Source organism: Micromys minutus, assembly GCF_963924665.1.
Source record: "Micromys minutus genome assembly, chromosome: 18".
NCBI lineage: Eukaryota > Metazoa > Chordata > Mammalia > Rodentia > Muridae > Micromys > Micromys minutus.
Genome location: NC_137953.1, coordinates 15,400,113 through 15,544,291, shown reverse-complemented (window position 1 = coordinate 15,544,291; position 144,179 = coordinate 15,400,113). Strand labels below are relative to the sequence as shown.

General features: G+C 38.7%; 3 pseudogenes and 4 gene segments (V, D, J or C); 3 read left to right on the top strand and 4 right to left on the bottom strand.

Moving 5' to 3' along the window:
* The first annotated feature begins 11,599 nt into the window (after positions 1-11,599).
* Positions 11,600-17,196, top strand: LOC308432399 (mitogen-activated protein kinase 6-like; annotated as a pseudogene). The gene is made up of 3 exons: positions 11,600-11,711; positions 12,895-13,134; positions 15,088-17,196. The product of its transcript is annotated as a mitogen-activated protein kinase 6-like (transcript).
* Positions 17,197-31,850: 14,654 nt separating this feature from the next.
* Positions 31,851-32,204, bottom strand: LOC308432398 (Ig kappa chain V-III region PC 7175-like). The segment is given in 1 exon: positions 31,851-32,204.
* Positions 32,205-41,401: 9,197 nt separating this feature from the next.
* LOC308432397 (immunoglobulin kappa variable 4-1-like) lies at positions 41,402-42,067 on the bottom strand. The segment is given in 2 exons: positions 42,019-42,067; positions 41,402-41,814 (listed from the first exon to the last, which is right to left on the bottom strand).
* Positions 42,068-60,170: 18,103 nt separating this feature from the next.
* Positions 60,171-70,778, top strand: LOC308432396 (mitogen-activated protein kinase 6-like; annotated as a pseudogene). The gene is made up of 4 exons: positions 60,171-60,249; positions 62,132-62,191; positions 66,477-66,716; positions 68,669-70,778. The product of its transcript is annotated as a mitogen-activated protein kinase 6-like (transcript).
* A 14,664-nt stretch (positions 70,779-85,442) lies between these two features.
* On the bottom strand, positions 85,443-85,796 carry LOC308432395 (Ig kappa chain V-III region PC 7175-like). The segment is given in 1 exon: positions 85,443-85,796.
* A 9,183-nt stretch (positions 85,797-94,979) lies between these two features.
* LOC308432394 (immunoglobulin kappa variable 4-1-like) lies at positions 94,980-95,645 on the bottom strand. The segment is given in 2 exons: positions 95,597-95,645; positions 94,980-95,392 (listed from the first exon to the last, which is right to left on the bottom strand).
* Positions 95,646-113,738: 18,093 nt separating this feature from the next.
* On the top strand, positions 113,739-125,032 carry LOC308432393 (mitogen-activated protein kinase 6-like; annotated as a pseudogene). Its single transcript has 4 exons — positions 113,739-113,817; positions 115,701-115,760; positions 119,980-120,240; positions 122,926-125,032. The product of its transcript is annotated as a mitogen-activated protein kinase 6-like (transcript).
* Positions 125,033-144,179: the final 19,147 nt, after the last annotated feature.

The following is a 144,179-nucleotide window of genomic DNA, read 5'->3' as shown; positions in this document are numbered from 1 at the left end:
CTAGAAAATCCTTAATTTCTTTCTTTACTTCTTCTTTGACCCTGATAACGATTAACAGAGCATTGTCTAGTTTCCATGTGTATGTGGGTTTTTTGTTGTCTCTATTGTTGTTACAGACTAGCCTTAAACAATGGTGATCTGAGAGGATGCATGGGAGTATTTCAATCTTCTTATATCGATTGAGGCTTGTTCTGTGTCCAATCATGTGGTCAATTTTCGAAAAGGTGACATGGGTTGATGAGAAGAAGGTGTATTCTTTTACTTTATGATGATATGTTCTGTATATATCTATTAATTCCAGTTGGTTCAAAGTCTCTGCTAGTTTTGCAGTGTCCTTGTTCAGTTTCTGTTTCCATGATCTGTCTATTGGAGAGCGTGGTGTATTAAAGTCTCCCACTATTTTTGTGTGGGGTGAAATGTATTTTTGAGCTTTAGTAGGTTTTCTTTTATGAATGTGGGTGATTTTTTATTTGGAGCATATATGTTAAGGATTGAGAGTTCTTCCTGACAGATTTCCCCAGTAATGTGTATAAAGTGTCCTTCCTTATGTTTTTTGATAACTTTTGGTTGGAAATTTACTTTATTTGATATTAGAATAGCCACTCCAGCTTGCTTCTTGGGCTGTTTGCTTTGAAGTTTTTTTCTCACCCTTTTACTCTGAGATCGTGTCTGTCTTTGTCTCTGAGATGAGTTTCCTATATGCAGTAAAATGCTGGATTTTGTTATGTATCCACTCTAATAGCCTATGTCTCTTTATTGGGGAGCTGAGTCCATTCATGTTAACAGATATCAAAGGATAGTTGTTTCTGTTTCCTGCAATTATTGCTTGTGTGGGTTGAGTTGTGTCTGTCTTTTTCTTCTTTTGGTTTTGTTGCTTAGGAATTTTCTTGTTTTTATTAGGATGTATTTCCCCTCATTGTGTTGGGTTTTCCACCTATAATTTGTTGTAGATATAGGGTTTGTGGTCAGATATTGTGTAAATTTAGATTTGTCTTGAAATATCTTCATTTCTCATTCTATGGAAATTGATAGTTTTGCTGGGTATAGCATCTTGGGCTGGCACTTGTGCTCTTTTAGGGTATGCATGATGTCTTTCCAGGCTCTTCTAGCTTTCATAGTCTCTGTTGAGAAATCGGGTGTGATTCTGATTGGTCTGCCTTTATATGTTACCTGACCTTTTTCTTTTATTGCTTTTAGTATTCTTTCTTTGCTTTGGGTACTTGGTGTTTTGACTATTATGTGTCGGGAGGTATTTCTTTTCTGGTTCAACCTATTTGGAGTTCTGAAGGCTTCTTTTATGCTCGTGCTCATCTCATTCTTAAGGGTAGGGAAGTTTTCTTCAAGATTTTGTTGAAGATAATTACTGTGCCTTTTAGTTGATACTCTTCTCCCTCTTCTATTCCTATTATTCTTAGGTTCGGTCTTCTCATTGTATCCTCGATTTCTTGGACATTTTGTGTTAGGAGCTTTTTGTTTTTTGCATCTTCTCTGGATGTTTTGTCTATGTTTACAATGTTGTCTTCTGCCCTCGAGATTCTCTCTTCCATCTCTTGTAGTCTATTGGAAATGCTTGCTTCTGTGACTCCTGGTTTCTTTTTTAGGTGTTCTACCTCTAGGGTTATCTCTTTTAGTGTCCCTGGTCCCTGGTACAGGCAGGGCAGGGGCGCTCTTTCCGTGCGCACTCCGCAGATATCTCTCTGCTCCCTGGCTGCCCAGATCTCCTACTCACCAGTCATTAAAACTTTAGGAACTGCTGGTCCAGGTGGCAGATGGACCAAGCCCTGTCCACAATTCTGATTTTTGAACCAATATGAACATACTTTTTACCGAGTAATCAAAAATGCTTATTTTATCTCAGGTGTAACCAGTCATTCTTGTTTGCATAAGTAAAAATGTTGGTGTCTCTGGAATTGGTGTGCTCTTTACTGTATGTGGAAGAATCCAATTAGTAGTTTTTATATCAGGCATTGGTTTGCATAAGTTTGTAAGCTTTCTATCGTTTCTGTTGGAGTTGATATCTAGATATACTATATGGAAGTCTGATAGCTTCATGGAATTATTTCAATTTCTTGTATCTGTGGAGACTTGATTTATTTCTGCATATGTGATCTGTTTTGTAGAAAGTACCATGAGGTGTAGGGAAGTTATATTTGTTTGTGTTTCAGTAAAATGTTCTATAGATATCTCTTCCCTCAAGTATTTCTTTGTTTAATAGTAGTTAAACAAAATGAACAAAATGACCTGTCTGTTGTAAGAATGGGGTACTGAACTGTCCCACTATGAGTACCATGGTCAACATGTGGTTTAGGTTTTGCTGGTGTTTCTAAGACAGCCATGGGTGCCATTGTGTTTGGAGTATAAGTTGTAAGAACTGAAATGACATCTTTTTAACTTTTCTCTTTAATGAGTATGTAGTCAATTTCTATCAGCAAGTCCTCATTGTCTAACAGACTTACAAATGTGGAAAGGGGACAAAAATTCATAATTGCTAGAACCTTATTGTTTAAAAAGTTAGAATTGGTTCCTAGCACAAAATGGAGTTGTTCTTAGCCATCATATAAAATGGAACCTGAGTGTTGCATTTGTGAAAGAGCACACGCGCGCGCGCACACACACACACACACAGACACTCACACACACACAAAACAAAAAAAAAAATCAAAAACAGGAACATATGCTCTGGTAGTCATTACAAATACAAAAATATAAAATACTATGAGAGAGACCTTTTGCTGCATGCAGACCTTGCATTAAATTTCAAAATACTTGGATATTTTGACTATGCAAAACTAAACCACCACGTACATACACTTATTGACACAGGTTGTATATTGAGCCAGGACACTGGGCACACCCACTGATTTAGGATTTCTTTAAAGTAAATTTTAGCATTCTAGACAAGATCAGTGGCAATAGGCCAAGGGAAATATATGTTTCATGCTCAAAACCAGCAGCATGGAGTCTCATAATGTTATGGTGACCGTGTATAAGGCAAACAGTCTCATAGAGAACAATAGCCTAAATTAAAACATCATTGCTTAGATAGAACAATTTTCATCCTAGAAAACTGCCTGAACTCATGTTAGAGAAACAACAATAGGTATCCAAACACAGCAAAGTTCTGTGTTCTATTGGAAATATAGCTTCATGAGGGCAAAGTATTAAGGTGACTTATATTTTTTCCATTCGTGAAATACAGAGTAGAAGAATGTTCATTAACACAATTTTTCTACATGAATAAACATCATTATACATTTAAAAAATGTCTCAAGTGTTAATGATCTGTGTGACTAGGAAAATGATTGGTGACTTCCAGATGATTTTTGTAGATCACTGATTCTTCTCATTTTTAATAATGATAGAAACTAAATCAAAAACATAAAACTCATTAAACCTGAATAATTAATAAAAAATAATGAAAATGGCTAAAAATTGTAGATAATTAATAGAAAGAGTAAGCTGTATATGCTGCTGAAGAAACTGTAACCTGATATAGAATTTAGGGCCTACAGTATAGACATAGAGCTACCATATAATTCAACTCCTCCATCAATGGGTATACTCATTCATATCTTCCAAAACTGATGTTCATTGATGCCCTATTTGTAATAACATGAATTTAAATGAATCTCATGTCAGATCAGTGGCTTATCTGCATCTCTAAAGTCTCCACAAACTTAAGGCCTCCCAGGATATCTACGTTACATCAGGCAAAAAGTAAGGGGCCTTTCCACAAAACCATAGCATCTGGGAACCCTGAGAAGCTCGGAAGATGCTGGACCTATAACCTCTGCTGAAACTCCACCCTCTCTTTAGCCTCTGCCTTATGCCAGGGAAGATCAGAGACTCATCTGCCCCTCTGAAGACCCCACAGCCTAAAGGCTTCTTAGAACATCTACTGCACCCTGGGCAACAAGCCCACCATCTGAAATGGAGGAATGGAGTTGTCATCACATATTCAAACCTCTGCTCTGGAATTGTTCCTGTCTAAAAGAACTGTAAGGACAAAAATGGAGACAAGACTGAGGAAAAGAAGATCCAAGTGACAACCCAAATTTGGGATCCATCTCAAGATGAGGCTCCAAAGCCTAACAATATTTCTGATGCAATGATGTGCTTACAGGCAGAGGACTAGCATTGCAGTCCTCTGAGATGCCCAACAGATAGCTGAATGAGACAAAAGCAGATACTTACACCCATTCAATGAACTGAAGTCAGAGACCCCTGTTATTAGATTATGAGAAGGCTGGAAGATGATTAGGAGGGCGACTCCATTGGAAGACCAGTAGACTCTACTAATCCAGGTGCCTGAGATCTCCCAGACACTGAGCCACCAGGCCGACAGCATATATTACTTGGTCTGAGGCACCGAATCACACAGCAGAGGACTGCTTAGTCTGAACTAAGTGAGAGAAGATTCAGCTAAACCTCAGAAAACCTAAATCCCCAGGAAGTGGGGAGGACTTGGGGGTCATCGTATGGAATCAGGGGGAGGAGTAATGGGATGAGGAACTATGGGAGGATGAACTGAATGTAGGGTTATGACTAGACTGAAATGGGTAATAAAAAAATCTGTCTTCCTCCTTCAGTATGATTGATGCTTTGTCTCAAAAGTGAATAATTTTTTTTCAATTTTTATTTAATTAATACATATGTCTGGGGTTGATTACCAAATAGTTTTTACTGAAGTACAAGCTCTTTACCTCAACCAATCTCAAACACTTTAATGTAGGGAGCCGTTTGTGCTGCACCCAAACGTGGTGCCAGCTTCCCGCCGAGAACTCAGCAAACAGAGCTGTGGCCCAGCCAAGAGACTTAATGCGCATGCACCACATAAGTCACAGCCCACCCCCGGGGCACTTGAGCTACAGGAGGATGCACCAATCAGGTAGCAACACAAGTCTCTGAGGCATGTATGCAGGGCATTTTCTCCCCCATGTAAGAAGAAGAGGAAGACGGAGAGAGAGAGACCACGTGGAGGGATGGCGGAGAGACCCCACGTGGAGGGATGGCAGAGAGGCACCACGTGGAGAAAGACTCGGTAAAAGAGATTGCGGGAGGTCCCGCGTGGACAGTGACTGGACAGAGAGATCTTTCGTGGGGAACTGCGCGTGAGAGGCCGTCTAGACAGTAGAACTCGGTAGGGAGTCCCCGACTCAGAGACAAGTTTCCTGCTCATGAAGCCCCTGCTCAAAGTGCTGTACAATAAAGGTTATTCCGCAGAAGAAGCTGTTCGTTTGTTGCACGCCTGTTCCTAGCAGCGGGAAGCGTGGGCGTGTGACACTTTAATTATTATAAGACAGAAAAAACAAGCTCAATTCTCAAGACACAAAATCATGTTTACCATGAGTATAGTATAATACAGAATGAAGTATTAGAGTGTTCACATTTGGAAAATAGATAAGAAAACAGCAGGGGCAGGTAAAATAGGAATAGAAAGCAAAAACAGACATATTAGTTAAAAAGTTAAACCTAATCTTGTTCTTTGATATTTGCATCATAGATTTATATAGACTCATAAATCTCTGTGTAGATGCATGTGTATGGGGGTATAAATCTGAGTGGGCACCTGCATATGATTGTGAGTGGGCACCTGTGTGTGTCACATGAACATACATGGTAAACTAGGAGTTGGAAAGACATTAGTTGGAGAAAAATAATGTGTTCGAAATGAGAAACGAGATGGATAATTGTTGTCACAATGTAAAATATATTTTTGTATTTTGTGATGCAATTCAACCTATCTATGTAAATAAAGTTAGACTAAGAAGAGAAATTGCCAGTGTTCAAGAGTGAAAAAGACAGCTCACAGCTGAGAGAAGCAAAACCCAGCATGGCTTCTACATCCTCCAGTGGTAACATAGGTTGTCGGGTTCCTAATTTAGTCCAAGAAAATCCATGTTGGAATTTTGCACTCCAAAATACAAAATAATAAATATATCCTATTCAATATGCAAAATTTGAGTATAAAAACGAAAATAAAAAACACAAATGTCTTTATTTCCTTTTGTCATAAAGATCTTCCAATTCAACTGATCATAGAAACAATTTGTTCATAAATTTTCAACCAAACTTTGTATCAGTTGGTCAGGAAGGTCAGCTCTCAGGCAGAAGCAGGAACTGTGCATGCTCAGGGCTACTCTGGATCAGTTAGTCCGGCATAGCAGCTCTCAGACAGAAGGGGAAGTGTACAGGCTGTGTGGTGTAAACAGCTGGTTAGAATCTCAAGGAGGTTTGTGTAGGAGGTTGAAGCACTGTGGGAGGTGGGTTGTAATACTGCTGACAGTAATAAACTGCCAGGTCTTCAGCCTGCACACTGCTGATGGTCAGAGTGAAATCTGCCCCAGATCCACTGCCTGTGAAGCGATCAGGGACCCCAGTGTACCGATTGGAAGCCGCATAAATAAGCAGTTTAGGAGACTGTCCTGGTTTCTGTTGGTACCAGGAAATAGCATTACCCACACTCTGACTGGTCTTGCAGCTCATGGTGACCCTGTCTCCTACTGATGTGGACAAGGATTTGGGAGACTGGGTCATCACAATGTTCCCATCAGCACCTAAAATCAGAAATAAAGAATGAGTATATACTTATACACACAAAGATTTCCTGACAATCCTTAAAATCCAAAATGAGTTTTCTAATGGCATTGTCTGCAACAAGGAAATGTCTCACCAGACAACCAGAGCAGCACAAATATGAAGACCTGTGTATGTGACTTCATCTTGATGCTTAGGCTGGACTGATTCATTTAAAATCTCACTGTGAAGGCCTGATTTATAAATCATGGGCAGCTGGGCTGCCTCTAGGGACCTATGCAAAGTAGACATCAAATAAAGAAGTAAATTTCCTGGACAGAGCTTTGTGAGAGTATCCAGGTTAAATAAACAGTCAAAAATACCATCAAAGACAGAAATCTATCACAGGGAGAGAAGTCAACACAGAAGAACAAGAAGCACCTTGGAGCTCTAGATTCTCCTGACAGGCTCTATGGGAACAGACAGTCATCACAGTCATTAAGATCACTTGCTTCTCATGTAAAACACTCAGGTTTGACTCATTCCAAGTTAAGATTCATATACAACCCACAAGAAAGAGTCAGAAATAGACAAATGGCTTAGAAACAAACTATTACACATACCCTTTGCTTTATAAATCATAGACCTTTTAAATGCAATATATAAATAAAATCAAAACTGTGGTAGATTTGTAGCAGGAAAACCAGAAAAGGGAAGAAAACTTGTGGGAAAAAAAACAAGGCAAAGAAAAAAAAAGAGTGTAATGGATATGTCTTAGTTGGGATTACTATTGTTATGATGAAATATAATGACCACATTAATTTAAAAGGATGGAAATTTTATTAGGCTTACATTCCAAGTGCAACAGTTAAGGTGACAGTTTATCACTGAGAAAAGTCAAAACTGGAACTTGAACAAGGCAGGAACCCACTGTCTGGAGAAGACCACATCATAAAAGAGGGATCTTTAACTGCCTCCTTCCTTAAAGATTTCTCAGTTCTATTTGGTATAAAACTGGTGTCCAAGACCAAGAGCTGGCCCTACCCACAATGGACTGGATTCTTCCCCATCAATCAGTAATAAAGGAAATCCACTATAAGCTTGTCACAGCCTAGCTTCATGGTAGCAATTTTTACACTGATGTTTTATCTCATTCACATGATACTAACTTGTGCAAATTTGACATTAAAAAGTTATCAAGATGGGTATAAATATGTTGTATATATAATAATGTTAAAGGGAGATGCTTTTATAATTTAAACAATATGTGTAATATATATGTCTTAATATACTTATTTATTCAGCAAGGAAAATAAATAAGGAGCAGAGATGGTAGGTAGTGTCCTCTGCTGCCCCCTTTTGGGTTCTGTGAATGTCTTAATTACATGGAAACTTTGGGATTTAAAAAGATTAATGTGCTTCAGTTTCATTGTTTACTTATTCAGTGTCAAACAAACATTTGATGTAAAAGGTCCTGAGTAACTCAACTGTAATTTTATATAACATAATTTACCAGGATTACTCAAAGTACTTGTTCTTACATGAAAGAACTCAGACCCAAATGAATTTTATACCTTGGTCATATTTATTCATAACTAATGTTAAAAATTCAATTAAAATTGTTGTCATTTTTGAATTAAAAGATTATGCGTTTGAAGAATAGGATGACTAATATGAAATGAACATTCTTCAATTGTCTCCAGACTACTTGTTCTGCAAATGAACACAGACATAAAATTTACAACACTTTATGTCAAATCACCTTTAAAATCAAGCTTTCATGATAGATAAATGTAATAGAAAATAATTTGTAAACTTCACTCAAAGATTTAAGGACACATTGCCTTCTAAAATATCTCCTGAGCTCTCAGGTTTAGCTAACTAAGCAAGGCTCACTATCTTTTGGACAAAGAGGAGAGATTTTGGGTAGCAGGCTGAGTAGAGTGACAAGCTGCTGATTCAGACACTGGCTGACAGGCTGAACTCTAAAGTGTGTGTGTATTGCACAATAAGTCAAAGAAGTGGACTGCAGTGTTCAGAATATTAACTTGTCATATTTTTATTCTGAATACAGATGGTGGTGAGAGCAAACTCTGTTCTAGATCCACTGTCAGTAGAACAGTGAAGATTCCTCGTAAGTACCCATTACAACAAATGAGTAACCTATCTCTGCTTCTGTTGGCATGGGTCTAAATACCTACACATAGAGAGAGCTATGTATACATACCACTGACCTTGTATCTGATTGTGAACCTTTGTGCTGTAGACATATCCTGGGAGACCTTAAAGTTCAACAATCTCTCTACTTTTCTTTTTTTTTTCCTCTGAACAACTTTATTTTAAAAAACAAAGATAAAAGAACAAATTTTAAGCATTTTTGCATAGAATAATACGAATACATTTTTGTCAGAGTTTGGCTTTTATTTTCCCAAAGGTTTGATAGTGTGCATTAAGGTCTTATAGCTACAATAAGCAAAAAGTACATGTAAAACGGGATGTAACCCAGAATTAGTCAAAGTTTTCTTGATGTGTAAGTATTGAGCATAATTGTTTGGTTTTGTTTGTTTGTTTGTTTGTTTGTTCCTTGAACTTTAAGCAGTCTGTGAGTTGTTTCTGGGGTGTTCAGAGCTTTTCAGTTTTCTCCAGTCTCTCCAAGCCCCTGCAGAAATCTACAGTTCATGGCACCTTCTAGATGTAACCAGAAGCAATAATGTTGTTCCAAGATCTGTTTGAGTGTGATTTAATTTGTATACACAATCAAAATATACCTAGAATTTCACTATATATACACATATATGTATTTATATATATATGTATGTGTATGCAGGTGAGTATGTTATACTCACTTCCAATCATAGATGATACATACAGGGTGAGGAATTTGAAAGTTGTGTGTAGCCATTGATGATGGGGAACTGTGGGTTGCCAAGTCCCAGATGCCAAGTAGATGCTTCCAAAAATCCAACAAAGATGAGATTAGTTGAAATGCCAAACAAGGGGGAGAGAGAACCTGTAGAGACCATATCCTGAGGTTAGGCTGGGCCCTCGTTTGGGTGATGAGAGAAGTCCTCTACCAGGTCTCTCTCAACTAAGCAAAGAACATCAAAGACATGAGATAAAGTGTTGCAGAGATAGCTCCAAGAGCATGTACCATTCACAGTCAGTTGAATCCTATTCATACCCCTCCAAACATCACAGGTGTGGATCAGAAGATGGAGCACAGAGGACAGAGCAGACCACACAGCTGCTGGGCTTGCAGGAGAAAATAGCAGGTCCGGGGTAGCAGCAGGACTCCAGGGCAACAGGCAGAGCTGAGCCTCACTGTATGCAGTACAGACAGCGTAGGAGAATCTGGCTGCTGGGATATCCTGGAGGGGCCAAGAGGCAGAGAACTGCGTTAAGGGACTCACCTCGTGGTCCCTGAGGGTGGCAGGCCTTCGGGATTGTATGTAGAGGTTTGAAACTGAAAATGGAGCACAACAGGAAAAGGTCAGAACTCACTGCTGTTGGATTTGCTGGAGGACCTAGAATGCAGAGGATGGAAAGGATAACAGGGTGTCGAGGGGAGCCTAGCATAACTGTCCTCTGAGAGACTACACCAGGCAGCTGACCAAAGAAGATGAAGGGAATGAAAGCCAAACATCAGAGAGAATTCAAGGAGTCTTGTAAAAGAGATAGGAGGAGGATTGAGAGAACCAGAGTGGATGAGGACTCCATAAGAACACCAAAAGACTCCAATAACCTAAGCAGTCATCAAAAGCCTCCCAACCAAAAAAAAAAAAAAAAACAAAAACAAAAACAAAAACAAAAACTCAGGATCAATGGGCTCAGTGCAGAATTATTTCAGCCCTGCAAGGAGTACTCTCCAGATAATTCCACAATGTAGTAAAAGAAGGAACACTACCCAACTACCCAACTCATTCTTTGAAGCCATAATTATGGTTATAAGTGAATCACACAAAGACCCTACATTGAAAGAGAACTTCAAATGAATTTCGCACATGAACATCCTTTTTAAAATCAAAACTTTTTTGAAAGAACACCGTATATCTATCCTAAGTGATACAAAGTCAAAGGTGAATACTGAGGGTGGAAAGAATAGGCAGAAACTTAATTATGGAGATGGGAGAGAAGGCACATAAAATAATAGAAGATAAATATGTGTTGATAAAAATTCAAGTGGTTAGAAACAATCATAAAGGTCTCAATTTTGTCCATGTATGATCAAATTATAAAGCATATAGGATGGCACATACACCTATATTTGTTTATAAATGTTTGTTTCATTATTAGAGATCTTCTGCCAAACAACCTTAGAGCTCTATGATGAGATGTCTGGTTTTTTAGATGCAACAAAAAGATGGATACTATTTTTAATCCCAATCTATTGTCTGTGTCTTTTATTGGAAATTTGATGCCATGAATGTTTCATTATCAATGGTGGGGTGGGAATTCCCCTTATTTTGATTTTGAGATCTGAAATTAATTATTCTTTTTAATACACTGTAATATTTTTCTTTCTTCTGGTAGTTTAATGTTTTCATCCTGTTGAGTTTTTTCTCTGGCCCAGTCAAATAGTCAGTGTGTCCCACATGCATGCTGTACCTTGAGAAACGCCTCCTTCTTTATATTTGAGAATATTTTTCTATGATTTTTTGAACGTATTGTGTTCTTCATATCTGAGTTTTGTCTCCTCTTCAATTAATTGGTGTCTGTTTGGAATCCTGGATTACCTAGATGTTTTGTGGCTAAAATTTTTAGATTAAATATTTTATTTTTGTTTCTTGTTTGGGGGCAAGTTTTAGAATTTTTGAGTGGGTTGTTATATTTATTTTATTTTTAAATTTTTATTAATTTTTGAGACATGTTTTAATATGGATTCTTAATCATTTCAATCTCCCTTACAGTCCACCAAGAAATATATGAGACTAAAATGGCTAATAGGACAAGGGAGATGTAGATCTGTTTAGAAGTAGTTCCCTGGGGCAATTCGTTGTAGTGTGTAGTCCAGTCCTCTAGCAAAACACCAACAGGATTTTATAGGGTTGCTAGATCCAAAAGAAACCATGTGCCTCTGCAGATCATGCACCAAAGCATCTGGAAGCACTTGGACCTCCACCAGGTCTTTAGTGCTCGTCTACATTCTAGGCCCTACAGTGAAGACCAGCGTCACAGAAGCTCAATAAAGAACATCGGTGAGAACCAATGCCAGAGCATCATGCACTGTCTGTTGGGTTATACTTAGACTGTTTCCATACAACACATGTCCTCTCAAGCATATTCCAGCAAAAGCATCACATGCCCTTTCACCGATAGCTTCCAGAAAAATACCACATGTCTGATCTCAGCAAAATAGCTCTCTCTTAAGACACTGTCCAGGAAAAAAATGCACATGACATAACTGTGTCTCCAACAAAATCTTACCTCACCTGTATCCTCATTACTGTCCCATGCAACTCCCACTCAAAAATAAAATACACAAAGAAGAAAACAACAAAAAAGCATAGAAAAATCTCATCCAAGTACTTGTAATATATCACAGTATATCCCACAGAATATCTCTGTTCTCACACAATGTTCATTGCACTGAGTCACAGGTCTGGTTCAAGATCTTTGGCTTCTGTGACACCATCAATATTAGATCCTCATCAGACTCTTCTGGGTTGTATTATTCTCTTGTATCATGTAGATACTACAGCTATGGATCATCAAGAATTGCCTTTTCACAAATCTCAAAAATTTGCAGAAACTATAGATTTGTGTATGGAAAAATCCAGAGCCCTGGATCTGGGGCTGGCTGGTATTTGAATGAACATAATGCCAGCTCTATCTTATCAGCACCAACTTAGCTCTTATGAATTGCTTTGACTTTAGTAGAAGCCTGTCTTGAGAGACCTAATACCTCTAAGGTAGTTCTTCTGTGTCTGTGTTGATTATAGTCCAAGTGATAGGTTACTGTCATTGATGGTATTTTCGATGTTGGTTTAACATGGATTCACTCATGACCATCTGTCTAGGTCATTTTCTTCCTTATTTGATGACTTCTTTGCATAGGTCCCTAGAGGCCAACCCAGATATCCATGATTTATAAATCAGGCATTTGCAGTGAGATCTGAAATACATCAGACAAGTATGGGCATCAAGATGGAATCACAGACACAGGTCATTGTATTGGTACTGCTCTGGTTCTCTGGTGAGACATTTAAAAGTATTATATTATCTTAAAAGTAATTCCTTTGTAGAAAAAATAGCTATTTCCTATAGGAAGATAATTGTAGGCAGACAATACCATTAGAAAAGACATTTTGGATTCTAACCATTGTTTCAAGAAGTCTTTGTGTGTATAAGTATATACTCATCATCTATTTTTGATTTCAGGTGCTGATGGGAACATTGTGATGATCCAGTCTCCCAAATCCTTGTACACATCAGTAGGAAACAGGGTCACCATGAGCTGCAAGACCAGTCAGAGTGTGGGTAATGCTATAGCCTGGTACCAACAGAAACCAGGACAGTCTCCTAAAGCACTTATATACATGGCTTCCAAAAGTTCCTCTGGAGTCCCTGATCACTTCATAGGCAGTGCATCTGGGACAGATTATACTCTGACCATCAGCAGTGTGCAGGCTGAAGACCTGGCTGTTTATAACTGTCAGCAGATTAGCACCTATCCTCCTTCAGCCTCTACACAAACCTCATTGAGAGTCCCACCAGCTGCCTGCACACACAGAGAGCCTTGGCCTGCACACTTCCCACTTCTCCCTGAGAGCTGCTATGCCTGACTAACTGATGCAAATTTTGGTTGAAAATTTATGAACAGATGTCCTTTTCTTTTAAATTGAAGAATTTTATTTTAAAAAAACAAATATAAATGTACAAATGTTAAGCATTATTGCATAAATACATTTTTGTCACTGCTTGGCTTTTTTTTAAGGTTTGATAGTGTGCATTAAGATCTTACTAGTTACAATGAACATAAAAATACATATAAAACAGTATGTAACCTGGAATTAGTCAAAATTTTCTTGGTGTGTAAGTTGTAAACATAATGTTTTTTTCTTTTCTTTTTCTTTTTTTTTCTTGAACTTCACACAGTCTGTGTGTTGTTTCTGGGGTTTCAGAGCTTTCTGGGGTTAGTATCCCATTATCAGTGACTGTATATTATGTCTGTTCTTTTGTGACTGGGTTATCTCACTCAGTATGATAGTCTCTAGATGCATCCATTTTCTTAAGAATTTCATAAAGTCGTTGTTTCTGATGCCTGAGTAGTACTCCATTGTGTAAATGTACCACAATTTTTGTATCCATTCATCTACTAAAGGACATCTGGGTTCTTTCCAGCTTCTGGCTATTATAAATAGGTCTGCTATGAACGTTGTGGTACATGTGTCTTTGTTGTATGTTGGAGCGTCTCTGGGGTAAATGCCCAGAAGTGGAATAACTGGGTCTTCAGGTAGTACAGTTGTCCCCCTTGATGCCTGCACCTGGATGTACTTTGCAGGTTCAAGTCTCTGCCACTCGTGCCTGCCACGGCCAAGATGCAGGGCAGGGTGGTGGTCCAGTTGTGTTTGTGGTGGTAGAGGCTTGCCTTCCTGGCTCGCTGCCTCCCCCAAGCCCACCTGCCTCCTCCCCCAAGCCCACCTGTCTCCTTCCCCAAGCCCACCTGTCTCCTTCCCCAAGCCCACCTGTCTCCTCCCCCAAGCCCAGCTGTCTCCTCCCCCAAGCCCACCTGTCTCCTCCCCAAAGCCCACCCACATGACTGGGACTCAGCTGACTCAGCACGGCAAAGTCTCCTGGTATGTGGCTTGGTGCTCTGCTCCTGCCACTAAGCCATCCCAAGTTTGTGCCTGGTGGTCCACAAGGTCCCGGACACCGATCTGAGCCAGGGCTCCTGACAACTTTTCAAACGTTAAGGTGTGATACAGAAAAACACCGTGATAAAAACAAACGTTGTATCTGAGTAATATAGACAGAAGCTTTGAATGTGATTGTGATGAGCTGGAGCCACCTGATCACTAAGAACAGAGGCGTCTCAGCCAAATTCACCAGCGTTTCCTGTTGAAACACAGCGACAAGGAAGCGAGGAAACAGAGGAATCTAGTGCTTCCCAGCTCCCTAGGATGCTGCCCAGAACCAGTCCAACACTGAATGTGTCTGCACTGTGAGAGGATGTCCACGGAGGCCTGCGGGCGCATATTTATTCAGTTCTGTCCCATGTTAAGTCGAATAGCATAGTGAATCTGAGCGCATAGTATGTCATTTCATTCCGTTTGAGTTTCTTGAGTGTTTTCTTTAAATGCCTGCAGAGTTACTGCCTTCCTTGAGCTATGAGCACTGCAATCTTCTTAATTCTCAGTGTGAATAAAGATTTTTGAGCTTTAAACCTTGGAGAACTAAGTGGGCATGGATGGTGTCTGCAATGAACATCAAGAAACCATCGTGCTATGGGAACGTGATGGTTTTTCTCTCTTTTAGAGAGATATTTCCTTTTGATGTCAGTTTTCTTCCTTGTTTACACAGCTTCAGCAATTTGACAAGAAAAGGCAATTGTGAGGGTTTCAAAATTGGCAGAGAAATTTGAAAATCTGATGAAAGTCTGTGGTTTCTATCTGGGCTCTAGATATAGGGACTTAAAACCATTGGGCTGTAGAGGCAATGTCTTGGGTTTTTTTCAGCTGTAGACAATGACTGTAACAAAGGAGTAGTCATCAAGAAAATTCTTCTCAATGATCCCCAGAGTGTCAAACATGCTTTCCCTGATATCAAAATTATTGGAAGTCTTGACCAAGATAAAATTGGAAAAGAGTTTGTAATTCTTTGTCCCGTGGAAGACAGCTAACAGACACTGTGGACTCTCAATGAGCTAAACAGCATCTATTTCTTCAGGAGTATATGGAGATAGGCCAGGCAAGTGTGTTGTAACAGGGCCCTTTACTGGAAGAGCCTGGCAGACTTTCATGTATCACCTGCCACATGGGCTCAAATATGTCCATTCTGCAAACATACTGCACAGAGATCTCAAGCCAGCTAATCTTTTAATTAACACTGAAGACTTGGTGCTGAAGACAAGTGACCTTGACCTGGAAGATCATGGACCCTAATTATTCCAATAAGAGCCATCTTTCTGAAGGATTGGTTACGAAATGGTATAGCAAGATCTCCTTGGCTGTTATATTCTCCTGGTTATTACACTGAAGCCAAGGACACATTGGCTGCAGGCTGCATCTTTGCTGAAACACCGACTTGTAAAACCCTCCTTGCAGATGCACATGAACTTGAACAGATACAGCTGATCATAGAGTTCAGCCCTCTTGTGCCTGAAGATGATCTGTGGGAGCTTCTCAGCATGATTCCAGTTTACAATAGAAATGACATGACTGAGGCACACAAACTGCTAACTCAGCTGCTTCCGGGGATTAGAGGAGAAACACTGGATTTCTTGGAACAGATTTTGTCATTAAGTCCCATGGATTGGCTGACAACCAAAGAAGCACTTTCCCTTCCTTGTATGAGTATCCACTTTTTTCCAATGGATGAGGTGATTTCAAGCCATCCCTTCCACAATAAAAACTAAGTATATGACATTTTGCTTATGGATGAGACACACATTCACATTTATTACTGAGAACGGTATAACAATTGTCAATTCTCTGAGCATGGCTGGCTTATTCATAACAACTTTGATATCGATGAGGTTCAGCTTGACCCAAGAGATAAGTCTGATGTCACTGAAGAAGAAGTTCAAGTTGATCCTTGAAAGTATTTGGATGAAGACCAAGAGAAGTATCTGGAAGATTCTGCCTTGGACACCACCTACTCTGCCTTGCTCAGTAGCCACAAGAACAAGTACTGTGATCTGGAGTGTAGTCACACCTGTGACTACAAAACAAAGCCATCCTCATACTTAGATAACCTGGTGTGGAGGGAGAGCAAGGTTAACCATTACTATGAGCCCAAGCTTATCATAGGTCTTTCCAACTGGAAAGAGCAAAGTAAAGAAAAATCCAGTAAAAGGGGCAAGTCCACATGTGAGAGGAACAGGTTGTTCAAGGCACAGATCTTGCTAGAGGAGGTTTCCCAGCGGCTGGCTGAGAGGGAGAGGGGCCAAGGCTTTGACTTGGACTCCTTCATCGTAGGGACCATTCAGCTCAGTGCCCAGCATGCCTTTACTAACATAGTTGACAAGTTAAATGACTTGAATAGCTCAGTGTCCCAGTTAAAGTTCAAGAGCCTGATACACAATCAGTCAGCCGAGACAAGCAAGGAAAGGGAAGGGCTAACCTGACCCAGCTGGAAGCCTTGTACCAGTCCTCCTGGGACAGTCAGTTTGTGAGTGGTAAGGCTGAGTGGTTCCTCATCAGTGAGTTTTGTTCTGAGGACAGGAAGGGTAAAAACGTGAAGAAGGAGAACACTTACACAACCTACTTGGACAAGTGTTTTAGCAGGATGGGGGATTCTGAAATGCCAGGAACTGAGCCAGTTGAAAAATGGAAGTATGGGGAGGGAGACCAGGAGTCAGGGTTTGTGAACAGAGGTGGGGAGTTCCTCCTGAGCAAGCAGCTAGAGTCTATAGACACCCCGAAGTTCCACAGTCCAGTGGGATCCCCGCTGAAGTCCTTCCAGGCTACATTAACACATTCCACTATGAAAGCTTCCCCTCAAATCCCTCATAAGGAATAAGGCAGCTTTCTGAAACATCAGAACTATTTTTCTTTATTCTTCATGAAATGTGTTGTGTCTTTTTATTACTGATGTTTTAAGTCATTTATCTTTACTTGAATCAGAAGGTGTCATTAATTTGCAAGGATTTTGTGGGTTCTCAGTTTGTAAAACACAGACATTTTCTACATGTGAGTTAGTTTTAATTTGAACTAGCATGTCGATTGCACACACACACACACACACACACAGAGAGAGAGAGAGAGAGAGAGAGAGAGAGAGAGAGAGAGAGAGAGAGAGAGAGAAAACAGAGCATAACAATGCAGTGCACAAGGAGACAAGATGCACCAGGAAGAATGGACGTTCTTTACAGGAAACAAACCCTTGCCTTAAAACTTACACAGTGAGATGGTACATAATTGCATGAAGAGATTTATTTTTCTACTGAAACATTTATCATTCGATAGTAGTTTCAAGTTTTTCACATTGTACACATTTTTTAACTTTATTTTAAAAACCAAAAATAAAAAAAGAAAGATAAATGTACAGATTTTTAAGCATTTTTGCATAAAAGTATACGAATACATATTTATAAGGTTGTAATTAAGTATTTGTGGGTACATATGCATACACATGTCCTTGTCTTCATTCTTCATAGTGACGTGGTAAATACATCACATCATGTTTATTTTTAGCAAACAAGTTTATTTTCTGTATTTAATTATAAAGGTTAACTTAGTTTTCCATTCATTTGCAACTACCCTTCATTCCATTTGCACTATGGCTGTTGCCTGAAGAGCTGATCTGAGAAGTTGGCTTGACCACGTATGTTAATTGAGCTACTCACTGTGTGTACAAAAATATATTTTGGAGGTGCTTGATCTATCTGCAAAGAAAAAATTAGGAAATTATTATAAAACACTCCTAGAAGTCTTAATGGTGTATTAATTTTTAACTTATAATTTTAGACTTGTGTGCATGCCAGTAATTAAGTCAAATCGTTATTGTAGTTTAAACATTGTTCTTCACCCCACCCCAGTTGTTACTGTATGTTTTTTATTGAATGATCTGCTCCCCACCCCTAGGCAAGCAAAAGTAAAATTAGATTAAGAGGAAAAAAAGAAAAGAAAATGCCATACCGACCTGCCTACATACATTGTGAAGTTATTTACTCAGTGTTCTCTGCTCTCAGATGGTTCTATTATGTATTAAGTTAGCACAAATTTAGCAAGTACACTTTTTTCCCAAAAAACATGCAGATCATTGCTAGAGATTTCTAGAGAGGAAGAAACATGTGAGAGCTGGAATCTCATTGAGCAGCAAGACCAAAATATTTTTTTGTTTTGACATAGAGAAGTGTGGAGGAATGTCCTTAGCCTGCTGACAGTAATAGTTTGCAGCACTGTTGGCCTCTACTGGTATAAAATCTGTCTCAGAACAACAACCACTGAACCTGACAGAAACACCAGACTCTACACTGAATGCTTCACAAATCTGGAGTATGTGAGGCTCTGTTGGGCTCTGTTTGATAACACTGAGTACTGTTATTGTACAGTGTGTCACTGATACTCTCACAGGACTTGCAGGATATGGTGTCCATTTGTTTCAGAGACACAGCCAAGTAAGCTGAAGGCTGAGTCAGCATGATGTCCCCATTAGAGTCTGGAATAATAAATATACAAACATTACACTTACAGGCAAATGAATCCATCTCAGTGTGATACATGTGACTCCTGTGACAACAGTCTCAAGCATCACTCTGAACTAATAGAAAATTGAAGGGAAAAATATAATGGATAAAAGCAAATTTAACATGCCATAATTGCAATGATTGAGATCACAAAGACATGGGAAACATACATGATTACAGTAGAACCTCACAGTGCTTCTGCACTGTCTGTCACAGCAGCACCCATAGCCTGAGAGCACCTGATCCCATCTCTGAGAGCTGGTACCCTTTATGGTCACAGGCTTTGTAGATGCTTACAGCTTCCTGGGCCTTTGCCTAAAGATTCAACATGCAAATCAGCTCAGTAAAGTTCATAATCAGAGGGACACCTGCTTTCATCTCAGTGATAGTGGGGTCAGCCAAACTGTTCACAGAGCAGCTCAAAAACTTACTAAGGGTTCCTAACTACCCTGTTAAATTTCACAACATTTATTGTTTTAAGAAAAAAACTATATATTTTAATCATGTTTCCCTTTCTCCAACATATATCAGATTCCTTCCTCCCCCTACCCACACAATTTCATGTTCCTTAAGGCTCTGTCCGTCTATCTAGCTATCTATCTTTCTATCTATCTATCTCTATCTCTCTATTTCTCTCTGAAGAAAATTAAAACTGTAAGGCAAAAAAATTGAGTGCTCTGTTAATACTATACTGTAAAAAATTCGAGAGTTTTTGGAACACTTTCAAATCTCAACAGTATCAGAGATTTCAAGCAACAGTGCATTTCATGTTGTGATCCTTAGCAAGAAGTCGAAGCAAATGAATCTTATTCAACAGTTAAAGAAAAATTTATACTGCTAAATAGCCTTCACACCAAGCCTATAAATGTCCTCAGGAGATAAGATTGTGAGAGACATGAACAGGAATCATTATGAATACGGATAATTATGCCTTACTATACTCCAAAATCCAAAGCTGGACCAAAAAGAACAAGATATTCTAAAGACAGAGCAGTTGTCCTACTAGGACATACTCAGGATGGGAGAATCTAGTATCTCAGTCTCCACAGTGAAAAAACAAATAGAAAAATTTCAGAGTGATAAGTGGCCTCAAGAAGCAAGGACAATAGATATTATACATTCTCTCCTTTGTGAAACTTACATATATAGTATGTCAGGTTCAAGTGTGGTATGAACTTGACATACATATATATGTAGTATGTCAACTTCATACTATATACGTAATATGTCAAGTCATGTACATGTATAAGTATGTATCTATGTATGTGTGTATGTTTATATGACTGTGGTACTTTTTGTGAATGTATATGAATGTGTACATATAAATGTATGTGTATATATGTGCTTGACATAGAAAGGAGAGACATAAAGAATGACAGACAGAAAGAGAAAGAAAGTGAGAAGTAGACTGGAAAGAAAAAGTGAGATATTGGTGTATACTGTGTGAAGTATACCTATCTCTGTATGTTCAATTTTTAATTACATATAGACAGAGAACTAAAGGCTGCCATATCTCTTGTAATTTCTATAAGCCATTACTGGATTTCCTATTTTATATTCATTCTTCCTCACCTTCCTAAGGCTAAAGAAAACTGGATCTAAATGGCTAACACAAAGATCTAAACACAGACATTTTGGCATTGAGAAATTTTATAACAAAGACATAAGAGGCATTAAGCACATTATTTTTCAATGGACTCTGAAATTTTTTTCTTAAGTATTTCATGCAGGTCAGCCCTGGGGCAGAAAGGGAACTGTGCATGCCAAGGGCTGTGTGTAGTGAATACAGCTGGGGAGAATCTTAAAGGGGTTTGTGTAGGAGCCTGGAGCACTGTGGTAGGAGTGCTGTAACTCTGTGTACAGTAGTAAACTGCCAGGTCTTCAGCCTGCATGCCGCTGATGGTCAGAGTGAAATCTGTCTCAGACCCACTGCCTATGAAGCGATCAGGGACCCCAGATTCCCTGGTGGATGCATAGTATGTCAGCAGTCTAGGGGACTGCCCTGCTTTCTGCTGGTACCAGGCCAAGTAGTTCTTCTGGTCTTTACTGTATAAAAGACTCTGACTGGACCTGCAGCTCATAGTGACCTTCTCTCCAGCTGACACAGTCAGGGATGGTGGAGACTGTGTCATCACAATGTCCCCGCAGGTGCCTACAATAGGGAATAGAGGGTGAAAAGGCATAAATTCACAGATTACAATAAAATTTGAAATTTGTCATTAAAATATCATTATAATGGCATAATGTCACAATACTATTATGTAAGAAATATTGAACTTTGGAATATGTTGCAAATTTCTTACTACAAAGAGAACACTTTGAAAATGTTTTAATACTTTAAATTTCTTACCAGACACCCAGAGCATCAGGGATATGAGGACATGGGTCTGTAATGCCATGTTGCTGCCCCTGCCTGTCTGATGCACTTCAGTCACAATGCAAAGGCCTGGTTTATGAACTCTGAGCAGCTGGGCTGGGCAGGAGGAACCCATGCAAAGTGGATGGAAAAGAAAAAGAAACACCTGGGGAGTGTGTGAGTGATGGTGTCAATCAACAGGAAAAATACCATCAGAGAGAGCATAAGAAAACACTGACAGTGATCAGCTTCCTCATTTTCAACAGAAATCTGCTACTGGATCTAAGAGGTTTGGGTAAAAACCAAGACAAGTGACTTTTGAAGAAATTTTAGAGGACCTATCTAAGATTGACCATTCTATAAAATGTAAGACATTTGAAAAATCACAAGAATACAAGAAATAAAAATGTTAGTAGTGGATATAGAAAGAAAGAGGAAAGTCAAAGAAATTGGAGCTAAATCTGTTCATTGTCTCCCATCTCCATATTGACTCTGATAATGAGACCGTGAGCAGTGCCTCAGGCATCGGAGCCCCAACTTCCAATTAAACATGGGGCAGAGATGCCAGGAGGAGCCTGATAAAATTACAGCCAATCTCAAACTAAAGACAATCCAACAGACACTAACAGTTTCCCACAACATCAGGGAACTTAAAGAGGGATCTCAGTTTGGGGAAATGGAGGAGAATAAAACAAACCAGGTTTATTTACCTCATCACACCTGGAGACCAGCACTGCCAAATGGTTTTATTCCACAAAGGAATTTTCTACAAAGTCTAGAAATTAGCAGGATTAAAACTGGTGAAAAGTGTCTTCATATTGCTCAGGCTTCAAAGATTCTCCAGGAGGGGCACAGCCAACTAAATCAAGTAATGATTTTACAGAGACCAGGCGTCCACAACCTCAGAGATTGTTCACATCTAAAGAAAAGAATTGTGGGGTGTGAAGGAAAATTAAGAGCAATTAACAGACATGAAATGACCACCTGAATTCAGGTTAGTGAATTATGACATATATATGAAGTGAATTATAATTATACTATTATATGTAAAGTGCATGAAACAGAAAAGTAAAAAAGAAAAATTTCATAACAAAGACTTAGATTCACATATATACCTGAGAACTGGAGAGAAAGAATCAGGAGACCCATAAAATTACAGCCAGCACTTGGTACTTAAGTTCTAGGCCAGTCTAATTTATGCATGCAGACGAGATCTCCAGAAGTATATCATTAATCAACTGACTACCAGAAAGCTCGTGATATTTGATAACCAAAGTGAAATATTTGTCTGATATTAATGTGCAAACATTAAGCCAGAATATTATTGAAATTAAATATGTATTAACAATATGCATTTTCTGCTATTTTGTATTGAATATATCATTTTATACAGCAAATTTCAGGTATTAAACATTAAATGGTTTGTGATAAGCATGTTCAGATCTCATTTCTAAACTGCTAACATACCAACCAACAGAGAAATGCCTTGTGGATTGAGAAAGCTCCCAATGTCTGGTGATGGCAGGCCTGGTTTTCCCTGAAGGCAATGGGCCTCCAAGAACACAGACAAAGCTAGTGGTCTCCTGATGGCAACAGATTGCTAGGGACAGAAACAAAACTGGTAGTCCCTAATGTCTGTAGGCCTCCAGGATTCCCAGCAGAAGTGTAGATCAGAAGAAGGAACACAGAGGACACAGCAGACCACATAGCTGCTGGGCTTGCTGGAGGAAAGGGCAGGTCCTGGGTAGCAAGGACTCCAGGGAAGCTGGGAGAGCTGAGCGTCAGGGTATGAAGTGGAAACAGGATAGGAGAAACTGGCTGCTGAGTATTTCTGGAGGGTCCAAGAGGCAATTATTGAAATAGGGGTATCACATGGTGGTCCCCAATGGCTTCAGGCCTCCAGGATTGTATGTAGCAGTTTGGACCTGAAGCTGGAGCACAGCAGGGAGAGATTAGACCTCACTGATGCTGGGTTTGCAGAAGGACCCAGCATGGATGGGGATGTGGAGGATAACAGGGTGTGGATTGGAGCTGTGCATAACTGTCCTCTGAGAGGCTTCAACCAGCAGCTGACCAAAACATAGGGAGGAACTAACAGCCAAACATCATAGAGAACTCAAGGAGTCCTGTGAGAGTTATGAGAAGGTTTGAGAACCCCAGAGAGGATGCGAACTCCACAAGAACACCAAAAGAGTCAAACAGACCAGGCCTTGAGGGGCTCCCAGAGACTGAACAGCCAACCAAACAGCATTTATGGGCTGAACCAAGCTGCTTTCTACACACACCCTGCACATATGTAGCAGATGTGCAGTTTGGTATTCATGTCAGTCCCCTAACAACTGGAGCAAGAATTCTCCCTGTCTCTGTTGCCTGACTGTGAACCCTGTTCTCCTAACTGTGCTGCCTCTTCTGGCCTTATTAGGAGAACACATGCTTAGTCCTGCAGTGGCTCTATGTCCCATAGTGTGTTGGTATTCAGGGTGTGGTGAGAACCTCCCCTTTCTCAGAGGAGAAAGGGAGGAGTATATGGGAGAAAAGTTGTTTAAGGTAGACTCTAGGAAAAAAGGGGTCTGCAATCGAGATGTAAATTGAATCAATTAATTAATTAATTAATTAATTAATTAACAAAATAGTTCCCAATCTCAAACTGAAAAATATACCAGGTGAGCAACAATCCCCTTCCATGTCTAACAACTTTTCATGTGATCTCAATCTTCACTAAACATTATAATTTGCTTTGTGACAGCTGCAGTGAACTCAGACTGTGCTCTTGTGTAATTTAATGCTTCTCGTTCATATTGGACACAGGGAGACAGGGGTCTGACAAATTCAAAGACTCCTGCAGTTAAGCATGGTCTTCTCACAGTATGTAATGACGGAGCATAGGGACTTGGACAGTAAAATTTCCATGTTGTTTTGTGAATAATCACAAAAGCCTGACAGCCTTAGTTACTGCTTTTGCCACCAATATGGTTTCCACAATATGTCCTAGTGCATTTGAGTTCTTGTCCTGTGGTTTAAGAAGCAGTACACACCAGCTGACTCAAAATAACACAAATAAATTTACTGTCACCTTTGGAGCCAGGAAGTCTGAAGATGATGACCTTGAGCTCCTGGGACATAACAGCCTCTTCCATTTAGCCACCAGGCCTAGAGACAGGGAAATTCAGTCTGAGATGCAAAATCAACTGAAACAGCTCAAGGCTGAACTGGGCTTTTCTCTTGAATTACATATCTTTAATACCCAATGATTGATGTGGCTACCCACTATCAGTGACAGAAAATAGTAGACATGGGACGATTTTCTATATACAAATAAAATGTTAATGTGATATCAGTTTTGGTAAGATATACAAGATAGGTCACACTTGAAATTTCAGTACTTAACATGCTGACACGTAGAAATTCCCATGGGATCAGAGCAACTTGGATTACAAAGCAATTTTGAAGCTAGCCTGTAATACATAGAAAGATTTTTTCTTACCGCTTTATTTTTTAAAAAAGAGGGATACATATACAAATTTTTAAAGGTACTTTGGCATAACATTATATAAATATTTTTGTCAGTGCTTAATTATTTTAGAGGATTGATAGCATATAATGAAATCCCACTAGTGACCATAAGCATGAAGTACATGTAGAACAGAACATAACATGGAAACAGATTTTTTGTTGAGTATACATTAAGCATAATGATCTGTGGATACCAAAATTTGCCACAACTATTATATTAGCTCTTGGATTATTAATGATTTAAGGTACAGGTGTACCACACTCTCAGAGGGTGATATACACTTATTATTATTTATTGGATTTCTTTTTTTTTTTTTTTTTTTTTTTTTTGGCCTTTGTTTATCTTGAGCTTCGTATGGTCTGTGAGTTGTTTCTGGAGTGTTCAGATCTTCTGGGGGTTAGTATCCAGTTATCAGTGACTGCATATTATGTCTGTTCTTTTGTGACTGGGTTATCTCACTCAGGATGATATTCTCTAGATGTATGCATTTTCTTAGGAATTTCATAAAGTCATTGTTTCTAATAGCTGAGTAGTACTCTATTGTGTAAATATACCACATTTTTTGTACCCATTCATCTACTGAAGAACATCTAAGTTCTTTCCAGCTTCTGGCTATTATAAATAGGGCTGCTATGATCATTGTGGTGCATGTGTTTTCGTTGTATTTTGGAGTGTCTCTGGGGTATATGCCCAGAAGTGAAATAACTGGGCCTTCAGGTAGTACTATGTCCAATTTTCTGAGAGACCCCCAGATTGATTTCCAGAGCGGTTTTACCAGTTTACAACTCCACCAAGAGTGGAGGAGTGTCATAGAAATATTTTATATTTAAAACTAAATAAATAGCAGGCCCACTGCCTTCAAGACTCACAGCCTGCCCCCATATTGCTGAGCATCCAGAGGAACTGCAGGAGTGCTCTCCCTCCTGAGCCCACTGGTGAATCCAAACTACCTCACCACTAACCATCCAGAGAGAGACCACTGGAAATAGATGGTTCCAAACAAAAGCCAGAGCCGGCTCACTGCGATTAGATCTCACCACCAACCCACAGATAGCTGAACATCCAGGAGCAATCTCCTCCGTGAGCCTATGGGCCCACAGACCAAAGGAGAGAATAGCGATATGCAGAGACAAAAAGATTACCTAGCATCACAGATAACAGATGGCAAGAGACAAGCACAAGAACATTAGAAACAGAAACAAAGACACCTTGGAAAGATCAGAACCCAGTTCTCCCACCACAGCAAAAAAACAGATATCTCAACACACCAGAAAAATAAGATTTGGACTTAAAATTATACTTCATGACAATGATGGAGGTCCTGAAAAAGCACATGTATAACTCACTTAAAGACTTACAGGAGAACACACATAAATGAGGAGAATCCCTTAAAACACAAATCACTTAAAGAGCTGCAGGAAAACACAGCCAAATAGATTGAAAAATTAAATGGAAATAGAAACAATAAAAAAATAACAAAATAGATAACCCTGGATACAAAAAACATAAGAAAGTGATCAGGAATCAACAATGCAAGTATCGCCAACAGTTCAAGACATGAAAGAGAGGATCTCAAGGGCAGAAGATACAAAAGAAAACATGAACACAACAGTCACAGAAAATGTGAAAACCAAAAGCTTCTAAACAAAACATCCAAGAAATCCAGGACACAATGAGAAGACCAAACCTAAGCATAATAGATGTAGAGGAAAGTGAGTACTCCTAACTACAAACCCACTAAATATCTTCAACAAAATTATAGAAGAAAACTTCCCCAACCTAAAGAAAGAGTTGGCCATGAACATACAAGAAGCCTACAGAACTCAAAATGCATTGGACCAGAAAATAAATTCTGCCTGACACATAATAGTCAAAACACAATAATAGTGGGGGACATCAACACCCCACTATTATCAAAGGACAGAACAGAGAAGCAGAAACTGAATGAAGACATAGTGAAACTAACAGAAGTTATGAACCAAATGTATAGGTTGCAGAGGATAGCATTGTCTGGAATCAATGGGAGAAGAAACCTTTGTTCCAGTAAAGTCATGTTTTCCCAGTGTAGGAGAATGCCAAGGGGCTGATATGGAATGAGTGCTTGGGAGAGGGAGCACCTTAATGGAAACATATGGAGGCAGAGGGGGGATGAGAGTAGGGAAGGTGGGATAACATTTGAAATGTAAATGCAAAGAATATCCAATACATACAAAAATCTATGATAATTCCATCTATGGTAATTGGGAGTTTTACTGGATATAGTAACCTGGGCTGGCATTTGTGGTCTCTTAGGCTCTGCATGACATCTATCCTATACCTTCCAGCTTTCACAGTCTCTGCTGAGAAGTCTGGTGTAATTCTCATAGGTCTTCCTTTATATGTTATTTTCCCTTACTGCTTTTAATACTCTTTGTTTTGTGTATTTGGTGTTTTGACTGTTATGTGATGGGAGAAATTATTTTCTGGACCAATATATTTCAAGTTCTGTAGGCTTCTGGTATATTCATGGGTATCACTTTCTTTACGTTACGGAAGCTTGCTCCTATAATTTTGTTGAAGATAGATATGTACTTGCTCTTTAAGGTGGGAATCTTTCCTCTCTTCTATACATATTATCCTTAGGTTTGGTCTACTTATTGAGTCCTGGATTTCCTGGATGTTTGAGGTAAGGAGCTTTTTGCATTTTCATTGACTATTCTGCCATTGTTTCCTATGGTATCTTCTGACTGTGAAATTATCTTCTATTAAATTTTTTGGTGATAAAAATTGTGTATATGACTCCTGATCTCTTTCCTAAGTTGTCTATCTCCAGGATTTTCTCCCTTTGTGATTTTGTTACTTTTTGTATTTCCATTTTTAGATCCTGGAAGGTTTTCTTCAATTCCTTCACCTGTTTGGTTGTGTTTTCCTGTAATTTTAAGGAAGTAATTCACGTCCTTCTTAAAGTCTTCTTTCATCAAGATGAGATGTGATTTTTAAATCCAAATCTTGCTATTTTTTTTTTGAGTGTTGGGGTATCCAGGACTTTGTGTGGAGGGAGAACTGGATTCTAATGAGGCTAAGGAGCCTTGGTTTCTCTTGCTTAGGTTCTTGGGCTTACCTCTACCTGTCTGGTTATCTCTGATGTTAGATGGTGTTGCAGACTCTGACTGGAGGTTGTCTCTCCTGTGAGCCTGTGAGTTTAGTTGTGTCCGAAGTCCAGGAAAACCAACTTTCTTTTGGCAGTAATGAGGTGCAGATCTGTGTTCTTAGGAGTGTCAGTACTCCTGGGAAACCAATGCACACTGGGTGGGATTTGGCTGTGAAGAGCTGTGCCACAGCATTAGCTCTGGGACACAAATGAATGCCAGAAGGACCCTGTCCCTATTTGCTCTGTGGTTTCTGTGTCCTGTGCTTTCCTGACAAGTTCTTCTTTGGCTACTTATTGTAGCAATAGTGGTAGTCTAACCTGTGAACCTAAGTGTGACAGCACTACTGGGAGACCAGCTCTCTCTGGGACAGGGTCTGGGTACAACAGACAGCTGTGATACATGGTTAGCTCCAGGGCACAGATGGAGACTGAATCTTCTTAGTTCTATTAGCAGTCTTAAAAAACAATCGGAATTTTTTCAAGTCTCATCAGGGAATGACATTACCAAAAAAAAAAAAAAAAAAAAAAAAAAAAAAGTTTCTACTTAGTGCCCAAGTTTTGGTAAGGAGAGATTTTCCATTTAATGGCCCTTTGTATGTATCTAATTATGAGTCTGTTTTCTGGCTCACTTATGAGATCTGGAGAAAGTCTAGGCTCATTGCTCTTCTTCAGAATGTAATGGTTTTTTACATCACTGAATTTGTATTAACTTATTTTGTGCTGTAGAAACCTCATACAAGAATACAATTTTATATCTAAACCTGAGTGTCACCTAGGAAGGTACACACTTTACATTCTCATGGAATCAAATACATCAAGAAATAGTACTATAGCACTCTCTAGAACCAATTGTAGAGAGTGCAGAAGCACAAAGTATTCCAGCTCAAGGTAACATATGTATGGTGAATAAATCTTCCACCACTATAGTTATCACTTTCCTAGTAGGGCAAATACAACTCATAAAGGAACACTGTGACTGATGTCCTACTATAGAACTCACAAGAAGAGAATGTGACTGTCCCAATTCAAAGAAATTCTGGGCTGTACAGGAACCTCCAGATCAGCTTGGCCTATAAAATAGATCTCTAGGGAGAGACCTGATCAAAAGAAAGAAACAGACCCCACTCAAAAGTAAGAATAAATAAATAAATTGACAAAGGAAAGGTCTGGATTGAGATGGGTCCAGGATTACATGCTTTTTCCTCAGGTGTCATCACCAAGTTTGCATCCTTGGAATTCACATACAGAAAATGAAGTACTGATAATTGGATACTAACCCCAGAAAGCTCTGAACACCTCAGAAACAACTCACAGACTATATGAAGTTCAAAAAAAAAAAAAAACAAAGGCAAAAAAAAAAGAAAATGAAAAAACATTATGCTTAATCTTTACACACCAAGAAAACTTTGACTATTTCCAGGTTACATTTTGTTTTACATGTACTTAATGCTCATTGTAACTAGTAAGATTTTAATGCATACTATCAAACCTTTAAAAAATCAAGTACTGACAAAAATGTATTCATATACTTTTATGCAAAAATGCTTAAAATCTGTACATTTATCTTTTTAATCAAGTTGTTCAATTTATAAAAAGGAAAGAAACTATTTAGAAATAAAAAAATAAAATAAAATAAATGTCTTCTGTTAAGTATTTTTAGTGTCCTAGTCAGGGTTTCTATTCCTGCACAAAGCATTATGACCTAGAAGCAATTTGGGGAGAAAGGGGTTTATTCAACTTACATTTCCACATTGCTATTTATCACCAAAGAAAGTCAGGGATGAAACTCAAGGAGGTCAGGAAGCAGGAGCTGATGCAGATGCCATGGAAGAATGTTACTTACTGGCTCGCTTCCCCTGGCTTGCTCAGCCTGCTTTATTATAGAACCCAGGTCTACGAACCCAGAAATGGCACCACCCACCAAGGACTAGGCCCAAACTCCTTGATTACTAGTTGAGAAAATGCCTTACAGCTGGATCTCATGGAGGCATTTCCTCAACTGAGGCTTCTTTCTCTCTGATAACTCCAGCTTGTATCAAATTGACCCCTTGTCAACTTAACACACAAACACAACACTATTATTTTCTTAATATTCCCCATAGGCTTAAGAGTCTCACAGTCTTTACAAATTCTTACATATTAAAAATGAAATCACTTAAAATATGCAGTCTCTTTAAAAAAATAAAAGTCTTTTTTGCAATTCAAAGTCTGTTAAGTGTAGGCTCCACTTCTTCCTTCAAGAGAAAAAACTATGAGGGCACAGTCATAACCAAAGCAAAATCAAACTAACCATCCAATGTCTGGGATCCACTCACAAACTTCTGGACTCTTCCAAAAGCTGGGATCACTTCTCCAGCTCTGCCCTTTGTAACTCACACCCTGTCTTCTATGCTCCAGCTGCCTGTTCTCCACTGCTGCTGCTGTTCTTGGTGGTCATCTCATGGTACTGGCATCTCCAAAACACTACTGTCAGTCCTGGGGCACTAACTGCCACTGAGGATGCACCTTCACCAATGGCCTTCTGTGGCCTCTCACAGTGCCAAGTCTCAGCTGCTCTTCATGACCCCTTCATTCCTTCAAAACAAGTATCACCTAGATGACTCTTACATATTACCAAGTCCAGTCACAGCATGACATATAACCTTGGATATCTCTGGAGCATAGCTTCTTTGTGCTCTCAAGAAACACTTCCCAAAATGTTTCACCTCAGTGTTGCTGATCTCTTCTTAATCACCACTAATTTTTTAGTTCCAGCAGACCAGCATCAATATTCCCAGTAATGCAAGGGTTTTGCTTTAGTAGTTCTGATATCTTGTTAATCACAGGTGCTTCATTAGCCCAGCTAACCAAAACCACAGGATCTTCACAATCAAAACAGCAATAGCCCTGGCAAGAGTCTTTAATCTACCCTCTGAAATTTCACAAACCAGGCCTCCATCTTCTGCACTGTTCTCAACATTATCTTCCAAGCTCCTGCACAACATCCCAAAGAGCTCTTAATATGCCAATCGCTCTTAAAGCTCAAAGTTCCAAAGTCTTTCCAAGGTCCTCCTCAAAACATGGTCAGGTTGTCACAGGAATACCCCTGCTTGGGATACCAATTTGACTTAGTCATAGTTTCTATTCCTACACACACATACACACACACACACACACACACACACACACACACACACACACACACACACACACACACACACATCATAACCAAAAAAGCAAGTTGGGAAAAGGGGGGTTTATTCAGCTTACACTTCCACATTGTTGTTTAACACCAAAAATTCAGGACTGGAACTCAAGCAGGTCAGGAAGTAGGAATTGATGCAGAGGCCATGGAGGGATGTTATTTACTGGCTTGCTTGTCCTGGCTTGCTCAGCCTGCTTTCTTATAGAACCTGGGTCTAAGAACCCAGAAATGGCACTGCCCCACAATGGACTTGTCCCTGCATTCTTGATCACTAGTTGAGAAAATGGCTTAAAGGTGGATCTCATAGAGACATTTGCTCAACTGAGGCTACTCTCTCTGTGATAACTCCAGCTTGTGTCAGGTTTAAACCAAACCAGCCAGTACATTCTGTAATGTAGTTTGTATACTTTATTCTTTTAAAGTAAAAACTTTTTTGAAAGGACACAGTATATCCTAAGTGATACAAAAGTCAAAGCTAAATGGTGAGTGTATAAAGAATAGGCAGAAATGTGGACAGGGAGATGGGGGAGAAAGCAAGGAAAATATTAGAAAGCAAATGTATGTTAATAAAAATTAAAGTGGTAATTAGGAAGCAATCATAAAGGTCTAAATTTTGTCCACGTATGATTAAATTATAAAGCATATAGGATGGGATATACATCTATATCTGTTTACAAAAGCTTATTTCATTATTTGAAATCATTTGCCAAACAAACTTAGGGCTCTCTAATGAGATGTCAGAGAAAAAGAGAGAACTGAGAGACTGAGCCTCAGTGAGCTGCAACCTCAGAAGGTTTTTGTTCAGCCCCAGAGCACTGTGGGAGGAAACCTTCTACTCTGCCGACAGTAATATGTTGCAATATCATCAGCCTCAACAGGATCAATGGTGAGGGTGAAGTCTGTCCCAGACCCACTGCCACTGAACCTGGCAGGGACCCCAGATGCTAGGTTGGATGCATCATAGATGAGGAGTTTTAGTTTCTGTCCTGGTTTCTGTTGGTACCAGTGCATAATGTTATACCTAGATAAACTAACACTTTCGCTGGCCCTACAGGAGATGGTGGCCCTCTGCCCTACAGACACACCCAAAGAAGATGGAGACTGGGTCAGCACAATGTCACCAGTAGAACCTCGAATGACCAACACAGAGACCATTGTTAAATATGTTTAAAAACATTCCTAGCAGAAGACCTTTTAATTTAAATTTTTAAGAATAATTGTAGACATCACTCTGCGAAACGATAAAATCAATATGATTGGAGAAATTTAAAACCACTTACAAATACCCTAATTATAATGATCAAGAGCCCAGAGGCATGGAAAACCATGATGGCCACAGCGGTTGCACCCAACACTTCTCTGCACCCTCACCTGGAACCCAGAGCAGCAGCACCCAGAGCAGGAGTGTGTCTGTCTCCATCTCTGAGAGCTGCAACAGAGGATGCTTCTTAGGCTCCTGGCAGATGCTCTTAAAGTAGCCTGGGCTGCTGTATGATGACTCCACATGCAAATCAGCCCAGCAGAGTGTGTGCTGCTGCTCAAAGGGCACCTGCTCCAGTTTCACCCTCAGGGAGTTTATGTCAGAAGAGAATTTATCAGAGCATCATGTGTATCTTAAAGAAGCCTAAAAGTCTATTTTATTAAGTCTCTTCCATGTAGGCTTTATGAGGTGGGATGGGGGGAGTGCAAAATAAATGTACTATGTAAAGAATGTAAAACATTTTAAGAAAAATTTGACCTCTCATAATTATACAAATCCAGTGGTAATGTTTTCTAAGAGGAAATAAAAATACTTAGTGAAGTAATAAAAATTGATTTAATTTCCATGTTTTCATGGTTTCACACCTCAATGGGGGAGTGTCTATATGTGTTCATATTAATGTGTGAGGATGACTTCCCTTGCTATGGCATGTGGGTGGATATCAGAGGACAACCCTGTGTGTGGCTTTTGCCTTTGGCCTTATCTGGGACAGGGTTCACAATCCTCATGAGAGACAGGCTGGTGCAGTGTCTTCCAAGGATTCTCTTGTCTCTATCTCACATCAGCCATAGCATCAGTCCAAGTACAGTCACATGTTGCTGCTGCATCTCATTCTATGTGTGTTCTTGGGGTAAAAACCAGGTCCTCACATTCACATTGGAAGCACATTATCCATAGAGCCGCCTCCAGTTCACTTGTTAAATTAAAAACACAAGAAGAATAGTCTTCAGATTGAACATAAATAATGCTTAAGTAAATGTAGGATTTTCTGAAATAAAGAAAAGAGCTATATAAAGAAGATATATCCAGATACATGTAAAAGACCCTTTTGTACATATTTCTGTGTCCAAGTTTATTAACACATGTTGTCATAGTGATGAAAAGCAAAACAAAGTGAGTAGTATGTGTGTAAAATCTGTTTTGTCAGATATTACAGTCGTTATACGAGCTGGCTCCTTGGGTCCATTTGCATGGAATATCTTTTTCCCTTCTTTTACCCTAAGGTACATTCTATTCTTTGTTGTGGTGTGAATGTACCATCTGCTTTTTAGAAGCATCTAAAGATAGGTACTATTTTCAACTCCTATCTATTGACTTTGTCTTTTATTGGGGAACTGATACCATGGACATTTCATTATCAGTGGTGGGGTGGAAATTTTCAACCATTTTGATTTGGTGATTTGAAATTATTTATTCCTTTTAATATTCTATAACATTGTTTCCTGCTTCTGGTAGTCTATAATGTTTTCATCATAGGAAATTTCATCTCTAGGCCAGTGAAAAAAATCAATGTGTCCCACATGCTTCCTTTACCTTGAGAGGCACCTCTGTTTTTATGGTTGCGAATATTTTCTATGATTTTGTTGTAAGTATTTTGGGTTTTTTTTCATATACAGTAGTTTTATATGTCAGATCGAAGCCATTCAGGTAGCTTAATTTTAAATTGTAACTTTCCTGAAGAACTTAATTCTAAACACAGCCATATTCTGAGCTTCTGGAAGTGAGAACTTTGGCATGAATTTGAAAACCTAAAAAAATAGCAAAATTCAACCCATAATAATGGGGAACACAAAGGTGTTATGTCAAATACCCAACCCCGGAAGCACAGCATATGAAGATAAGGTATCGTGTATCTAACCATGTCATCTCTTCTTTTTTTTTTTATTTTTTTTATTTTTTCTAATTTTTTTGAACAACTTTATTTTAAAAAACAAAGATAAATGAACAAACCTTAAGCATTTTTGAATAAAAGTAATTGAATACATTTTTATCAGTGCTTGGCTTTTTTTAAAGGATTGATAGTGTGCATTAAGGTCTTAATAGTTACAATGAACAAAAAGTACACATAAAATAGGATGTAACCCGGAATTAGTCAAAGTTTACTGGTTGTGTAAGGATTGAGCATAATGGTTTTTTTTTTTTTCTTGAACTTCACACAGTCTGTGAGTTGTTTCTGGGGTGTTCAGAACATTCTGGAATTAGTATCCCATTATCAGTGACTGCATATTATGTCTGTTCATTTGTGACTGAGTTATCTCACTCAGGATAAAATTCTCTAGATGCAACCATTTTCTTAAAATTTTTGTTAAATCATTGTTTCTGATAGCTGAGTACTACTCCATTATGTAAATGTACCAAAATTTTTGTATCCATTCATCTACTGAAGGACATCTGGGTTAAGGATATCTGGGTTCTTTCCTGCTTCTGGCTATTATAAATAGAGCTGCTATGAACATTGTAGTACATGCGTATTTGTTGTATATTAGAGTGTCTCAGACATATATGCCCAGACGTGGAATAGCTAGATCTTCAGGTAGTACTATGTCCAATTTTCTGAGGATCCTCCAGACTGATGTCCAGAGTGCTTGTATCAGTTTATAACCCCACCAGCAGTGGAGAAGTGTTCCTCTTTCTCCGCAACCTCGCCAGCATCCTCTATTATCTGAATTTTGGGTCTTGGCCAATCTTACTGGTGTGAGGTGAAATCGCAGGGTTGATTTGATTTGCATTTCCCTGATGACTAAGGATGTCAAGCACTTCCTTAAAGGTTTCTCAGCCATTCCATATTCCTCAATTGAGAACTTTTTGTTTAAGTCTGTGCCTGATTTTTTAATAGGGTTGTTTGATTCTCTGGTGTCTAGCTTTTTGAGTTCTTGGTATATCTTAGATATTAGGCCTTTATCTGATGTAGGGTTGGTAAAGATCTTTTTCCCATTCTGTTGGTTGCCATTTTGTTTTCTTGACGATGTCCTTAGCCTTACAGAAACTTTGCAATCTCATTAAGTCCCATTTGTTAATCTTTGACCTTAGAGCTAGAGCCATTGGTGTTTTGTTCAGGAAATTTTCTCCTGTGCCAATGTGTTCTAAGGATTTCCCTATTTCTCATCTAATAGTTTCCGTGTATCTGGTTTAATGTGGAGATCTTTGATCCACTTACACTTGAGTTTTGTACACGGAGATAAGAAAGGGTCTATTTTCATTCTTTTGCATGCTGAGTGCCAGTTGGACCAGCACCATTTGTTGAATAGGCTGTCCTTTTTCCATTGAATGTTTATTGCTCCTTTGTCAAAAATCAGGTGACCATATACATGAGGGCTCATTTCTAGATCTTCTATTCTATTCCATTGATCCACGTGCCTATTTCTGTACCAGTACCATGCAGTTTTCAGCACAATTGCCTTGTAATATAGCTTGAGGTCAGGGATAGTGATTCCCGCAGATGTTTTTTTGTTGTTGAGGATGGATTTCGCTATTCTAGGTCTTTTGTTATTCCATATGAAATTGCACATTGATCTTTCCAATTCCATGAAGAACTGGGTTGGAATTTTGATGGGGATTGCATTGAATCTGTAGATTGCTTTTGGTAGGATGGCAATTTTTAAGATGTTGATTTTTCCAATCCATGAGCATGGGAGATCTTTCCATTTTCTGAAATCCTTCTCAATTTCTTTCTTTAGAGATTTGAAGTTCTTGTCATACAGGTCCTTCACTTGCTGAGTTAGAGACACACCAGGGTTTTTCATAGTTTTTGTGACTATTGTGAAGGGTATCTTTTCCCTAATTATTTTCTCCACATTCGTCCTTTGAATACAGGAAGGCTAAGGATTTGTTTAAGTTAATTTTATATCTAGCCACTTTGCTGAACTTGTTTTTCAGCTGTAGCAGTTCTCTGGTGGAAGTTGTGGGGTCACTTAAGTACACTATCATGTCATCTGCAAATAGTGATGTTTTTACTCCTTCCTTTCCAATTTGTATCCCTTCGATTTCCTTTTACTGTCTAATTGCTCCAGTCAGGAATTCCAATACTATGTATAATAGATAGGGGGAGAGTGGGCAGCCTTGTCCAGTCCCTGATTTTAGTGGGATTGTTTCAAATTTCCCACTGTTAAGTTTGATGTTGGCTATTGGTTTGCTGTATATTGCTTTTATTATGTTTAGGTATAGACCTTGGATTCCTGTTCTTTTCATGACTTTTAACAAGAAGGGGTGTTGAATTTTGTCAAATGCTTTCTCAGCATCTAGTGAGATGATCATGTGGTTTTTTTTCTTTGAGTTTGTTTATATGGTGGATTACATTGATGTATTTCGGTATATTAAACCATCCCTGCATCCCAAGGATAAAGCCTACTTGTTCATGGTGAATGATAGTTTTGATGTGTTCTTGGATTCCGTTTGCGAGGATTTTGTTGAGTATTTTTGCATCAATGTTCATAAGTGAAACTTGTCTGAAGTTCTTTTTCCTTGTAGGGTCTTTCTGTGGTTTAGGAAAAGAAGGTCATTGTAGCCTCAAAAAGTGAGTTAGGTAGTATTTCATCTAATTCTATCTTATGCAATATTTTGGAGAGTATTGGTATTATGTCGTCAATTAATGTCTGATAAAATTTTAAGTATTTTCTGTATTTTTTTATCTGAGTTACTTTCCCTTCTTATATTGCAATTTTTTCATAACTTTGGTCTTAAATAGAGTCCTGGATTACCTGGATATTTTGTGTCTAGTATTATTAGGTTAAACATTTTTATTTTTGTTTCTAGGTTATGAAATATATTTAGATTTTTGAAGGGGTTCTAATATTTATTTTATTTTTTCACTTTTTGTTGTTTCTTTGTGATTTTTTTTTTTTTTTTTTTTTTTTTTTTGGTCAGGGACCTCAGTCATTTTTATCTCCAATTTGTAGGCTTATATTTTTCAAGATCTACTTTAATAAAGGCTCTTAAACATTACAAACTTCCTTATAGACCACATACCAAATATAAAGAGGAATATGACTAATAGGACAAGGGAGACATAGACCTGTTTAGACATAGTTTCCTGAAGAAATTCTGAGCTTAGCTAACTACAGTTCAGTCCACTAGCAAAACACAGAGCAGGAAATCACACCAGCAGCTCAATCTAGAAAAAAAAAAAAAAAAAAAAAAAAAAAAAACATGAGGCTCTGCCTATCTTCCACAAAAGCACCTAGAAGCAGTTCAAACTCTACCAGAAGTTCTTTAGTGCGAGATTATCTACTAAGGCCTGACATATGAAGACCTCCATCACAGAAGCTCAATGAAGACCACTAAGGGGATCCAGTGACAGAGCATCATCCTCTGTCTGTTGGGTTACATTAACCTGTTTTCAAACTTCACACGTGCTCTCAAGTGTCTACTCCAGCAAAAATATTACATGACCTTTCAGAAGACAGATCCTTGAGAAACACCACATGTCTGATCTTGGCAATAAATCCTCTCATAAGACACTGTCCAGAAAAACATTACATGATACAACTGTGTCACTTACATACCAGGAATTCTCACCTCACCTTTACACTCTTAACTTATCAATGCCCTTGCAACAACCCCAAAATAAAACACAAAAGAAGCAAACAAGATCAAACAAAGCATAGAAAACATCTCATTATAGTAGCTGTAATATATCAGTGTGTCCCACAGAATATCTAAGTCCACATATCTTCCCTTACAAATGATCACTTCAATGAATCATTTGTCTGGTTCAAGATCTTTGGATTCTGTGACACCATTAGTATAGGATCCCCATCAGGACTCCTCTGGTTGTGTCTTTTATTCCTGTATCTAGAAGATCCTACAGGTTTGTGTTAGCAAGAATGGCCTATTCAGGAATCTCAAAGGGTTACCCATAATACAGATTTTGGCTTGGACAAACTCAGGGCCCTGGATCTGGGCCTGGCTGGTATCTGAATGAACAGAATTCCAGCTCTATCTTATTAGCACCAAAAGTGTAATGTCTTCAGCAGTGCTCTAGCTGGGCCACCCAATGCCACCATTTATATGAGACAGGGTCAGATTTTTCTGATTTTTGTTGGGCCTCATAATACATCTTGAGTTCACTTAAGACTTTTCACTGACATCCTGCTGATACTTAGTATCTTTGTTTCAACTGCCTTTAAGGGAACAATGTAATAATAAACCTTAACTGCCATCATTTCATCATGTATTCAACTTTTACTGCCTGTACTAATACATGGAGCAACCAAAATTTATGTATTCTTCCATGAAACAGAGTAATGTAAGTTCAAATAATCATTTCCTAAAAGCAACAAAAGTAGAGGTTTAAAGAAATCTTATATCAATAAGATACCAATACCTACCAGGAATGTGGTGTTCTTGTTGTCACGTGTGTATATTGCTTGGCAAGCAATAATGTTTGTGATACTGTTATCTCAGTCAGTTGGGGTCAGTTGGAATCTTTGGCTTAATTTATTGTAAAATTCTGTTTAAAAATTCTGAATATGAGGCTGGAGAGGTGGCTCAGAGGTTAAGAGCACCGACTGCTCTTCCAGAGGTCCTGAGTTCAATTCCCAGCAACCACATGGTGGCTCACAACCATCTGTGATGGAATCCGATGACCTCTGCTGGTGTGTCTGAAGACAGTGACAGTATACTTATATATAATAAATAAATAAATAAATAAATCTTTAAGAAAAATTCTGAATATGATGCCTCATTTTTCCTTTCATATTCACATGATGACTTTTGTGCAGTTCAGGATATACAGAGCATAGAAAGAAACAAGAACATAATCACAAAACACCCTCCAGGCAGAGCCTAATTCAGAATCATACAACAGACAGGATGAAAGACACAAAAAGTGACAGGCAGAATTAAATCTGGACTAGCTTTGGCTTGACTGACACTGAGGGTATGTGCTTTTGTTCCTTTCCTTAATGTAGCATTGTTGTTACATCTGTGCCTCTGAGTGTATTGTTAATGTGTTGAATCTGACTGAAAGGTCTGTGGAGACACAAACTGTGGAAAGGCAGTATGCCATTACATTGCAGAATGACGTAGCTATGGGCTTAACACTCTCATGCTGAGGAGAAAAGATGATTCTGAACAGTTTTCTCAGGTAGAGAGTGCCATCAAGGAGAAAATCCTCAGATTGGCTAAGATCAAAAACACAGATGACAGCAGATACTGTTGAGATGTGGAAAAAGAGGAACACTCCTCCACTGTTGGTAGTGGTGTAAGCTGGTACATCCACTCTGGGAATCAGTCTGGCAGTTCCTCAGAAAATTGGACATGGTACTACATGAAGACCCAGCTGTTCCACTTCTGGGTATATACCACAAAGATGCTCCATCATATAATAAAAACACATGCTCCACCATGTTTATAGTGGCCTTATTTATAATAACCAGAAGCTGGAAAGAATCCTGATATCCTTCAACAGGGGAATGGATACAGAAATTGTGGAACATTTACACAATGGAGTACAACATAGCTATTAGAAACAATGACTTCATGAAATTCCTAGGTAAATGGATGGGACTAGAGAATATCATCCTGAGTGAGGTAACCCAGTCACAAAAGAACACACATGATATGCAGTCACTAATAAGTGGATACAAGCCCCAGAAATCTCCGAATACACAAGAAACAATTCAGACCTTATGAAAGACAAAACGAAGGTAGTACAAAATGTGGAAGCCTCTGTCTTTCTTAGAAGGGAGAACAAAAAACTTAGAGTAGAAGGTACTGGATCAAGTGGAAGATCTTCAGGGACTGAAGAGGGGGTCTTTCAGTGGCTGCTTACTTGGGGATCCACTGCATGTTCAGCCACTGGAACCAGGCACTACAGCTGATGCTGGGAAGTGCTTGTTGGCAGGAAGCTGATATGGAGGCCTCCTCAGGGGCTTTGCCAGATTCGTGCAGCTGAACATGCTTGCAGCTAACCATCAGACTGAGCACGGGGACCCCAGTGAGGTGCTGGGAGTGGGGGATGAAGGAGTTGAAGGGGGTTGTAGTTGTGGCCTCATGAGAATAACATTGTTGAAGAACTAAATTCTCCACAGCTTCCGTGGCTTGAACACTAATCACTGAGCATGCATTGAAAGGCCCATGGCCCCAATTGCATACAGTCTGGTATGTATAGCAGTGTCTGGTGTTAATGTGAGAAGAGGCCTTTGGCCCAGGAAGGGCACTTTTCCCAATGGAGGGGAATGTCAAGGCACTGAGTCAGAGAGGGTGACTGGGAGTGAGTGTGAAGACAAGTGAAAGAAAGGGGGGATGGGAAGTTAGATCTGGCCATGTAAAGAGACTTAGTGCCAGGACTAGTCAAGTAGAGTAGCTGGGCGACTGGCCAGCAAAGCTTAAAAACATTAAAAAGCCTCTGACTCAACATTCATGTCGCTGGTGTGTCAAAAGGAGGCCACAATAACAGGAGGAAAGGAAATGAAAATGGAGAAAGTTAGTGGATATGGTCAAAATATATGATGTACTTGTAAGACATTCCATTATGAAACTTCTGTAAAATGAGTACCTATCAATTAAAAAATGTAAGGAGCAGCAACATTACACAAAAGATGAAGGCACTAGCCACCAAGCCATGTGTCAGACCTGAGACCCCATACATACACATACCCACAGAAGGGGGAGGGGGAAAGGGAAGGAGGTTAGGAGGGAGTGAGAAAAGAAAAGAAAGAGGCAGAGAGACACACATGTACATAAAAATAACTAATTAAGTAAAAGGAATATAAATAAAAGAATCACAAAAGATAAAGAAATGTCAGAAAAAATAGATACCATTAAGGCAGCAAGAAAATCCTCTAGAAATCACAAAAAGCAATAATTTTTCTATATATTCCTAACCAAAACACAGTTTACCAATATCACCATATCAGCCCATATGATCTTATGTTATTTACCAGATTGATAGAACTATAAGATAAATCCATCATATTCATTCATCATACTTTTTGGTAAAGGGTTTATGAATGAATAAAAAAAATGATACTGTGGTATTTTCCTGCATTATGGTATTTAGAATTTTTGTACCTAAAGACATAAGAGGCATTAAGCACATTTTTAATGGGCTGTGTAAACTTTTTCTTCAGTACTGCAGGCAGGTCAGGTCTCAGGCAGAAGGGGGAAGTGTGCATGTCCAGAGTTGTGTGTGGTGTGTGCAGCTGGGGAGAGTCTCAGGGAGGTTTGTGTAGGAGGCTGAAGCACTGTGTGGGGGAAGGCTGTTATAATGGTGCTGACAGTAATAAACAGCCAGATCTTCAACCTGCACACTGCTGATGGTCAGAGTGAAATCTGTCCCAGATCCACTGCCTACAAAGCGATCAGGGACCCCAGATGCTCTAGTGGATGCATAGTATATCAGCAGTCTAGGGGACTGCCCGGCTTTCTGCTGGTACCAGGCCAAGTAGCTTTTTCCATCCCATAAAAGACTCCGACTAGACTTGCAGTTCATAATGACCTTCTCACCAGTTGACACAGCCAAGGATGTTGGGGACTGTGTCATCACAATGTCCCCACAGGTACCTGCAATAGGGAATATGCAGTGAGAATGCCTAAATTAGTGAACATAAATTATAATAAAAATTAAAATTTGTCATTTAAATATCTTTATAATGGCAAATTGTCAAAGTATTATTATGTAAGAAATATGGCAAACTAAAACATATTGCAAATTTCCTATGACAAATATAAAACCTTGAAAATATTTTAATACTTTAAATGTCTCACCAGATACCCAGAGCAGCAGGGACACGAGGACATGGGTCTGTGGTGCCATGTTGCTGCCCCTGCCTGTCTGATGCACTTCAGTCACAATGCACAGGCCTGATTTATACACACTGAGCAGCTGGGCTGGGCAGGAGGAACCCATGCAAAGCAGATGGAAAAGAAGAAACAAACAGCTGGGCAGTGTGTGAGTGGTGGTGTCAATCAACAGGAACAATACCATCAGAGAGAGCACAAGAAAACACTGACAGCGATTGGGGTCCTGATAACAACAGAAATCTACTACAGGATCTCAGAGGTTTAGGTTAATATCCAAGACAAGTGTCCTTTGGAGAAATTTTAGGGGACAAATCTAAGATTGATCATTCTAGAAAGCTAATATCAGTGAGAAAATCACAAGAATACAAGAAATACACAGAGTAACAAAAATGTCCTATAAAAGAAAGTGATGAATAGAAAAAGAAAGAAAATTCAAAGAAATTGGAGCTAAATCTGTTCTCTGTCTCCCATCTCCATATCGACTCCGATAATGAGAACATGAGCAGTGTCTCAGGCATCGGAGCCCCAACTTCCAATTAAACATGGGACAGAGATGCCAGGAGGAGCCTGAATTAGCTCTGTGGAGGTGCTGGGGACTCTAGCCTGGGATCAGAGAAGCTTTAATCTCAAAGACAATCCAACAGAAACTAACAGTCATGTTTCCCACAACGCCAGAGAATGAAAAGAGAATTGTTAAAGAGGGATCTCAGTTTAAGAAAATGGAGGAGAATGAAACAAACCAGGTTTCTTTATCTCATCACACCTGAAGACCAGCACTGCCAAACGGTTTTATTCCACAAAGGAATTTTCTATACAAGTCTAGAAATTAGCGGGATTAAAACTGGTGAAATGAGTCTTCATATTGCTCAGTCTTCAAAGATTCTCCAGAAGGGGGCACAGCCACATAAATACAGTAATGATTTTACAGAGACCAGAAGTTCACAACATCAGAGATTGTTCACATCTAAAGAAAAAAAAAAGTTTGTGTGTAAAGGAAAATCTAGAGCAATGAAAAACCTGAAATAAACACCTGAATTCAGCTTAGTGAATTATGAGGGTATATATGAAGTGAATTATAATTACACTATTCTGTGTAAAGTGCATGAAACAGAAAAGTAAACAAAATGTCATGACAAAGACTGAGATTCATCTCTGTATCCCAGAACTGGAGAGATGGGATAAGACACATAAGACTCTCACCAGCCTTGGGTACTTAAATTCTAGGTCAGTCTAATCTATACATGGAGACACAACCTCCAGATGTATATCACTAATCTGCTGAATACGAGACAGCACATGGAATTTGATATCCAAAGTAAATTATTCATCAGATACTAATGTGCAAATATTAAGCCAGAACACTATTGAAATTAAATATGGATTTAATCAATATGCCTCTTTTCTATTTTCTATTAAATATATCATTTTATACTGAAATAGGTATGAAACATTAAATGATTTGTGGTAAGCATGTTCAGTTCTCATTTTATAAACTGCTAACATACATACATAACAGAGAGATGGTTAGGGAATTTGAAAACCTATTTTCTGCTGTTGACAGTTCTCTTTTTCCCTGAAGGCAACAGACCTTCAAGGACAAAGGTAATGCTGGTGGTCTCCAGATGGCAGTAGTCCACTGGGATGGCAGGTAGACCTGTTTGTCCTGAGAGGCAGCAGGCTTCCAGTGATACAGACAAAGCTGGTAGTCACTGCTGGCTTCAGACCTCTGGGTGTCCCGGGTTTCAGTAGGCCTCAGGGATGGAAACAAAACTGATAGGACCTGGTGGCTGCAGGCCTTCAGAATTGCCAGTAGAGGTGTGGATCAGAGGATGGGACTCAATGAGGGCAGACCAAGTGCTGCTGAGGTTGCTGGAGGAAAGGGCAGGTTCTTGGGAGCAGCAGGACTCCAGGGAGCCAGGCAGAGCTGCACCACACAGCATGAAGGGCAGACAATATGGGAGGAACTCACTGCTGGGTTTTCTTGGTGGGGCCAACGTGAAGAGAATTGTGTTCCTGGTCTCAACTGCTGGACCCATTGGCTGGAGGCCTCCTGGATTGCACCTGGCTCTGTGGATCCCAACATGGAACACATGAGTGGATAGTCAGTCCTCACTGCTGCTGGGTTTTCGGGAGTACCCAGAGGCAGAGGATGGGGAGTATAGAGAGTGGCAGGGAGCCTAGTATAACTGTCCTTTGAGAGCCTTCAACCCAAGGCTGACCAGAGCTGATGGAGAAACCAACAGCCAAAGATAAGGCAGTTTTTGAGGAGTCTTTAGCAAGAGTTAGGGAAAGAATTGATGGACCCAGAGGGAAAGGTAACTTCATAAGACCAAAAGAGGCAACGAACTTGGGCCCTAGTTGACAAGGGTTGGGGAAGGCTCCCAGAAACTGAGCAGCGAACCAAACAACATTCATGCTCTAAACCTAGCCCCATCCCACCCAACCCCTGGACATATGTAACAGATGTGAAGATTGGTACTCATGTGAATCCCCCAACATTTGGAGTAAGAACTCTCACTGACTCTGTTTCCCTGTTCCCCTGCCTAGGCTGCCTTGTCTGGTCTCATTAGGAGAGGATGTGGCTAGTCTTGAAGTGAGTTGATGTGCCATCCTGGGTTGGTACCTTCAGTGTTGTGGAGACTTTCCCTGTCTCAGAGGAGAAAGGGAGGGATGTATGGGGGAAGAAGCTGTGTAAGGAAGAGACTGGGAGGAAAGGGGGACTGCCATTGGGATGTAAATTGAATTAACTAATTAGTTAATAAATTAATTAATAAACAAAATATTTCCCAATCTCCAACTAAAGAATATACCAGGTGAGCAACAATTCCCGTCAGTGTCTAACAAGTTGTCACATGATCTCAATTCTCACTAAACTTTATACTTTATACATCAGAAAGGTGTGATAGCTTTTCATTAAACCTTTTCCCATACATATGGTTAATACAATATGTCTAGGTGCATTCAATTAAATCCACAGGATTCTGGGATTCAGAAAACGTGGATTTTATGTCTAAGACTCTTCCCCCAATAAAATCCCAGACTTCTCGAGTTCAAGTGATCTGGTTGCTTGTGAAGGAGTGACTTCTTAAATTATCATCAACCTTTCCATCCCCATGGTATTCAGGCTTCCTCTCCCAGCAGAAACTGTCATTATCCCCACCTTAAGCTCACAGCTAAGAAACCAATTCAACCCAACATCTAATATTCAAGAAATGCATTTCCTTGGATTATTATGCTTAATCTATACCCAACAAGAAACATGTTTCTATGTTACATTCTGTCCTACATGTACTTCATGTTTATGGTAACTAGTGGGATTTCTATGTATGCTATCAAACCTCTAAAAGAATTAAGTACTGACAAAATATTCACATAATGTTATGCCAAAATGCCTTTTAAAATCTGTAAATGTATCCCTCTTTTTAAAAAAAATAAAGCGGTAAGGAATTAAAAATACTAAAACATAAATTCTGTGCACTGTAAAAAAAGATATGTGTTTTCTGTTTTCCGTTAGGAAATGTCCAATTAATATTTGAAATTTAGTTCTTTCCCCACATGGAGGATGTCATTTGTAGTATTAATTCTTGTTAATAAATCCCACCATGGTGTTTCTACCCACGTCAGTGGTGTATGTTCCCTAATGAAAAACACTCACACAGTCTTTATATTTTATTTGCCTTAAGCAACAGAATACCTGGGCAAATGTCTAGCCTCCTTTCTGCAAGAATCTGCCTCCTGCTTATAATTCTGAGTTACTACTTACTAACAACCATGTTTCTTCTTGGCTGCTGCATACCATTTGTGGTGCTCTCTGGGCCGTGCTATCTTGGCTCAGACCCCAGTGCACTCTCCCTGTTTCTCTATCCCATGATGGGCTCTGTCCCCCCTCACTCCACACTCTCCCAAAGCATGGGAGATCTCTTCTTCCTCTCCTCTGAGTCCAAAACCTGAGAATTCTAAATTCTCAGTTCTGTCTGTCTTACCCAGATATTAGCTACTGGCATCTTTATTTACCAATCAAAAAAAAAAAAAAAAACTCTGGGTGGGTTCCCAGAAGTTATCTTCAGACATTCTTGTGTATACACTTTTTTTGGAGAATGTAATTAGCATTAATACTACAAGCAGCTACATGCATCTGCTTTCTTGTGATTGAGGCTATCAAGTTAAATGGCTTATTGCTAGAAGTCTCTTTAGACATGAGTAATAATGCATTTGATGGTAACCTCTTTGCGGCAGTAAGACTGTCTAGTTTAAACAGTTCCCTGAACAACTTCTACTACTCATTAGACTCCCCTTAAGGAAACTGACAGTTGATAGCTCCTCCTAGAGGTAATAACGAAAAATAATGTGAGCTACAAGGGATGTTAGAGTATGTTGCAATTTACGCACTCAAAATTGCATCTAGATTTCCACAGTGTATCTTAGGTAGACAGGGCTGTAAGCTATAGAAACTTACAATCTGGTTGAGCTTTATTGGCATAATAGCTGATAAGTAACAATATTCATAGAATTTTTATTCCTTTCCCTGATATATTCTCACAAACCCCAGTAGGGGTCTTAACTTGATTTATATTATGGTGTCAGCTATCACACATTTGCTCACCTTGGAGATGGGTGACTATAATCTGATCATTCCAGAGGTAGAGGAAGGATTTCATGTTGGTGGTGAACTTCTGTTAAAAATCCTATACTTCACAATAACACAACTGGATAGTATCACATATGCATGAATCTATGTATGTATATGTATATTATACATACACACGTGTGTGTGTGTGTGTGTGTGTTTGTAAACATTTCTGTCTTCTTTTGATAAAGTTCCATTAAAGTTCATATATGTTAGCTTTCATTTGAAATAAACAACTTAACCTCCTATTTTCTATATTTTATAATTATCATTCTTAAAAGTAGCTGAAAAAACCTAATGTAAGAGAACTCTTACAATTTTCATCCAGACAAAATTTCAAGAAGAATAAAAGAAAATAAAGAGTAACCGAGCTGGTTGGGAAAGCAACTAAAAGGGGGGGGGGGGAGCTTCAGAAGCAGCTACTTCAGAGCATGGCTGAGAAAACACATTTGAACATACAAATATTAGAGAGGGAACTTTTTCCATGTGTAGGACTGGACGTTTTATGAAGGATGCCAGGTCTGAATTGAATGTGGCTTGTGATCATCCATGTAGGCGGCGACTTCAGTGCACAGAACAGGGCACGGCCCATCCACCACACGGATCAGCGGCGTTTAAAGCCTTAAAGACTGGTGACTGAGAGACCTGGGAAGCCAGGGAGCAGAGAGATCTCTGCGGAGTGCGCACTGTAAGCGCACCCACAGCCCTGCCTGATCCAGGGACCAGGAACAGAACTTTGGAACTTCTGTTTCCACCCAGCAACTCTGAGGCATAGAACAGGGCTCAACCCATCTGCCACCTAGACCAGTGAAGACCCAGGGACCCAGACCAGATACAAGGGAAAGGCGAGAACATAGCACTGACAACAAAATGGCAAGAGGAAAGCGAAATAGTATATCCCAAGGAAACCAAGACAACCTGGCAACTCCAGAACCCAGCTCTCCCACAACAGCAAACATAGGAATGCCAAACACTCCAGAAAAAAAAAGACACAGACCTGAAATCATACATCAAGATGCTGATAGAGATACTTAAACAAGAACGGGAGGAAAAGCAAAAAGATTCAGAAGCTTTTAAGAGGAAGCAAGAAAAACACTCAAAGAACTCAAAGAACTAGTGGAAAACACAACCAAAGAGATGAAGGAATGGAAGAGGGAATTTAAAACGGAAAGTGACACAATAAAGAAATCACTAAAAGAGATAACCCTAGAGGTAGACCACCTAAAAAAGAAATCAGGAGTCACAGAAGCAAGCATTTCCAATAGATTACAAGAGATCGAAGAGAGAATCTCGGGGGCAGAAGATAACATTGTAAACATAGACAAAACAGCCAGAGAAGATGCAAAAAACAAAAAGCTCCTAACCCAAAATGTCCAGGAAATCCAGGACACAATGAGAAGACCGAACCTAAGGATAATAGGAATAGAAGTGATCATCCATGTGTAAAAGATAAACAACCTGTAGAGGCCAATGTTAAACTGTGTCATGTTTAGAAAGTCTGTTAGTAAGTTTGAGGTTTATACAAAGTTTAATGAGAATTTGTGGGTCAATGCTCACAATAAATTCATGTTTTCATTGAATACATTTTAGTCAGTGTTGTATTGACACACAAAGAGGAAAAAATTAAAGGCTATTACTTTGTGATCCATATGAACAATTGGGTTATTTTCCCTCTCCTCTATATTGGGTTATATAATATTTATGGGAATGCCTGGAATGGAAAACCTGGTCAAGAGAGCCTAGCTGTGGAGGTCATAGGGCTCTTAGAGGAAACCTACCATTGTTGTTATGTTTAATGATACAGCCTCATACTGCTTCATAATTCTTATTTTTGAGCACGTAGAGTGGTGTTATTTCTAGCATTCATTTTAGAAGCCTATTTGGCTATAGAGACTGATTAAACATCTGGCCAAAATATTGAGAATAAATAACTCTATTGTCCACTCTTCCTCTATACACAGTCTCTGGGTGATCAACCTCTTGGGTTACTCCATTTGAAGTTGATTTACATGTACTTTTGAAGAAATCAGTAGCTGAAACACTCTGTGAGATTCATGGGCTATTTGCTTTGTGAAGACATTCTTTTCTCAGGTAATAAGGTTTTCTCTGATCAGATATGATTTATTACAAGGTTTGTTAATAAACATATTTTTTCATTTCTGGTACATACATAAGCCTAACCATGACCCTAACGTATAACTATGGCAGATTTCCATTCTATGTCAAGATAATTTTGCAGTATATTAGTTGACCTAGTTCCCCAGATTTCTTTTTCTTGATAATTTAGTTCTCTCAGCTGCTATTGTTCCTCATTCACCAACATTTAGAAAATTAATAAGTATCTGTTTTAAGGTGTGATTGGCACTTTCTATAATTTCTTCTCCTGTGGGATTAAGTCATATAGTAGGAACATGCTTTATATTATGATTAGTGAATAATTGTTTCACTTTATTGGATACATATGCAGGGGTTTTATCAATTTTAATTTGTGCAAGGCTCCCCATAATTGTCATTATTTCCAATAAATATATAATTACATATTCAGCAGTTTCAGAACTTAGAGCAGTTACCCATTGAAACCCTGAGATTGTTTCGCTGTTATGGTGTATATACCATCCTTGTTCAAATTCTAGAAAATGGAAAATGTCCATCTGCAGGATACCATCTCTTGCTACCTCCAAGGTTACTAACAGCAGGTATTTGAGTCTGGTTTTAAAAAATGCATAGGACATCTTTTATTATTTTTGCCTTGTGGCCCAGGCGTTAATATTATTTACTTTAAACCATCCCCAGTAGTATGATGTTTTCTGGGAAATTTTGAGGCTAGTAAAACATTTCCTGTGAGCAACAAGTCAATTTCTTCATTTCCTTAAGCTAGTGTACTAGACAAACCTGTATGACAATATAAATAATATATAACGGATAATTTCTACTTCCGTTGACCTGTTGTAATTGTATGATTAACAAAATTAATTCTTAGTTATTAGGTATAGATTCAGCAGTCTATATGCAAGGGTCTTTCTGCAGGAAAAGAATCAGTCATTATGTTAAGACGTTCAAAAATGACCTAATAACACCATAAAGATAGTATAAAATTCTGATTTTGAACCAATATGCACAGACTTTTGACAGAATAATCAAAAATGCTTATTTTATCTCACATATAACCTGTCATTCTTGATTGCATAAGTAAAAATGTTGGTGTCTCTTGAATTTGTGTGCTCTTTACTGTATGTGGAAGAATACAATTAGTAGTTTTTATATCAGGTGTTGGTTTGCATAAGTTTGTAAGCTTTCTATTGTTTCTGTTGGAGTTGATATCTAAATATACTATATGGAAGTCTGATAGGTTCATGGAATTATTTCAGTTTCTTGTATCTGTGGAGACTTGATTTATTTCTGCATATGTGATCAATTTTGTAGAAAGTACCATGAGGTGTAGGGAAGGTATATTCGTTTGTATTTTTGTGAAATGTTCTGTAGATATCTCTTCCATCAAGTATTTCTTTGTTTAATAGTAGTTAAACAAAATGAACAAAATGACTTGTCTGTTGTAAGAATGTGGTACTGAACTGTCCCACTATGAGTACCAGGGTCAACATGTGGTTTAGGTTGTGCTGGTGTTTCTTAGACAGCCATGGATGGCATTGTGTTTGGAGTATAAGTTGTAAGAACTGTAATGACATCTTTTTAACTTTTTTCTTTAATGAGTATGTAGTCTCTTTCTATCAGCAAGCCCTCATTCACTAGCAGTCTTACAAATGTGGCAAGGGGACAAAGCTTCATAATTGCTAGAACCTTATTGTTTACAAAGTTAAAATTGGTTCCTAGCAAAAAATGGAGTTTTTCTTAGGCATCATATAAAATGGAGCCTGAGTATTGCATTTGTGAAAGAACACACGCACACACACACACACACACACACACACACACACACACACAAAGCAGAAAACAAACAAAACAGGAACATATGCTCTGGTAGTCATTACAAATACAAAACAATAAAATACTCTGAGAAAGACCTTTCGCTGCATACAGACCTTGCATTAAATTTCAAAATACTTGGATATTTTGACTATGCAAAACAAAACCACCACGTACATACACTTATTGACACGGGTTGTATATTGAGCCAGGATATTGGACACACCCACTGATTTAGGATTTCTTTAAAGTAAACTTTAGCATTCTAGACAGGATCAGTGGCAATAGGCCAAGGGACATATATGTTTCATGCTCAAAACCAGCAGCATGGAGGCTTATGATGTTATGGTTACTGTTTATAAGGCAAACAGTCTCATAGAGTACGACAGTTAAAAAAAAAAAAAAAACTTGCTTAGATAGAACAATTTCCATCCTAGAAAACTGCCTGAACTCATGTTAGGGAAAAAACAATAGATATCAAAACACAGCAAAGTTCTGTGTTCTATGGGAAACATAGCTTCATGAGGGCAAAGTATTAAGGTGACTTATATTTTCCCCATTAGCGAAATACAGAGTAGAAGAATGTTCATTAACACAATTTCTTCTACATGAATAAACATCATTATACATTTAAAAAAGAAAAGTCTCAAGTGTCAATGATCTGTGTGACTCATAAGATGATTGGTGACTTCCAGATGATCTTTTGTAGATCACTGATTCTTATCATTTTTAATAATTATGGAAACTACATCAAAAACATAAAACTCACTTAACCTGAATAATTAATAAAAAATAATGAAAATGGCTAGAAATTGTAGATAATTAATAGAAAAAGTAAGCCGGATATGCTGCTGAAGAAACTGTAACCTGATATGGAAATTAAGGTCTACAGTATGGACAGTCCTCCAAAAAAGATAGAGCTACCATATATTTCAACTGCTCCATCAATGGGTATATTTATTCATGAGCAAATGTAAATTATCATTAAATATAAATATTACCAAACTGATGTTCATTGATGCTCTATTCATAATAATATGAATTTAAGTATATCTCATTTCAGACAGGGCAGATCAGTAGCTTATCTGCCTCTCTAAAGTCTGCACATTCTAAAGGCCTCACAGGATATCTACAGTACATAGGGCAACATGTAAGGGGCCTTCCCACAAATCCACAGCAGCTGAGGACCCTGAGAAGCTCAGAAGATGCTGGACCTATGACCACTGCTGAAACTACACTCTCTTTTTAGCCTCTGCCTTATGCTAGGGAAGATCGGAGACTTGTCTGCCCCTCTGAAGACCCCACACCCTAAAGGCCTCTCAGGAAATCTACTGCACCCAAAGCAACAAGCCCACCATCTGAAATGGAGCAATGGACTTGTCATCTCACATTCAAACCTCTGACCTAGAATTGTTCCTGTCTAAAAGAACAGTAAGGACAAAAGAGATGAGACTGAGGGAAAGGAGGTCCAAGTGACAACCCAAATATGGGATCCATCTCAAGAGGAGGCCCCAAAGCCTAAAACTGTTACTGATACTATGATGTGCTTACAGTCAGAAGACTAGCTTTGCAGTCCTCTGAGAAAGATGAATGAGACAAAAGCAGATACTTAACACCCATCAAATGAACTGAACTCAGAGACCCCTGTGATTGGATTACGGAAAGGCTGAAAGACGACGAAGAGGGCACTACATTGAAAGACCAGCAGTCTCTACTATTCTAGGTGCCTAAGATCTCCCAGACACTGAGCCATCAGGCAGACAACATATGCTAATTGGTCTGAGCCCCAATTCACACAGCAGAGGAATGCTTAGTGTGAATTCAGTAACAGAAGATTCAGCTAAACCTCAGAAAACCTAAATCCCAAGGAAGTGGGGAGGACTTGGGGGTTATCCTATGGCATCACGGGGAGGAATAATGGGATGATGAACTATGAGAAAATAAACTGAAAGTGGAGTAATGTCTTGACTGAAATGGGTAATAAAAACTCTGCCTTCCTGCTTCAGAATGAATGATACTTTGTCTCAAAAGTGAATAAGAAATTTTTTTCAATTATTATTTAATTAATACATATGTGTGGGCTTGGTTAACAAATTGTTTTTACTGACATACAAACTATTTACCTCAAACAATCTCAAACACTTTAATTATTATAGGACAGAAAAACAAGCTCAATTCTCAAGACGCAAAAATCATGTTAACCATGAGTGCAGTATAATATAGAATGAAGTATTGGAGTGTCCACATTTGGAAAATAGATAAGAAAACAGCAGAGGCAGGTGAAATAGGAATAGAAAGCAAAAACAGATATATTGGTTAAAAAGTTAAACCTAGGTAGAGGCTGAGAAACTGGTGAGTGGGAGACCTAGGCTGCAGGGGAGCAGAGAGATCTCTGCGGAGTGCACACGGAAAGTTCATGTAATTATTGCTAGATGTACTGACACTTTTGCTGGCCCTACAGGAGATGGTAGCCCTCTGCCCTACAGACACACCCAAAGAAGATGGAGACTGGGTCAGCACAATGTCACCAGTGGAACCTGGAATGACAAACACAGAGACCATTGTTACATATGTTTAAGAACCTTCCCAGCATAGGACCTTTTCATTTGAAACTTAAGAATAATTGTGGATCTCACACTGAGAAACCAGAAAATCAAGGAAAATAGGAAAACATAAAATCATTTACAAATATCCTAATTATGATCAAGAACCCAGAGGCAGGGAAAACCATGATGTCCACAGCGGTTGCACCCAACACTTCTCTGAACCCTCACCTGGAACCCAGAGCATCAGCACCCAGAGCAGGAGTGTGTCTGTCTCCATCTCTGAGAGCTGTAAGACAGGATGCTTCTTAGGCTCCTGGCAGCTGCTCTTAAACTAGCCTGGGCTATTGGATGATGACTCCATATGCAAATCAGCTCAGCAGAGTGTGTGCTGCTGCTCAAAGGGCACCAGCTCAGATTTCACCAACAGGGAATTCATGTCACCTAGCGAGTCACAAGTGTCTTAAGGGACCCTTCCAGTCAATTCCAAATACATATTTTTATTATTTTTCTCCATCTATTCTTGGTTATCCTGAAGCTCACTCTTTAGACCAGCCTGGCCACATACTCTCAAGAATTCTTCCTGTCTCTGCCTCCTGAGAAATCGGATTAAAGGTGCACACTACCTCCTGGTTTTTCCTTTCAATTTGCTCTAATATATATCTCCTATACTCTCTTTGATGTGTGAGGTAGGGGAGTGCTTTGTGGCAGCACTATGTAAGGAGTGTAAATTACTTCAAGAACAATTTAATCCCTCAGAATTGATTACACCCTTCAAAAGCATTATCTGTGTGAAATTATAGAAAACAGAAACAAAGAAATAAAGGAATGGAAGAGGGAAATTAAAACAGAAATTGACACAATAAAGAAAACGCTAAAAGAGATAACCCTAGAGTAAGAACACCAAAAAAAGAAATCAGGAGTCACAGAAGCAAGCATTTCCAATAGATTACAAGATATCGAAGAGAGAATCTCAGGGGCAGAAGACAACATTGCAAACATATCCAAAACAGCCAGAGAAGATGCAAAAAAACAAAAAGTTTCTAACCCAAAATGTCCAGGAAATCCAAGACACAATGAGAAGACCGAACCTAAGGATAATAGGAATAGAAGAGGGAGAAGAGTATCAACTAAGAGGCACAGTAAATATCTTCCACAAAATCATAGAAGAAAACTTCCCTACCCTCAAGAATGAGATGACCACGAGCATAAAAGAAGCCTTCAGAACTCCAAATAGGTTGGACCAGAAAAGAAATACCTCCCGACACATAATAGTAAAAACATCAAGTGCCCAAAGAAAAGAAAGAATACTAAAAGCAGTAAGGGAAAAAGGTCAGGTAACATATAAAGGCAGACCAATCAGACTCACACCCGATTTCTCAACAGAGACTATGAAAGCTAGAAGAGCCTGCACAGACATCATGCACTCCTTAAGAGAGCACAAGTGCCAGCCCAAGCTGCTATACCCAACAAAACTATCAATCACCATCGATGGAGAGACGAAGATATTTCAAGACAAATCAAAATGCACGCAATATCTGGCCACAAACCCAGCACTACAACGAATTATAGGTGGAAAACCCAATACAATGAGGGAAAATACAGCCTAGTAAAAACAAGAAAACTCCTAAACAAAAAAACTAAAAGAAGAAAAAAACACAAACACAACTCAACCCAAAAAAGCAATAATGGCAGGAAACAGAAACAACTATTCCTTGATATCTATTAACATAAATGGTCTCAACTCCCCAATAAAGAGACATAGACTATCAGACTGGATACATAAACAAAATCCAGCCTTTTGCTGCATACAGGAAACTCATCTCAGAGACAGAGACAGACACTATCTCAGAGTAAAAGGGTGGGAAAAAAACTTCCAAGCAAACAGCTCCAAGAAGCAAGCTGGAGTGGCTATTCTAATATCGAATAAAGTAAATTTCCAACCGAAAGTTATCAAAAAAGATAAGGATGGACACTTTTTACTCATTACCGGGAAAATCTGTCAGGAGGAACTCTCAATCCTTAACATATATGCTCCAAATAAAAAATCACCCACATTCATGAAAGAAACCCTACTAAAGCTCAAAAAATACATTTCACCCCACACAATAATAGTGGGAGACTTTAATACCCCACTCTCACCAATGGACAGATCAGGGAAACAGAAACTGAACAAGGACACTGCAAAACTAGCAGAGACTTTGAACCAACTAGAATTAATAGTTATATACAAAACATACTATCCTAAAGTAAAAGAATACACCTTCTTCTCACCACCCCATAGCACCTTCTCGAAAATTGACCACATAATTGGACACAGAACGAGCCTCCATCGATATAAGAAGATTCAAATACTCCCATGCATCCTCTCAGATCACCATGGTCTACAGCTGGTCTTTAACAACAACAAAGACATGTTGTTGTTATACATGGAAACTAAACAACACTTTGTTAAAGGATAGCAGGGTCAAAGAAGAAATAAAGAAAGAAATTAAGGATTTTCTAGAATTCAACGAAAACGAAAACACAACATACCCAAACCTATGGGATGCAATGAAAGCAGTATTGAGAGGAAAACTCATAGCCCTAAGTGCTTCCAAAAAGAAAGTGGAGAGAGCTCACATCAGCAACCTGACTGCATAGCTAAAAGCCCTAGAACAAAAGGAAGCAGATATACCCAAAAAGAGTAGACGGCAAGAAATAATCAAAATTAGGGCAGAAATAGATCAAATAGAAACAAAAAGAACCATTGAAAAAATCAACAAAACAAAGAGTTGGTTCTTTGAGAAAATCAACAAGATTGATAAACCCCTAGCCAGACTAACTAGAGGGCAAAGAGAGAGTATCCAAATTAACAAAATCAGAAAGGAAAGTGGCGACATAACAACTAAAACTGAGGAAAATCAAGAAATCATCAGATCCTATTACAAAAACTTATACTCCACAAAATTGGAAAATCTGGAGGAAATGGACAAATTCCTAGACAAATACAAGATCCCAAAGTTAAACCAGGACCAAGTAAACCATCTAAATAACCCTATAACACCTAAAGAAATAGAAGAAGTCATCAAAAGCCTCCCAACCAAAAAAAGCCCAGGTCCACACGGGTTCAGTGCAGAATTTTATCAGACATTTATTGGGGATATAACACCAATACTCTTCAAACTATTCCAAAAAATAGAATCAGATGGAATATTACCCAACTCATTTTTTGAGGCTACAATAACCCTCGTACCTAAACCACACAAAGACCCTACAAGGAAAAAGAACTTCAGACCAATCTCACTTATGAACATTGATGCAAAAATACTCAACAAAATCCTTGCAAACCGAATCCAAGAACACATCAAAACGATCATTCATCATGACCAAGTAGGCTTCATCCCTGGGATGCAGGGATGGTTTACCATAAGAAAATCGATCAACGTAATCCACCATATAAAGAAACTCAAAGACCAAAATCACATGGTCATCTCACTAGAAGCTGAGAAAGCATTCGAGAAAATCCAACACCCCTTCATGTTAAAAGTCCTGGAAAGAACAGGAATCCAAGGCCCATACTTAAACATAATAAAAGCAATATACAGCAAACCAACAGCCAACATCAAACTTAATGTGGGGAAACTTGAAGCAATCCAACTAAAATCAGGGACTAGACAAGGCTGCCCACTCTCCCCCTACCTATTCAACATAGTACTGGAAGTTCTTGCTGGAGCAATTAGACAGCAAAAGGAGATCAAGGGGATACAAATCGGAAAGAAAGAGATAAAAACTTCACTCTTTGCTGATGACATGATAGTGTACTTGAGTGACCCCAAAAATTCCACCAGAGAACTCCTACAGCTGATAAACATGTTCAGCAAAGTGGCTGGATACAAAATTAACTCAAACAAATCAGTAGCGTTCCTATACTTAAAGGACAAACATGTGGAGAAAGAAATTAGGGAAAAGGTACCCTTCACAATCGTCACAAAAACGATGAAATACCTTGGTGTGACTCTAACTAAGCAAGTGAAGGACCTGTATGACAAGAACTTCAAACCTCTAAAGAAAGAAATTGAGGAGGATCTCAGAAAATGGAAAGATCTCCCATGCTCATGGATTGGAAAAATCAACATCTTAAAAATTGCCATCCTACCAAAAGCAATCTACAGATTCAATGCAATCCCCATCAAAATTCCAACCCAGTTCTTCATGGAATTGGAAAGATCAATGTGCAATTTCATATGGAATAACAAAAGACCTAGAATAGCGAAATCCATCCTCAACAACAAAAAAACATCTGCGGGAATCACTATCCCTGACCTCAAGCTATATTACAAGGCAATTGTGCTGAAAACTGCATGGTACTGGTACAGAAATAGGCACGTGGATCAATGGAATAGAATAGAAGATCTAGAAATGAGCCCTCATGTATATGGTCACCTGATTTTTGACAAAGGAGCAATAAACATTCAATGGAAAAAGGACAGCCTATTCAACAAATGGTGCTGGTCCAACTGGCACTCAGCATGCAAAAGAATGAAAATAGACCCTTTCTTATCTCCGTGTACAAAACTCAAGTGTAAGTGGATCAAAGATCTCCACATTAAACCAGATACACGGAAACTATTAGATGAGAAATAGGGAAATCCTTAGAACACATTGGCACAGGAGAAAATTTCCTGAACAAAACACCAATGGCTCAAGCTCTAAGGTCAAAGATTAACAAATGGGACTTAATGAGATTGCAAAGTTTCTGTAAGGCTAAGGACATCGTCAAGAAAACAAAATGGCAACCAACAGAATGGGAAAAAGATCTTTACCAACACCACATCAGATAGAGGCCTAATATCCAAGGTGTACAAGGAACTCAAAAAGCTAAACACCAGAGAATCAAATAACCCTATTAAAAAATGTGGTACAGAGCTAAACAAAACGTTTTCAGTTGAGAAACACTGAATGGCTGAGAAACATCTGAGGAAGTGCTCGACATCCTTAGCCATCAGGGAAATGCAAATCAACCCTGAGATTCCACCTCACACCAGTCAGATTGGCCAAGATCCAAAACTCAGATGACAGCAGATGCTGGCAAGGCTGCTGAGAAAGAGGAACACTTCTCCACTGTTGGTGTGGTTGTAAGCTAATACAACCACTCTGGAAATCTGTCTGGCGATACCTCAGAAAATTGGATATAGTACTACCTGAAGACCCAGCTATTCCACTTCTGGGCATATACCCCAGAGACACTTTAATACACAACAAAGATATATGCACCACAATGTTCATAGCAGCTCTATTTATAATAGCCAGAAGCTGGAAGGAACCCAGATGTCCTTCAGAAGATGAATGGATACAAAAATTGTGGTACATATACACAATGGAATACTACTCAGCCACCAGAAACAATGACTTAACCAAATTCTTGAGAAAATGGTTGCATCTAGAGAATATCATTCTGAGTGAGATAACCCAGTTACAAAATAACAGACATAATATGCAGTCACTGATAGTGGGATGCTAACCCCAGAGGCTTGCACTCCCCCAGAAACAACTCACAGACAGTATGAAGTCCAAAAAATAAAGAAAACAAAACAAAACAAAAAAAATATTTACAAAACAAGAAAACTTTAACTATTTCCATGTTACATTTTGTTTTACATGTACTTTAGCTCATTGTAACTATTAAGTTTTCAAGGCATACTATCAAACCTTGAAAAAAATCAAGTACTGACTAAAAATATATTCATATAGTTTTATGTAAAAATTATGTTAAAATCTGAAAAAAAGTACTGACAAAAAATGTATAATTTTAAGCAAAAAATGTTTAAAATTTGTACATTTATCTTTGTTTTGTAAAATAAAGTTGTTTTAAAAAAAAAGTTAAACCTAATCTTGTTCTCTAATATTTGCATCATAGATTTATATAGACTCATAAATATCTGTGTATATGCATGTGTATATGGGTATAAATCTCAGTGGACACAGCATATGATTGTGAGTGGGCACCTGTGTATATCACATGAACATACATAGGAAACTAGGAGTTGGAAGGACATTAGTTGGAGAAAAAGAATGTGTCAGAAATAAAAAACAAGATGGATAATGGTTGTCAAAATGTACAATATGTTTTTGTATTTTGGGATGCAAATCAACCTATCTATGCAAATAAAGTTAGACTAAGAAGAGAAATGGCCAGTGTTCAAGAGTGAGGAAGACATATCACAGCTGAGAAAAGAAAAACCCAAGTAGTCTTCTATATCCTCCAGTGGGAACATAGGCTTTCAGGTTCATAATTTAGTCCAAGACAATCCATGTTGAAATTTTGCACTCAAAAATACAGAATGACAAATTTACCATGTTCAATATGCAAAATTTGAGCATAAAAATAAAAATAAAAAACACAAATATCTTCATTTCTTTTTGCCATAAAGATCTTCCAATTCAACTGATCATAGAAAAAATCTGTTCATAAATTTTCAACCAAACTTTGTATCAGTTACTCAGGAAGGTCAGCTCTCACAGAAGGAGGAACTGTGCATGCTCAGGGCTACTCTGGATCAGTTAGTCAGGCATAGCAGCTCTCAGAGAGAAGGGGAAGTGCACAAGCTGTGTGGTATAAACAGCTGGTTAGAACCTCAAGAAGGTTTGTGTAGGAGGCTGAAGCACTGTGGGAGGATAGCTAGAATACTGCTGACAGTAATAAACTGCCAGGTCTTCAGCCTGCACACTGCTGATGGTCAAAGTATAATCTGCCCCAGATCCACTGCCTGTGAAGCGATCAGGGACCCCAGTGTACCGATTGGAAGCCGCATATATAAGCAGTTTAGGAGACTGTCCTGGTTTCTGCTGGTACCAGGAAATAGCATTACCCACATTCTGACTGGCCTTGCAGCTCATGGTGACCCTGTCTCCTACTGATGTGGACAAGGATTTGGGAGACTGGGTCATCACAATGTTCCCATCAGCACCTAAAATCAGAAATAAAGAATGAGTATATACTTATACACACAAAGATTTCCTGACAATCCTTGAAATCCAAAATGAGTTTTCTAATGGCATTGTCTGCACCAAGGAAATGTCTCACCAGACAACCAGAGCAGCACAAATATGAAGACCTGTGTATGTGACTTCATCTTGATGCTTAGGCTGGACTGACTCATTTAAAATCTCACTGTGAAGGCCTGATTTATAAATCATGGGCAGCTGGGCTGCCTCTAGGGACCTATGCAAAGTAGACATCAAATAAAGAAGTAAATTTCCTGGACAGAGCTTTGTGAGAGTATCCAGGTTAAATAAACAGTCAAAAATACCATCAAAGACAGAAATCTATCACAGGGAGAGAAGTCAACACAGAAGAACAAGAAGCACCTTGGAGCTCTAGATTCTCCTGACAGGCTCTATGGGAACAGACAGTCATCACAGTCATTAAGATCACTTGCTTCTCATGTAAAACACTCAGGTTTGACTCATTCCAAGTTAAGATTCATATACAACCCACAAGAAAGAGTCAGAAATAGACAAATGGCTTAGAAACAAACTATTACACATACCCTTTGCTTTATAAATCATAGACCTTTTAAATGCAATATATAAATAAAATCAAAACTGTGGTAGATTTGTAGCAGGAAAACCAGAAAAGGGAAGAAAACTTGTGGGAAAAAAAACAAGGCAAAGAAAAAAAAAGAGTGTAATGGATATGTCTTAGTTGGGATTACTATTGTTATGATGAAATATAATGACCACATTAATTTAAAAGGATGGAAATTTTATTAGGCTTACATTCCAAGTGCAACAGTTAAGGTGACAGTTTATCACTGAGAAAAGTCAAAACTGGAACTTGAACAAGGCAGGAACCCACTGTCTGGAGAAGACCACATCATAAAAGAGGGATCTTTAACTGCCTCCTTCCTTAAAGATTTCTCAGTTCTATTTGGTATAAAACTGGTGTCCAAGACCAAGAGCTGGCCCTACCCACAATGGACTGGATTCTTCCCCATCAATCAGTAATAAAGGAAATCCACTATAAGCTTGTCACAGCCTAGCTTCATGGTAGCAATTTTTACACTGATGTTTTATCTCATTCACATGATACTAACTTGTGCAAATTTGACATTAAAAAGTTATCAAGATGGGTATAAATATGTTGTATATATAATAATGTTAAAGGGAGATGCTTTTATAATTTAAACAATATGTGTAATATATATGTCTTAATATACTTATTTATTCAGCAAGGAAAATAAATAAGGAGCAGAGATGGTAGGTAGTGTCCTCTGCTGCCCCCTTTTGGGTTCTGTGAATGTCTTAATTACATGGAAACTTTGGGATTTAAAAAGATTAATGTGCTTCAGTTTCATTGTTTACTTATTCAGTGTCAAACAAACATTTGATGTAAAAGGTCCTGAGTAACTCAACTGTAATTTTATATAACATAATTTACCAGGATTACTCAAAGTACTTGTTCTTACATGAAAGAACTCAGACCCAAATGAATTTTATACCTTGGTCATATTTATTCATAACTAATGTTAAAAATTCAATTAAAATTGTTGTCATTTTTGAATTAAAAGATTATGCGTTTGAAGAATAGGATGACTAATATGAAATGAACATTCTTCAATTGTCTCCAGACTACTTGTTCTGCAAATGAACACAGACATAAAATTTACAACACTTTATGTCAAATCACCTTTAAAATCAAGCTTTCATGATAGATAAATGTAATAGAAAATAATTTGTAAACTTCACTCAAAGATTTAAGGACACATTGCCTTCTAAAATATCTCCTGAGCTCTCAGGTTTAGCTAACTAAGCAAGGCTCACTATCTTTTGGACAAAGAGGAGAGATTTTGGGTAGCAGGCTGAGTAGAGTGACAAGCTGCTGATTCAGACACTGGCTGACAGGCTGAACTCTAAAGTGTGTGTGTATTGCACAATAAGTCAAAGAAGTGGACTGCAGTGTTCAGAATATTAACTTGTCATATTTTTATTCTGAATACAGATGGTGGTGAGAGCAAACTCTGTTCTAGATCCACTGTCAGTAGAACAGTGAAGATTCCTCGTAAGTACCCATTACAACAAATGAGTAACCTATCTCTGCTTCTGTTGGCATGGGTCTAAATACCTACACATAGAGAGAGCTATGTATACATACCACTGACCTTGTATCTGATTGTGAACCTTTGTGCTGTAGACAAATCCTGGGAGACCTTAAAGTTCAACAATCTCTCTACTTTTCTTTTTTTTCCTCTGAACAACTTTATTTTAAAAAACAAAGATAAAAGAACAAATTTTAAGCATTTTTGCATAGAAGAATACAAATACATTTTTGTCAGAGTTTGGCTTTTATTTTCCCAAAGGCTTGATAGTGTGCATTAAGGTCTTATAGCTACAATAAGCAAAAAGTACATGTAAAACAGGATGTAACCCAGAATTAGTCAAAGTTTTCTTGATGTGTAAGTATTGAGCATAATTGTTTGGTTTTGTTTGTTTGATTGTTTGTTTGTTCCTTGGACTTTAAGCAGTCTGTGAGTTGTTTCTGGGGTGTTCAGAGCTTTTCAGTTTTCTCCAGTCTCTCCAAGCCCCTGCAGAAATCTACAGTTCATGGCACCTTCTAGATGTAACCAGAAGCAATAATGTTGTTCCAAGATCTGTTTGAGTGTGATTTAATTTGTATACACAATCAAAATATACCTAGAATTTCACTATATATACACATATATGTATTTATATATATATATATATATATATATATATATATATATATATATATATATATATGTGTGTGTGTGTATGCAGGTGAGTATGTTATACTCACTTCCAATCATAGATGATACATACAGGGTGAGGAATTTGAAAGTTGTGTGTAGCCATTGATGATGGGGAACTGTGGGTTGCCAAGTCCCAGATGCCAAGTAGATGCTTCCAAAAATCCAACAAAGATGAGATTAGTTGAAATGCCAAACAAGGGGGAGAGAGAACCTGTAGAGACCATATCCTGAGGTTAGGCTGGGCCCTCGTTTGGGTGATGAGAGAAGTCCTCTACCAGGTCTTTCTCAATTAAGCAAAGAACATCAAAGACATGAGATAAAGTGTTGCAGAGATAGCTCCAAGAGCATGTACCATTCACAGTCAGTTGAATCCTATTCATACCCCTCCAAACATCACAGGTGTGGATCAGAAGATGGAGCACAGAGGACAGAGCAGACCACACAGCTGCTGGGCTTGCAGGAAAAAATGGCAGGTCCGGGGTAGCAGCAGGACTCCAGGGCAACAGGCAGAGCTGAGCCTCACTGTATGCAGTACAGACAGCATAGGAGAATCTGGCTGCTGGGATATCCTGGAGGGGCCAAGAGGCAGAGAACTGCGTTAAGGGACTCACCTCGTGGTCCCTGAGGGTGGCAGGCCTTCGGGATTGTATGTAGAGGTTTGAAACTGAAAATGGAGCACAACAGGAAAAGGTCAGAACTCACTGCTGTTGGATTTGCTGGAGAACCTAGAATGCAGAGGATGGAAAGGATAACAGGGTGTGGAGGGGAGCCTAGCATAACTGTCCTCTGAGAGACTACACCAGGCAGCTGACCAAAGAAGATGAAGGGAATGAAAGCCAAACATCAGAGAGAATTCAAGGAGTCTTGTAAAAGAGATAGGAGGAGGATTGAGAGAACCAGAGTGTATGAGGACTCCATAAGAACACCAAAAGACTCCAATAACCTAAGCAGTCATCAAAAGCCTCCCAACCAAAAAAAAAACAAAAAAAAAAACAAAAACAAAAACTCAGGATCAATGGGCTCAGTGCAGAATTATTTCAGCCCTGCAAGAAGTACTCTCCAGATGATTCCACAATGTAGAAAAAGAAGGAACACTACCCAACTACCCAACTCATTCTTTGAAGCCATAATTATGTTTATAAGTGAATCACACAAAGACCCTACATTGAAAGAGAACTTCAAATGAATTTCGCACATGAACATCCTTTTTAAAATCAAAACTTTTTTTGAAAGAACACCGTATATCTATCCTAAGTGATACAAAGTCAAAGGTGAATACTGAGGGTGGAAAGAATAGGCAGAAACTTAATTATGGAGATGGGAGAGAAGGCACATAAAATAATAGAAGATAAATATGTGTTGATAAAAATTCAAGTGGTTAGAAACAATCATAAAGGTCTCAATTTTGTCCATGTATGATCAAATTATAAAGCATATAGGATGGCACATACACCTATATTTGCTTATAAATGTTTGTTTCATTATTAGAGATCTTCTGCCAAACAACCTTAGAGCTCTATGATGAGATGTCTGGTTTTTTAGATGCAACAAAAAGATGGATACTATTTTTAATCCCAATCTATTGTCTGTGTCTTTTATTGAAAATTTGATGCGATGAATGTTTCATTATCAATGGTGGGGTGGGAATTCCCCTTATTTTGATTTTGAGATCTGAAATTAATTATTCTTTTTAATACACTGTAATATTTTTCTTTCTTCTGGTAGTTTAATGTTTTCATCCTGTTGAGTTTTTTCTCTGGCCCATTCAAATAGTCAGTGTGTCCCACATGCATCCTGTACCTTGAGAAATGCCTCCTTCTTTATATTTGAGAATATTTTTCTATGATTTTTTGAAAGTATTGTGTTCTTCATATCTGAGTTTTGTCCCCTCTTCAATTAATTGGTGTTTGTTTGGAATCCTGGATTACCTAGATGTTTTGTTGCTAAAATTTTTAGATTAAATATTTTTTTTTGTTTCTTGTTTGGGGGCAAGTTTTAGAATTTTTGAGTGGGTTGTTATATTTATTTTATTTTTAAATTTTTATTAATTTTTGAGACATGTTTTAATATGGATTCTTAATCATTTCAATCTCCCTTACAGACCACCAAGAAATATAGGAGACTAAAATGGCTAATAGGACAAGGGAGATGTAGATCTGTTTAGAAGTAGTTCCCTGGGGCAATTCATTGTAGTCTGTAGTCCAGTCCTCTAGCAAAACACCAACAGGATTTTATAGGGTTGCTAGATCCAAAAAGAAACCATGTGCCTCTGCAGATCATCCACCAAAGCATCTGGAAGCACTTGGACCTCCACCAGGTCTTTAGTGCTCGTCTACATTCTAGGCCCTACAGTGAAGACCAGGATCACAGAAGCTCAATGAAGACCATTGGGCAGAACCAATGTCAGAGCATCATCCACTGTCTGTTGGGTTATACTTAGACTGTTTCCATACAACACATGTCCTCTCAAGCATATATTTCAGCAAAAGCATCACATGCCCTTTCACCGGATAGCTTGCAGAAAAATACCACATGTCTGATCTCGGCAAAATAGCTCTCTTAAGACACTGTTCAGGAAAAAAAAATGCACATGATAGAACTGTGTCTCCAACAAAATCTTACCTCACCTGTATCCTCATTACTGTCCCATGCAACTCCCACTCAAAAATAAAATACACAAAGAAGAAAACAACAAAAAAGCATAGAAAAATCTCATCCAAGTACTTGTAATATATCACAGTATATCCCACAGAATATCTCTGTTCTCACACAATGTTCATTGCACTGAGTCACAGATCTGGTTCAAGATCTTTGGCTTCTGTGACATAATCAATATTAGATCCTCATTAGACTCTTCTGGGTTGTATTGTTCTCTTGTATCATGTAGATACTACAGCTGTGGATCATCAAGAATGGCCTTTTCACAAATCTCAAAAATTTGCAGAAACTATAGATTTGTGTATAAAAAAATCCAGAGCCCTGGATCTGGGGCTGGCTGGTATTTGAATGAACATAATGCCAGCTCTATCTTATCAGCACCAACTTAGCTCTTATGAATTGCTTTGACTTTAGTAGAAGCCTGTCTTGAGAGACCTAATACCTCTAAGGTAGTTCTTCTGTGTCTGTGTTGATTATAGTCCAAGTGATAGGTTACTGTCATTGATGGTATTTTGGATGTTGGTTTAACATGGATTCACTCATGACCATCTGTCTAGGTCATTTTCTTCCTTATTTGATGACTTCTTTGCATAGGTCCCTAGAGGCCAACCCAGATATCCATGATATATAAATCAGGCATTTGCAGTGAGATCTGAAATACATCAGACAAGTATGGGCATCAAGATGGAATCACAGACACAGGTCATTGTATTGGTACTTCTCTGGTTCTCTGGTGAGACATTTAAAAGTATTATATTATCTTAAAAGTAATTCCTTTGTAGAAAAAATAGCTATTTCCTATAGGAAGATAATTGCATGAACACAATACCATTAGAAAAGACATTTTGGATTCTAACCATTGTTTCAAGAAGTCTTTGTGTGTATAAGTATATACTCATCATCTATTTTTGATTTCAGGTGCTGATGGGAACATTGTGATGATCCAGTCTCCCAAATCCTTGTACACATCAGTAGGAGACAGGGTCACCATGAGCTGCAAGACCAGTCAGAGTGTGGGTAATGCTATAGCCTGGTACCAACAGAAACCAGGACAGTCTCCTAAAGCACTTATATACATGGCTTCCAAAAGGTCCTCTGGAGTCCCTGATCGATTCATAGGCAGTGCATCTGGGACAGATTTCATTCTGACCATCAGCAGTGTGCAGGCTGAAGACCTGGCTGTTTATTACTGTCAGCAGATTAGCACCTATCCTCCTTCAGCCTCTACACAAACCTCATTGAGAGTCCCACCAGCTGCCTGCACACACAGAGAGCCTTGGCCTGCACACTTCCCACTTCTCCCTGAGAGCTGCTATGCCTGACTAACTGATGCAAATTTTGGTTGAAAATTTATGAACAGATGTCCTTTTCTTTTAAATTGAAGAATTTTATTTTAAAAAAACAAATATAAATGTACAAATGTTAAGCATTATTGCATAAATACATTTTTGTCACTGCTTGGCTTTTTTTTTAAGGTTTGATAGTGTGTATTAAGATCTTACTAGTTACAATGAACATAAAAATACATATAAAACAGTAGGTAACCTGGAATTAGTCAAAATTTTCTTGGTGTGTAAGTTGTAAACATAATGTTTTTTTCTTTTCTTTTTCTTTTTTTTTTCTTGAACTTCACACAGTCTGTGTGTTGTTTCTGGGGTTTCAGAGCTTTCTGGGGTTAGTATCCCTTTATCAGTGACTGTATATTATGTCTGTTCTTTTGTGACTGGGTTATCTCACTCAGTATGATATTCTCTAGATGCATCCATTTTCTTAAGAATTTCATAAAGTCGTTGTTTCTGATGCCTGAGTAGTACTCCAATGTGTAAATGTACCACAATTTTTGTATCCATTCATCTACTAAAGGACATCTGGGTTCTTTCCAGCTTCTGGCTATTATAAATAGGTCTGCTATGAACGTTGTGGTACATGTGTCTTTGTTGTATGTTGGAGCGTCTCTGGGGTAAATGCCCAGAAGTGGAATAACTGGGTCTTCAGGTAGTACAGTTGTCCCCCTTGATGCCTGCACCTGGATGTACTTTGCAGGTTCAAGTCTCTGCCACTGGTGCCTGCCACGGCCAAGGTGCAGGGCAGGGTGGTGGTCCAGTTCTGTTTGTGGTTGTAGAGGCTTGCCTTCCTGGCTCGCTGCCTCCCCCAAGCCCACCTGCCTCCTCCCCCAAGCCCACCTGTCTCCTCCCCCAAGCCCACCTGTCTCCTCCCCCAAGCCCACCTGTCTCCTCCCCCAAGCCCAGCTGTTTCCTCCCCCAAGCCCACCTGTCTCCTCCCCCAAGCCCACCCACATGACTGGGACTCAGCTGACTCAGCACGGCAAAGTCTCATGGTATGTGGCTTGGTGCTCTGCTCCTGCCGCTAAGCCATCCCAAGTTTGTGCCTGGTGGTCCACAAGGTCCCGGACACCGATCTGAGCCAGGGCTCCTGACAACTTTTCAAACGTTAAGGTGTGATACAGAAAAACACCGTGATAAAAACAAACGTTGTATCTGAGTAATATAGACAGAAGCTTTGAATGTGATTGTGATGAGCTGGAGCCACCTGATCACTAAGAACAGAGGCGTCTCAGCCAAATTCACCAGAGTTTCCTGTTGAAACACAGCGACAAGGAAGCGAGGAAACAGAGGAATCTAGTGCTTCCCAGCTCCTTAGGATGCTGCCCAGAACCAGTCCAACACTGAATGTGTCTGCACTGTGAGAGGATGTCCACGGAGGCCTGCGGGCGCATATTTATTCAGTTCTGTCCCATGTTAAGTCGGTTAGCATAGTGAATCTGAGCGCATAGTATGTCATTTCATTCCGTTTGAGTTTGAGAGTTTTCTTTAAATGCCTGCAGAGTTACTGCCTTCCTTGAGCTATGAGCACTGCAATCTTCTTAATTCTCAGTGTGAATAAAGATTTTTGAGCTTAAAACCTCGGAGAACTAAGTGGGCATGGATGGTGTCTGCAATGAACATCAAGAAACCATCGTGCTATGGGAACGTGATGGTTTTTCTCTCTTTTAGAGAGATATTTCCTTTTGATGCCAGTTTTCTTCCTTGTTTACACAGCTTCAGCAATTTGACAAGAAAAGGCAATTGTGAGGGTTTCAAAATTGGCAGAGAAATTTGAAAATCTGATGAAAGTCTGTGGTTTCTATCTGGGCTCTAGATATAGGGACTTAAAACCATTGGGCTGTAGAGGCAATGTCTTGGGTTTTTTATCAGCTGTAGACAATGACTATAACAAAGGAGTAGTCATCAATAAAATTCTCCTCAATGATCCCCAGAGTGTCAAACATGCTTTCCCTGATATCAAAATTATTGGAAGTCTTGACCAAGATAAAATTGTAAAAGAGTTTGTAATTCTTTGTCCCGTGGAAGACAGCTAACAGACATTGTGGACTCTCAATGAGCTAAACAGCATCTATTTCTTCAGGAGTATATGGAGATAGGCCAGGCAAGTGTGTTGTAACAGGGCCCTTTACTGGAAGAGCCTGGCAGACTTTCATGTATCACCTGCCACATGGGCTCAAATATGTCCATTCTGCAAACGTGCTGCACAGAGATCTCAAGCCAGCTAATCTTTTAATTAACACTGAAGACTTGGTGCTGAAGACAGGTGACCTTGACCTGGAAGATCATGGACCCTAATTATTCCAATAAGAGCCATCTTTCTGAAGGATTGGTTACGAAATGGTATAGCAAGATCTCCTTGGCTGTTATATTCTCCTGGTTATTACACTGAAGCCAATGACACATTGGCTGCAGGCTGCACCTTTGCTGAAACACTGACTTGTAAAACCCTCCTTGCAGATGCACATGAACTTGAACAGATACAGCTGATCATAGAGTTCAGCCCTCTTGTGCCTGAAGATGATCTGTGGGAGCTTCTCAGCATGATTCCAGTTTACAATAGAAATGACATGACTGAGGCACACAAACTGCTAACTCAGCTGCTTCCGGGGATTAGAGGAGAAACACTGGATTTCTTGGAACAGATTTTGTCATTAAGTCCCATGGATTGGCTGACAACCAAAGAAGCACTTTCCCTTCCTTGTATGAGTATCCACTTTTTTCCAATGGATGAGGTGATTTCAAGCCATCCCTTCCACAATAAAAACTAAGTATATGACATTTTGCTTATGGATGAGACACACATTCACATTTATTACTGAGAACGGTATAACAATTGTCAATTCTCTGAGCATGGCTGGCTTATTCATAACAACTTTGATATCGATGAGGTTCAGCTTGACCCAAGAGATAAGTCTGATGTCACTGAAGAAGAAGTTCAAGTTGATCCTTGAAAGTATTTGGATGAAGACCAAGAGAAGTATCTGGAAGATTCTGCCTTGGACACCACCTACTCTGCCTTGCTCAGTAGCCACAAGAACAAGTACTGTGATCTGGAGTGTAGTCACACCTGTGACTACAAAACAAAGCCATCCTCATACTTAGATAACCTGGTGTGGAGGGAGAGCAAGGTTAACCATTACTATGAGCCCAAGCTTATCATAGGTCTTTCCAACTGGAAAGAGCAAAGTAAAGAAAAATCCAGTAAAAGGGGCAAGTCCACATGTGAGAGGAACAGGTTGTTCAAGGCACAGATCTTGCTAGAGGAGGTTTCCCAGCGGCTGGCTGAGAGGGAGAGGGGCCAAGGCTTTGACTTGGACTCCTTCATCGTAGGGACCATTCAGCTCAGTGCCCAGCATGCCTTTACTAACATAGTTGACAAGTTAAATGACTTGAATAGCTCAGTGTCCCAGTTAAAGTTCAAGAGCCTGATACACAATCAGTCAGCCGAGACAAGCAAGGAAAGGGAAGGGCTAACCTGACCCAGCTGGAAGCCTTGTACCAGTCCTCCTGGGACAGTCAGTTTGTGAGTGGTAAGGCTGAGTGGTTCCTCATCAGTGAGTTTTGTTCTGAGGACAGGAAGGGTAAAAACGTGAAGAAGGAGAACACTTACACAACCTACTTGGACAAGTGTTTTAGCAGGATGGGGGATTCTGAAATGCCAGGAACTGAGCCAGTTGAAAAATGGAAGTATGGGGAGGGAGACCAGGAGTCAGGGTTTGTGAACAGAGGTGGGGAGTTCCTCCTGAGCAAGCAGCTAGAGTCTATAGACACCCCGAAGTTCCACAGTCCAGTGGGATCCCCGCTGAAGTCCTTCCAGGCTACATTAACACATTCCACTATGAAAGCTTCCCCTCAAATCCCTCATAAGGAATAAGGCAGCTTTCTGAAACATCAGAACTATTTTTCTTTATTCTTCATGAAATGTGTTGTGTCTTTTTATTACTGATGTTTTAAGTCATTTATCTTTACTTGAATCAGAAGGTGTCATTAATTTGCAAGGATTTTGTGGGTTCTCAGTTTGTAAAACACAGACATTTTCTACATGTGAGTTAGTTTTAATTTGAACTAGCATGTCGATTGCACACACACACACACACACACACACAGAGAGAGAGAGAGAGAGAGAGAGAGAGAGAGAGAGAGAGAGAGAGAGAGAGAGAAAACAGAGCATAACAATGCAGTGCACAAGGAGACAAGATGCACCAGGAAGAATGGACGTTCTTTACAGGAAACAAACCCTTGCCTTAAAACTTACACAGTGAGATGGTACATAATTGCATGAAGAGATTTATTTTTCTACTGAAACATTTATCATTCGATAGTAGTTTCAAGTTTTTCACATTGTACACATTTTTTAACTTTATTTTAAAAACCAAAAATAAAAAAAGAAAGATAAATGTACAGATTTTTAAGCATTTTTGCATAAAAGTATACGAATACATATTTATAAGGTTGTAATTAAGTATTTGTGGGTACATATGCATACACATGTCCTTGTCTTCATTCTTCATAGTGACGTGGTAAATACATCACATCATGTTTATTTTTAGCAAACAAGTTTATTTTCTGTATTTAATTATAAAGGTTAACTTAGTTTTCCATTCATTTGCAACTACCCTTCATTCCATTTGCACTATGGCTGTTGCCTGAAGAGCTGATCTGAGAAGTTGGCTTGACCACGTATGTTAATTGAGCTACTCACTGTGTGTACAAAAATATATTTTGGAGGTGCTTGATCTATCTGCAAAGAAAAAATTAGGAAATTATTATAAAACACTCCTAGAAGTCTTAATGGTGTATTAATTTTTAACTTATAATTTTAGACTTGTGTGCATGCCAGTAATTAAGTCAAATCGTTATTGTAGTTTAAACATTGTTCTTCACCCCACCCCAGTTGTTACTGTATGTTTTTTATTGAATGATCTGCTCCCCACCCCTAGGCAAGCAAAAGTAAAATTAGATTAAGAGGAAAAAAAGAAAAGAAAATGCCATACCGACCTGCCTACATACATTGTGAAGTTATTTACTCAGTGTTCTCTGCTCTCAGATGGTTCTATTATGTATTAAGTTAGCACAAATTTAGCAAGTACACTTTTTTCCCAAAAAACATGCAGATCATTGCTAGAGATTTCTAGAGAGGAAGAAACATGTGAGAGCTGGAATCTCATTGAGCAGCAAGACCAAAATATTTTTTTGTTTTGACATAGAGAAGTGTGGAGGAATGTCCTTAGCCTGCTGACAGTAATAGTTTGCAGCACTGTTGGCCTCTACTGGTATAAAATCTGTCTCAGAACAACAACCACTGAACCTGACAGAAACACCAGACTCTACACTGAATGCTTCACAAATCTGGAGTATGTGAGGCTCTGCTGGGCTCTGTTTGATAACACTGAGTACTGTTATTGTACAGTGTGTCACTGATACTCTCACAGGACTTGCAGGATATGGTGTCCATTTGTTTCAGAGACACAGCCAAGTAAGCTGAAGGCTGAGTCAGCATGATGTCCCCATTAGAGTCTGGAATAATAAATATACAAACATTACACTTACAGGCAAATGAATCCATCTCAGTGTGATACATGTGACTCCTGTGACAACAGTCTCAAGCATCACTCTGAACTAATAGAAAATTGAAGGGAAAAATATAATGGATAAAAGCAAATTTAACATGCCATAATTGCAATGATTGAGATCACAAAGACATGGGAAACATACATGATTACAGTAGAACCTCACAGTGCTTCTGCACTGTCTGTCACAGCAGCACCCATAGCCTGAGAGCACCTGATCCCATCTCTGAGAGCTGGTACCCTTTATGGTCACAGGCTTTGTAGATGCTTACAGCTTCCTGGGCCTTTGCCTAAAGATTCAACATGCAAATCAGCTCAGTAAAGTTCATAATCAGAGGGACACCTGCTTTCATCTCAGTGATAGTGGGGTCAGCCAAACTGTTCACAGAGCAGCTCAAAAACTTACTAAGGGTTCCTAACTACCCTGTTAAATTTCACAACATTTATTGTTTTAAGAAAAAAACTATATATTTTAATCATGTTTCCCTTTCTCCAACATATATCAGATTCCTTCCTCCCCCTACCCACACAATTTCATGTTCCTTAAGGCTCTGTCCGTCTATCTAGCTATCTATCTTTCTATCTATCTATCTCTATCTCTCTATTTCTCTCTGAAGAAAATTAAAACTGTAAGGCAAAAAAATTGAGTGCTCTGTTAATACTATACTGTAAAAAATTCGAGAGTTTTTGGAACACTTTCAAATCTCAACAGTATCAGAGATTTCAAGCAACAGTGCATTTCATGTTGTGATCCTTAGCAAGAAGTCGAAGCAAATGAATCTTATTCAACAGTTAAAGAAAAATTTATACTGCTAAATAGCCTTCACACCAAGCCTATAAATGTCCTCAGGAGATAAGATTGTGAGAGACATGAACAGGAATCATTATGAATACGGATAATTATGCCTTACTATACTCCAAAATCCAAAGCTGGACCAAAAAGAACAAGATATTCTAAAGACAGAGCAGTTGTCCTACTAGGACATACTCAGGATGGGAGAATCTAGTATCTCAGTCTCCACAGTGAAAAAACAAATAGAAAAATTTCAGAGTGATAAGTGGCCTCAAGAAGCAAGGACAATAGATATTATACATTCTCTCCTTTGTGAAACTTACATATATAGTATGTCAGGTTCAAGTGTGGTATGAACTTGACATACATATATATGTAGTATGTCAACTTCATACTATATACGTAATATGTCAAGTCATGTACATGTATAAGTATGTATCTATGTATGTGTGTATGTTTATATGACTGTGGTACTTTTTGTGAATGTATATGAATGTGTACATATAAATGTATGTGTATATATGTGCTTGACATAGAAAGGAGAGACATAAAGAATGACAGACAGAAAGAGAAAGAAAGTGAGAAGTAGACTGGAAAGAAAAAGTGAGATATTGGTGTATACTGTGTGAAGTATACCTATCTCTGTATGTTCAATTTTTAATTACATATAGACAGAGAACTAAAGGCTGCCATATCTCTTGTAATTTCTATAAGCCATTACTGGATTTCCTATTTTATATTCATTCTTCCTCACCTTCCTAAGGCTAAAGAAAACTGGATCTAAATGGCTAACACAAAGATCTAAACACAGACATTTTGGCATTGAGAAATTTTATAACAAAGACATAAGAGGCATTAAGCACATTATTTTTCAATGGACTCTGAAATTTTTTTCTTAAGTATTTCATGCAGGTCAGCCCTGGGGCAGAAAGGGAACTGTGCATGCCAAGGGCTGTGTGTAGTGAATACAGCTGGGGAGAATCTTAAAGGGGTTTGTGTAGGAGCCTGGAGCACTGTGGTAGGAGTGCTGTAACTCTGTGTACAGTAGTAAACTGCCAGGTCTTCAGCCTGCATGCCGCTGATGGTCAGAGTGAAATCTGTCTCAGACCCACTGCCTATGAAGCGATCAGGGACCCCAGATTCCCTGGTGGATGCATAGTATGTCAGCAGTCTAGGGGACTGCCCTGCTTTCTGCTGGTACCAGGCCAAGTAGTTCTTCTGGTCTTTACTGTATAAAAGACTCTGACTGGACCTGCAGCTCATAGTGACCTTCTCTCCAGCTGACACAGTCAGGGATGGTGGAGACTGTGTCATCACAATGTCCCCGCAGGTGCCTACAATAGGGAATAGAGGGTGAAAAGGCATAAATTCACAGATTACAATAAAATTTGAAATTTGTCATTAAAATATCATTATAATGGCATAATGTCACAATACTATTATGTAAGAAATATTGAACTTTGGAATATGTTGCAAATTTCTTACTACAAAGAGAACACTTTGAAAATGTTTTAATACTTTAAATTTCTTACCAGACACCCAGAGCATCAGGGATATGAGGACATGGGTCTGTAATGCCATGTTGCTGCCCCTGCCTGTCTGATGCACTTCAGTCACAATGCAAAGGCCTGGTTTATGAACTCTGAGCAGCTGGGCTGGGCAGGAGGAACCCATGCAAAGTGGATGGAAAAGAAAAAGAAACACCTGGGGAGTGTGTGAGTGATGGTGTCAATCAACAGGAAAAATACCATCAGAGAGAGCATAAGAAAACACTGACAGTGATCAGCTTCCTCATTTTCAACAGAAATCTGCTACTGGATCTAAGAGGTTTGGGTAAAAACCAAGACAAGTGACTTTTGAAGAAATTTTAGAGGACCTATCTAAGATTGACCATTCTATAAAATGTAAGACATTTGAAAAATCACAAGAATACAAGAAATAAAAATGTTAGTAGTGGATATAGAAAGAAAGAGGAAAGTCAAAGAAATTGGAGCTAAATCTGTTCATTGTCTCCCATCTCCATATTGACTCTGATAATGAGACCGTGAGCAGTGCCTCAGGCATCGGAGCCCCAACTTCCAATTAAACATGGGGCAGAGATGCCAGGAGGAGCCTGATAAAATTACAGCCAATCTCAAACTAAAGACAATCCAACAGACACTAACAGTTTCCCACAACATCAGGGAACTTAAAGAGGGATCTCAGTTTGGGGAAATGGAGGAGAATAAAACAAACCAGGTTTATTTACCTCATCACACCTGGAGACCAGCACTGCCAAATGGTTTTATTCCACAAAGGAATTTTCTACAAAGTCTAGAAATTAGCAGGATTAAAACTGGTGAAAAGTGTCTTCATATTGCTCAGGCTTCAAAGATTCTCCAGGAGGGGCACAGCCAACTAAATCAAGTAATGATTTTACAGAGACCAGGCGTCCACAACCTCAGAGATTGTTCACATCTAAAGAAAAGAATTGTGGGGTGTGAAGGAAAATTAAGAGCAATTAATAGACATGAAATGACCACCTGAATTCAGGTTAGTGAATTATGACATATATATGAAGTGAATTATAATTATACTATTATATGTAAAGTGCATGAAACAGAAAAGTAAAAAAGAAAAATTTCATAACAAAGACTTAGATTCACATATATACCTGAGAACTGGAGAGAAAGAATCAGGAGACCCATAAAATTACAGCCAGCACTTGGTACTTAAGTTCTAGGCCAGTCTAATTTATGCATGCAGACGAGATCTCCAGAAGTATATCATTAATCAACTGACTACCAGAAAGCTCGTGATATTTGATAACCAAAGTGAAATATTTGTCTGATATTAATGTGCAAACATTAAGCCAGAATATTATTGAAATTAAATATGTATTAACAATATGCATTTTCTGCTATTTTGTATTGAATATATCATTTTATACAGCAAATTTCAGGTATTAAACATTAAATGGTTTGTGATAAGCATGTTCAGATCTCATTTCTAAACTGCTAACATACCAACCAACAGAGAAATGCCTTGTGGATTGAGAAAGCTCCCAATGTCTGGTGATGGCAGGCCTGGTTTTCCCTGAAGGCAATGGGCCTCCAAGAACACAGACAAAGCTAGTGGTCTCCTGATGGCAACAGATTGCTAGGGACAGAAACAAAACTGGTAGTCCCTAATGTCTGTAGGCCTCCAGGATTCCCAGCAGAAGTGTAGATCAGAAGAAGGAACACAGAGGACACAGCAGACCACATAGCTGCTGGGCTTGCTGGAGGAAAGGGCAGGTCCTGGGTAGCAAGGACTCCAGGGAAGCTGGGAGAGCTGAGCGTCAGGGTATGAAGTGGAAACAGGATAGGAGAAACTGGCTGCTGAGTTTTTCTGGAGGGTCCAAGAGGCAATTATTGGGATAGGGGTATCACATGGTGGTCCCCAATGGCTTCAGGCCTCCAGGATTGTATGTAGCAGTTTGGACCTGAAGCTGGAGCACAGCAGGGAGAGATTAGACCTCACTGATGCTGGGTTTGCAGAAGGACCCAGCATGGATGGGGATGTGGAGGATAACAGGGTGTGGATTGGAGCTGTGCATAACTGTCCTCTGAGAGGCTTCAACCAGCAGCTGACCAAAACATAGGGAGGAACTAACAGCCAAACATCATAGAGAACTCAAGGAGTCCTGTGAGAGTTATGAGAAGGTTTGAGAACCCCAGAGAGGATGCGAAATCCACAAGAACACCAAAAGAGTCAAACAGACCAGGCCTTGAGGGGCTCCCAGAGACTGAACAGCCAACCAAACAGCATTTATGGGCTGAACCAAGCTGCTTTCTACACACACCCTGCACATATGTAGCAGATGTGCAGTTTGGTATTCATGTCAGTCCCCTAACAACTGGAGCAAGAATTCTCCCTGTCTCTGTTGCCTGACTGTGAACCCTGTTCTCCTAACTGTGCTGCCTCTTCTGGCCTTATTAGGAGAACACATGCCTAGTCCTGCAGTGGCTCTATGTCCCATAGTGTGTTGGTATTCAGGGTGTGGTGAGAACCTCCCCTTTCTCAGAGGAGAAAGGGAGGAGTATATGGGAGAAAAATTGTTTAAGGTAGACTCTAGGAAAAAAGGGGTCTGCAATGGAGATGTAAATTGAATCAATTAATTAATTAATTAATTAATTAATTAACAAAATAGTTCCCAATCTCAAACTGAAAAATATACCAGGTGAGCAACAATCCCCTTCCATGTCTAACAACTTTTCATGTGATCTCAATCTTCACTAAACATTATAATTTGCTTTGTGACAGCTGCAGTGAACTCAGACTGTGCTCTTGTGTAATTTAATGCTTCTCGTTCATATTGGACACAGGGAGACAGGGGTCTGACAAATTCAAAGACTCCTGCAGTTAAGCATGGTCTTCTCACAGTATGTAATGACGGAGCATAGGGACTTGGACAGTAAAATTTCCATGTTGTTTTGTGAATAATCACAAAAGCCTGACAGCCTTAGTTACTGCTTTTGCCACCAATATGGTTTCCACAATATGTCCTAGTGCATTTGAGTTCTTGTCCTGTGGTTTAAGAAGCAGTACACACCAGCTGACTCAAAATAACACAAATAAATTTACTGTCACCTTTGGAGCCAGGAAGTCTGAAGATGATGACCTTGAGCTCCTGGGACATAACAGCCTCTTCCATTTAGCCACCAGGCCTAGAGACAGGGAAATTCAGTCTGAGATGCAAAATCAACTGAAACAGCTCAAGGCTGAACTGGGCTTTTCTCTTGAATTACATATCTTTAATACCCAATGATTGATGTGGCTACCCACTATCAGTGACAGAAAATAGTAGACATGGGACGATTTTCTATATACAAATAAAATGTTAATGTGATATCAGTTTTGGTAAGATATACAAGATAGGTCACACTTGAAATTTCAGTACTTAACATGCTGACACGTAGAAATTCCCATGGGATCAGAGCAACTTGGATTACAAAGCAATTTTGAAGCTAGCCTGTAATACATAGAAAGATTTTTTCTTACCGCTTTATTTTTTAAAAAAGAGGGATACATATACAAATTTTTAAAGGTACTTTGGCATAACATTATATAAATATTTTTGTCAGTGCTTAATTATTTTAGAGGATTGATAGCATATAATGAAATCCCACTAGTGACCATAAGCATGAAGTACATGTAGAACAGAACATAACATGGAAACAGATTTTTTGTTGAGTATACATTAAGCATAATGATCTGTGGATACCAAAATTTGCCACAACTATTATATTAGCTCTTGGATTATTAATGATTTAAGGTACAGGTGTACCACACTCTCAGAGGGTGATATACACTTATTATTATTTATTGGATTTCTTTTTTTTTTTTTTTTTTTTTTTTGGCCTTTGTTTATCTTGAGCTTCGTATGGTCTGTGAGTTGTTTCTGGAGTGTTCAGATCTTCCGGGGGTTAGTATCCAGTTATCAGTGACTGCATATTATGTCTGTTCTTTTGTGACTGGGTTATCTCACTCAGGATGATATTCTCTAGATGTATGCATTTTCTTAGGAATTTCATAAAGTCATTGTTTCTAATAGCTGAGTAGTACTCTATTGTGTAAATATACCACATTTTTTGTACCCATTCATCTACTGAAGAACATCTAAGTTCTTTCCAGCTTCTGGCTATTATAAATAGGGCTGCTATGATCATTGTGGTGCATGTGTTTTCGTTGTATTTTGGAGTGTCTCTGGGGTATATGCCCAGAAGTGAAATAACTGGGCCTTCAGGTAGTACTATGTCCAATTTTCTGAGAGACCCCCAGATTGATTTCCAGAGCGGTTTTACCAGTTTACAACTCCACCAAGAGTGGAGGAGTGTCATAGAAATATTTTATATTTAAAACTAAATAAATAGCAGGCCCACTGCCTTCAAGACTCACAGCCTGCCCCCATATTGCTGAGCATCCAGAGGAACTGCAGGAGTGCTCTCCCTCCTGAGCCCACTGGTGAATCCAAACTACCTCACCACTAACCATCCAGAGAGAGACCACTGGAAATAGATGGTTCCAAACAAAAGCCAGAGCCGGCTCACTGCGATTAGATCTCACCACCAACCCACAGATAGCTGAACATCCAGGAGCAATCTCCTCCCTGAGCCTATGGGCCCACAGACCCAAAGGAGAGAATAGCGATATGCAGAGACAAAAAGATTACCTAGCATCACAGATAACAGATGGCAAGAGACAAGCACAAGAACATTAGAAACAGAAACAAAGACACCTTGGAAAGATCAGAACCCAGTTCTCCCACCACAGCAAAAAAACAGATATCTCAACACACCAGAAAAATAAGATTTGGACTTAAAATTATACTTCATGACAATGATGGAGGTCCTGAAAAAGCACATGTATAACTCACTTAAAGACTTACAGGAGAACACACATAAATGAGGAGAATCCCTTAAAACACAAATCACTTAAAGAGCTGCAGGAAAACACAGCCAAATAGATTGAAAAATTAAATGGAAATAGAAACAATAAAAAAATAACAAAATAGATAACCCTGGATACAAAAAAACATAAGAAAGTGATCAGGAATCAACAATGCAAGTATCGCCAACAGTTCAAGACATGAAAGAGAGGATCTCAAGGGCAGAAGATACAAAAGAAAACATGAACACAACAGTCACAGAAAATGTGAAAACCAAAAGCTTCTAAACAAAACATCCAAGAAATCCAGGACACAATGAGAAGACCAAACCTAAGCATAATAGATGTAGAGGAAAGTGAGTACTCCTAACTACAAACCCACTAAATATCTTCAACAAAATTATAGAAGAAAACTTCCCCAACCTAAAGAAAGAGTTGGCCATGAACATACAAGAAGCCTACAGAACTCAAAATGCATTGGACCAGAAAATAAATTCTGCCTGACACATAATAGTCAAAACACAATAATAGTGGGGGACATCAACACCCCACTATTATCAAAGGACAGAACAGAGAAGCAGAAACTGAATGAAGACATAGTGAAACTAACAGAAGTTATGAACCAAATGTATAGGTTGCAGAGGATAGCATTGTCTGGAATCAATGGGAGAAGAAACCTTTGTTCCAGTAAAGTCATGTTTTCCCAGTGTAGGAGAATGCCAAGGGGCTGATATGGAATGAGTGCTTGGGAGAGGGAGCACCTTAATGGAAACATATGGAGGCAGAGGGGGGATGAGAGTAGGGAAGGTGGGATAACATTTGAAATGTAAATGCAAAGAATATCCAATACATACAAAAATCTATGATAATTCCATCTATGGTAATTGGGAGTTTTACTGGATATAGTAACCTGGGCTGGCATTTGTGGTCTCTTAGGCTCTGCATGACATCTATCCTATACCTTCCAGCTTTCACAGTCTCTGCTGAGAAGTCTGGTGTAATTCTCATAGGTCTTCCTTTATATGTTATTTTCCCTTACTGCTTTTAATACTCTTTGTTTTGTGTATTTGGTGTTTTGACTGTTATGTGATGGGAGAAATTATTTTCTGGACCAATATATTTCAAGTTCTGTAGGCTTCTGGTATATTCATGGGTATCACTTTCTTTACGTTACGGAAGCTTGCTCCTATAATTTTGTTGAAGATAGATATGTACTTGCTCTTTAAGGTGGGAATCTTTCCTCTCTTCTATACATATTATCCTTAGGTTTGGTCTACTTATTGAGTCCTGGATTTCCTGGATGTTTGAGGTAAGGAGCTTTTTGCATTTTCATTGACTATTCTGCCATTGTTTCCTATGGTATCTTCTGACTGTGAAATTATCTTCTATTAAATTTTTTGGTGATAAAAATTGTGTATATGACTCCTGATCTCTTTCCTAAGTTGTCTATCTCCAGGATTTTCTCCCTTTGTGATTTTGTTACTTTTTGTATTTCCATTTTTAGATCCTGGAAGGTTTTCTTCAATTCCTTCACCTGTTTGGTTGTGTTTTCCTGTAATTTTAAGGAAGTAATTCACGTCCTTCTTAAAGTCTTCTTTCATCAAGATGAGATGTGATTTTTAAATCCAAATCTTGCTATTTTTTTTTTGAGTGTTGGGGTATCCAGGACTTTGTGTGGAGGGAGAACTGGATTCTAATGAGGCTAAGGAGCCTTGGTTTCTCTTGCTTAGGTTCTTGGGCTTACCTCTACCTGTCTGGTTATCTCTGATGTTAGATGGTGTTGCAGACTCTGACTGGAGGTTGTCTCTCCTGTGAGCCTGTGAGTTTAGTTGTGTCCGAAGTCCAGGAAAACCAACTTTCTTTTGGCAGTAATGAGGTGCAGATCTGTGTTCTTAGGAGTGTCAGTACTCCTGGGAAACCAATGCACACTGGGTGGGATTTGGCTGTGAAGAGCTGTGCCACAGCATTAGCTCTGGGACACAAATGAATGCCAGAAGGACCCTGTCCCTATTTGCTCTGTGGTTTCTGTGTCCTGTGCTTTCCTGACAAGTTCTTCTTTGGCTACTTATTGTAGCAATAGTGGTAGTCTAACCTGTGAACCTAAGTGTGACAGCACTACTGGGAGACCAGCTCTCTCTGGGACAGGGTCTGGGTACAACAGACAGCTGTGATACATGGTTAGCTCCAGGGCACAGATGGAGACTGAATCTTCTTAGTTCTATTAGCAGTCTTAAAAAACAATCGGAATTTTTTCAAGTCTCATCAGGGAATGACATTACCAAAAAAAAAAAAAAAAAAAAAAAAAAAAAAAAAAAGTTTCTACTTAGTGCCCAAGTTTTGGTAAGGAGAGATTTTCCATTTAATGGCCCTTTGTATGTATCTAATTATGAGTCTGTTTTCTGGCTCACTTATGAGATCTGGAGAAAGTCTAGGCTCATTGCTCTTCTTCAGAATGTAATGGTTTTTTACATCACTGAATTTGTATTAACTTATTTTGTGCTGTAGAAACCTCATACAAGAATACAATTTTATATCTAAACCTGAGTGTCACCTAGGAAGGTACACACTTTACATTCTCATGGAATCAAATACATCAAGAAATAGTACTATAGCACTCTCTAGAACCAATTGTAGAGAGTGCAGAAGCACAAAGTATTCCAGCTCAAGGTAACATATGTATGGTGAATAAATCTTCCACCACTATAGTTATCACTTTCCTAGTAGGGCAAATACAACTCATAAAGGAACACTGTGACTGATGTCCTACTATAGAACTCACAAGAAGAGAATGTGACTGTCCCAATTCAAAGAAATTCTGGGCTGTACAGGAACCTCCAGATCAGCTTGGCCTATAAAATAGATCTCTAGGGAGAGACCTGATCAAAAGAAAGAAACAGACCCCACTCAAAAGTAAGAATAAATAAATAAATTGACAAAGGAAAGGTCTGGATTGAGATGGGTCCAGGATTACATGCTTTTTCCTCAGGTGTCATCACCAAGTTTGCATCCTTGGAATTCACATACAGAAAATGAAGTACTGATAATTGGATACTAACCCCAGAAAGCTCTGAACACCTCAGAAACAACTCACAGACTATATGAAGTTCAAAAAAAAAAAAAAAAAAAAAAAAAACAAAGGCCAAAATAAAGAAAATGAAAAAACATTATGCTTAATCTTTACACACCAAGAAAACTTTGACTATTTCCAGGTTACATTTTGTTTTACATGTACTTAATGCTCATTGTAACTAGTAAGATTTTAATGCATACTATCAAACCTTTAAAAAATCAAGTACTGACAAAAATGTATTCATATACTTTTATGCAAAAATGCTTAAAATCTGTACATTTATCTTTTTAATCAAGTTGTTCAATTTATAAAAAGGAAAGAAACTATTTAGAAATAAAAAAATAAAATAAAATAAATGTCTTCTGTTAAGTATTTTTAGTGTCCTAGTCAGGGTTTCTATTCCTGCACAAAGCATTATGACCTAGAAGCAATTTGGGGAGAAAGGGGTTTATTCAACTTACATTTCCACATTGCTATTTATCACCAAAGAAAGTCAGGGATGAAACTCAAGGAGGTCAGGAAGCAGGAGCTGATGCAGATGCCATGGAAGAATGTTACTTACTGGCTCGCTTCCCCTGGCTTGCTCAGCCTGCTTTATTATAGAACCCAGGTCTACGAACCCAGAAATGGCACCACCCACCAAGGACTAGGCCCAACCTCCTTGATTACTAGTTGAGAAAATGCCTTACAGCTGGATCTCATGGAGGCATTTCCTCAACTGAGGCTTCTTTCTCTCTGATAACTCCAGCTTGTATCAAATTGACCCCTTGTCAACTTAACACACAAACACAACACTATTATTTTCTTAATATTCCCCATAGGCTTAAGAGTCTCACAGTCTTTACAAATTCTTACATATTAAAAATGAAATCACTTAAAATATGCAGTCTCTTTAAAAAAATAAAAGTCTTTTTTGCAATTCAAAGTCTGTTAAGTGTAGGCTCCACTTCTTCCTTCAAGAGAAAAAACTATGAGGGCACAGTCATAACCAAAGCAAAATCAAACTAACCATCCAATGTCTGGGATCCACTCACAAACTTCTGGACTCTTCCAAAAGCTGGGATCACTTCTCCAGCTCTGCCCTTTGTAACTCACACCCTGTCTTCTATGCTCCAGCTGCCTGTTCTCCACTGCTGCTGCTGTTCTTGGTGGTCATCTCATGGTACTGGCATCTCCAAAACACTACTGTCAGTCCTGGGGCAATAACTGCCACTGAGGATGCACCTTCACCAATGGCCTTCCGTGGCCTCTCACAGTGCCAAGTCTCAGCTGCTCTTCATGGCCCCTTCATTCCTTCAAAACAAGTATCACCTAGATGACTCTTACATATTACCAAGTCCAGTCACAGCATGACATATAACCTTGGATATCTCTGGAGCATAGCTTCTTTGTGCTCTCAAGAAACACTTCCCAAAATGTTTCACCTCAGTGTTGCTGATCTCTTCTTAATCACCACTAATTTCTTAGTTCCAGCAGACCAGCATCAATATTCCCAGTAATGCAAGGGTTTTGCTTTAGTAGTTCTGATATCTTGTTAATCACAGGTGCTTCATTAGCCCAGCTAACCAAAACCACAGAATCTTCACAATCAAAACAGCAATAGCCCTGGCAAGAGTCTTTAATCTACCCTCTGAAATTTCACAAGCCAGGCCTTCATCTTCTGCACTGTTCTCAACATTATCTTCCAAGCTCCTGCACAACATCCCATAGAGCTCTTAATATGCCAATGGCTCTTAAAGCTCAAAGTTCCAAAGTCTTTCCAAGGTCCTCCTCAAAACATGGTCAGGTTGTCACAGGAATACCCCTGCTTGGGATACCAATTTGACTTAGTCATAGTTTCTATTCCTACACACACATACACACACACACACACACACACACACACACACACACACACACACACACACACACACATCATAACCAAAAAAGCAAGTTGGGAAAAGGGGGGTTTATTCAGCTTACACTTCCACATTGTTGTTTAACACCAAAAATTCAGGACTGGAACTCAAGCAGGTCAGGAAGTAGGAATTGATGCAGAGGCCATGGAGGGATGTTATTTACTGGCTTGCTTGCCCTGGCTTGCTCAGCCTGCTTTCTTATAGAACCTGGGTCTAAGAACCCAGAAATGGCACTGCCCACAATGGACTTGGCCCTGCATTCTTGATCACTAGTTGAGAAAATGGCTTAAAGGTGGATCTCATAGAGACATTTGCTCAACTGAGGCTACTCTCTCTGTGATAACTCCAGCTTGTGTCAGGTTTAAACCAAACCAGCCAGTACATTCTGTAATGTAGTTTGTATACTTTATTCTTTTAAAGTAAAAACTTTTTTGAAAGGACACAGTATATCCTAAGTGATACAAAAGTCAAAGCTAAATGGTGAGTGTATAAAGAATAGGCAGAAATGTGGACAGGGAGATGGGGGAGAAAGCAAGGAAAATATTAGAAAGCAAATGTATGTTAATAAAAATTAAAGTGGTAATTAGGAAGCAATCATAAAGGTCTAAATTTTGTCCACGTATGATTAAATTATAAAGCATATAGGATGGGATATACATCTATATCTGTTTACAAAAGCTTATTTCATTATTTGAAATCATTTGCCAAACAAACTTAGGGCTCTCTAATGAGATGTCAGAGAAAAAGAGAGAACTGAGAGACTGAGCCTCAGTGAGCTGCAACCTCAGAAGGTTTTTGTTCAGCCCCAGAGCACTGTGGGAGGAAACCTTCTACTCTGCTGACAGTAATATGTTGCAATATCATCAGCCTCCACAGGATCAATGGTGAGGGTGAAGTCTGTCCCAGACCCACTGCCACTGAACCTGGCAGGGACCCCAGATGCTAGGTTGGATGCATCATAGATGAGGAGTTTTAGTTTCTGTCCTGGTTTCTGTTGGTACCAGTGCATAATGTTATATCTAGATAAACTAACACTTTCGCTGGCCCTACAGGAGATGGTGGCCCTCTGCCCTACAGACACACCCAAAGAAGATGGAGACTGGGTCAGCACAATGTCACCAGTAGAACCTCGAATGACCAACACAGAGACCATTGTTAAATATGTTTAAAAACATTCCTAGCAGAAGACCTTTTAATTTAAATTTTTAAGAATAATTGTAGACATCACTCTGCGAAACGATAAAATCAATATGATTGGAGAAACTTAAAACCACTTACAAATACCCTAATTATAATGATCAAGAGCCCAGAGGCATGGAAAACCATGATGGCCACAGCGGTTGCACCCAACACTTCTCTGCACCCTCACCTGGAACCCAGAGCAGCAGCACCCAGAGCAGGAGTGTGTCTGTCTCCATCTCTGAGAGCTGCAACAGAGGATGCTTCTTAGGCTCCTGGCAGATGCTCTTAAAGTAGCCTGGGCTGCTGTATGATGACTCCACATGCAAATCAGCCCAGCAGAGTGTGTGCTGCTGCTCAAAGGGCACCTGCTCCAGTTTCACCCTCAGGGAGTTTATGTCAGAAGAGAATTTATCAGAGCATCATGTGTATCTTAAAGAAGCCTAAAAGTCTATTTTATTAAGTCTCTTCCATGTAGGCTTTATGAGGTGGGATGGGGGGAGTGCAAAATAAATGTACTATGTAAAGAATGTAAAACATTTTAAGAAAAATTTGACCTCTCATAATTATACAAATCCAGTGGTAATGTTTTCTAAGAGGAAATAAAAATACTTAGTGAAGTAATAAAAATTGATTTAATTTCCATGTTTTCATGGTTTCACACCTCAATGGGGGAGTGTCTATATGTGTTCATATTAATGTGTGAGGATGACTTCCCTTGCTATGGCATGTGGGTGGATATCAGAGGACAACCCTGTGTGTGGCTTTTGCCTTTGGCCTTATCTGGGACAGGGTTCACAATCCTCATGAGAGACAGGCTGGTGCAGTGTCTTCCAAGGATTCTCTTGTCTCTATCTCACATCAGCCATAGCATCAGTCCAAGTACAGTCACATGTTGCTGCTGCATCTCATTCTATGTGTGTTCTTGGGGTAAAAACCAGGTCCTCACATTCACATTGGAAGCACATTATCCATAGAGCCGCCTCCAGTTCACTTGTTAAATTAAAAACACAAGAAGAATAGTCTTCAGATTGAACATAAATAATGCTTAAGTAAATGTAGGATTTTCTGAAATAAAGAAAAGAGCTATATAAAGAAGATATATCCAGATACATGTAAAAGACCCTTTTGTACATATTTCTGTGTCCAAGTTTATTAACACATGTTGTCATAGTGATGAAAAGCAAAACAAAGTGAGTAGTATGTGTGTAAAATCTGTTTTGTCAGATATTACAGTCGTTATACGAGCTGGCTCCTTGGGTCCATTTGCATGGAATATCTTTTTCCCTTCTTTTACCCTAAGGTACATTCTATTCTTTGTTGTGGTGTGAATGTACCATCTGCTTTTTAGAAGCATCTAAAGATAGGTACTATTTTCAACTCCTATCTATTGACTTTGTCTTTTATTGGGGAACTGATACCATGGACATTTCATTATCAGTGGTGGGGTGGAAATTTTCAACCATTTTGATTTGGTGATTTGAAATTATTTATTCCTTTTAATATTCTATAACATTGTTTCCTGCTTCTGGTAGTCTATAATGTTTTCATCATAGGAAATTTCATCTCTAGGCCAGTGAAAAAAATCAATGTGTCCCACATGCTTCCTTTACCTTGAGAGGCACCTCTGTTTTTATGGTTGCGAATATTTTCTATGATTTTGTTGTAAGTATTTTGGGTTTTTTTTCATATACAGTAGTTTTATATGTCAGATCGAAGCCATTCAGGTAGCTTAATTTTAAATTGTAACTTTCCTGAAGAACTTAATTCTAAACACAGCCATATTCTGAGCTTCTGGAAGTGAGAACTTTGGCATGAATTTGAAAACCTAAAAAAATAGCAAAATTCAACCCATAATAATGGGGAACACAAAGGTGTTATGTCAAATACCCAACCCCGGAAGCACAGCATATGAAGATAAGGTATCGTGTATCTAACCATGTCATCTCTTCTTTTTTTTTTTATTTTTTTTATTTTTTCTAATTTTTTTGAACAACTTTATTTTAAAAAACAAAGATAAATGAACAAACCTTAAGCATTTTTGAATAAAAGTAATTGAATACATTTTTATCAGTGCTTGGCTTTTTTTAAAGGATTGATAGTGTGCATTAAGGTCTTAATAGTTACAATGAACAAAAAGTACACATAAAATAGGATGTAACCCGGAATTAGTCAAAGTTTACTGGTTGTGTAAGGATTGAGCATAATGGTTTTTTTTTTTCTTGAACTTCACACAGTCTGTGAGTTGTTTCTGGGGTGTTCAGAACATTCTGGAATTAGTATCCCATTATCAGTGACTGCATATTATGTCTGTTCATTTGTGACTGAGTTATCTCACTCAGGATAAAATTCTCTAGATGCAACCATTTTCTTAAAATTTTTGTTAAATCATTGTTTCTGATAGCTGAGTACTACTCCATTATGTAAATGTACCAAAATTTTTGTATCCATTCATCTACTGAAGGACATCTGGGTTAAGGATATCTGGGTTCTTTCCTGCTTCTGGCTATTATAAATAGAGCTGCTATGAACATTGTAGTACATGCGTATTTGTTGTATATTAGAGTGTCTCAGACATATATGCCCAGACGTGGAATAGCTAGATCTTCAGGTAGTACTATGTCCAATTTTCTGAGGATCCTCCAGACTGATGTCCAGAGTGCTTGTATCAGTTTATAACCCCACCAGCAGTGGAGAAGTGTTCCTCTTTCTCCGCAACCTCGCCAGCATCCTCTATTATCTGAATTTTGGGTCTTGGCCAATCTTACTGGTGTGAGGTGAAATCGCAGGGTTGATTTGATTTGCATTTCCCTGATGACTAAGGATGTCAAGCACTTCCTTAAAGGTTTCTCAGCCATTCCATATTCCTCAATTGAGAACTTTTTGTTTAAGTCTGTGCCTGATTTTTTAATAGGGTTGTTTGATTCTCTGGTGTCTAGCTTTTTGAGTTCTTGGTATATCTTAGATATTAGGCCTTTATCTGATGTAGGGTTGGTAAAGATCTTTTTCCCATTCTGTTGGTTGCCATTTTGTTTTCTTGACGATGTCCTTAGCCTTACAGAAAATTTGCAATCTCATTAAGTCCCATTTGTTAATCTTTGACCTTAGAGCTAGAGCCATTGGTGTTTTGTTCAGGAAATTTTCTCCTGTGCCAATGTGTTCTAAGGATTTCCCTATTTCTCATCTAATAGTTTCTGTGTATCTGGTTTAATGTGGAGATCTTTGATCCACTTACACTTGAGTTTTGTACACGGAGATAAGAAAGGGTCTATTTTCATTCTTTTGCATGCTGAGTGCCAGTTGGACCAGCACCATTTGTTGAATAGGCTGTCCTTTTTCCATTGAATGTTTATTGCTCCTTTGTCAAAAATCAGGGGACCATATACATGAGGGCTCATTTCTAGATCTTCTATTCTATTCCATTGATCCACGTGCCTATTTCTGTACCAGTACCATGCAGTTTTCAGCACAATTGCCTTGTAATATAGCTTGAGGTCAGGGATAGTGATTCCCACAGATGTTTTTTTGTTGTTGAGGATGGATTTCGCTATTCTAGGTCTTTTGTTATTCCATATGAAATTGCACATTGATCTTTCCAATTCCATGAAGAACTGGGTTGGAATTTTGATGGGGATTGCATTGAATCTGTAGATTGCTTTTGGTAGGATGGCAATTTTTAAGATGTTGATTTTTCCAATCCATGAGCATGGGAGATCTTTCCATTTTCTGAAATCCTTCTCAATTTCTTTCTTTAGAGATTTGAAGTTCTTGTCATACAGGTCCTTCACTTGCTGAGTTAGAGACACACCAGGGTTTTTCATAGTTTTTGTGACTATTGTGAAGGGTATCTTTTCCCTAATTATTTTCTCCACATTCGTCCTTTGAATACAGGAAGGCTAAGGATTTGTTTAAGTTAATTTTATATCTAGCCACTTTGCTGAACTTGTTTTTCAGCTGTAGCAGTTCTCTGGTGGAAGTTGTGGGGTCACTTAAGTACACTATCATGTCATCTGCAAATAGTGATGTTTTTACTCCTTCCTTTCCAATTTGTATCCCTTTGATTTCCTTTTACTGTCTAATAGCTCCAGTCAGGAATTCCAATACTATGTATAATAGATAGGGGGAGAGTGGGCAGCCTTGTCCAGTCCCTGATTTTAGTGGGATTGTTTCAAATATCCCACTGTTAAGTTTGATGTTGGCTATTGGTTTGCTGTATATTGCTTTTATTATGTTTAGGTATAGACCTTGGATTCCTGTTCTTTTCATGACTTTTAACAAGAAGGGGTGTTGAATTTTGTCAAATGCTTTCTCAGCATCTAGTGAGATGATCATGTGGTTTTTTTTCTTTGAGTTTGTTTATATGGTGGATTACATTGATGTATTTCGGTATATTAAACCATCCCTGCATCCCAAGGATAAAGCCTACTTGTTCATGGTGAATGATAGTTTTGATGTGTTCTTGGATTCCGTTTGCGAGGATTTTGTTGAGTATTTTTGCATCAATGTTCATAAGTGAAACTTGTCTGAAGTTCTTTTTCCTTGTAGGGTCTTTCTGTGGTTTAGGAAAAGAAGGTCATTGTAGCCTCAAAAAGTGAGTTAGGTAGTATTTCATCTAATTCTATCTTATGCAATATTTTGGAGAGTATTGGTATTATGTCGTCAATTAATGTCTGATAAAATTTTAAGTATTTTCTGTATTTTTTTATCTGAGTTACTTTCCCTTCTTATATGCAATTTTTTCATAACTTTGGTCTTAAATAGAGTCCTGGATTACCTGGATATTTTGTGTCTAGTATTATTAGGTTAAACATTTTTATTTTTGTTTCTAGGTTATGAAATATATTTAGATTTTTGAAGGGGTTCTAATATTTATTTTATTTTTTCACTTTTTGTTGTTTCTTTGTGATTTTTTTTTTTTTTTTTTTTTTGGTCAGGGACCTCAGTCATTTTTATCTCCAATTTGTAGGCTTATATTTTTCAAGATCTACTTTAATAAAGGCTCTTAAACATTACAAACTTCCTTATAGACCACATACCAAATATAAAGAGGAATATGACTAATAGGACAAGGGAGACATAGACCTGTTTAGAGATAGTTTCCTGAAGAAATTCTGAGCTTAGCTAACTACAGTTCAGTCCACTAGCAAAACACAGAGCAGGAAATCACACCAGCAGCTCAATCTAGAAAAAAAAAAAAAAAAAAACATGAGGCTCTGCCTATCTTCCACAAAAGCACCTAGAAGCAGTTCAAACTCTACCAGAAGTTCTTTAGTGCGAGATTATCTACTAAGGCCTGACATATGAAGACCTCCATCACAGAAGCTCAATGAAGACCACTAAGGGGATCCAGTGACAGAGCATCATCCTCTGTCTGTTGGGTTACATTAACCTGTTTTCAAACTTCACACGTGCTCTCAAGTGTCTACTCCAGCAAAAATATTACATGACCTTTCAGAAGACAGATCCTTGAGAAACACCACATGTCTGATCTTGGCAATAAATCCTCTCATAAGACACTGTCCAGAAAAACATTACATGATACAACTGTGTCACTTACATACCAGGAATTCTCACCTCACCTTTACACTCTTAACTTATCAATGCCCTTGCAACAACCCCAAAATAAAACACAAAAGAAGCAAACAAGATCAAACAAAGCATAGAAAACATCTCATTATAGTAGCTGTAATATATCAGTGTGTCCCACAGAATATCTAAGTCCACATATCTTCCCTTACAAATGATCACTTCAATGAATCATTTGTCTGGTTCAAGATCTTTGGATTCTGTGACACCATTAGTATAGGATCCCCATCAGGACTCCTCTGGTTGTGTCTTTTATTCCTGTATCTAGAAGATCCTACAGGTTTGTGTTAGCAAGAATGGCCTATTCAGGAATCTCAAAGGTTTACCCATAATACAGATTTTGGCTTGGACAAACTCAGGGCCCTGGATCTGGGCCTGGCTGGTATCTGAATGAACAGAATTCCAGCTCTATCTTATTAGCACCAAAAGTGTAATGTCTTCAGCAGTGCTCTAGCTGGGCCACCCAATGCCACCATTTATATGAGACAGGGTCAGATTTTTCTGATTTTTGTTGGGCCTCATAATACATCTTGAGTTCACTTAAGACTTTTCACTGACATCCTGCTGATACTTAGTATCTTTGTTTCAACTGCCTTTAAGGAAACAATGTAATAATAAACCTTAACTGCCATCATTTCATCATGTATTCAACTTTTACTGCCTGTACTAATACATGGAGCAACCAAAATTTATGTATTCTTCCATGAAACAGAGTAATGTAAGTTCAAATAATCATTTCCTAAAAGCAACAAAAGTAGAGGTTTAAAGGAATCTTATATCAATAAGATACCAATACCTACCAGGAATGTGGTGTTCTTGTTGTCACGTGTGTATATTGCTTGGCAAGCAATAATGTTTGTGATACTGTTATCTCAGTCAGTTGGGGTCAGTTGGAATCTTTGGCTTAATCTATTGTAAAATTCTGTTTAAAAATTCTGAATATGAGGCTGGAGAGGTGGCTCAGAGGTTAAGAGCACCGACTGCTCTTCCAGAGGTCCTGAGTTCAATTCCCAGCAACCACATGGTGGCTCACAACCATCTGTGATGGAATCCGATGACCTCTGCTGGTGTGTCTGAAGACAGTGACAGTATACTTATATATAATAAATAAATAAATAAATAAATCTTTAAGAAAAATTCTGAATATGATGCCTCATTTTTCCTTTCATATTCACATGATGACTTTTGTGCAGTTCAGGATATACAGAGCATAGAAAGAAACAAGAACATAATCACAAAACACCCTCCAGGCAGAGCCTAATTCAGAATCATACAACAGACAGGATGAAAGACACAAAAAGTGACAGGCAGAATTAAATCTGGACTAGCTTTGGCTTGACTGACACTGAGGGTATGTGCTTTTGTTCCTTTCCTTAATGTAGCATTGTTGTTACATCTGTGCCTCTGAGTGTATTGTTAATGTGTTGAATCTGACTGAAAGGTCTGTGGAGACACAAACTGTGGAAAGGCAGTATGCCATTACATTGCAGAATGACGTAGCTATGGGCTTAACACTCTCATGCTGAGGAGAAAAGATGATTCTGAACAGTTTTCTCAGGTAGAGAGTGCCATCAAGGAGAAAATCCTCAGATTGGCTAAGATCAAAAACACAGATGACAGCAGATACTGTTGAGATGTGGAAAAAGAGGAACACTCCTCCACTGTTGGTAGTGGTGTAAGCTGGTACATCCACTCTGGGAATCAGTCTGGCAGTTCCTCAGAAAATTGGACATGGTACTACATGAAGACCCAGCTGTTCCACTTCTGGGTATATACCACAAAGATGCTCCATCATATAATAAAAACACATGCTCCACCATGTTTATAGTGGCCTTATTTATAATAACCAGAAGCTGGAAAGAATCCTGATATCCTTCAACAGGGGAATGGATACAGAAATTGTGGAACATTTACACAATGGAGTACAACATAGCTATTAGAAACAATGACTTCATGAAATTCCTAGGTAAATGGATGGGACTAGAGAATATCATCCTGAGTGAGGTAACCCAGTCACAAAAGAACACACATGATATGCAGTCACTAATAAGTGGATACAAGCCCCAGAAATCTCCGAATACACAAGAAACAATTCAGACCTTATGAAAGACAAAACGAAGGTAGTACAAAATGTGGAAGCCTCTGTCTTTCTTAGAAGGGAGAACAAAAAACTTAGAGTAGAAGGTACTGGATCAAGTGGAAGATCTTCAGGGACTGAAGAGGGGGTCTTTCAGTGGCTGCTTACTTGGGGATCCACTGCATGTTCAGCCACTGGAACCAGGCACTACAACTGATGCTGGGAAGTGCTTGTTGGCAGGAAGCTGATATGGAGGCCTCCTCGGGGGCTTTGCCAGATTGATGCAGCTGAACATGCTTGCAGCTAACCATCAGACTGAGCACGGGGACCCCAGTGAGGGTGCTGGGAGTGTGGATGAAGGAGTTGAAAGGGGTTGTGGTTGTAGCCTCATGAGAAGAATAACATTGTTGAAGAACAAAATTCTCCACAACTTCCATGGATGTGAACATCAACCACTGAGCACGCATTGAAAGGCCCATGGCCCCAATTGCATACAGTCTGGTATGCATAGCAGTGTCTGGTATTAATGTGAGAAGAGGCCTTTGGCCCAGGAAGGGCACATTTTCCCAGTGGAGGGGAATGTCAAGGCACTGAGTCAGAGAGGGTGACTGGGAGTGAGTGTGAAGACAAGTGAAAGAAAGCGGGGATGGGATGTTAGGTCTGGCCATGTAAAGAGACTTAGTTCCAGGACTAGTCAAGTAGAGTAGCTGGGAGACTGGCCAGCAAAGATTCAAAACATTAAAAAGCCTCTGACTCAACATTCATATCGCTGGTGTGTCAAAAGGAGGCCACAATAACAGGAGGAAAGGAAATGAAAATGGAGAAAGTTAGTGGATATGGTCAAAATATATGATGTACTTGTAAGACATTCCATTATGACACTTCTGTAAAATGAGTACCTATCAATTAAGAAATGTAAGGAGCAGCAACATTACACAAAAGATGAAGGCACTAGCCACCAAGCCATTTGTCAGACCTGAGACCCCATACACACACATACCCACAGAAGGGGGAGAGGGAAAGGGAGGGAGGTTAGGAGGGAGGGAGGGAAGGAAAGAAAGAGGCAGAGAGACACACATGTACATAAAAATAACTAATTAAATAAAAGGAATATAAATAAAAGAATCACAAAAGAAAAAGAAATGTCAGAAAAAAATAGATACCATTAAGGCAGCAAAAAATCCTGTAGAAATCACAAAAAAGCAATAATTTTTTCTATATATTCCTAACCAAAACACAGTTTACCAATATCACCACATCAGCCCATATGATCTTATGTTATTTACCAGATTGATCGAACTATAAGATAAATCCATCATATTCATTCATCATACTTTTTGGTAAAGTGTTTATGAAAGAATTAAAAAAATGATACTGTGGTATTGTCCTGCATTATGGTATTTAGAATTTTTGTACCTAAAGACATAAGAGGCATTAAGCACATTTTAATGGGCTGTGTAAACTTTTTCTTCAGTACTGCAGGCAGGTCAGGTCTCAGGCAGAAGGGGGAAGTGTGCATGTCCAGAGTTGTGTGTGGTGTGTGCAGCTGGGGAGAGTCTCAGGGAGGTTTGTGTAGGAGGCTGAAGCACTGTGTGGGGGAAGGCTGTCATAATGGTGCTGACAGTAATAAACAGCCAGATCTTCAACCTGCACACTGCTGATGGTCAGAGTGAAATCTGTCCCAGATCCACTGCCTACAAAGCGATCAGGGACCCCAGATTCTCTAGTGGATGCAAAGTATATCAGCAGTCTAGGGGACTGTCCGGCTTTCTGCTGGTACCAGGCCAAGTAGCTTTTTCCATCCCATAAAAGACTCCGACTAGACTTGCAGTTCATAATGACCTTCTCACCAGTTGACACAGCCAAGGATGTTGGGGACTGTGTCATCACAATGTCCCCACAGGTACCTGCAATAGGGAATATGCAGTGAGAATGCCTAAATTAGTGAACATAAATTATAATAAAAATTAAAATTTGTCATTTAAATATCTTTATAATGGCAAATTGTCAAAGTATTATTATGTAAGAAATATGGCAAACTAAAACATATTGCAAATTTCCTATGACAAATATAAAACCTTGAAAATATTTTAATACTTTAAATGTCTCACCAGATACCCAGAGCAGCAGGGACACGAGGACATGGGTCTGTGGTGCCATGTTGCTGCCCCTGCCTGTCTGATGGAGTTCAGTCACAGTGCACAGGCCTGATTTATACACACGGAGCAGCTGGGCTGGGCAGGAGGAACCCATGCAAAGCAGATGGAAAAGAAGAAACAAACAGCTGGGCAGTGTGTGAGTGGTGGTGTCAATCAACAGGAACAATACCATCAGAGAGAGCACAAGAAAACACTGATAGCGATTGGGGTCCTGATAACAACAGAAATCTACTACAGGATCTCAGAGGTTTAGGTTAATATCCAAGACAAGTGTCCTTTGGAGAAATTTTAGGGGACCAATCTAAGATTGATCATTCTAGAAAGCTAATATCAGTGAGAAAATCACAAGAATACAAGAAATACACAGAGTAACAAAAATGTCCTATAAAAGAAAGTGATGAATAAAAAAAGAAAGAAAATTCAAAGAAATTGGAGCTAAGTCTGTTCTCTGTCTCCCATCTCCATATCAACTCCGATAATGAGAACATGAGCAGTGTCTCAGGCATCGGAGCCCCAACTTCCAATTAAACATGGGACAGAGATGCCAGGAGGAGCCTGAATTAGCTCTGTGGAGGTGCTGGGGACTCTAGCCTGGGATCAGAGAAGCTTTAATCTCAAAGACAATCCAACAGAAACTAACAGTCATGTTTCCCACAACGCCAGAGAATGAAAAGAGAATTGTTAAAGAGGGATCTCAGTTTAAGAAAATGGAGGAGAATGAAACAAACCAGGTTTCTTTATCTCATCACACCTGAAGACCAGCACTGCCAAACGGTTTTATTCCACAAAGGAATTTTCTATACAAGTCTAGAAATTAGCGGGATTAAAACTGGTGAAATGAGTCTTCATATTGCTCAGTCTTCAAAGATTCTCCAGAAGGGGGCACAGCCACCTAAATACAGTAATGATTTTACAGAGACCAGAAGTTCACAACATCAGAGATTGTTCACATCTAAAGAAAAAAAAAAGTTTGTGTGTAAAGGAAAATCTAGAGCAATGAAAAACCTGAAATAAACACCTGAATTCAGCTTAGTGAATTATGAGGGTATATATGAAGTGGATTATAATTACACTATTCTGTGTAAAGTGCATGAAACAGAAAAGTAAACAAAATGTCATGACAAAGACTGAGATTCATCTCTGTATCCCAGAACTGGAGAGATGGGATAAGACACATAAGACTCTCACCAGCCTTGGGTACTTAAATTCTAGGTCAGTCTAATCTATACATGGAGACACAACCTCCAGATGTATATCACTAATCTGCTGAATACGAGACAGCACATGGAATTTGATATCCAAAGTAAATTATTCATCAGATACTAATGTGCAAATATTAAGCCAGAACACTATTGAAATTAAATATGGATTTAATCAATATGCCTCTTTTCTATTTTCTATTAAATATATCATTTTTTACTGAAATAGGTATGAAACATTAAATAATTTGTGGTAAGCATGTTCAGTTATCATTTTATAAACTGCTAACATACATACATAACAGAGAGATGGTTAGGGAATTTGAAAACCTATTTTCTGCTGTTGACAGTTCTCTTTTTCCCTGAAGGCAACAGACCTTAAAGGACAAAGGTAATGCTGGTGGTCTCCAGATGGCAGTAGTCCACTGGGATGGCAGGTAGACCTGTTTGTCCTGAGGGGCAGCAGGCTTCCAGTGATACAGACAGAGCTGGTAGTCACTGCTGGCTTCAGACCTCTGGGTGTCCCGGGTTTCAGTAGGCCTCAGGGATGGAAACAAAACTGATAGGACCTGGTGGCTGCAGGCCTTCAGAATTGCCAGTAGAGGTGTGGATCAGAGGATGGGACTCAATGAGGGCAGACCAAGTGCTGCTGAGGTTGCTGGAGGAAAGGGCAGGTTCTTGGGAGCAACAGGACTCCAGGGAGCCAGGCAGAGCTGCACCACACAGCATGAAGGGCAGACAATATGGGAGGAACTCACTGCTGGATTTTCTTGGTGGGGCCAACGTGAAGAGAATTGTGTTCCTGGTCTCAACTGCTGGACCCATTGGCTGGAGGCCTCCTGGATTGCACCTGGCTCTGTGGATCCCAACATGGAACACATGAGTGGATAGTCAGTCCTCACTGCTGCTGGGTTTTCGGGAGTACCCAGAGGCAGAGGATGGGGAGTATAGAGAGTGGCAGGGAGCCTAGCATAACTGTCCTCTGAGAGCCTTCAACCCAAGGCTGACCAGAGCTGATGAAGAAACCAACAGCCAAAGATAAGGCAGTTTTTGAGGAGTCTTTAGCAAGAGTTAGGGAAAGAATTGATGGACCCAGAGGGAAAGGTAACTTCATAAGACCAAAAGAGGCAACGAACTTGGGCCCTAGTTGACAAGGGTTGGGGAAGGCTCCCAGAAACTGAGCAGCGAACCAAACAACATTCATGCTCTAAACCTAGCCCCATCCCACCCAACCCCTGGACATATGTAACAGATGTGAAGATTGGTACTCATGTGAATCCCCCAACATTTGGAGTAAGAACTCTCACTGACTCTGTTTCCCTGTTCCCCTGGCTAGGCTGCCTTGTCTGGTCTCATTAGGAGAGGATGTGGCTAGTCTTGAAGTGAGTTGATGTGCCATCCTGGGTTGGTACCTTCAGTGTTGTGGAGACTTTCCCTGTCTCAGAGGAGAAAGGGAGGGATGTATGGGGGAAGAAGCTGTGTAAGGAAGAGACTGGAAGGAAAGGGGGACTGCCATTGGGATGTAAATTGAATTAACTAATTAGTTAATAAATTAATTAATAAACAAAATATTTCCCAATCTCCAACTAAAGAATATACCAGGTGAGCAACAATTCCCCTCAGTGTCTAACAAGTTGTCACATGATCTCAATTCTCACTAAACTTTATACTTTATACATCAGAAAGGTGTGATAGCTTTTCATTAAACCTTTTCCCATACATATGGTTAATACAATATGTCTAGGTGCATTCAATTAAATCCACAGGATTCTGGGATTCAGAAAACGTGGATTTTATGTCTAAGACTCTTCCCCCAATAAAATCCCAGACTTCTCGAGTTCAAGTGATCTGGTTGCTTGTGAAGGAGTGACTTCTTAAATTATCATCAACCTTTCCATCCCCATGGTATTCAGGCTTCCTCTCCCAGCAGAAACTGTCATTATCCCCACCTTAAGCTCACAGCTAAGAAACCAATTCAACCCAACATCTAATATTCAAGAAATGCATTTCCTTGGATTATTATGCTTAATCTATACCCAACAAGAAACATGTTTCTATGTTACATTCTGTCCTACATGTACTTCATGTTTATGGTAACTAGTGGGATTTCTATGTATGCTATCAAACCTCTAAAAGAATTAAGTACTGACAAAATATTCACATAATGTTATGCCAAAATGCCTTTTAAAATCTGTAAATGTATCCCTCTTTTTAAAAAAAATAAAGCGGTAAGGAATTAAAAATACTAAAACATAAATTCTGTGCACTGTAAAAAAAGATATGTGTTTTCTGTTTTCCGTTAGAGAATGTCCAATTAATATTTGAAATTTAGTTCTTTCCCCACATGGAGGATGTCATTTGTAGTATTAATTCTTGTTAATAAATCCCACCATGGTGTTTCTACCCATGTCAGTGGTGTATGTTCCCTAATGAAAAACACTCACACAGTCTTTATATTTTATTTGCCTTAAGCAACAGAATACCTGGGCAAATGTCTAGCCTCCTTTCTGCAAGAATCTGCCTCCTGCTTATAATTCTGAGTTACTACTTACTAACAACCATGTTTCTTCTTGGCTGCTGCATACCATTTGTGGTGCTCTCTGGGCCGTGCTATCTTGGCTCAGACCCCAGTGCACTCTCCCTGTTTCTCTATCCCATGATGGGCTCTGTCCCCCCTCACTCCACACTCTCCCAAAGCATGGGAGATCTCTTCTTCCTCTCCTCTGAGTCCAAAACCTGAGAATTCTAAATTCTCAGTTCTGTCTGTCTTACCCAGATATTAGCTACTGGCATCTTTATTTACCAATCAAAAAAAAAAACTCTGGGTGGGTTCCCAGAAGTTATCTTCAGACATTCTTGTGTATACACTTTTTTGGAGAATGTAATTAGCATTAATACTACAAGCAGCTACATGCATCTGCTTTCTTGTGATTGAGGCTATCAAGTTAAATGGCTTATTGCTAGAAGTCTCTTTAGACATGAGTAATAATGCATTTGATGGTAACCTCTTTGCGGCAGTAAGACTGTCTAGTTTAAACAGTTCCCTGAACAACTTCTACTACTCATTAGACTCCCCTTAAGGAAACTGACAGTTGATAGCTCCTCCTAGAGATAATAACGAAAAATAATGTGAGCTACAAGGGATGTTAGAGTATGTTGCAATTTACGCACTCAAAATTGCATCTAGATTTCCACAGTGTATCTTAGGTAGACAGGGCTGTAAGCTATAGAAACTTATAATCTGGTTGAGCTTTATTGGCATAATAGCTGATAAGTAACAATATTCATAGAATTTTTATTCCTTTCCCTGATATATTCTCACAAACCCCAGTAGGGGTCTTAACTTGATTTATATTATGGTGTCAGCTATCACACATTTGCTCACCTTGGAGATGGGTGACTATAATCTGATCATTCCAGAGGTAGAGGAAGGATTTCATGTTGGTGGTGAACTTCTGTTAAAAATCCTATACTTCACAATAACACAACTGGATAGTATCACATATGCATGAATCTATGTATGTATATGTATATTATACATACACACGTGTGTGTGTGTGTGTTTGTAAACATTTCTGTCTTCTTTTGATAAAGTTCCATTAAAGTTCACATATGTTAGCTTTCATTTGAAATAAACAACTTAACCTCCTATTTTCTATATTTTATAATTATCATTCTTAAAAGTAGCTGAAAAAACCTAATGTAAGAGAACTCTTACAATTTTCATCCAGACAAAATTTCAAGAAGAATAAAAGAAAATAAAGAGTAACCGAGCTGGTTGGGAAAGCAACTAAAAGGGGGGGAGGAGCTTCAGAAGCAGCTACTTCAGAGCATGGCTGAGAAAACACATTTGAACATACAAATATTAGAGAGGGAACTTTTTCCATGTGTAGGACTGGACGTTTTATGAAGGATGCCAGGTCTGAATTGAACGTGGCTTGTGATCATCCATGTAGGCGGCGACTTCAGTGCACAGAACAGGGCACGGCCCATCCACCACACGGATCAGCGGCGTTTAAAGCTTTAAAGACTGGTGACTGAGAGACCTGGGAAGCCAGGGAGCAGAGAGATCTCTGCGGAGTGCGCACTGTAAGCGCACCCACAGCCCTGCCTGATCCAGGGACCAGGAACAGAACTTTGGAACTTCTGTTTCCACCCAGCGACTCTGAGGCATAGAACAGGGCTCAACCCATCTGCCACCTAGACCAGTGAAGACCCAGGGACCCAGACCAGATACAAGGGAAAGGCGAGAACATAGCACTGACAACAAAATGGCAAGAGGAAAGCGAAATAGTATATCCCAAGGAAACCAAGACAACCTGGCAACTCCAGAACCCAGCTCTCACACAACAGCAAACATAGGAATGCCAAACACTCCAGAAAAAAAAAAGACACAGACCTGAAATCATACATCAAGATGCTGATAGAGATACTTAAACAAGAACGGGAGGAAAAGCAAAAAGATTCAGAAGCTTTTAAGAGGAAGCAAGAAAAACACTCAAAGAACTCAAAGAACTAGTGGAAAACACAACCAAAGAGATGAAGGAATGGAAGAGGGAATTTAAAACGGAAAGTGACACAATAAAGAAATCACTAAAAGAGATAACCCTAGAGGTAGACCACCTAAAAAAGAAATCAGGAGTCACAGAAGCAAGCATTTCCAATAGATTACAAGAGATCGAAGAGAGAATCTCGGGGGCAGAAGATAACATTGTAAACATAGACAAAACAGCCAGAGAAGATGCAAAAAACAAAAAGCTCCTAACCCAAAATGTCCAGGAAATCCAGGACACAATGAGAAGACCGAACCTAAGGATAATAGGAATAGAAGTGATCATCCATGTGTAAAAGATAAACAACCTGTAGAGGCCAATGTTAAACTGTGTCATGTTTAGAAAGTCTGTTAGTAAGTTTGAGGTTTATACAAAGTTTAATGAGAATTTGTGGGTCAATGCTCACAATAAATTCATGTTTTCATTGAATACATTTTAGTCAGTGTTGTATTGACACACAAAGAGGAAAAAATTAAAGGCTGTTACTTTGTGATCCATATGAACAATTGGGTTATTTTCCCTCTCCTCTATATTGGGTTATATAATATTTATGGGAATGCCTAGAATGGAAAACCTGGTCAAGAGAGCCTAGCTGTGGAGGTCATAGGGCTCTTAGAGGAAACCTACCATTGTTGTTATGTTTAATGATACAGCCTCATACTGCTTCATAATTCTTATTTTTGAGCACGTAGAGTGGTGTTATTTCTAGCATTCATTTTAGAAGCCTATTTGGCTATAGAGACTGATTAAACATCTGGCCAAAATATTGAGAATAAATAACTCTATTGTCCACTCTTCCTCTATACACAGTCTCTGGGTGATCAACCTCTTGGGTTACTCCATTTGAAGTTGATTTACATGTACTTTTGAAGAAATAAGTAGCTGAAACACTCTGTGAGATTCATGGGCTATTTGCTTTGTGAAGACATTCTTTTCTCAGGTAATAAGGTTTTCTCTGATCAGATATGATTTATTACAAGGTTTGTTAATAAACATATTTTTTCATTTCTGGTACATACATAAGCCTAACCATGACCCTAACGTATAACTATGGCAGATTTCCATTCTATGTCAAGATAATTTTGCAGTATATTAGTTGACCTAGTTCCCCAGATTTCTTTTTCTTGATAATTTAGTTCTCTCAGCTGCTATTGTTCCTCATTCACCAACATTTAGAAAATTAATAAGTATCTGTTTTAAGGTGTGATTGGCACTTTCTATAATTTCTTCTCCTGTGGGATTAAGTCATATAGTAGGAACATGCTTTATATTATGATTAGTGAATAATTGTTTCACTTTATTGGATACATATGCAGGGGTTTTATCAATTTTAATTTGTGCAAGGCTCCCCATAATTGTCATTATTTCCAATAAATATATAATTACATATTCAGCAGTTTCAGAACTTAGAGCAGTTACCCATTGAAACCCTGAGATTGTTTCGCTGTTATGGTGTATATACCATCCTTGTTCAAATTCTAGAAAATGGAAAATGTCCATCTGCAGGATACCATCTCTTGCTACCTCCAAGGTTACTAACAGCAGGTATTTGAGTCTGGTTTTAAAAAATGCATAGGACATCTTTTATTATTTTTGCCTTGTGGCCCAGGCGTTAATATTATTTACTTTAAACCATCCCCAGTAGTATGATGTTTTCTGGGAAATTTTGAGGCTAGTAAAACATTTCCTGTGAGCAACAAGTCAATTTCTTCATTTCCTTAAGCTAGTGTACTAGACAAACCTGTATGACAATATAAATAATATATAACGGATAATTTCTACTTCCGTTGACCTGTTGTAATTGTATGATTAACAAAATTAATTCTTAGTTATTAGGTATAGATTCAGCAGTCTATATGCAAGGGTCTTTCTGCAGGAAAAGAATCAGTCATTATGTTAAGACGTTCAAAAATGACCTAATAACACCATAAAGATAGTATAAAATTCTGATTTTGAACCAATATGCACAGACTTTTGACAGAATAATCAAAAATGCTTATTTTATCTCACATATAACCTGTCATTCTTGATTGCATAAGTAAAAATGTTGGTGTCTCTTGAATTTGTGTGCTCTTTACTGTATGTGGAAGAATACAATTAGTAGTTTTTATATCAGGTGTTGGTTTGCATAAGTTTGTAAGCTTTCTATTGTTTCTGTTGGAGTTGATATCTAAATATACTATATGGAAGTCTGATAGGTTCATGGAATTATTTCAGTTTCTTGTATCTGTGGAGACTTGATTTATTTCTGCATATGTGATCAATTTTGTAGAAAGTACCATGAGGTGTAGGGAAGGTATATTCGTTTGTATTTTTGTGAAATGTTCTGTAGATATCTCTTCCATCAAGTATTTCTTTGTTTAATAGTAGTTAAACAAAATGAACAAAATGACTTGTCTGTTGTAAGAATGTGGTACTGAACTGTCCCACTATGAGTACCAGGGTCAACATGTGGTTTAGGTTGTGCTGGTGTTTCTTAGACAGCCATGGATGGCATTGTGTTTGGAGTATAAGTTGTAAGAACTGTAATGACATCTTTTTAACTTTTTTCTTTAATGAGTATGTAGTCTCTTTCTATCAGCAAGCCCTCATTCACTAGCAGTCTTACAAATGTGGCAAGGGGACAAAGCTTCATAATTGCTAGAACCTTATTGTTTACAAAGTTAAAATTGGTTCCTAGCAAAAAATGGAGTTTTTCTTAGCCATCATATAAAATGGAGCCTGAGTATTGCATTTGTGAAAGAACACACGCACACACACACACACACACACACACACACACACACACACACACAAAGCAGAAAACAAACAAAACAGGAACATATGCTCTGGTAGTCATTACAAATACAAAACAATAAAATACTCTGAGAAAGACCTTTCGCTGCATACAGACCTTGCATTAAATTTCAAAATACTTGGATATTTTGACTATGCAAAACAAAACCACCACGTACATACACTTATTGACACGGGTTGTATATTGAGCCAGGATATTGGACACACCCACTGATTTAGGATTTCTTTAAAGTAAACTTTAGCATTCTAGACAGGATCAGTGGCAATAGGCCAAGGGACATATATGTTTCATGCTCAAAACCAGCAGCATGGAGGCTTATGATGTTATGGTTACTGTTTATAAGGCAAACAGTCTCATAGAGTACGACAGTTAAAAAAAAAAAAAAAAAACTTGCTTAGATAGAACAATTTCCATCCTAGAAAACTGCCTGAACTCATGTTAGGGAAAAAACAATAGATATCAAAACACAGCAAAGTTCTGTGTTCTATGGGAAACATAGCTTCATGAGGGCAAAGTATTAAGGTGACTTATATTTTCCCCATTAGCGAAATACAGAGTAGAAGAATGTTCATTAACACAATTTCTTCTACATGAATAAACATCATTATACATTTAAAAAAGAAAAGTCTCAAGTGTCAATGATCTGTGTGACTCATAAGATGATTGGTGACTTCCAGATGATCTTTTGTAGATCACTGATTCTTATCATTTTTAATAATTATGGAAACTACATCAAAAACATAAAACTCACTTAACCTGAATAATTAATAAAAAATAATGAAAATGGCTAGAAATTGTAGATAATTAATAGAAAAAGTAAGCCGGATATGCTGCTGAAGAAACTGTAACCTGATATGGAAATTAAGGTCTACAGTATGGACAGTCCTCCAAAAAAGATAGAGCTACCATATATTTCAACTGCTCCATCAATGGGTATATTTATTCATGAGCAAATGTAAATTATCATTAAATATAAATATTACCAAACTGATGTTCATTGATGCTCTATTCATAATAATATGAATTTAAGTATATCTCATTTCAGACAGGGCAGATCAGTAGCTTATCTGCCTCTCTAAAGTCTGCACATTCTAAAGGCCTCACAGGATATCTACAGTACATAGGGCAACATGTAAGGGGCCTTCCCACAAATCCACAGCAGCTGAGGACCCTGAGAAGCTCAGAAGATGCTGGACCTATGACCACTGCTGAAACTACACTCTCTTTTTAGCCTCTGCCTTATGCTAGGGAAGATCGGAGACTTGTCTGCCCCTCTGAAGACCCCACACCCTAAAGGCCTCTCAGGAAATCTACTGCACCCAAAGCAACAAGCCCACCATCTGAAATGGAGCAATGGACTTGTCATCTCACATTCAAACCTCTGACCTAGAATTGTTCCTGTCTAAAAGAACAGTAAGGACAAAAGAGATGAGACTGAGGGAAAGGAGGTCCAAGTGACAACCCAAATATGGGATCCATCTCAAGAGGAGGCCCCAAAGCCTAAAACTGTTACTGATACTATGATGTGCTTACAGTCAGAAGACTAGCTTTGCAGTCCTCTGAGAAAGATGAATGAGACAAAAGCAGATACTTAACACCCATCAAATGAACTGAACTCAGAGACCCCTGTGATTGGATTACGGAAAGGCTGAAAGACGACGAAGAGGGCACTACATTGAAAGACCAGCAGTCTCTACTATTCTAGGTGCCTAAGATCTCCCAGACACTGAGCCATCAGGCAGACAACATATGCTAATTGGTCTGAGCCCCAATTCACACAGCAGAGGAATGCTTAGTGTGAATTCAGTAACAGAAGATTCAGCTAAACCTCAGAAAACCTAAATCCCAAGGAAGTGGGGAGGACTTGGGGGTTATCCTATGGCATCACGGGGAGGAATAATGGGATGATGAACTATGAGAAAATAAACTGAAAGTGGAGTAATGTCTTGACTGAAATGGGTAATAAAAACTCTGCCTTCCTGCTTCAGAATGAATGATACTTTGTCTCAAAAGTGAATAAGAAATTTTTTTCAATTATTATTTAATTAATACATATGTGTGGGCTTGGTTAACAAATTGTTTTTACTGACATACAAACTATTTACCTCAAACAATCTCAAACACTTTAATTATTATAGGACAGAAAAACAAGCTCAATTCTCAAGACGCAAAAATCATGTTAACCATGAGTGCAGTATAATATAGAATGAAGTATTGGAGTGTCCACATTTGGAAAATAGATAAGAAAACAGCAGAGGCAGGTGAAATAGGAATAGAAAGCAAAAACAGATATATTGGTTAAAAAGTTAAACCTAGGTAGAGGCTGAGAAACTGGTGAGTGGGAGACCTAGGCTGCAGGGGAGCAGAGAGATCTCTGCGGAGTGCACACGGAAAGTTCATGTAATTATTGCTAGATGTACTGACACTTTTGCTGGCCCTACAGGAGATGGTAGCCCTCTGCCCTACAGACACACCCAAAGAAGATGGAGACTGGGTCAGCACAATGTCACCAGTGGAACCTGGAATGACAAACACAGAGACCATTGTTACATATGTTTAAGAACCTTCCCAGCATAGGACCTTTTCATTTGAAACTTAAGAATAATTGTGGATCTCACACTGAGAAACCAGAAAATCAAGGAAAATAGGAAAACATAAAATCATTTACAAATATCCTAATTATGATCAAGAACCCAGAGGCAGGGAAAACCATGATGTCCACAGCGGTTGCACCCAACACTTCTCTGAACCCTCACCTGGAACCCAGAGCATCAGCACCCAGAGCAGGAGTGTGTCTGTCTCCATCTCTGAGAGCTGTAAGACAGGATGCTTCTTAGGCTCCTGGCAGCTGCTCTTAAACTAGCCTGGGCTATTGGATGATGACTCCATATGCAAATCAGCTCAGCAGAGTGTGTGCTGCTGCTCAAAGGGCACCAGCTCAGATTTCACCAACAGGGAATTCATGTCAGCTAGCGAGTCACAAGTGTCTTAAGGGACCCTTCCAGTCAATTCCAAATACATATTTTTATTATTTTTCTCCATCTATTCTTGGTTATCCTGAAGCTCACTCTTTAGACCAGCCTGGCCACATACTCTCAAGAATTTCTCCTGTCTCTGCCTCCTGAGAAATCGGATTAAAGGTGCACACTACCTCCTGGTTTTTCCTTTCAATTTGCTCTAATATATATCTCCTATACTCTCTTTGATGTGTGAGGTGGGGGAGTGCTTTGTGGAAGCACTATGTAAGGAGTGTAAATTACTTCAAGAACAATTTAATCCCTCAGAATTGATTACACCCTTCAAAAGCATTATCTGTGTGAAATTATAGAAAACAGAAACAAAGAAATAAAGGAATGGAAGAGGGAAATTAAAACAGAAATTGACACAATAAAGAAAACGCTAAAAGAGATAACCCTAGAGTAAGAACACCAAAAAAAGAAATCAGGAGTCACAGAAGCAAGCATTTCCAATAGATTACAAGATATCGAAGAGAGAATCTCGGGGGCAGAAGACAACATTGCAAACATATACAAAACAGCCAGAGAAGATGCAAAAAAACAAAAAGTTTCTAACCCAAAATGTCCAGGAAATCCAAGACACAATGAGAAGACCGAACCTAAGGATAATAGGAATAGAAGAGGGAGAAGAGTATCAACCAAGAGGCACAGTAAATATCTTCCACAAAATCATAGAAGAAAACTTCCCTACCCTCAAGAAAGAGATGACCACGAGCATAAAAGAAGCCTTCAGAACTCCAAATAGGTTGGACCAGAAAAGAAATACCTCCTGACACATAATAGTAAAAACATCAAGTGCCCAAAGAAAAGAAAGAATACTAAAAGCAGTAAGGGAAAAACGTCAGGTAACATATAAAGGCAGACCAATCAGACTCACACCCGATTTCTCAACAGAGACTATGAAAGCTAGAAGAGCCTGCACAGACATCATGCACTCCTTAAGAGAGCACAAGTGCCAGCCCAAGCTGCTATACCCAACAAAACTATCAATCACCATCGATGGAGAGACGAAGATATTTCAAGACAAATCAAAATTCACACAATATCTGACCACAAACCCAGCACTACAACGAATTATAGGTGGAAAACCCAATACAATGAGGGAAAATACAGCCTAGTAAAAACAAGAAAACTCCTAAACAAAAAAACTAAGAGAAGAAAAAAACACAGACACAACTCAACCCAAAAAAGCAATAATGGCAGGAAACAGAAACAACTATTCCTTGATATCTATTAACATAAATGGTCTCAACTCCCCAATAAAGAGACATAGACTATCAGACTGGATACATAAACAAAATCCAGCCTTTTGCTGCATACAGGAAACTCATCTCAGAGACAGAGACAGACACTATCTCAGAGTAAAAGGGTGGGGAAAAAACTTCCAAGCAAACAGCTCCAAGAAGCAAGCTGGAGTGGCTATTCTAATATCGAATAAAGTAAATTTCCAACCGAAAGTTATCAAAAAAGATAAGGATGGACACTTTTTACTCATTACCGGGAAAATCTGTCAGGAGGAACTCTCAATCCTTAACATATATGCTCCAAATAAAAAATCACCCACATTCATGAAAGAAACCCTACTAAAGCTCAAAAAATACATTTCACCCCACGCAATAATAGTGGGAGACTTTAATACCCCACTCTCACCAATGGACAGATCAGGGAAACAGAAACTGAACAAGGACACTGCAAAACTAGCAGAGACTTTGAACCAACTAGAATTAATAGTTATATACAAAACATACTATCCTAAAGTAAAAGAATACACCTTCTTCTCACCACCCCATAGCACCTTCTCGAAAATTGACCACATAATTGGACACAGAACGAGCCTCCATCGATATAAGAAGATTCAAATACTCCCATGCATCCTCTCAGATCACCATGGTCTACAGCTGGTCTTTAACAACAACAAAGACATGTTGTTGTTATACATGGAAACTAAAAAACACTTTGTTAAAGGATAGCAGGGTCAAAGAAGAAATAAAGAAAGAAATTAAGGATTTTCTAGAATTCAACGAAAATGAAAACACAACATACCCAAACCTATGGGATGCAATGAAAGCAGTATTGAGAGGAAAACTCATAGCCCTAAGTGCTTCCAAAAAGAAAGTGGAGAGAGCTCACATCAGCAACCTGACTGCATAGCTAAAAGCCCTAGAACAAAAGGAAGCAGATATACCCAAAAAGAGTAGACGGCAAGAAATAATCAAAATTAGGGCAGAAATAGATCAAATAGAAACAAAAAGAACCATTGAAAAAATCAACAAAACAAAGAGTTGGTTCTTTGAGAAAATCAACAAGATTGATAAACCCCTGGCCAGACTAACTAGAGGGCAAAGAGAGAGTATCCAAATTAACAAAATCAGAAAGGAAAGTGGCGACATAACAACTAAAACTGAGGAAAATCAAGAAATCATCAGATCCTATTACAAAAACTTATACTCCACAAAATTGGAAAATCTGGAGGAAATGGACAAATTCCTAGACAGATACAAGATCCCAAAGTTAAACCAGGACCAAGTAAACCATCTAAATAACCCTATAACACCTAAAGAAATAGAAGAAGTCATCAAAAGCCTCCCAACCAAAAAAAGCCCAGGTCCAGACGGGTTCAGTGCAGAATTTTATCAGACATTTATTGGGGATATAACACCAATACTCTTCAAACTATTCCAAAAGATAGAATCAGATGGAATATTACCCAACTCATTTTTTGAGGCTACAATAACCCTCATACCTAAACCACACAAAGACCCTACAAGGAAAGAGAACTTCAGACCAATCTCACTTATGAACATTGATGCAAAAATACTCAACAAAATCCTTGCAAACCGAATCCAAGAACACATCAAAACGATCATTCATCATGACCAAGTAGGCTTCATCCCCGGGATGCAGGGATGGTTTAACATAAGGAAATCCATCAATGTAATCCACCATATAAAGAAACTCAAAGACCAAAATCACATGGTCATCTCACTAGAAGCTGAGAAAGCATTCGAGAAAATCCAACACCCCTTCATGTTAAAAGTCCTGGAAAGAACAGGAATCCAAGGCCCATACTTAAACATAATAAAAGCAATATACAGCAAACCAACAGCCAACATCAAACTTAATATCGGGAAACTTGAAGCAATCCCACTAAAATCAGGGACTAGACAAGGCTGCCCACTCTCCCCCTACCTATTCAACATAGTACTGGAAGTTCTTGCTGGAGCAATTAGACAGCAAAAGGAGATCAAGGGGATACAAATCGGAAAGAAAGAGATAAAAACTTCACTCTTTGCTGATGACATGATAGTGTACTTGAGTGACCCCAAAAATTCCACCAGAGAACTCCTACAGCTGATAAACATGTTCAGCAAAGTGGCTGGATACAAAATTAACTCAAACAAATCAGTAGCGTTCCTATACTTAAAGGACAAACATGTGGAGAAAGAAATTAGGGAAAAGGTACCCTTCACAATCGTCACAAAAACGATGAAATACCTTGGTGTGACTCTAACTAAGCAAGTGAAGGACCTGTATGACAAGAACTTCAAACCTCTAAAGAAAGAAATTGAGGAGGATCTCAGAAAATGGAAAGATCTCCCATGCTCATGGATTGGAAAAATCAACATCTTAAAAATTGCCATCCTACCAAAAGCAATCTACAGATTCAATGCAATCCCCATCAAATTCCAACCCAGTTCTTCATGGAATTGGAAAGATCAATGTGCAATTTCATATGGAATAACAAAAGACCTAGAATAGCGAAATCCATCCTCAACAACAAAAAAACATCTGCGGGAATCACTATCCCTGACCTCAAGCTATATTACAAGGCAATTGTGCTGAAAACTGCATGGTACTGGTACAGAAATAGGCACGTGGATCAATGGAATAGAATAGAAGATCTAGAAATGAGCCCTCATGTATATGGTCACCTGATTTTTGACAAAGGAGCAATAAACATTCAATGGAAAAAGGACAGCCTATTCAACAAATGGTGCTGGTCCAACTGGCACTCAACATGCAAAAGAATGAAAATAGACCCTTTCTTATCTCCGTGTACAAAACTCAAGTGTAAGTGGATCAAAGATCTCCACATTAAACCAGATACACGGAAACTATTAGATGAGAAATAGGAAAATCCTTAGAACACATTGGCACAGGAGAAAATTTCCTGAACAAAACACCAATGGCTCAAGCTCTAAGGTCAAAGATTAACAAATGGGACTTAATGAGATTGCAAAGTTTCTGTAAGGCTAAGGACATCGTCCAGAAAACAAAATGGGAACCAACAGAATGGGGAAAAGATCTTTACCAACACCACATCAGATAGAGGCCTAATATCCAAGGTGTACAAGGAACTCAAAAAGCTAAACACCAGAGAATCAAATAACCCTATTAAAAAATGTGGTACAGAGCTAAACAAAACGTTTTCAGTTGAGGAACACTGAATGGCTGAGAAACATCTGAGGAAGTGCTCGACATCCTTAGCCATCAGGGAAATGCAAATCAACCCTGAGATTCCACCTCACACCAGTCAGATTGGCCAAGATCCAAAACTCAGATGACAGCAGATGCTGGCGAGGCTGCTGAGAAAGAGGAACACTTCTCCACTGTAGTGTGGTTGTAAGCTAATACAACCACTCTGGAAATCTGTCTGGCGATACCTCAGAAAATTGGATATAGTACTACCTGAAGACCCAGCTATTCCACTTCTGGGCATATACCCCAGAGACACTTTAATACACAACAAAGATATATGCACCACAATGTTCATAGCAGCTCTATTTATAATAGCCAGAAGCTGGAAGGAACCCAGATGTCCTTCAGAAGATGAATGGATACAAAAATTGTGGTACATATACACAATGGAATACTACTCAGCCACCAGAAACAATGACTTAACCAAATTCTTAAGAAAATGGCTGCATCTAGAGAATATCATCCTGAGTGAGATAACCCAGTCACAAAAGAACAGACATAATATGCAGTCACTGATAGTGGGATGCTAACCCCAGAGGCTTGCACTCCCCCAGAAACAACTCACAGACTGTATGAAGTCCAAGAAATAAAGAAAACAAAACAAAACAAAAAAAATATTTACAAAACAAGAAAACTTTAACTATTTCCATGTTACATTTTGTTTTACATGTACTTTAGCTCATTGTAACTATTAAGTTTTCAAGGCATACTATCAAACCTTGAAAAAAATCAAGTACTGACTAAAAATATATTCATATAGTTTTATGTAAAAATTATGTTAAAATCTGAAAAAAGTACTGACAAAAAATGTATAATTTTAATCAAAAAAAGTTTAAAATTTGTACATTTATCTTTGTTTTGTAAAATAAAGTTGTTTTAAAAAAAAAAGTTAAACCTAATCTTGTTCTCTAATATTTGCATCATAGATTTATATAGACTCATAAATATCTGTGTATATGCATGTGTATGTGGGTATAAATCTCAGTGGACACAGCATATGATTATGAGTGGGCACCTTTGTATATCACATGAACATACATAGGAAACTAGGAGTTGGAAGGACATTAGTTGGAGAAAAAGAATGTGTCAGAAATAAAAAACGAGATGGATAATGGTTGTCAAAATGTACAATATGTTTTGGTATTTTGGGATGCAAATCAACCTATCTATGCAAATAAAGTTAAACTAAGAAGAGAAATTGCCAGTGTTCAAGGGTGAGGAAGACATATAACAGCTGAGAAAAGCAAAACCCAAGTAGTCTTCTATATCCTCCAATGGGAACATAGGCTTTCAGGTTCATAATTTAGTCCAAGACAATCCATGTTGAAATTTTGCACTCAAAAATACAGAATGACAAATTTACCATGTTCAATATGCAAAATTTGAGCATAAAAATAAAAATAAAAAACACAAATATCTTCATTTCCTTTTGCCATAAAGATCTTCTAATTCAACTGATCATAGAAACAATCTGTTCATAAATTTTCAACCAAACTTTGTATCAGTTACTCAGGAAGGTCAGCTCTCACAGAAGCAGGAACTGTGCATGCTCAGGGCTACTCTGGATCAGTTAGTCCGGCATAGCAGCTCTCAGACAGAAGGGGAAGTGTACAGGCTGTGTGGTGTAAACAGCTGGTTAGAATCTCAAGGAGGTTTGTGTAGGAGGCTGAAGCACTGTGGGAGGAGAGCTGTAATACTGCAGACAGTAATAAACTGCCAGGTCTTCAGCCTGCACACTGCTGATGGTCAGAGTATAATCTGCCCCAAATCCACTGCCTGTGAAGCGATCAGGGACCCCAGTGTACCGATTGGAAGCAGCATAAATTAGCAGTTTAGGAGACTGTCCTGGTTTCTGTTGGTACCAGGAAATAGCATTACCCACACTCTGACTGGTCTTGCAGCTCATGGTGACCCTGTCTCCTACTGATGTGGACAAGGAATTGGGAGACTGGGTCATCACAATGTTCCCATCAGCACCTAAAATCAGAAATAAAGAATGAGTATATACTTATACACACAAAGATTTCCTGACAATCTTTGAAATCCAAAATGAGTTTTCTAATGGCATTGTCTGCATCAAGGAAATGTCTCACCAGACAACCAGAGCAGTACAAATACGAAGACCTGTGTATGTGACTTCATCTTGATGCTTAGGCTGGACTGATTCATTTAAAATCTCACTGTGAAGGCCTGATTTATAAATCATGGGCAGCTGGGCTGCCTCTAGGGACCTATGCAAAGTAGACATCAAATAAAGAAGTAAATTTCCTGGACAGAGCTTTGTGAGAGTATCCAGGTTAAATAAACAGTCAAAAATACCATCAAAGACAGAAATCTATCACAGGGAGAGAAGTCAACACAGAAGAACAAGAAGCACCTTGGAGCTCTAGATTCTCCTGACAGGCTCTATGGGAACAGACAGTCATCACAGTCATTAAGATCACTTGCTTCTCATGTAAAACACTCAGGTTTGACTCATTCCAAGTTAATATTAATATACAACCCACAAGAAATAGTCAGAAATAGACAAATGGCTTAGAAACAAACTATTACACATACCCTTTGCTTTATAAATCATAGACCTTTTAAATGCAATATATAAATAAAATCAAAACTGTGGTAGATTTGTAGCAGGAAAACCAGAAAAGGGAAGAAAACTTGTGGGAAAAAAAACAAGGCAAAGGAAAAAAAAAGAGTGTAATGGATGTGTCTTAGTTGGGATTACTATTGTTATGATGAAATATAATGACCACATTAATTTAAAAGGATGGAAATTTTATTAGGCTTACATTCCAAGTGCAACAGTTAAGGTGACAGTTTATCACTGAGAAAAGTCAAAACTGGAACTTGAACAAGGCAGGAACCCACTGTCTGGAGAAGACCACATCATAAAAGAGGGATCTTTAACTGCCTCCTTCCTTAAAGATTTCTCAGTTCTATTTGGTATAAAACTGGTGTCCAAGACCAAGAGCTGGCCCTACCCACAATAGACTGGATTCTTCCCCATCAATCAGTAATAAAGGAAATCCACTATAAGCTTGTCACAGCCTAGCTTCATGGTAGCAATTTTTACACTGATGTTTTATCTCATTCACATGATACTAACTTGTGCAAATTTGACATTAAAAAGTTATCAAGATGGGTATAAATATGTTGTATATATAATAATGTTAAAGGGAGATGCTTTTATAATTTAAACACTATGTGTAATATATATGTCTTAATATACTTATTTATTCAGCAAGGAAAATAAATAAGGAGCAGAGATGGTAGGTAGTGTCCTCTGCTGCCCCCTTTTGGGTTCTGTGAATGTCATAATTGCATGGAAACTTTGGGATTTAAAAAGATGAATGTGCTTCAGTTTCATTGTTTACTTATTCAGTGTCAAACAAACATTTGATATAATAGGTCCTGAGTAACTCAACTGTAATTTTATATAACATAATTTACCAGGATTACTCAAAGTACTTGTTCTTACATGAAAGAACTCAGACCCAAATGAATTTTATACCTTGGTCATATTTATTCATAACTAATGTTAAAAATTCAATTAAAATTGTTGTCATTTTTGAATTAAAAGATTATGCGTTTGAAGAATAGGATGACTAATATGAAATGAACATTCTTCAATTGTCTCCAGACTACTTGTTCTGCAAATGAACACAGACATAAAATTTACAACACTTTATGTCAAATCACCTTTAAAATCAAGCTTTCATGATAGATAAATGTAATAGAAAATAATTTGTAAACTTCACTCAAAGATTTAAGGACACATTGCCTTCTAAAATATCTCCTGAGCTCTCAGGTTTAGCTAACTAAGCAAGGCTCACTATCTTTTGGACAAAGAGGAGAGATTTTGGGTAGCAGGCTGAGTAGAGTGACAAGCTGCTGATTCAGACACTGGCTGACAGGCTGAACTCTAAAGTGTGTGTGTATTGCACAATAAGTCAAAGAAGTGGACTGCAGTGTTCAGAATATTAACTTGTCACATTTTTATTCTGAATAAAGATGGTGGTGAGAGCAAACTCTGTTCTAGATCCACTGTCAGTAGAACAGTGAAGATTCCTGGTAAGTACCCATTACAACAAATGAGTAACCTATCTCTGCTTCTGTTGGCATGGGTCTAAATACCTACACAGAGAGAGAGCTATGTATACATACCACTGACCTTGTATCTGATGGTGAACCTTTGTGCTGTAGACATATCCTGGGAGACCTTAAAGTTCAACAATCTCTCTACTTTTCTTTTTTTTTCCTCTGAACAACTTTATTTTAAAAAACAAAGATAAAAGAACAAATTTTAAGCATTTTTGCATAGAAGAATACGAATACATTTTTGTCAGAGTTTGGCTTTTATTTTCCCAAAGGTTTGATAGTGTGCATTAAGGTCTTATAGCTACAATAAGCAAAAAGTACATGTAAAACAGGATGTAACACAGAATTAGTCAAAGTTTTCTTGATGTGTAAGTATTGAGGATAATTGTTTGGTTTTGTTTGTTTGTTTGTTTGTTTGTTCCTTGAACTTTAAGCAGTCTGTGAGTTGTTTCTGGGGTGTTCAGAGCTTTTCAGTTTTCTCCAGTCTCTCCAAGCCCCTGCAGAAATCTACAGTTCATGGCACCTTCTAGATGTAACCAGAAGCAATAATGTTGTTCCAAGATCTGTTTGAGTGTGATTTAATTTGTATACACAATCAAAATATACCTAGAATTTCACTATATATACACATATATGTAATTATATATATATGTATGTGTATGCAGGTGAGTATGTTATACTCACTTCCAATCATAGATGATACATACAGGGTGAGGAATTTGAAAGTTGTGTGTAGCCATTGATGATGGGGAACTGTGGGTTGCCAAGTCCCAGATGCCAAGTAGATGCTTCCAAAAATCCAACAAAGATGAGATTAGTTGAAATGCCAAACAAGGGGGAAAGAGAACCTGTAGAGACCATATCCTGAGGTTAGGCTGGGCCCTCATTTGGGTGATGAGAGAAGTCCTCTACCAGGTCTCTCTCAACTAAGCAAAGAACATCAAAGACATGAGATAAAGTGTTGCAGAGATAGCTCCAAGAGCACGTACCATTCACAGTCCGTTGAATCCTATTCATACCCCTCCAAACATCACAGGTGTGGATCAGAAGATGGATCACAGAGGACAGAGCAGACCACACAGCTGCTGGGCTTGCAGGAGAAAATGGCAGGTCTGGGGTAGCAGCAGGACTCCAGGGCAACAGGCAGAGCTGAGCCTCACTGTATGCAGTACAGACAGCATAGGAGAATCTGGCTGCTGGGATATCCTGGAGGGGCCAAGAGGCAGAGAACTGCGTTAAGGGACTCACCTCGTGGTCCCTGAGGGTGGCAGGTCTTCGGGATTGTATGTAGAGGTTTGAAACTGAAAATGGAGCACAACAGGAAAAGGTCAGAACTCACTGCTGTTGGATTTGCTGGAGGACCTAGAATGCAGAGGATGGAAAGGATAACAGGCTGTGGAGGGGAGCCTAGCATAACTGTCCTCTGAGAGACTACACAGGGCAGCTGACCAAAGAAGATGAAGGGAATGAAAGCCAAACATCAGAGAGAATTCAAGGAGTCTTGTAAAAGAGATAGGAGGAGGACTGAGAGAACCAGAGTGGATGAGGACTCCATAAGAACACCAAAAGGAAAAAAAAAAAAAAAAAAAAAACAAAACAAAAACAAAAAAAAAAAAAAAACAAATACTCAGGATCAATGGACTCAGTGCAGAATTATTTCAGCCCTGCAAGGAGTACTCTCCAGATGATTCCACAATGTAGTAAAAGAAGGAACACTACCCAACTACCCAACTCATTCTTTGAAGCCATAATTATGGTTATAAGTGAATCACACAAAGACCCTACATTGAAAGAGAACTTCAAATGAATTTCGCACATGAACATCCTTTTTAAAATCAAAACTTTTTTGAAAGAACACCGTATATCTATCCTAAGTGATACAAAGTCAAAGGTGAATACTGAGGGTGGAAAGAATAGGCAGAAACTTAATTATGGAGATGGGAGAGAAGGCACATAAAATAATAGAAGATAAATATGTGTTGATAAAAATTCAAGTGGTTAGAAACAATCATAAAGGTCTCAATTTTGTCCATGTATGATCAAATTATAAAGCATATAGGATGGCACATACACCTATATTTGTTTATAAATGTTTGTTTCATTATTAGAGATCTTCTGCCAAACAACCTTAGAGCTCTTTGATGAGATGTCTGGTATTTTAGATGCAACAAAAAGATGGATACTATTTTTAATCCCAATCTATTGTCTGTGTCTTTTATTGGAAATTTGATGCCATGAATGTTTCATTATCAATGGTGGGGTGGGAATTCCCCTTATTTTGATTTTGAGATCTGAAATTAATTATTCTTTTTAATACACTGTAATATTTTTCTTTCTTCTGGTAGTTTAATGTTTTCATCCTGTTGAGTTTTTTCTCTGGCCCAGTCAAATAGTCAGTGTGTCCCACATGCATCCTGTACCTTGAGAAATGCCTCCTTCTTTATATTTGAGAATATTTTTCTATGATTTTTTGAACGTATTGTGTTCTTCATATCTGAGTTTTGTCCCCTCTTCAATTAATTGGTGTTTGTTTGGAATCCTGGATTACCTAGATGTTTTGTGGCTAAAATTTTTAGATTAAATATTTTATTTTTGTTTCTTGTTTGGGGGCAAGTTTTAGAATTTTTGAGTGGGTTATTATATTTATTTTATTTTTAAATTTTTATTAATTTTTGAGACATGTTTTAATATGGATTCTTAATCATTTCAATCTCCCTTACAGTCCACCAAGAAATATAGGAGACTAAAATGGCTAATAGGACAAGGGAGATGTAGATCTGTTTAGAAGTAGTTCCCTGGGGCAATTCGTTGTAGTCTGTAGTCCAGTCCTCTAGCAAAACACCAACAGGATTTTATAGTGTTGCTAGATCCAAAAGAAACCATGTGCCTCTGCAGATCATGCACCAAAGCATCTGGAAGCACTTGGACCTCCACCAGGTCTTTAGTGCTCCTCTACCTTCTAGGCCCTACAGTGAAGACCAGCATCACAGAAGCTCAATGAAGACCATCGAGCAGAACCAATGTCAGAGCATCATGCACTGTCTGTTGGGTTATACTTAGACTGTTTCCATACAACACATGTCCTCTCAAGCATATTCCAGCAAAAGCATCACATGCCCTTTCACCGATAGCTTCCAGAAAAATACCACATGTCTGATCTCGGCAAAATAGCTCTCTTAAGACACTGTTCAGGAAAAAAAATGCACATGATAGAACTGTGTCTCCAACAAAATCTTACCTCACCTGTATCCTCATTACTGTCCCATGCAACTCCCACTCAAAAATAAAATACACAAAGAAGAAAACAACAAAAAAGCATAGAAAAATCTCATCCAAGTACTTGTAATATATCACAGTATATCCCACAGAATATCTCTGTTCTCACACAATGTTCATTGCACTGAGTCACAGGTCTGGTTCAAGATCTTTGGCTTCTGTGACATAATCAATATTAGGTCCTCATCAGACTCTTCTGGGTTGTATTGTTCTCTTGTATCATGTAGATACTACAGCTGTGGATCATCAAGAATGGCCTTTTCACAAATCTCAAAAATTTGCAGAAACTATAGATTTGTGTATGGAAAAATCCAGAGCCCTGGATCTGGGGCTGGCTGGTATTTGAATGAACATAATGCCAGCTCTATCTTATCAGCACCAACTTAGCTCTTATGAATTGCTTTGACTTTAGTAGAAGCCTGTCTTGAGAGACCTAATACCTCTAAGGTAGTTCTTCTGTGTCTGTGTTGATTATAGTCCAAGTGATAGGTTACTGTCATTGATGGTATTTTCGATGTTGGTTTAACATGGATTCACTCATGACCATCTGTCTAGGTCATTTTCTTCCTTATTTGATGACTTCTTTGCATAGGTCCCTAGAGGCCAACCCAGATATCCATGATTTATAAATCAGGCATTTGCAGTGAGATCTGAAATACATCAGACAAGTATGGGCATCAAGATGGAATCACAGACACAGGTCATTGTATTGGTACTGCTCTGGTTCTCTGGTGAGACATTTAAAAGTATTATATTATCTTAAAAGTAATTCCTTTGTAGAAAAAATAGCTATTTCCTATAGGAAGATAATTGTAGGCAGACAATACCATTAGAAAAGACATTTTGGATTCTAACCATTGTTTCAAGAAGTCTTTGTGTGTATAAGTATATACTCATCATCTATTTTTGATTTCAGGTGCTGATGGGAACATTGTGATGATCCAGTCTCCCAAATCCTTGTCCACATCAGTAGGAGACAGGGTCACCATGAGCTGCAAGACCAGTCAGAGTGTGGGTAATGCTATAGCCTGGTACCAACAGAAACCAGGACAGTCTCCTAAAGCACTTATATACATGGCTTCCAAAAGGTCCGCTGGAGTCCCTGATCGCTTCACAGGCAGTGCATCTGGGACAGACTATACTCTGACCATCAGCAGTGTGCAGGCTGAAGACATGGGTATTTATTACTGTCAGCAGTTTAGCACCTATCCTCCTTCAGCCTCCTACACAAACCTCCTTGAGATTCTAACCAGCTGTTTACACCACACAGCCTGCACACTTCCCACTTCTCCCTGAGAGCTGCTATGCCTGACTAACTGATGCAAATTTTGGTTGTAAATTTATGAACAGATGTCTATTTCTTTTAAATTGAAGAACTTTATTTAAAAAAAACAAAGATAAATGCACAAATTTTAAGCATTATTGCATAAAAGTAATTGAATACATTTTTGTCAGTGCTTGGCTTTTTTTTAAGGTTTGATAGTGTGCATTAAGATCTTACTAGTTACAATAAACATAAAAATTCATATAAAACAGTATGTAACCTGGCATTAGTCAAAATTTTCTTGGTGTGTAAGGAGTAAACATAATGTTTTTTTCTTTTCTTTTTTTTTTCTTGAACTTCACACAGTCTGTGAGTTGTTTCTGGGGTTTCAGAGCTTTCTTGGGTTAGTATCCCATTATCAGTGACTGTATATTATGTCTGTTCTTTTGTGACTGGGTTATCTCAGTATGATATTCTCTAGATGCATCCATTTTCTTAAGAATTTCATTAAGTCATTGATTCTGATAGCTGAGTAGTACTCCATTGTGTAAATGTACCACAATTTTTGAATCCATTCATCTACTGAAAGACATCTGGGTTCTTTCCAGCTTCTGGCTATTATAATTAGAGCTGCTATGAACATTGTGGTACATGTGTCTTTGTTGTATGTTGGAGTGTCTCTGGGGTAAATGCTCAGAAGTGGAATAACTGTGTCTTCAGGTAGTACAGTTGTACCCCCTTGATGCCTGCACCTGGATGTACTTTGCAGGCTCAAGTCTCTGCCACTGGTTCCAGCCACAGCCAAGGTGCAGGGAAGAGTGGTGGTCCAGTTGGGCTTGTGGTGGTGGAGGCTTGCCTTCCTGGCTCGCTGCCTCCCCCAAGCCCAGCTGTCTCCTCCCCCAAGCCCACCTGTCTCCTCCCCCAAGCCCACCCACATGACTGGGACTCAGCTGACTCAGCACGGCAAAGTCTCTTGGTATGTGGCTTGGTGCTCTGCTCCTGCTCCTAAGCCATCCCAAGTTTGTGCCTGGTGGTCCACAAGGTCCCGGACACCGATCTGAGCCAGGGCTCCTGACAACTTTCCAAACGTTAAGGTGTGATACAGAAAAACACCGTGATAAAAACAAATGTTGTATCTGAGTAATAGAGACAGAAGCTTTGAATGTCATTGTGGTGAGCTGGAGCCACCTGATCACTAAGAACAGAGGCGTCTCAGCCAAATTCACCAGAGCTTCCTGTTGAAACACAGCGACAAGGAAGCAAAGAAACAGAAGGATCTAGTGCTTCCCAGCTCCTTAGGATGCTGCCCAGGACCAGTCCAACACTGAATGTATCTGCACTGTGAGAGGATGCCCACGGAGGCCTGCGGGCACATATTTGTTCAGTTCTTTCCCATGTTAAGTCGGTTAGCATAGTGAATCCGAGTGCATAGTATGTCATTTCATTCCGTTTGAGTTTCTTGAGTGTTTTCTTTAAATGCCTGCAGAGTTACGGCCTTCCTTGAGCTATGAGCACTGCAATCTTCTTAATTCTCAGTGTGAATAAAGATTTTTGAGCTTTAAACCTTGGATAACTAAGTGGGCATGGATGGTGTCTGCAATGAACATCAAGTAACCATCGTGCTGTGGGAACATGATGGTTTTTCTCTCTTTTAGAGAGATCTTTTCTTTTGATGCCAGTTTTCTTCCTTGTTTACACAGCTTCAGCAATTGACAAGAAAAGGCAATTGTGAGGGTTTGAAAATTGGCAGAGAGTGGTTGTATTAGTTTGCAACCCGATACCTCAGAAAATTGGATATAGTACTACCTGAAGACCCAGCTATTCCACTTCTGGGCATATACCCCAGAGACACTTTAATACACAACAAAGATATATGCACCACAATGTTCATAGCGGCTCTATTTATAATAGCCAGAAGCTGGATAGAACCCAGATGTCCTTCAGAAGATGAATGGATACAAAAATTGTGGTACATTTACACAATGGAATACTACTCAGCCACTAGAAACAATGACTTAACCAAATTCTTGAGAAAATGGCTGCATCTAGAGAATATCATCCTGAGTGAGATAACCCAGTCACAAAAGAACAGACATAATATGCAGTCACTGATATTGGGATAGTAACCCCAGAGGCTTGCACTACCCCAGAAACAACTCACAGACTGTATGAAGTCCAAGAAATAAAGAAAACAAAAAATATATATATATATATATATATATATATATATATATATATATATTTACAAAACAAGAAGACTTTGACTATTTCCATGTTGCGTTTTGTTTTGCATGTACTTTATGCTCATGGTAACTATTAGGTTTTCAATGCATACTGTCAAGCCCTTGAAAAAATCAAGTACTGACTAAAAAATATATTCACATAGTATTATGTAAAAATTATTTTAATATCTGAAAAAACAGTACTGACAAAAATGTATAATTTTAAGCAAAAAATGTTTAAAATCTGTACATTTATCTTGCTTTTGTAACATAAAGTCGTTAAAAAAAAGAAAGAAAATAAACCTCTTGAATTTGCATCTAAAAAAATAAATAAAAGGATAAACAATTAAAAAAAGAAAAAAAAGAAAATTGGCAGAGAAATTTTAAAATCTGATGAAAATCTGTGGCTTCTATCTGGGCTCTAGATATAGGGACTTAAAACCATTGGGCTGTAGAGGCAACATCTTTTTTTTTTTTTTTTCAGCTGTAGACAATGACTGTGACAAAGGAGTAGCCATCAAGAAAATTCTCCTCAATGATCCCCAGAGTGTCAAACATGCTTTCCCTGATATCAAAATTACTAGAAGACCTGACCAAGATAAAATTGTAAAAGAATTTGTAATTCTTTGTCCGGTTGAAGACAGCTAACAGACATTGTAGACTCTCAATAGGCTAAACAGCATCTATTTCTTCAGGAGTATATGGAGAAAGGCCAGGCAAATGTGTTGTAACAGGGCCCTTTACTGGAAGAGCCTGGCAGACTTTCATGTATCACTTGCCACATGGGCTCAAATATGTCCATTCTGCAAACGTGCTGCACAGAGATCTCAAGCCAGCTAATCTTTTAACACTGAAGACTTGGTGCTGAAGACAGGTGACCTTGACCTGGAAGATCATGGACCCTAATTATTCCAATAAGAGCCTTCTTTCTGAAGGATTAGTTACCAAATGGTATACCAAGATCTCCATGGTTTTTATATTCTCCTGGTTATTACACTGAAGCCATTGACACATTGGCTGCAGGCTGCATCTTTGCTGAACGCTGACTTGTAAAACCCTCCTTGCAGATGCACATGAACTTGAACAGATACAGCTGATCTTAGACTCCAGCCCTCTTGTGCCTGAAGATGATCTGTGGGGGCTTCTCAGCATGATTCCAGTTTACAATAGAAATGACATGACTGAGGCACACAAACTGCTAACTCAGCTGCTTCCGGGGATTAGAGGAGAAACACTGGATTTCTTGGAACAGATTTTGTCATTAAGTCCCATGGATTGGCTGACAGCCAAAGAAGCACTTTCCCTTCCTTGTATGAGTATCCACTTTTTTCCAATGGATGAGGTGATTTCAAGCCATCCCTTCCACAATAAAAACTAAGTATATGACATTTTGCTTATGGATGAGACACACATTCACATTTATTACTGAGAACGGTATAACAATTGTCAATTCTCTGAGCATGGCTGGCTTATTCATAACAACTTTGATATCGATGAGGTTCAGCTTGACCCAAGAGATAAGTCTGATGTCATTGAAGAAGAAGTTCAATTTGATCCTTGAAAGTATTTGGATGAAGACCAAGAGAAGTATCAGGAAGATTCTGCCTTGGACACCACCTGCTCTGTCTTGCTCAGTAGCCACAAGAACAAGTACTGTGATCTGGAGTGTAGTCACACCTGTGACTACAAAACAAAGCCATTCTCATACTTAGATAACCTGGTGTGGAGGGAGAGCAAGGTTAACCATTACTATGAGCCCAAGCTTATCATAGGTCTTTGCAACTGGAAAGAGCAAAGTAAAGAAAAATCCAGTAAAAGGGGCAAGTCCACATGTGAGAGGAACAGGTTGTTCAAGGCACAGATCTTGCTAGAGGAGGGTTCCCAGCGGCTGGCTGAGAGAAAGAGGGGCCAAGGCTTTGACTTGGACTCCTTCATCGTAGGGACCATTCAGCTCAGTGCCCAGCATGCCTTTACTAACATAGTTGACAAGTTAAATGACTTGAATAGCTCAGTGTCCCAGTTAAAGTTCAAGAGCCTGATACACAATCAGTCAGCCGAGACAAGCAAGGAAAGGGAAGGGCTAACCTGACCCAGCTGGAAGCCTTGTACCAGTCCTCCTGGGATAGTCAGTTTGTGAGTGGTGAGGCTGAGTGGTTCCTCATCAGTGAGTTTTGTTCTGAGGTCAGGAAAGGTAAAAACGTGAAGAAGGAGAACACTTACACCACCTACTTGGACAAGTGTTTTAGCAGGATGGGGGATTCTGATATGCTAGGAACTGAGCCAGTTGAGGAACGGAAGTATGGGGAGGGAGACCAGGGTCAGGGTTTGTGAACAGAGGTGGGGAGTTCCTCCTGAGCAAGCAGCTAGAGTCTATAGACACCCCGAAGTTCCACAGTCCAGTGGGATCCCCGCTGAAGTCCTTCCAGGCTACAGTAACACATTCCACTATGAAAGCTTCCCCTCAAATCCCTCATAAGGAATAAGGCAGCTTTCTGAAACATCAGAACTATTTTTCTTTATTCTTCATGAAATGTGTTGTGTCTTTTTATTACTAATGTTTTAAGTCATTTTTCTTTACTTGAATCAGAAGGTGTCATTAATTTGCAAGGATTTTGTGGGTTCTCAGTTTGTAAAACACAGACATTTTCTACATGTGAGTTAGTTTTAATTTGAACTAGCATGTCGATTGCACACACACACACACAGAGAGAGAGAGAGAGAGAGAGAGAGAGAGAGAGAGAGAGAGAGAGAGAGAGAGAGAGAGAAACAGAGCATAACAATGCAGTGCACGAGGAGACAAGATGCACCAGGAAAAATGGACGTTCTTTACAGGAAACAAACCCTTGCCTTAAAACTTACACAGTGAGATGGTACATAATTGCATGAAGAGATTTATTTTTCTACTGAAACATTTATCATTCGATAGTAGTTTCAAGTTTTACACATTGTACACATTTTTTAACTTTATTTTAAAAACCAAAAATAAAAAAAGAAAGATAAATGTACAGATTTTAAGCATTTTTGCATAAAAGTATACGAATACATATTTATAAGGTTGTAATTAAGTATTTGTGGGTACATATGCATACACATGTCCTTGTCTTCATTCTTCATAGTGACGTGGTAAATACATCACATCATGTTTATTTTTAGCAAACAAGTTTATTTTCTGTATTTAATTATAAAGGTTAACTTAGTTTTCCATTCATTTGCAACTACCCTTCATTCCATTTGCACTATGGCTGTTGCCTGAAGAGCTGATCTGAGAAGTTGGCTTGACCACGTATGTTAATTGAGCTACTCACTGTGTGTACAAAAATATATTTTGGAGGTGCTTGATCTATCTGCAAAGAAAAAATTAGGAAATTATTATAAAAAACTCCTAGAAGTCTTAATGGTGTATTAATTTTTAACTTATAATTTTAGACTTGTGTGCATGCCAGTAATTAAGTCAAATCGTTATTGTAGTTTAAACATTGTTCTTCACCCCACCCCAGTTGTTACTGTATGTTTTTTATTGAATGATCTGCTCCCCACCCCTAGGCAAGCAAAAGTAAAATTAGATTAAAAGGAAAAAAAGAAAAGAAAATGCCATACCGACCTGCCTACATATATTGTGAAGTTATTTACTCAGTGTTCCATGCTCTCAGATGGTTCTATTATGTATTAAGTTAGCACAAATTTAGCAAGTACACTTTTTTCCCAAGAAACATGCAGATCATTGCTAGAGATTTCTAGAGAGGAAGAAACATGTGAGAGCTGGAATCTCATTGAGCAGCAAGACCAAAATATTTTTTTGTTTTGACATAGAGAAGTGTGGAGGAATGTCCTTAGCCTGCTGACAGTAATAGTTTGCAGCACTGTTGGCCTCTACTGGTATAAAATCTGTCTCAGAACAACAACCACTGAACCTGACAGAAACACCAGACTCTACACTGAATGCTTCACAAATCTGGAGTATGTGAGGCTCTGTTGGGCTCTGTTTGATAACACTGAATACTGTTATTATACAGTGTGTCAACGATACCCTCACAGGACTTGCAGGATATGGTGTCCATTTGTTTCAGAGACACAGCCAAGTAAGCTGAAGGCTGAGTCAGCATGATGTCCCCATTAGAGTATGGAATAATAAATATACAAACATTACACTTACAGGCAAATGAATCCATCTCAGTGTGATACATGTGACTCCTGTGACAACAGTCTAAAGCATCACTCTGAACTAATAGGAAATTGAAGGGAAAAATATAATGGATAAAAGCAAATTTAACATGCCATAATTCCAATGATTGAGATCACAAAGACATGGGAAACATACATGACTACAGTAGAACCTCACAGTGCTTCTGCACTGTCTGTCACAGCAGCACCCATAGCCTGAGAGCACCTGATCCCATCTCTGAGAGCTGGTACCCTTTATGGTCACAGGCTTTGTTGATGCTTTCAGCTTCCTGGGCTTTTGCCTAAAGATTCAACATGCAAATCAGCTCAGTAAAGTTCATAATCAGAGGGACACCTGCTTTCCTCTCAGTGATAGTGGGGTCAGCCAAACTGTTCACAGAGCAGCTCAAAAACATACTAAGGGTTCCTAACTACCCTGTTAAATTTCACAACATTTATTGTTTTAAGAAAAAAACTATATATTTTAATCATGTTTCCCTTTCTCCAACATATATCAGACTCCTTCCTCCCCCTACCCACACAATTTCATGTTCCTTAAGGCTCTGTCCATCTATCTATCTATCTATCTATCTATCTATCTATCTATCTATCTATCTATTTATCTATCTATCTCTATCTCTCTATTTCTCTCTGAAAAAAATTAAAACTGTAAGGCAAAAAAATTGAGTGCTCTGTTAATACTATACTGTAAAAAATTCGAGAGTTTTTGGAACACTTTCAAATCTCAACAGTATCAGAGATTTCAAGGAACAGTGCATTTCATGTTGTGATCCTTAGCAAGAAGTCGAAGCAAATGAATCTTATTCAACAGTTAAAGAAAAATTTATACTGCTAAATAGCCTTCACACCAAGCCTATAAATGTCCTCAGGAGATAAGATTGTGAGAGACATGAACAGGAATCATTATGAATACGGATAATTATGCCTTACTATACTCCAAAATCCAAAGCTGGACCAAAAAGAACAAGATATTCTAAAGACAGAGCAGTTGTCCTACTAGGACATACTCAGGATGGGAGAATCTAGTATCTCAGTCTCCACAGTGAAAAAACAAATAGAAAAATTTCAGAGTGATAAGTGGCCTCAAGAAGCAAGGACAATAGATATTATACATTCTCTCCTTTGTGAAACTTACATATGTAGTATGTCAGGTTCAAGTGTGGTATGAACTTGACATACATATATATGTAGTATGTCAACTTCATACTATATACGTAATATGTCAAGTCATGTACATGTATAAGTATGCATCTATGTATGTGTGTATGTTTATATGACTGTGGTACTTTTTGTGAATGTATATGAATGTGTACATATAAATGTATGTGTATATATGTGCTTGACATAGAAAGGAGAGACAGAAAGAATGACAGACAGAAAGAGAAAGAAAGTGAGAAGTAGACTGGAAAGAAAAAGTGAGATATTGGTGTATACTGTGTGAAGTATACCTATCTCTGTATGTTCAATTTTTAATTACATATAGACAGAGAACTAAAGGCTGCCATATCTCTTGTAATTTCTATAAGCCATTACTGGATTTCCTATTTTATATTCATTCTTCCTCACCTTCCTAAGGCTAAAGAAAACTGGATCTAAATGGCTAACACAAAGATCTAAACACAGACATTTTGGCATTGAGAAATTTTATAACAAAGACATAAGAGGCATTAAGCACATTATTTTTCAATGGACTCTGAAAATTTTTTCTTAAGTATTTCATGCAGGTCAGCCCTGGGGCAGAAGGGGAACTGTGCATGCCAAGGGCTGTGTGTGGTGAATACAGCTGGGGAGAATCTTAAAGGGGTTTGTGTAGGAGCCTGGAGCACTGTGGTAGGAGTGCTGTAACTCTGTGTACAGTAGTAAACTGCCAGGTCTTCAACCTGCATGCCGCTGATGGTCAGAGTGAAATCTGTCTCAGACCCACTGCCTATGAAGCGATCAGGGACCCCAGATTCCCTGGTGGATGCATAGTATATCAGCAGTCTAGGGGACTGCCCTGCTCTCTGCTGGTACCAGGCCAAGTAGTTCTTCTGGTCTTTACTGTATAAAAGACTCTGACTGGACCTGCAGCTCATAGTGACCTTCTCTCCAGCTGACACAGTCAGGGATGGTGGAGACTGTGTCATCACAATGTCCCCGCAGGTGCCTACAATAGGGAATAGACGGTGAAAAGGCATAAATTCACAGATTACAATAAAATTTGAAATTTGTCATTAAAATATCATTATAATGGCATAATGTCACAATACTATTATGTAAGAAATATTGAACATTGGAATATGTTGCAAATTTCTTATTACAAAGAGAACACTTTGAAAATGTTTTAATACTTTAAATGTCTCACCAGATACCCAGAGCAACAGGGATATGAGAACATGGGTCTGTGGTGCCATGTTGTTCCCCCTGCCTGTCTGATGCACTTCAGTCACAATGCAAAGGCCTGGTTTATGAACTCTGAGCAGCTGGGCTGGGCAGGAGGAACCCATGCAAAGCAGATGGAAAAGATAAAACAAACACCTGGGCAGTGTGTGAGTGGTGGTGTCAATCAACAGGAAAAATACCATCAGAGAGGGCACAATAAAACACTGACAGTGATCAGCTTCCTCATTTTCAACAGAAATCTACTACTGGATCTAAGAGGTTTGGGTAAAAACCAAGACAAGTGACTTTTGAAGAAATTTTAGGGGACCTATCTAAGATTGACCATTCTAGAAAATGTAAGATATTTGAAAAATCACAAGAATACAAGAAATAAAAATGTCAGTAGTGGATAGAAAAAAAAGAGGAGGGTCAAAGAAATTGGAGCTAAATCTGTTGTTGTCTCCCATCTCAATATCGACGCCAATAATGAGAACATGAGCAGTACCTCGGGCACCGGAGCCCCAACTTCCAATTAAACATGGGGCAGAGATGCCAGGAGGAGCCTGAATTAGCTCTGTGGATGCCCTAGGGACTCTAGCTTAAGCCTGGGATCAGAGAAGCTTTAATCTCAAACTAAAGACAATCCAACAGAAACTAACAGTCATGTTTCCCACAATGCCAGGGAACTTAAAGAGGGATCTCAGTTTGGGGAAATGGAGGAGAATAAAACAAACCAGGATTCTTTACCTCATCACACCTGGAGACCAGCACTGCCAAACAGTTTTATTCCACAAAGGATTTTTCTACAAAAGTCTAGAAATTAGCGGGATTAAAACTGGTGAAAAGTGTCTTCATATTGCTCAGGCTTCAAAGATTCTCCAGGAGGGGCACAGCCAACTAAATCAAGTAATGATTTTACAGAGACCAGGCGTCCACAACCTCAGAGATTGTTCACATCTAAAGAAAAAAATTTTGGGGTGTGAAGGAAAATTAAGAGCAATTAACAGACATGAAATAACCACCTGAATTCAGGTTAGTGAATTATGAGAGTATATATGAAGTGAATTATAATTATACTATTATATGTAAAGTGCATGAAGCAGAAAAGTAAAAAAGAAAAAAATTTCATAACAAAGACTGAGATTCATATATATACTTGAGAACTGGAGAGAAAGAATCAGGAGACCCATAAAATTACAGCCAGCACTGGGTACTTAAGTTCTAGGCCAGTCTAATTTATGCATGCAGACGAGATCTCCAGAAGTATATCATTAATCAACTGACTACCAGAAAGCTCATGGTATTTGATAACCAAAGTGAAATATTTGTCTGATATTAATGTGCAAACATTAAGCCAGAATATTGTCTCCTGATGGCAACAGATTGCTAGGGACAGAAACAAAACTGGTAGTCCCTAATGTCTGTAGGCCTCCAGGATTCCCAGCAGAGGTGTAGATCAGAAGAAAAAACACAGAGGACAGAGCAGACCACATAGCTGCTGGGCTTGCTGGAGGAAAGGACAGGTCCTGGGTAGCAAGGACTCCAGGGAAGCTGGGAGAGATGAGCGTCAGGGTATGAAGTAGAAACAGGATAGGAGAAACTGGCTGCTGAGTTTTTCTGGAGGGTCCAAGAGGCAATTATTGGGATAGGGGTATCACATGGTGGTCCCCAATGGCTTCAGGCCTCCAGGATTGTATGTAGCGGTTTGGACCTGAAGCTGGAGCACAGCAGGGAGAGATTAGACCTCACTGATTCTGGGTTTGCAGAAGGACCCAGCATGGATGGGGAAGTGGAGGATAACAGGGTGTGGATTGGAGCTGTTCATAACTGTCCTCTGAGAGGCTTCAACCAGCAGCTGACCAAAACATAGGAAGGGACTAACAGTCAAACATTAGAGAGAATTCAAGGAGTCCTGTGAGAGTTAGGAGAAGGTTTGAGAACCCCAGAGAGGATGAGAACTCCATAAGAACACCAAAAGAGTCAAACGGACTGGGCCTTGAGGGGCTCCCAGAGACTGAACAGCCAAACAAACAGCATTTATGGACTGAACCAAGCCTCTTCCTACACACACCCTGCACATATGTAGCAGATGTGCAGTTTGGTATTCATGTCAGTCCCCTAACAACTGGAGCAAGAACTCTCCCTGACGCTGTTGCCTGACTCTGAACCCTGTTCTCCTGACTGTGCTGCCTCTTCTGGCCTTAGTGGGAGAAGACATGCCTCATGCTGCAGTGGCTTTATGTCCCATAGTGTGTTGGTATTCAGGGTGTGGTGAGAACCTCCCCTTTCTCAGAGGAGAAAGGGAGGAGTATATGGGAGAAAAGTTGTTTAAGGTAGACTCTAGGAAAAAAGGGGTCTGCAATCTCGATGTAAATTGAATTAATTAATTAATTAATTAATTAACAAAATAGTTCCCAATCTCAAACTGAAAAATATACCAGGTGAGCAACAATCCCCTTCCATGTCTAACAACTTTTCATGTGATCTCAATCTTCACTAAACATTATAATTTGCTTTGTGACAGCTGCAGTGAGCTCAGACTGTGCTCTTATGTAATTTAATGCTTCTCGTTCATATTGGACACAGGGAGACAGGGGTCTGACAAATCCAAAGACTCCTGCAGTTAAGCATGGTCTTCTCACAGTATGTAATGGAGGAGCATAGGGACTTGGACAGTAAAATTTCCATGTTGTTTTGTGAATAATCACAAAAGTCTGCCTGATCCAGAGACCAGGAACCCAGCATTGGACACTCTGTTCCCAGCCTGCGGCTTTTGGGTGCACAACAGGACTCAGACCATCCAAAAGGAGGACCAGAGGAGATCCAGGGACACAGGCCACATAAAGAAAAAAGGTGAGAACCAATCACTGACAATAAGATGGCAAGAGAAAAGCGAAAGAAGATACCCCAGGGAAACCAAGACAACCTGGCAACACTAGAACCCAGCTCTCCCATCACAGCAAACAGTGGAATGCCAAAAAATCTAGAAAAAGAAGACACATATCCAAAATCCTACCTCCAGATGATGATAGAGAGCCTTAAAAAAGAACGAGAGGATAAGCATAAAAAATTAGAAGATTTAAAGGAAGAAACAAGGAAAACAATGAAAGGACTCAAAGAACTAGAAGAAAACAGAACCAAAGAGATGAAGGAATGGAAGAAGGAATTTAAAATGGAAATGGAAACAATAAAGAAAGCACTAAAAGAAACAACCCTAGAGGTAGAAATCCTAAAAAAAGAAAATAGGAGTCACAGATACAAAAATTTTCAACAGACTAGAAGAGATGAAAGAGAGAATCTCGGGAGCCGAAGACAACATTGAAAACATAGACAAAACAGTCATAGAAGATGCAAAAGCCAAAAGCTCCTAACCCAAAACATACAGGAAATCCATGACACAATGAGAAGACCAAACCTAAGGATAATAGTAATAGAAGAGGGCAAAGAATATCAACAAAGGGGCACAGTAAATATCTTCAACAAATTGTAGAAGAAAACTTCCCTACCCTTAAGAGTGAGATGACCATGAGCATAAAAGAAGCCTACAGAACTCCAAATAGAGTGTAACAGAAATGAAATTCCTCCCGACACATAATAGTCAAAACACCAAGTGCCCAAAGCAAAGAAAGAATACTAAAAGCAGTAAGGGAAAAAGGTCATGTCATATATAAAGGCAGACCAATCAAAATCACGCCCGGCTTCTCAACAGAGACTTGGAAAGTTAGAAGATCCTGGACAGACATCATGCAGACCCTAAGAGAACACAAGTGTCGGCTCAAGCTGCTATACCCAGCAAAACTCTCAATCACCATAGATGAAGAGACCAACATATTCCAAGACAAAGCTAATTTTACACAATATTGGATCACAAACCCAGCACTACAATGAATTTTAGGTGGAAAACCAATACAGGGAAGGAAACTACATCCTAGTAAAAATAAGAAAATACCTAAGCAAGAAAATAAAAACAAAAAGGCACACAAGCACAATTCTACCTGAAAAAGCAAAAATAGCAGGACACAACAACCATTATTCCTTGATATCTGTTAACATAAGAGGACTCAATTCTCCAATAAAAAGATATACACTATCAGACTGGATATAGAAACAGAATCCAGCATTTTTCTGCATACAGGAAACTCATCTCAGAGACAAAGACAGACACTATCTCAGAGTAAAAGGTTGGGAAAAAAACTTCCAAGCAAATGACCCCAAGAAGCTAGCTGGAGTGGCCATTCTAATATCGAATAAAGTAGATTTTCAACCAAAAGTTATCAAAAAAGATAAGGAGGGACACTTTTTACTCATTACAGGGGAAATTTGTCAGGAGGAACTCTCAATCCTTAACATATATGCTCCAAATACAAGAGCACCCATAGTCATATAAGAAACCTACTAAACCTCAAAAAATACATTAGAACCCACACAGTAATAGTGGGAGCCCTAAACACCACACTCTCAATAATGGACAAATCATGGAAACAGAAACTGAACAAGGACACAATGAAATTGGCAGAGGCTATGAACCGATTAGAATTAATAGACATCTACAGAACATACCATCCTAAAACAAAAGAATACACCATCTTGTCAGCACCTCATAACACCTTCTCCAAAATTGACCATATAATCAGTCACAAAACAAGATAAAAGAAGATTGAAATACTCTCATGCATCCTGTCAGATCACCATGGTCTAAGGCTGGTCTTTAATAAAAACAAAAACAATAAAACGCCCATATACACATGGACACTAAACAATGCTTTATTAAGTGATAGCATGGTCAAAGAAGAAATGAAGATATTAAGGATTTTCAAGAATTTAATGAAAACGAAGATACAACATACCCAAACCTATGGGATGCAACGAAAGCAGTACTGAGAGGAAAACTCATAGCTCTGAGTGCTTCCAAAAAGAAACTGGAGAGAGCTTACACTAGCAATTTGACAGCACAGCTGAAAGCTCTAGAACAAAAGAAAGCAGATACACCCAAGAGGAATAGACAGCAAGAAATAATCAAACTCAGAGCAGAAATTCACCAAATAGAAACAAAAAGAACCATTCAAAGAATCAACAAAACCCGGAGCTGATTCTTTGAGAAAATTAACAAAACTGATAAACACTTAGAGAGACTAACTAGAGGGCAAATAGAGTATATCCAAATTAACAAAATCAGAAAGGAAAGTGGAGAAATAACGACTGAAACTGAGAAAATTCAAGAAGTCATCAGATCCTACTACAAAAGCCTATACTCAACAAAGCTGGAAAATCTGGAGGAAATAGATGAATTCCTAGACAGATACAAGATAATAAAGTTAAACCAGGACCATGTAAACCATCTAAATAATCCCATACCACCTATAGAAATAGAAGCAGTCATCAAAAGCCTTCAAACCAAAAAAAAAGCCCAGGTCCAGATGGGTTCAGTGCAGAAATTTTCAGACATTTATTGATGACCTAATACCAATACTCTCCAAAGTATTCCACAAAATATAACCAAATGCACACTACCTAACTCATTTTTTGAGGCTACAATAACCCTCATTCCTAAACCACACAAAGACACTACAAGGAAAGAGAACTTCAGACCAATCACACTTATAAATATTGATGCAAAAATACTCAACAAAATCCTTGCAAACCGAATCCAGGAACACTTCAAAACGATCATTCACCATGACCAATTAGGCTTCATCCCTGTGATGCAGGGTGAAGGAAATCCATCAATGTAATCCACCATATAAACAAACTCAAAGAAAAAAAAACCACATGGTCATCTCACTAGATGCTGAGAAAGTATTTGAAAAAATTCAACACCCCTTCATGTTAAAAGTCTTGGAAAGAGCAGGAATCCAAGGCCCATACCTAAACATAATCAAAGCAATATACTGCAAACCAATAGCCAACATCAAACTTAATGGTGGGAAACTTGAAGCAATCTCACTAAAATCAGGGACTCAACTCTCCGCCTACCTATTCGACATAGTACTGGATGTCCTGGCCAGTGCAATTAGACAGCAAAAGGAAATCAAAAGGATTCAAAATGGAAAGGAAGAAGTAAAAGCATCACTATTTGCAGATGACATGATAGTGTACGTAAATGACTTCAAAAATTCCACCAGAGAATTTCTATAGCTGATAAAAAAAGTTCAGCAAAGTGGCAGGATATAAAATTAACTCGAACAACTAAGTAGCTTTCCTCTACTCAAAGGACAAAAGTACGAAGAAAGAAATTAGGGAAATGATACCCTTCACAATAGTCACAAAAAATATGGAATACCTTGCTGTGACTCTAACTAAGCAAGTAAAGGACCTGTATGACAAGATCTTCAAATCTCTAAAGAAGGAAATTTAGGAAGATCTCAGAAAATGGAAAGATCTCCCATGCTCATGGATTGGAAGGATCAACACTGTAAAAGTGACCATCTTACCAAAAGCAATCTAGAGATTCAAAGCAATCCCTATCAAAATTACAACCCAATTCTTCATTGAGTTGGAAAGAGCAATGTGCAATTTCATCTGGAATAACAAAAGACCTAGAATAGAGAAATCCATCCTCAACTACAAGAAAACATCTGTGGGAATCACCATCCCTGACCTCAAGCTATATTACAAGGCAATTGTGCTGAAAACTGCATAGTACTAGTACAGAAATAGGCACATGGATCAATGGAATAGAATAGAAGATCCAGAAATGAGCCCTCACATATATGGTCACCTGATTTTTAACAAAAGAGCTGTAAACATTCAATGGAAAAAGGACAGCCTCTTCAACAAATGGTGTTGGTCCATCTGGCACTCAGCATGCAGAAGAATGAAAATAGACCTTTTCTTATCTCCTTTTACAAAGCTCAAGTGTAAGTGGATCAAAGATCTCCATATTAAACCAGGTACAATGAAACTATTAGATGATAAAGTAGGGAAAAACCTTAGAAAACATAGGCACAGGAGAAAATTTCCTGAACAAAACACCAATGGCTAGTGCTCTAAGGTCAAAGATTAACAAATGGGACTTAATGAGATTGCAAAATTTCTGTAAGGCTAAGGACATCATCAAGAAACAAAACGGCAACCAACAGAATGGGAAAAGATCTTTACCAACACCACATCAGATAGAGGCCTAATATCCAAGGTATACAAGGAACTCAAAAAGCTAGACACCAGAGAATCAAACAACCCTATTAAAAATGGGGTACAGAGCTAAACAAATAGTTCTCAATTGAGGAATATCGAATGGCTGGGAAGCATCTAAGGAAGTGCTTGACATCATTAGTCATCAGGGAAATTCAAATCAAAACAACCCTGAGATTTTTACCTCACCCCAAACAGAATGGCTAAGATCAAAAATTCAGATGACAGCAGATGCTGGTGAGGATGTGGAGAAAGCGGAACACTTCTCTACTGTTGGTGGGGTTGTAAACTGGTGCAACTACTCTGAAAATCAGTCTGGTGATTCCTCAGAAATTTGGACATTGTACTACCTGAAGATTCAGCTATTCCACTTCTGGGCATATACCCCAGAGACACTACAATATACAACAAAGACACATGCACCACAATGATCTTATCGGCCCTATTTATAATATCCTGAAGTGGAAAAGAACCCTGATGTCCTTCAGATATATAAATGGATACAAAAATTGTGATATATTTACACAATGGAGTACTATTCAGCTATCAGAAACAATGACTTTATGAAATTCTTAAGAAAATGGATACACCTACAGAATATCATCCTGAGTGAGATAACCCAGTCACAAAAGAACAGACATAAATGCAGTCACCGATAATTGGATACTAACCCCATAAAGCTCTGAACACCCCAGAAACAACTCACAGACTATATGAAGTCCATGAGATAACAAAGGCCAAAAAAAGAAAGAAAGAAAGAAAGCAAATGAAAAACCCTTATGCTTAATCCTTACACACCAATAAAACTTTGACTATTTCCAGGTTACATCATGTTTTACATGTACTTAATATTCATTGTAACTACTAAGATTTTAATGCATACTATCAAACCTTTAAAAAAATCAAGTACTGACAAAAATGTATTCATATACTTCTATGCCAAAATGCTTAAAATCTGTACATTTATATTTGTTTTTTAAATAAAGTTGTTCAATTTATTTAAAAAAAGAAAAAAATTAAAAATAAGAAAATAAAATAAATGTCTTCTGTTAAGTATTGTTAGTATCCTAGTCAGGGTTTTCATTCCTGCACAAAGCATCATGTCCTAGAAGCAATTTGGGGAGAAAAGGGTTTATTCAGCTTACATTTCCACATTGCTGTTTATCACCAAAGAAAGTCAGAGATGGAACTCAAGGAGGACAGGAAGCAGAAGGTGATGCAGTGGCCATGGAGGGATGTTACTTGCTAGCTTGTTTCCCCTGGCTTGCTCAGCCTGCTTTATTATAGAACCCAAGTCTACCAGCCCATGGATGGCACACCCACAATGGGCTAGGCCCACATTCCTTGATGACTAGTTGAGAAAATAACTTACAGCTGGATCTCATAGAGGCATTTTCTCAACTGAGGCTTCTTTCTCTCTGATAACTTCAGCTTGTATCAAATTGACCCTTGTCAACTTGACACACAAACACAACACTATTATTTTCTTAATATTCCCCATAGGCTTAAGAGTCTCACAGTCTTTACAAATTCTTACATATTAAAAATGAAAATCACTTAAAATATGCAGTCTCTTTTTAGAAATCAAAGTCTTTTTTGCAATTCAAAGTCTCTTAAGTGTAGGCTCCACTGCTTCCTTCAAAAAAAAAAAACTATGAGGGCACAGTCATAATTAAAGCAAAATCAAACTCTAACCATCCAATGTCTGGGATCCACTCACAAACTTCTGGACTCTTCCAAAATCTGGGATCACTTCTCCACCTCTGCCATTTGTAACACAAACGCTGTCTTCTAGGCTCTAGCTGCCTGTTCTCCACTGCTTCTGCTGCTCTTGGTGGTCATCTCATGGCACTGGCATTTCTAAAACACTACTGTCAGTCCTAATTGCACCTGAGGCTGCACCTTCACCAATGGCCTTCCATGGCCTCTCACAGTGCCAAGTCAGCTGCTCTTCTTGACCCCTTCATTCCTTCAAAACAAGTATCACCTGGGTGACTCTTACACATTACCAAGTCTAGCCACAGCATAAAGTATAACCTTGGCTATCTCTGGAGCACAGCTTCTTTGTACTCTCAAGAAACACTTCCCAAAACATTTCACCTCAGTGTTTCTGATGTCTTCTTAATCACCACTAATTTCTTAGTTCCAGCAGACCAGCATCAATATTCCCAGTAGTGCAAGGGTTTTGCTTTAGTACTTCTGATATCTTGTTAATCACAGGTGATTTATCAGCCCCAGCTAACCAAAACCACAGAATTTTTACAATCAAAACAGCAAAACCCTAACAAGAGTCTTTAATCTTCCCTCTGAAATTTCACAAGCCCGGCCTCCATCTTCTGCACTGTTCTCAACATTATCTTCCAAGCTCCTACAGAACATCCCATAGAGCTATTAATATGCCAATGGCTCTTAAAGCTCAAAGTTCCAAAGTTTTTTGACAGTCCTCCTCAAAACATGGTCAGGTTGTCATGGGAATACCCCACTATGCTGGTACCACTTTGTCTTAGTCACAGTTTCTATTCCTGCACACATACACACACACACACACAAAAAAAAAAAAAATCATAACCAAAAAGCAAGTTGGGAAAATGGGGGGTTTATTCAGCTTACACTTCCACTTTGGTGTTTATCACCAAAAATTTAGGACTGGAACTCAAGCAGATCAGGAAGTAGGAATTGATGCAGAGGTCATGGAGGGATTTATTTACTGGCTTGTTTCCCCTGGCTTGCTCAGCTTGCTTTCTTATAGAAACTGGGTCCAAGAACTCAGGATTGGCACCACCCATAATAGACTGGGCCCTGCCCTCTTGATCACTAGTTGAGAAAATGGCTTACAGGTGGATCTCATGGATCTCATGAGTCATTTCCTCAACTGAGGCTCCTTTCTCTGTGATAACTCCAGCTTGTGTCAAGTTGAAACCAAACCAGCCAGTACATTCTGTAATGTAGTTTGTATACTTTATCCTTTTAAAGTAAAAACTTTTTGAAAGGACACAATATATCTTAAGTGATAAAAAAGTCAAAGGTAAATGTTGAGTGTAAAAGGAATAGTCAGAAATGTGGTCAGGGAGATGGGGGAGAAGGCAAGAAAAATATTAGAAAGCAATTGTATATGTTAATAAAATTTCAAGTGGTAATTAGGAAGCAATCATAAAGGTCTAAATTTCCTCCAGATATGATTAAATTATAAAGCATATAGGATGGGATATACATCTATATCTGTTTACAAAAGCTTGTTTCATTATTTGAAATCATTTGCCAAACAACCTTAGGGCTCTCTAATGAGGTATCAGAGAGAAAGAGAGAACTGAGAGACTGAACCTCAGTGAGCTGCAACCCCAGAAGGTTTTTGTTCAGCCCTGGAGCACTGTGGGAGGAAACTTTCTACTCTGCTGACAGTAATAGGTTGCAATATCATCAGCCTCCACAGGATCAATGGTGAGGGTGAAGTCTGTCCCGGACCCACTGCCACTGAACCTGGCAGGGACCCCAGATTCCAGGTTGGATCCTAAATAGATGAGGAGTTTGGGTTTCTGTCCTGCTTTCTGTTGGTACCAGTGCATGTAATTATAGCTAGATGTACTGACACTTTCGCTGGCCCTACAGGAGATGGTGGCCCTCTGCCCTACAGACACACCCAAAGAAGATGGAGACTGGGTCAGCACAATGTCACCAGTAGAGCCTGGAATGACAAACACAGAGACCATTGTTACATATGTTTAAAAACATTCCCAGCAGAAGACCTTTTAATTTAAATTTTTAAGAATAATTGTAGACATCACTCTGCAAAACGATAAAATCAATATGATTGGAGAAACTTAAAACCACTTACAAATACCCTAATTATAATGATCAAGAGCCCAGAGGCATGGAAAACCATGATATGCACAGTGGTTGCACCCAACACTTCTCTGCACCCTCACCTGGAACCCAGAGCATCAGCACCCAGAGCAGGAGTGTGTCTGTCTCCATCTCTGAGAGCTGCAAGAGAGGATGCTTCTTAGGCTCCTGGCAGCTGCTCTTAAAGTAGCCTGGGCTGCTGTATGATGACTCCATATGCAAATCAGCTCAGCAGAGTGTGTGCTGCTGCTCAAAGGGCACCTGCTCCTGTTTCACACTCAGGAAGTTTATGTCAGAAGAGAATTTATCAGAGCATCATGTGTATCTTAAAGAAGCCTAAAAGTCTATTTTATTAAGTATCTTCCATGTAGGCTTTATGAGGTGGGATGAGGGGAGTGAAAAATAAATGTACTATGTAAAGAATGTAAAATATTTTAAGAAAAATTTGACCTCTCATAATTATACAAATCCAGTGGTAATGTGTTCTAAGAGGAAATAAAAATACTTAGTGAAGTAACAATAATTGATTTAATTTCCATGTTTTCATTGTTTCACACCTCTATGAGGGGTGTCTATATGTGTTCATATTAATGTGTGAGGATATCTTCCATTGCCATGGCATGTGGGTGAATATCAGAGGACAACCTCATGTGTGGCTTTTGCCTTTGACCTTATCTGAGACAGGGTTTACAATCTTCATGAGAGACAGGCTGGCGCAGTGTCTTCCAAGGATTCTCTTGTCTCTATCTCACATCAACCATAGCATCACTCCAAGTACAGTCACATGTTGCTGCTGCATCTCATTCTATGTGTATTCTTGGGGTAAAAACCAGGTCCTCATGTTCACATGGGAAGCACATTATCCATGGAGCCGCCTCCAGCTCACTTGTTAAATTAAAAACACAAGAAGAATAGTCTTCAGATTGAACATAAATAATGCTTAAGTAAATGAAGGATTTCTGAAATAAAGAAAAGAGCTATATAAAGAAGATATATCCAGATACATGTAAAAGACCCTTTTGTACATATTTCTGTGTCCAAGTTTATTAACACATGTCATAGTGATGAAAAGCAAAACAGAGAGATTAGAATGTGTGTAAAATCTGTTTTGTCAGATATTTCAGTCATTTTACAAGCTGGCTCCTTGGGTCCATTTGCATGGAATATTTTTTTCCCTTCTTTTACCCTAAGGTACATTGTATTCTTTGTTGTAGTGTGAATGTACCATCTGCTTTTTAGAAGCATCTAAAGATGGATACTATTTTCAACTCCTATCTATTGACTTTGACTTTTATTGGGGAATTGATACCATGGACATTTCATTATCAGTGGTGGGGTGAAAATTTACCACGATTTAGATTTGATGATTTGAAATTATTTATTCCTTTAATATTCTATAACATTGTTTCTTGCTTCTGGTAGTCTATAATGTTTTCATCCTAGGAAATTTCATCTCTAGGCCAGTGAAAACAATCAATGTGTCCCACATGCTTCCTTTACCTTGAGAGGCACCTCTGTTTTTATGGTTGGGAATATTTTCTATGATTTTGTTGCAAGTATTTTTTTTTATATAAAGTAGTTTGATATGTCGGATTGAAGCCATTCAGGTAGCTTAATTTTAAATTGTAACTTTCTTGAAGAAATTAATTCTAAACACAGCCATATTCTGAGCTTCTGGAAGTGAGAACTTTGACATGAATTTGAGAACCTAAAAAAATAGCAAAATTCAACCCGTACTCATGGGGAACACAAAGGTGTTATGTCAAAAACCCAACCCCGGGAGCACAGCACATGAAGATACGGTATCGTGTATCTAACCATGTCATCTCTTCTCTTTTTTTATTTATTTTTATTTTTTTAAATTTTTTTAACAACTTTATTTTAAAAAACAAAGATAAATGAACAAACCTTAAGCATTTTTGAATAAAAGTAATTGAATACATTTTTATCAGTGCTTGGCTTTTTTTTTTAAAGGATTGATAGTGTGCATTAAGGTCTTAATAGTTACAATGAACAAAAAGTACACATAAAATAGGATGTAACCCGAAATTAGTCAAAGTTTACTGGGTGTGTAAAGATTGAGCATAATGTTTTTTTTTTTCTTGAACTTCACAGAGTCTGTGAGTTGTTTATGGGGTGTTCAGAACTTTCTGGAATTAGTATCCCATTATCAGTGACTGCATATTATGTCTGTACTTTTGTGACTGAGTTATCTCACTCAGGATACAATTCTCTAGATGCAACCATTTTCTAAATTTTTGTTAAATCATTGTTTCTGATGGCTGAGTACTAGTCCATTGTGTAAATGTACCAAAATTTTTGTATCCATTCATCTACTGAAGGACATCTGGGTTCTTTCCAGCTTCTGGCTATTATAAATAGAGCTGCTATGAACATTGTGGTACATGCGTATTTGTTGTATATTAGAGTGTCTCAGACATATATGCCCAGACATGGAATAGCTAGATCTTCAGGTAGTACTATGTACAATTTTCTGAGGATCCTCCAGACTGATGTCCAGAGTGCATGTATCAGCTTATAACCCCACCAGCAGTGGAGACGTGTTCCTCTTTCACCACAACCTCGCCAGCATCCTCTGTTATCTGAATATTGGATCTTGGCCAATCTTACTGGTGTGAGGTGAAATCTCAGAGTTGATTTGATTTGCATTTCCCTGATGACTAAGGATGTCGAGCACTTCTTAAAGGTTTCTCAGCCATTCCATATTCCTCAATTGAGAACTTTTTGTTTAAGTCTGTGCCCGATTTTTTAATAGGGTTGTTTGATTCTCTGGTGCCTACCTTTTGAGTCCTTTATATATCTTGAATATTAGGCCTCTATCTGATGTAGGGTTGGTAAAGATCTTTCCCACTCTGTTGGCTGCCGTTTCGTTTTCTTGACAGTGTCCTTAGCTTTACAGAAACTTTGAAATCTCATTAAGCCCTGTCTTCAATCTTTGACCTTAGAGCACAGACCATTGGTGTTCAGGAAATTTTCTCCTGTGCCTATGTGTTCTATGGTTTTCCCTACTTTTTCTTCTAATAGTTTCAGTGTATCTGGTTTAATGTGGAGATTTTTGATCTATTTACACTTGAGCTTTGTACAAAGAGATAATAAAGGGTCTATTTTCATTCTTCTGCATGCTGAGTGCCAGTTGGACCAGCACCATTTGTTGAATAGGCTGTCCTTTCTCCATTGAATGTTTACAGCTCCTTTGTCAAAAATCAGGGGACCATATACATGAGGGCTCATTTCTGGATCTTCTATTCTATTCCATTGATCCACGTGCCAATTTCTGTACCAGTACCATGCAGTTTTCAGCACAATTGCCTTGTAATATAGCTTGAGGTCAGGGATAGTGATTCCCACAGATGTTTTCTTGTTGTTGAGGATGGATTTCAATATTCTAGGTCTTTTGTTATTCCAGATGAAATTGCACATTGATCTTTCCAACTCAATGAAGTACTGGGTTGGAATTTTGATGGGGATTGCATTGAATCTGTAGATTGCTTTTGGCAAGATGGCCATTTTTGAAATGTTGATCTTTCCAATCCATGAGCATTGGAGATCTTTCCATTTTCTGAGATCTTCCTCAATTTTCTTTTTTAGAGGTTTGAAGTTCTTGTCTTACAGATCCTTCACTTGCTGAGTTAGAGACACACCAAGGTTTTTCATAGTTTTTGTGACTATTGTGAAGGGTATCTTTTCCCTAATTATTTTCTCCACACGTTTGTCCTTTGAATATAGGAAGGCTAAAAATTTGTTTGAGTTAATTTTATATCCAGCCACTTTGCTGAACTTGTTTATCAGCTGTAGGAGTTCTCTGGTGGAAGTTGTGGGGTCACTAAAGTACACTATCATGTCATCTGCAAATAGTGATGTTTTTACTTCTTCCTTTCCAATTTGTATCCCTTTGATTTCCTTTTACTGTCTAATAGCTCCAGTCAGGAATTCCAATACTATGTATAATAGGTAGGGGGAGAGTGGGCAGCCTTGTCCAATCCCTGATTTTACTGGGATTGCTTCAAATTTCCCACTGTTAAGTTTGATGTTGGCTATTGGTTTGCTGTATATTGCTTTTATTATGTTTAGGTATAGACCTTGGATTCCTGTTCT